We start from the raw sequence: 142,842 nt of genomic DNA, 5'->3' as shown, positions 1-142,842 counted from the left end.
GGCCCGGCTCACCTGAAGGGCCCTGCTTGTCCCTCCCACAGGCTCCCGGGTACCGACCAGCACAGGGCTCAAGGTGTACCAGGGCCCCTGGGCCACCCTGGGTCAGCTCTAGCTGCCCGCTGCCCAGGGACAGGAGGCCATGGCAGCCTTGGGCCCATCTATTTCCACCCCTCCTGTCCCATCGTGGCTCCAGGGACAGGGTGCTCCCTCCCACCATAGGGGTGATCAAGAGTACTATCCCAAGCTTGTCCCTCCTCCTCTTAGGGTAATGCCAGTCTGGGCACACCTCAGAGAGCCCAAGAGACCAAGACCACTCCCAGACCATCAAGTGTGGGCTCCTGGGGCTGAAAGTTGGTCCCCAGGCAGGCAGTGTCCTTTACTTGGGTGGTGGCTGCTTGTTTTCTGCTCTTGTTCATTTTATTTTTAGCCCACTTCACCAGCCTCTCTCCCGGCCTTGGCAGAACAAGCGCGTGCCCAGGGAAACTGGTGGGCACATTAGTGAAGCAGGCGGCCAGACGGGTCCGCCGAGGGGCTGGGAGGCCGACTGAGACAGTGTTTGCTTAGCTTCATCTCTTTATTAGTGCACTTAGAAGCTGCTATTTATATTTTAACCCTCCAGGGACAGCCATGAATCTCTGGATGAAAAGAGTTGATGTATTTCCAGTCTTGAAAGTAAGAAATAATCAGTAGTCACAGACTTCGCCAAGACTGCCAGGGGTGGGAGGCTGTGCAGTGTGGCCCTGAGATGCCCTGGAAGTAGCTGCCAGGGGCAGTGGTCGTCGCCATGCCCACAACCCCTCAGCTTGCAGGGTCTGTGTTCTCCAACGCTAATTGGGGCCATTGGTGGTGAGGATCAGAGGACAGAAAAAGCCTGTGAAAACTGTGGTGGGCAATCTCCAAAGGGTTTCACACCTGGGAAAATGGAGACTCCTCCCCTCCCCCAACCAGAGCAGCAGAAGAAGGTGCCAGAGGCCACCCAGGGAGTGGAGTGGCCAGGCTGGGGCCAGAGCCAGGACCAGGGCTCCTTCCCTCTATGCAAGAAAGTTGCATGCCCCAGCCCCTGGAAGCATCTGTGGAGAGCACTGCACCCCATCTCTGAGCAGGTGCGGATGCCCTGGCCCAGCTCCCTCTGCATAGCTGCCAGGCCAAGGCAGGCTGGTCTCCGGGCCTCAGAGGCCCCTGTGGGGTTGGTGCCCGAAAGGGGTTGCTTGAGCCTCTCTGATCCTACCACTGCCTTCCGAGAGAGGCTGACAGGGGGGAGTGAGGCCACTAGGGGGTCAGTCTAGGCGGGGGTTGGGGAGGAGGATAGTGGACTCCTGCGTTCAGCCCAGCGCAGGCTCAGGGCTGTCATCAAGTGTCTGAACTGAGTTTGTTAAAGCAAACTGAGAAACTTCCTAATATTGAGATGTTTCCCCTGGGAGCTGTTTGCATCTCAGCCCTTGTATTTGGTCTGCTATAGTGAGGATGTTTGGGGACACTTATCAATAAGCTGAACAATTTGCTATGGCCTGCTTGTGGTTTTAGGAGCACTGGCTGCCATCTCTGCAGCTTACTAACGGGAGACAGTTTAAGGACATGCGTAGACATAACTGAGTTCTTCCAGAGCAAGACTAGCTTGCAGCCACCTCAGAATTTAACAGGAGAGAAGCAACCCAAACCTGGCGCCCCTCCCAGGAGATTTCTCTGCCTTGCTAATGGGACCCAGCAATGTGCATTTCAATTCCTGGCGGGGGTTTTCTGCCGAGTCTGACAACTCTGTAATGGTCTTGTTTGCTACCATTCACAGGGCATCAGGCGCTCCACCTACTCTGCCTAGTCCCCCACGGCGACGACGACAGCTGAGAGAGGAAGGAAGCCCCCGCGGCCGCCCCACCCCTGGGCTACTCTGCTCTGCACGGCCTTGGCCCGTCCTGCCGTCCTGCCGTGGTGCCTAATTAGACCTCAGGTTTAGCTCAATTAACATCTTGAGCCTTTAGTTTATGGCTAAATCTACATACATTGTAATCTAAAAGCAAACATTTGCCTTTGCTAGCTCTAATTTATGCATAGAATCAGTTTACTGTTCCTGTCTTAATTATTATTTTTTTAATAGCTTTGCAACAGAAAATCAAGCCTGCTGAGTTTTATATTATACTCTGCAACTTATTTTCTTGTGTTTTTTAACGTAAAACATCTAATTAATCCATGTAATCTGAATACTTTATGTTTAAACCTTTCATACTCATAAAACAAACAATGAAAATGTAGCTAATTTGTATAGAAGCTTTTTTTGTCTTGTCAGATACATCAGCAAAGACATGGTGAGAGCGTGAAGACTTTGAAACAAGAAAATGAATGAAATTCCATCACAAGTATGTTAAAGGAGCTTTACCGCCTTAGGAAAAAGTTAGTATTTCAAGAAAGAAGTTCAGTTAACAGTGCCCGGGAGGGGAACCTTTCTTCCTTCAACCTTAGTTTCAGAAAGCACTTGCCCGAGGGGGCCCCTTTGGCCCCAGCACAATTGGGTGAGGGCCCGACAGGCAGGCAGCCCTAGGCACAGGTCACAGGCCCAGCAGAACCAGAGTCGGCCTGCCCCCAGCCTCCCTTCTCCTCGGCACAGTCTGCCGATCACCTTGTGAGCAGCCTCTCTTCTCAGCATCCCCGCCTTGACAGACTGGTGAGCCAGGACAGGGCTTGTCCGCGGCCCCTCATCTCGCCAGTGAAGAAGCCAGGAGAAGATCTGAGAGCTACCTGATCCCAGTTCCTTGGCCTGAGGAAAATCCCCTCGGACCTCAGTCTTGAGTATAAAAACCCTTGAAGCAGCTCTGAGGTGAGAGAGGGCGCTGGAGGCAGAGGAAGGGCTGCGTAACACCACCGCGCGCCAGCACCACGGTCTCCTGGTCCGGGCGCATCTCTTGCCTTTGCAGACACGTCTCAATTTGGCCATGTCCACCAGCCTCCTGAGCCCCAGCCTTGTCAATCCCCACACCTCGCCCTGGCTGGGGATTCAAATCCCAAGAAAGAAAGAGGCTATTTAGGTGCAAATATCCCTAATGAATAAAGAGAGGAGGTTCACTTGCCAGATTATTTAAGGCAAGTTGTCTAAGCCATTTCTCTTTAGCCAGCACGTTGGTCTCGGGGCCTGTAAGGGACATGAGCAGCTCTCAAAAGCCTGGCTCCAGAACTCTCCTGGAACCAGAGCCTGTAGGGAGGAATTGACGAGCAAATTACCAATTATTACTGCAAAAACGTCTCCAAACGGGATATGGGGAAAGCTCCTGGGAATAGGCTTATCTGACTAGACTCTTTCCAGCAGACAGATTCTAAACTGGCCATGTCACCAGGGGACTGAGGGTGAGGAAGTGGCCAGATGGCACTGGCGACTCCATGGACATTTCCTGCCTCACTGGGCTCCTCCCTAGCCCCTGCTGGTGGATGTCTGCAGGAGGGCAGCTTGCAATTCCCTGTCTCCACCAAAGCCACCTCTGCCTACCCGGTGCGCTGCCATTGGCCAAGAGTGGTTGGTCAGTGTCCAGGTTGACTAGATGCTGACTGGCCTCGAAGACTGTGTCTTGGTACTTCTCCAGTTTGGCTTTATAACAGGCTGTGATGGAAAGGAAGAATCACAGGGCGGGGCCTCCTTTCCTTGTCTGCCCTTCTCACCTCTGCTCCAGTATCAAAACATTTTGGAGACTCCGCATAACAGCAGCTAGCAATACTTTTATTATCTGTTGTTTGAGGAACACAAAAGGACAAACAGCGATATAAATATGGAAGGCATCCATCTACAGACAGGGCTTGGTATACACGTGGATCCGTGAACTCCCAGCAATAATGCCCCCATTCATCCATGCAGCCAACATTTACTGAGTACTCAGTACGTGCCAGGCCTTGTGTTAGATGCTGGGGCTACAATGAGGAGTAGGACATGGCCCCCGCCTTCTAGGAGTGCGCATGGTCTTTGAGAGAGTTCCTATCACTGGGCTGAAATCAAGGGGTCAGCAGGGCTGGTCTCCCTCTGCAGGCTCCAGGGGAGGATCCTTCCTTGCCTCCTGCAGCTTCCGGAGCCTCCAGGTATTCCTGGGCTTGTGGCTGTGTCACTCCAATCTCTGCCTCCATCTTCCCAAGGCTTTCTCCTCTGCATTTCTCCTCTTCTCAGGACACTTGCCATTGGATTTAGGGCCTACCCGGATAATCCAGGATGATCTGTTCTTGAAATTCTTACCTTAATTACATCTGCAAGGACACTTTTTCCAAGTAAGGTCACATTCACGGGTTCCAGGTGGACATATCTTTTGGGGGCCGCCATTCATCACACTACAGTATGAACATTAGGAGTATAGGGGAGCCCACATGGTCTTCCAGGCTGTTTCCAATGCTTCTCAGAGCTTGCTGCTACTGCTGTGGTGTTTGACCAGGCCCCCCCACTACAGGGCTGATGGGTAGCAGGCAGTCTATACATCACCTGAATTCTGGTGTGTTAGGTACTGGAATCTGCATTGCCTCTGAGCTGGTTATGTCTCTCTGTCAACCACAAAGCTTCCTCAGGAAAGGAAAAAAAGTAAAAGAGAAAGAGAAGAAAAATGTCCCATGCAGAGGAGATAGATAGGTAGATAGATAGATAGATATTCCTCCATTCAGCCACAGAGGTGTTTTCCCAAAGTCCAGTCTGGCTCCTGCCGTCGCGCACAAGCCTTTGATGACTCTCTGGTGCCTGTGAGATGCTGTGTGAGCTGCTAGGTCTGGCCCTCAACATCACATGGACCCAGCCTCCCTCTGCGGCCACCCTCTCCCCAACCCCCCTCCCATCCTCACACAGGTCTGTATCGCAGGCTGGCCCCTTTGCCCCACAGAATATCCTGCCCTCTGCCCCCAGGCCCCTGCTCACTTCATCCTCACCGAGGATACTTTTCCACACCTGCCCACCTTCTTTCCAGCTCTCCAGGCTCAGCTCAAACCCCACTTCCAAGAACCCTTCCCAGCCTCACAGAGCTGAGAATGACTCCCTCCCTCTGCTCTAGTCCCTTCCCTATGGTCCATTCAAGATCATGGTTGGCCTTGTGGACAACTCACTTAACCAGGAGTCTCTTTCGCCCTCCAGGGGATGGAGTTGAACTTGCCCTCTGGTCCCTGACGCCTCACACATGGTAAGACAGGCAATGGATTTTTGTTGGATAGAATTGAAGGCGAGGTGTGCATCTTATTGCTTCCTCCATTGCTTGTTGGCAAGGAAATTAACCAATTCCAAGAGAGGGCATAAAAAGGCAGGAAAATCAACTGAGAGAGAAGAGATCCAGAGTCACCCCACATAGCAGACTCAGGATTTGAAGATCCTGAGTTCTGCCCGGACCTCTCCTGCTACTCCTTCTCTGCAGGCTGCCCAGTCCAGGTGTCTCAGGCATCCCCCTTGTCTTGGAGCAGGGACTTGGGGTTCATTCTGTTAACACCTGAGATGAGTGAAGATATTGCTCAGGTGGCCTCAGGCTTTGCAGATGTCTCCAAAGTCGCCTTCCTGCTTCCTCCTTACTTTAGCCAAGGCTGGACCATTTCCTTTCAGCTCCTCTGGCTGCTGGGAAAGTAAGGCCCCCAAGGCCACGGCTAGATGTCATACCCAAACCCCTGGAGTCTGTCTCCAGAACCTCCCTGATTTAGCCCCCCTTCCCAGGTTCACAGCCCCTGGGGCAGGCCTCCTGAGCCACCCACCTCGCACCTTGCCCATTTAGGGACTTGCTGCCTTTGTCCACAGCTTCTTCTCAGCCCCTCAGCCTCTTCACAGCTGCTCCCATAGGAACATCAGCGCAAGGACTTCATCCTGCCGTCACTTTGGTGTGGGGAGGGGACAGAGCATGAACTCTGACATCAGCCCTGGGTTTGCACCCCAGCTCTGCCTTTCACTAGCTTATGATCTGCTCTGAGCCTCAGTTCCCAGTGAACTCATTCATTCACTTACTCAGTAAAACCAAAAAAACCTTTATGGAGCACCTACTGGGTACCAGGCCTACTATGTGCTATCCATTGGGAGTACAGCAGTGAAAAGGACAGTATCCCTGCCCTCCAGGAGCTCCCTTCTTGATCCTGCAAGGTGCCAGCCATGTAAATAAGCATAATAGAAGGAGACAAAGGATATGATGTTGGGGCCCCATGCTGTGCTCTGATGTGACTGCTGAGCTCCTAAAAATGTCCCACTCGCAAGTGTTATATTATGAAAACATAGCAAAGGGCTAGGGGCTAGAGAATTCTGGACTTGCAATAAAAAACCATTTTTTTCCTGCAAGGATTTTAATAAAAAAGATTTTTTAAAAAATAGTTGTGGGTATACTTAGTTTTCGCAAGCTAAGATAATCAGCTGCTCCAAGTGGACAGAACATACGTGAATACCACCGAGCCCATCCTGAACAGCACAGAAAGCCAAAGTCAAGTTTCTCTACTGCCCAAATACTGCCTGTCCCCAATTTTGAGATAGTGTGATTGATAAGATGCAAATAATTTAATAATAGTTTTTCAGGAAGAAATAAAGAAGAAGCAAAACTCCATTGAAGGTGCCCACGGATAGTGATGAGTACCGCAGTATTACCATGTACAAAAGCATGCTGCTCAGAAAATTCTCTTTGCGGCCCAGCTCCCAACCGCCAGAGGCCAGAGGTGCGGCCAGCCACTCTGCTAGCACAGGCCCCCTCGTCCATCAATCACAGGCGACACTTCCTCCCTCCCACCCCCATAGCCCCACTTCCCACCTCTGATCATGTCATAACCAAGAGGAAGCTGCATAATGCAACTAAAGCGTCCTAGTGCTGCCTTGCTGTCCCATGGGAGTCACAGCAGGAGGAATGCTTGCATGCAAATGGAGGACAAGGGGAAGCAGCAGCCACATCCCTCCGTGCGAGGGCTCCAAGGCCTGGGCCGCAGTGGCAACAGACACTTGAGAGCAGAGGGAGAGAAATATTTAGGAAGTGAATTGACAAGATTGGTTGTTGAGAGGTTGGGGAGAGAAAAGAGAACGGGGGAGTCAGGGGTGTGCCCAGGTTTCTCGCCAGTTACTGAGACATGCGCCCCAGGAGAGAAAACCTGGTATTGGGTTGGGAGCCCCAGGGCTGGATCCACCAAAGGCTCCTGCTTTCCTGTGGGGCCAACTCTGTGGTGTTTTGGGAGGGAACGGGGAGGCTCAGAGGTCTGGGTTAGGCTGGCCCTGTCCCATCCCTCTAGGGCTAGATCCAGAAATGCATCTTCTCTCTCCTGAACCTGCAAAGACCACGTGCTCTTTGTGCCTCTTAAAGCCCTCATCACGACGTTCATTTCTGTAGCCTGCAGTTGATCCAGGCTACTGGCGGGCCCCCCATCAGCAGCCCAGCAAGTGGCCCCCCACTGTGCTGGTCCGCCCAGGGGCAAGGCAGGCCTGTGGTCCCCCCTGTTGGGGCTCCCATCCCGGTTCCTGCGAGGTGGGCCCAGGGGAAGGGCCTGCTTTGTCAGGGTGTGGTAGCAGTGCAATGGGCTCATGCTCTGAGCGCATCTAGGACAGTGCCTGCCTGGCCCTTGCATCTACCAGGGGAAGTGTTACCTTTGCTGCTGGTAATGGTTTCTTCTCCTTTTTCCCTTCTCCTTCCTCTTTTTCCATCCTTCCTCTCCTTGGTATTGTTGCTACCATGTGGCACCGTACGTGTGTTGGTTTCCTGTGACTGCCATAACAAATTATCACAACCTTGGTGACTTAAAACAAAAGAAACGTATTCATTTATGCAGAAATTTATTTATGTATGTATTTATTTATTTCTTCTCTCACAGTTCTGGAGGCCAGAGTCTGAAATCAAGGTGTCGGCAGGGCCGTGCTCCCTCTGAAGACTCCAAGAACCGCCTTTTCCAGCTTCTGGTGGCCCCAGGCATTCCTTGGCTTGTGGCTGTGTCCCTCCAATCTCTGCTTCCATCTTCTTCCCTGTGTGTCTCAGATCTCCTTTTTCCTCTCTCTTATAAGAACCCCTGTTGCTAGATTTAGGGCCAACCTGGATAATCAGAATATCTCATCTTGAGACCCTTAACTTCATTACATCTGCAAAGATCCTTTTACAAATAAGGTCACGTTTACAGATTCCGAGTGGACCTATCTTTTAGGGGGTCAGCACTCAACACACTATAGTATAAATATTAGGATTTCCCATCAACACTAAGATCGCGGGCCACATCACCCGCGTCTTCTCTGGGCCAGGCCTCTGCAGAGCACCCACAGACCTAAGTGCCCACAGCCGGGACAGGAGGCCAGACCACAGCTTAGATCAACTCTCCGGAACTCATGGGGAAAGCGGTCCTGGAGATCAGGTGACCCAACCCCGTCACTAGCCTGGCAGGGGAAAGGGAGGCCCCCAGACGAGGCCTTCCCGGGGTAGGCAGGCTCTTCCCTGAGATCTCCCTCCTGCTGCCTCTCAGCAGGCCTTGAGAGGGCATCTCGTGTGTGCCTGGGCAGTGCTCGCTGCTGGGACAATTGTTACATAAAGCCCCCCTCTCCCTTGTGGTCTCTCCCGGCAGCCGCAGGCGTCATCCTGCTCCTGCTCCTGCTCTCGGGGCTGCCCAGACTTCGATAAGGGGATGCAGAGGGTTCTCCCATTGCCCGACAGCCCAGAGACACACACACTAGCAGGAGGCAGTGGACCCTGAAGCTAAAGTCCTGGGTTCGAGCCCTGACTACCAGGCCTGTTATTTCAGGCCACTTCATTGAGGTAAAATGGCAGCAGTAAGCCTAATCAGGTTGTGAAGCACTTGCGGCGAGGGAAGTGGAAACGTTTTGCAACCTGCAAGGGGCCCTGCAGGAGGCACTCATAGAGATGCAGGGCCACTCCTCCCACCCGCATGGCCTTGGGGCTGGGACTGATCTGTCTCCTGCATTAGATGGCACAAACTGTTGCCCCTCATGCTGGGAAAAGCAAGGACTGAGGAGAAAGCGAGGGCTGCGGGGGAGGACGGTGAGGGGAGGCCCGTGCAAAGCTCAGCCCCCCTCGCACATTTCTAAGAACACAGTGATGAGCCAGAAAAGAGAAAGACCATGTCTTTCACCAAAGGGGGGAGGGGACAACCCAGTGACCAATTTCGGTGATTAGCTGCAAGAAGAGGGCCCTTTATTCCAGGCGTGTGTATGCCTTTTAATTTCCTCTTGTGGGTTCCTGAGGGGGCCCAGTAACCGTGCAATTGGTATTCCTCGCCAGCCTCGGAGGATGTGGACACTCTCTCGGAGATGGCTCCAGGTGGTACGGAGTGCCACCTGCACTCCCAGCTTCCCGATTAGCTGCTCTGCACCAAGCTCCTCGGGGCAGGGGAGGGGAGGCAGCGGACCGGACCGGGTCTGCCCCCGGTTCAGATGGGTCTTCTCCAGGCTGGAGGCAGCAGCAGCCAGGTCCGAGTTGACCTTGGCACCTTCCCTGCTTTGTGCGAGACAAAATAAAAAATGTACAATTGGTGACAAAGGGACATGACCCCCTTAAGCAATTGTAGGCCCAGAAGTTACAAAGCAGGCCAATTAGGGGGCGGTGATTTGCATTACAAGAAGACCCTTTGCTTCATACTAGGAGTTCTCAGTGGGCTGCAATAGGTTGCGCCCCAGGGGGGTTAAAGATTCAATTTACAGAACAGTGATTCGCCCACAACTCTCCCACAGCACGCCCCTTTGTGTAAACGAGTGCATCTGTACTGACTTTTGACCAGCCTCCCAGTCCTGAGATTTGTTGTTTCGCAAACGACACAGGCAGTCCTTACACTAGCTCACACGCACACACGCCTGCTTTGCCGTGCCCTGCCAATTTCTCAAAAACAGAAGATGCGGCTCCTCCCCAGGCTGGCACCTGGCTTTGAAGGTAAACATGGTGGCCAAGTGCCCGGGCCCAGGAAGGGAGGGATGTTGGGGGGCTAAGGGGAGCGTTGGTTGGGTAAGGCCTGAGTTGGTCCCGCTGGGCCACCAGCCATTTGCGGGGCCTATTCCCTCTTTGAGGCCTTTAGTGTCCATGTTTATAGAACAAGGAAAGATTGATACAGTAATTTCCAATGGCACTTCCAGCTTCACCATTCCAGGAGCTCCACTCTGGGGCTGGCTGAGTGGCCCTGGGGATGCCCTGGACCTGTGACGTGGGATAAGGATATTGCCCTGGATAATGCCCAGAATAATGGCAAGGGGGAAAATGAAATATGCTTGTGAAAGTAGTTTAGATATTGTCCCTTTTACAGATGTTGGAGATGCGGCTGATGGCCTGTGTTCCTGTAAAGAAGGGCATCTCAAAGTCACCTGCCGCACCATGTAAGTGCTCAGATGGCCAGGAACCTGCTCGGTGGAACAGCCCAGTGCAGAGGTATTCTAGGGATCAGCTTGGCAAGCTCTGTGAGGTTTCCATTCCAACCAGTGCCCAATGGAAGTACACTCTTTCCCCTACCTCGTGAAATTTAGAGAAAAGTAGAATCCCAAAACACAAAGTTTGAGTTTCACAGAACTTAACTGAACCAAAGTTTGGAATATAGTAGGAGCTTAAGGAAATGACTTGGAAGTGCCCATTAGAAGTTGAGTTTTGAAATGAAAACCAATTGTTCATGCTTGCCCAGGCTCTGCGACTCAACTCGAAAAGCAAGGGTGCTGGAGTCACTGGGATGGGGGGAGGGGATTGTGTTGTCAGCAGCTCTTATGTAACCTTGTGGTGCTGCTGGCTGGAGGCCCCGAAACTTTGACCCCCGCCATTGCTCAAGTTGAGAAGCAGTTCGTACACACCCTAAGGATTCAAGGTGATTTTTAAAAGTTCTGAAATCCAAGCCTCAAGCACAGAGTTGTTCTCAGAGCTAGGAAGTTTGAGGAACTTAAAATGAACTAGGAAAAAAGGCAAAAGAGGAAGAGCTAGAACAGAGAGATGGAGAAGCTCAGAAGAAGGGAGATGGGGAAGGGGAGAGAAGAGAAGAAATGCCAACAGTTCCCGATGATTTTAATTTTCACTTAACAAAGCACCAAGGGGCTGTCATCCATTACACTTCCCCATGCCCCGCTCCGTGACCACAGGTAGGGCCCTCAGGGAGGGAAGAATGTAGAACTCACTTCTTCCGGCCCCAACCAGATCTGCCTACTGCTGTGTGGGCACTAGGGAGGGAAGAGCCCTGACAATTGCCAAGGGCCTCCTCTCTCTGAGGGGAATGGCCAATTTTCACCCCCACCAGAGGGTGAGCGCTGCTCCAAACTCCCCTCCTGGATTGTACTTACCTCAGTGCCACAGGAACCTGGAGTCAGACAGAGGCCACCTCACATCAGCAGGGGCACCTAGGACTCAGTGAAGGAGGCAGTGACAGACTGCAGAAGCCATCGCTCCAGTCTCAGTCGGCAGGTCCTCATGCAGTCCGCAAGGGGCTGAGCATCCCAGCCCCTGGGCTCAGGGACAGGCCATGGCCTCCATGCTCCTAGTCCCTTCCTTGAAGGGTCGGATAAGTCACATGACGAGCCTCAAGCAAGGGACTTTGAGCTGGTGGCTCCCAGCAGCCTCCTGTTCCTGAACCATCATCGTCTCCTCCCGAAGTCCTCCCATCCTCTGCCCCTGCCTGTGCCATCCCTGGGGAAGCTTTGCCAAGAGCAGAGGCGGCCTTCTGCCTCTGTCTGGGTGATGAGAGGACTGGCCTCTGTCCCAGCTTTGCCATTAGCCGACCAATCAGTTTCCCGTGGCTGCTGTAAGAGATTACCACCAACTTAGTGGCTTAAAATAATGTAAATTTACTCTCCTCGTTCTAGGGGGCAGAAGCCCAAAGTTAGTTTCATTTGGCTAAAGTCAAGATGTCAACAAGCTGGCTCCTTCTGGAGGCTCTGAGGGGAGAATCCATTTCCTTGGCCTTTTCCAGCTTCTGGTGGCTGCCTGCATTCCTTGGCTCGTGGCCCCTTCCTCCATCTTCAAAGTGCATCGCTCCAACCTCTGCTTCTGACATCACGTGGCCTTCTCCTCTTCTGTCTGTGTCAAATCTCCCTCAGCTTCCCTCTTATAAGGACACTTGTGATGGCATTTAGGGCCCATCCAGAAAATTCAGGCTAATCTCTCCTCAAGATCCTTTATTTAATCACACCTGCAAAGTCCCCTCTGCCGTATAACATTCACTGGTTGCGGGGATTGGGACATGGACATCTTTGGGGGCCAGTATTCAGCCTCTGACACGAGGTATGGGTCTTTGGGCAGCTAAGTTGCCTCACCTCTCTGAACTTTAGAATTCTCATTTGTACAAAAGGGATGAGGCTCCTGTCCTGCTGACCTCTGGGCTTAATGAGAGGTTCCAGAGAGGTGGTAGAGGTCATGGCTTTTTGTAAAATGTTAAATGAAGACCGGTATAAGTACTGAGGTTCGTTCTTGTTGCCTTTTCTGTGAAACTGAGGTCCCCTCAGTTCAGTCACACACAGCCCAGAAACTCTGCCTCCACAGCCTTCTCCAGGTGTGTCTTGATAGATGCTCTCCAAGTTGAACTTTAGGCAGACTGGCTCCTCCCACCCTGTCACAATGAGTGACAGGGAGAGTGGAAGGTCCTTCGGTGGGTGGCAGCCATTTTGGCTTTGATCCCAGGCACTGTCGAGTGATCATCTCAGTTGGCCAAAGTTTCCCTTCCCACTCTGCTGTGTGGTGGTTCCAGTGAGGCCCACATGTTTATACATCATAAGGATAAAGCCCTAAGCACAGTGGTTGGCACAGAGGAAATGGCACACAATCATTCTTCTCTGAGAAGCAGTTAAAGCAGCCTGTGCTCGTCACCCCTTTGGTACTTCTGGAACCATCCTTTACTTCTTCCATAAGATCACGACCAACAGCCACAGTGGCAAGGCATGAGTACTTCTTGGCGTTGGTGCCATCCTGGCCCTCTGCCATTTGCTGTCCACGGTCACTTTGGTGGATCAGGCCTTACTGTCAGTCTCCGCCGACCAGCCTGACTGGGGGCAGGTCACAGTTTGTCCAGCAGCGGATAGGAGGTAGGCAACGGCTGGCGAAGGCTGTATGGAGACATTGACAAAACACCCTGGGCGCATGGCTTCAGCTGGCTCCTGGGGCTTGGCAGACACCGTGCAGATTAGCAGCAAGCTTTCCAAGGGAAACAGTTGTCTCTACCCAAACCCAGGGGAGTTGCATCTGCTCCCACCTTGGAGGGGCTCAGCTAAGCCTGTGAGAAACTGAGAACAGGAAGACTCTTTCTGAACATGGCCTTCCGACTCCTTCTTCATGCCAGCGTGGAGACGGGATCAGGCCGGGGCAGGGGGGGCGGGGGAAGGCAGGGGAGGGGGGGAGGATTGGTAAGGAGAACTTGGCCATTATTCCCCAAGACAGCCAGGCTGGCAGCTTTCTCTGTGGGTGCTGCCCGTCCCAGTCCTGGTCTCTGACCTTTTCCTGAGGGGCCCTGACATCTACAAAGCACAGCACCATTTCCCAGGGCCTTCTCCAGCCATCTTCATCACTGCGGTGCCCTACAGACCTGAAGAAAGGCAGGACAGTGACACTTTTTCCATTTTACAGGTCGGGAGACGAGCCAGGGGGAATTAACCTGCCCAGATCACACACACGCACATGGAACTGGCAGCAGACTTCCCATGCCCAAACCCAGTCTTTGGATTGTGGTCTAGCACTGTCTGTCTGAATGCAGGAGGCCACACAGCACTGTTGGCTGAAACGTTATCAGCTTATTCTCCTTGTGCATTCTGCATGCGATTCCACGCATACTCATTTCCACTCTAGAGCAGCCCTGTCGTTTGGAAGGCCCGCTCCACGTGATGTGCCCAATTACTTTGATGTCTGAATTAGTCATTCTGTTTCTCTAACAGGTAACTGAAGCTACCTTTTGCGTACTTGTTTGCTTGTTTCTATTGGCTTGATTTTTCTTCTTTATGGACTGTGTAAGCCAACTTGACATCCGTTACAGACCCCAAGTTGGTAGGTGCACACAGTCTTCTGCGTGGTCCGACCCCAATACAGGTATAGACTCTGGAGATAAAAAGACTTACTTCTCTCAAGATTTAGGGGTGGGGAAGCTGCACCCTCCTAGAAAAAACTTAAACATCAATTTGTAGACAACCCGGGGGAGCAGGACACCTTGTGCGGGACTTAATTTGGAGTGGGGGTGTGGTCCTCAGTAATGCAGTAACATAGGAACACAGTCCTGTTTATTCTAGAGTGGCAATTCCAACAATGTGGTCCAGGGACCCCTGAGGGTCCCTGAGACCCTTTCTGGGGCCTACATGACCAAAACTCTTTTGACAATAGTACCAAGATATGTTTCCCTTTTCCCCTCTCCTCACCCAGTTTCGCCGTGGATTTTTCCAGAGACAACACGATGTGATATCACAACAGATTGAATGCAGAAGCAGTTACAAGAATCCAGCTGTCTTCTATTAAGCCTGACATTAAAGAGATTTACAAAAACGTAAAACAATGTCGCTCTTCTTACTAATCGTTTTTGTTTTGGAAAATATAGTTATTTATGTTAACATATAATGGGTTTATTATTTTTATTTTAAAATGAATTAATAAATATTTTAAAGTTCTCTCAGTTTCAATTCCTAAAACTGTAAATATCTATAGAGAGAGGCCTCATGAGCAAGAGCTCTTTGGGCTCCTCAATGATTGTTAGGAGCGTGAAGGGACCCTAAGACCAAAAAGCTTGAGAATTTCTGTCCTAGAGAAACAGGAGGCCCTTCCATTGGACACCTGCGGACACCGTGTAGGGCAGGAAATTGCCCAAGGTCATCCAGTGATTTCTTAGCAGAAATGGGACTTCAATCCATGTCTTCTGAGTGCTCAAGTCTGGATTTCCAGAGTATTTTTATCAAAAGCTTCAGTGGCTCGGCTTTGGGGCAGGGACCTAAATGAATAACGCACCATACTTTCCAGAGCTACCAAATACTTGAGATTCCAGTGAGTCTCAGGGCTTTACCCACAAGGGGATTTCATCCACCTACTACCTTGAAGAATTAGGTGAGGGAGAGAAACTCACCCAGACCATGCATTGAGCCAGTAGCCCAGCAGAACCAGAATAGGCTTCCAACCCCGGTCAGGGCCCCTCCTAGAGACTGTTGCTGCTGCGTGGGAGACTCCGGTCAGCCGAAAGACCCTCCTCGTGACAACAAAAGGTATTAAAATTGGCCAGGACCCATCAGTAGACTCTGAAGACTCTTGAAAAGGCTAAATGCCCCTACATCAGTCCTCTCCCCAGCTCTGTCCACAAGAGATATCAGTTATACCTTACCTCACTGCTCTGATTGCTCCTGCATCCAGGAGTGGGAATTTACCAAAGACCTGCACCTACAACAGTATCTCATGGCATTGAGAATGTCTGAAATCTGCACACGCCAGGTAGCTCCCTTAAATGCCCTTGTTCTTTCATCAATTTCCACACCACCACCATGTAACCTGTGTGCACAGATTGTTAAAAAGTGCTGTCTCCGTGCTCTGTGGGCCCTTCAGTCAAACCTCATTTGATTTTAATAGCACTGAGGCCCTTGTGTTATTCCAGACATCAGACTGTCTGAGCTGCAGAATTGACATGCACTTCCTCTCTGAATTGTTACCGAAAGATGAGAGGGGAGGGACTGTGATTTGGGTATACTTATGGTACGCGCTAGTAATGAAGCGCCAGCCACATACTCATTAAACACTGTGGCTTTTAAACAAGCTTGACATTCGATCATTCTTGCTGGTCCACTTCCAGCCCATTTGCAAATTGAAAAGGGAGCTGTTGAATCTTGCTTTGCGATAGATCCTGGCCTGGAGTTTCCAATTTACCAGTCTCGGCCGTGGGTCAGGTGGAGCTCAGCATTGCAGGAGGACCGGCTGAGGGAGAAAGGAGAGTGCACTCTGGAAGAGGAGGGGCCCAGTCTCACTACTCCCCTTGACATGTATCATTAACTATTAATCGAGAATCATTATTTTTGTGGATTTGTCACAATTGCCTTCTACAACTGGCTTCCTCAGTGCTGTGCTAATTATCCGTATGTGCTCCGAGGCACATTTGTGAATGCCAATCATTTATTTCCAATTTACATAATCACAGAGGGCTGTTGAAAAGGGAAATGCTTTAGAGTCAGTGCATTAGCATTGGCCTCCAGATCATTTTACGCTCTGACTTGACAAGTCCATTCCTATCATAAATAAACTTAACCTTTTGCATCCCTGGAGCAGGCAGGGAAACTGGCAACATCTCTGCAAGGGTCATTTATCTCACATGATCTACCAAGTTAGGTGCTCTATTGTGCTTTTATTAAAAAAACAAAATAGATGCAACTTCCAAAGCTGACAGAAGAAGAAACAGAAAATTTGAGTAGTCCAATATCTATTGAAGAAATTGAATATTAATTAAAAACCATCCCACAAAGAACCTCCAGGCCCAGGTGGATTCCCATGTGAATCCTTCCAGACGTTTAAGGAAGAAATAACACTAACCTTACATAAGCTCTAGCAGAGAACAGAAAAAGGGAACACTTTTTTTTTTGATGAGGCCACTATAACCTTAATTCCAAAACCTGACCAAGATATTACAAAAAAGGAATATTATAGACCAATTTGTCTCATGAACATATTTTCACAAATCTTTAATAAAATATTAGCCAATGAGATCCAATATATATACACAAATAATATTTATTGATATATTTATTTAGATACAGATATATAATCTATACATATATCCTTATTCAAATTCTATTCATATATATGTCCATATATATATATTTTCATATATATGTATATATACACATATCTGAGTGTGTGTATGTGGAGAAAGAGAGAGAGAAAGAGAGAGCATTTCACATTCATGTTCTTTCTGGTGTTTTCAGGAATCACCTCCTTGTACTCTAATTCTTGACCTAATGTCCACTTCTGGGGAAACACAATCTAATTCCATAACGAATTGAGGTTTATTCCAGGCATGCAAGGGTGGTTTAGTATTAGAAAATAAATCAATGTGATTAAATATTAACCCAAGAAAAAGGAGATAAATCATACAACTAATTAAATAGATTCAGAAAAGCATGTGACAACATTCAATAGCCATTCATGATAAAACAAACAAAAATCTCTTAGCAAACTAGGAATAGAAGGGAACTTTCTAATCTGATAAAAAGAAGTCAGAAAAAACTATAGTAACCGTCATAATTGACAGCAAAATATTAAAATCTTTCCCCATAGATTGGGAATGAGAAAAAGTTGCCCACTAGCACCACTTCTATTCCACATTGTACCAGAGGTCCAATCTAGTTCAACAGAAAATAAATCTGTTACTCACAAACTACATGACTGGGTACATAATAGATCTAATAGAATCCACAGACAAACTATTAGAGTTCATAAAGTCAAAGTATAAGAATCAGTTGCATTTTTATATATCAGCAACAATAAGTAGCAAATAAAATTAGAAAAGTATCAAAAAATATCAAGTACTTAGAAATAAATCCTAGAAATAAATGACAGATGTGCAAAAATTCTAAACTGAAAACAAGAAAACATTGTTGAGAGAAATCACAAAGTTCTAAATAAAAGGAAGGAAATACCATTACTAATTGGTTGGAAGACCAAATACCATAAATATATCAATTTCGCTTACATTAATCCATAGATTCAATACAATCCCAATAAAAATCCAATTAGGCTTAAAAAATTTTTTTCACTGCTAGATATCAAGAATGATATAATAGGGGTCGGCCTGGTGGCGTACTGGTAAGATTCACGTACTCCGCTTCGGCAGCCCAGGGTTCACAGGTTCGGATCCTGGGGACAGACATACACACCACCCATCAAGCCATGCTGTGGTGGTGTCCCACATATAAAATGTGGGCAGGTGGACACAGATGTTAGCTCAGGGCTAATCTTTCTCACCAAAAAAAAAAAAAGGATGTAACAAGACTGAGATATTGGTGCAAGGACAGTCAAAAGTCATTTTGAAAATGTAACAGAATAAAAAGTCTAGAAACAGCCCAACATATTTATTGTTACCTGCTTTATGAAAAAGATAATCTCTTCAATAAATTACTATGGGTCTGTTGAATATCACATGGGAAAAATACTCTGTGAGCTCCACCTCACATCATATACCCAAAACAATTCTAGGTGAAGTGTAAAAGGTAAAGGAAAAAATATTTAAGAGGAACATAGGAGAACATATTCGTGACTTTAGAGTAGGCAAAGATAGCTTAAAAGGGACACAAAATGCACTAACGATATTAAAAATATAATAAATTAAATTGCATTAAAATTAACTTTTGTTTATGAAAAAAACATTAAGAGTGGAACAGGCCATCCTCAGAGACAGGAGAAGACATTTGCAATATATATATTCAGGTCCTTTGCCAAGTTTTCTATTGAGTGTCTGTCTTTTTCATATTGATTTGTAGGAATACTTTGTATCTTATATATTCCGGATAGTTTGAGATATATGTCCAGAATATGTATCCAAAGAACTATCTAGAATATATGAAGAATTCCTACAAATCAATAAGAAAAGGACAGACATCTCATTAGAAAATTTGGCAAAGGGACTGAATAAACATTTCACAAAAGAGGCTGGACGGCCAAAATGGCCAAAGATGTTCAACCTCAGGAGTCTTCAGAGAAATGCCAACTACAGTTACCACACAATCCTTCTGCTGCAGTGGACTCTGCTGTGTGCTTCCCGGGTTCCCCTCTCCCGTTCAGCACCCAAGCACGCATCTCCCCACTGCCTAGTGTTGACAGCTGACAGCTCTCAGCTGAGATTCCCCCTGCTGGTGATTGCCCTCAGCTGAAAAGAGCCACCTAGCCTGAAGCCATTTCTCTCCCCTGGGGAGGCCTGCATCCAATGACTAGTCGATGTGAGAAACGAAGGCTCATCCCTGGCCCCAATTGGGTAAAATTCTGAAGGGTCATTCCAGGTGCAGAGTTCTCCATGAGATTGGCTGAGATCTTTGGTGTGACTGCATTGCAATCCAACCTCTCCCCATGCCTAACCCTGCTCCCTTCACTCCCTCAAAGATACTGTTCCTGAGAGCACTCCCCGATAAACTTCCTGCCCGCTGACATTTCTCTTACAGTCTGCTTCCCAAAGAGCCCAGCCTGGACAGCTACTCACCATCTTAGAATGGCTAAAATGAAAGACAGATAGCACCGTGTGTTGAGGAGAATGAAGACCAACCAGAACTCTCATATGCAGATGTAGACCAATCGGACTACTCATACACTGCTGGTGGGAGTGTAAATTGTACAACCACTTTGGAAAACAGTGTGACAGTATCTACTACAGCTGAACACATATACATGACTCAACTATTTCACTACTAAGTATTATAACCAACAGAAATGTATATATGTGTTCACCAGTGGACGTGTACACAAACGGTCACAACAGCTTTGTTCACACTGTCCATACTGGATATAGCCCAAATATCCATCAAGTGTACACGGGTAAATAAATAGTGGCATATTCACATTCAAATCTCACAAACATAATGTTGAGTAAAAGAAGTTAGACCCAAAAAAGAAAGCTCTGTGCGATTCCATTTAAGAAAAGTACAAAAAGAAGCAAACATTGGTAGAACTCGGAATAGTGGTTACCACCGGGGGTGGGGCAGAATTGGCGACTATGAGGGGCCCTATAGGGGTTTCTGGGGAGCATTAATGTTCTATTTCTTGATCTGGGTTCTGGGTATACGGTTGTGTCTCCACTGGGAAATTTATCAAGTTCTACACCCATGATCTGGGCACTTGTCTATGTAATACTTCAATAAAATAATCTTTAAAAGTATAAAGAACACGTGTACACACACATACATGTAGAAACGAGCAGAAGCACAGTCCCTGAGGTGGCCTTCCCATTGCTAACGTTCAATGTGGCGACTCCCCTCCTTCCCTCCCTCCTCCAGTCCTCATTCATTCATGTAGCTCCATGAGCAGCGGCCAGGCCAAAGTTGGAAGCCGACCATGTTTCAAGGCAGGCCAACCCCAACATTTGAGACTGGTCAGGCTCCCTGCTGTATTCATCCTGACTCCTGAGGCCTGGGCTGGGCTTCGGCAGCAGGGCAGCCTGGCTAGTTGGGGGTTGGAGGGACACTTGAACCAAATCAGAGGTTTCATACTCACCTGCCTTGGCTTATTGATGAGCAATGTCGGGGCAGGCATGGTTTTGTCATTACTGAGTGGGTGGCAGCTTGAGAGGGGAGACAGTTCTTCCTGATGAGTCAGCCAAGATGCAAGCAGGGTACTTGGTGTTGATGAAAATAAAAAGCCTTCTTCCTTGCCTATTGGAAAGTTTCAGTGGGTACACTCTTTGATAAATGGTCACAGTAATGAAATTCACACTCTTTAATCACAAGGGCTATAACTTAATTAAAAACACATCGAGGATTGATTTGGGCTGGAGAGCTCTCCCAGTTGCTGGGCTTTATTAAATTCGGTGCTTCTTCGCTCCGCCTCATCTGACATGTTTAAGTACGGGAGTCAATGGCTGAGGAGCTGTCACTGTCCTGATGGGATGACCCAGCTTTGGGGCCCTGAGCAGACCAGGCTGAAGGGAAGTGAGGGCCAGGGTACCTAGAAGAGGGGCTCAGGGCCACAACCCCTCCAGGTGTTGGCCTGTGGCATCTTCCAGACAAGCTGTAAGCCAGAGTCTTCGCTGCTCTGAGTTCAAGGTGAGGCTCTCCTTGAGTCCACTGACGGGTTCCTCGGGAGACATCCGGTGTTAGGGAAGCCGGTTTAATGTTCACAGTCAACTTGTGAGATAGGAACTGTTGCTGTTCCCATTTTACACCTGTGGAAACCTAGGAAGGACAAAAAGGGATAATGACGTGCCCAGAGGGCTGTGGAATGCAAGCTCTGGGCAGACACCATTCATATACCACCTCCAACAGACACACCGCTCCATACAAACATAGATGTACTTCCCTCACGTCTATACCTGTGCAGATACACCTGGAAAGAGACACACACCTATACACTCAGCTGCACTCCTAACACACGTGCACACAAGCATGCACTGAAATCTATACACCTTCATATACCCAGTCAAATATATATACACATACCTGTGCAGATACGTCTGGATACAGGCACACCTCCACACACTCATACGTATCCACACTTCCCCACACACCCGCATGGCCTCCCCACATCCACACTTGTGCAGATACACCCAGTCACAGACATACATCTACACACCCATACACATTCACACCCCCCACATACATACACAAACATCAACACCTGTGCAGACACACTCAGATATATGAACACATACACACATATACATACTGGCATCCAACGTACATGTTGTACACCCCATACCCACACCCATGAAGATATACTTGAGCCAGACACAATTTCATATACTCATACACATCCACATCACATGCACATCCACACCCAGACACACAGATGCATCTCCTCCACACATCCACACCCATGCAGATACACTCAGATACCTACACACACACACATCCACACACACACATCCACACCCATGCAGATACACCCAGATACCTACACACACACACATCCACACACACACATCCACACCCATGCAAAAACACCCAGATACCTACACACACACACATCCACACACACACATCCACACCTATGCAGATACACCCAGATACCTACGCACACACATATCCACACCTATGTAGATACACCCAGATAGACACATATCTGCACCACAAAGCACACACACACTTACCCTCATATGTACCGACAGACAGCTAAACACGTACAAGCCTCCCTCAGAGATGTTGCAGGTTTGGTCCTAGACCGTCACTATAAAGCAAGTACCACAATAAAGTGAGTCACATGAATTTTTTGGTTTCCCAGTGCATATAAAAGCTACGTTTACACTACACTGTGGTCTACTAAGTGTGCAAAAGCATCATGTCTAAAAAAACAATGTACACACCTTAATTAAAAAATACTTTATTGTTGAAAATGGTAACCATCATCTGAGCCTTTAGCAAGTCAGTCTTTTAACTGGTGGAGCGTCTTGTAAAATACATGATATCTGCACAGCACAATAAATCGAGGTGTGCCCGTACACCTGCATACACAGCTGTGCAGGCACACTCAGTTATGGACACACAGCCACCCACACACATCCATACACATACATATGCACGCACACTTGAACATACATGCACATACTTATACACACACATACTCATGCATATACACCATGCATACGCATATGTCCATGTCCAGTCATGAACACACATAAATATACATACGTGTACATAAACAAATACGTGTGCATACCACATATACACACATTCACATACGTGCACACATATCGATGCACTCAAAGATAAACTTATACATGTGCATATACACCCATGCACCTACGCACATACATGCACACAAACACACAACAAATATGTGTATGTGGGTGTGGAGGGTGTATGTACATATCTAAATATTGTATACACACAGCCATACTCACACACAGACACACATGTATAATGAACACACACATACTCACAAACATGTACACACTCACACTCAGGCACTTCCACAGGCCATCTCTTAATGCCAAGCATGATAAGCACTTTCTAGAAATCTGTGGCTGAAGGACAGTCCTGAGAAGCCAGGCCTCCTTTGCATAATGTGTGCTCCCTGCCCACCTCTTCCCTGCAAACCGTGGTGATGGCCTGGCCCAGCAAGCTAGCTGCGGGCTGATGGGGGGGCGCTTCCCCTCCTCTCCTGAGAAAGCAGTGGGGTCAGTATCTCCCTTGGCTACCCAGCCTGCCTGTCACATCAGCAGTGCTTCCTCCAGAAGAAACCGTGTCATCATGCTGGGGGGCCCTGGGAGCTTTCCTAGATCAATGACAGCAAGTGGCAGGAGACCAGAAAACAATGCTAGAGAGGGTGATGGAGCTGCAGTCATACAGGGCCTGTGGCCTTGCTAGGGAGCAGGGCCTTTGTGCTCAGTGTCACCAGGTGCCATTCAAATATTGGAGGTGGGGGAGAGACGTGGTCAAGTTTGTGTTTGTGAGGGATCCCTCTGGCAGCCTGTGGAGAATGGTGAGAGGCATGCAGTCTGGAAGTGGAGAGGTCAGGGTGGGGGCTGGCACAACCATCCAGGCACAAATGGAGGGAGCCTAGGCCACGGGGGGTGGGGGGAGGGGTGAAGCGACAAGTAGTGAGCTGGCTGGAAGAGAGTCTGGCAACACTTGGTCATGCATTGGGTGGGGGCATAAGGGAGAGAGAGGGAGAAGTGAAGGATGATATCTAGATTCCTGGGGTGGGTGACTGGGTGAGGCTGTAGAGGTGGGCAGGGGCCAGGCCAGGCAGGCCCCACTGGCCATGGGAGGGGGCTGGGACTGGGGCTTTATCTGGGGGCTGTGAAGAGCCATTGAAGGGTAGGAGCTAAGGAAGGGGATGTGTTGCATTTATGAACATCAGAAGGTTACTGGGAGGGACCAGATGAATGATCTGGAGAGGCAGGTATGGCACTCAGGCATAATTTGTGCCAGCTTGAGGGAGAGATAGGGCTATCAGACAGGAGCCAGCAGGGCTGGTTCCTGCCTAGTACCTCAAGGCAGCTCACCAGGACCACACAAACGAGGTGGCCCTTGCCAGGCTCCACCTGGAGGCCAGAAGTCGGAAATCAAAGTGTCGTCAGAGTTGATTCCTTCTGAGGGCTGTGAGGGACTATTCGTTCCAGGCCTCTCTCCTACCTTTGGCAGCCTCAGGCGTTCCTCAGCATGTAGGTGGTATTCTCATGTCTTCACATAACCCTTCCTGGATGTGTGTCTTCATGTCCAAAATTCCCCCTTTTATGAGGACACTGGTCCTACTGGATTAGGGCCCACCCTAATGTTACTGAATCACATTCATTTTGCCCACCACACAATTATGCCAATCGCCGAGACAATAAGTTTGCAAAGAGAAAGGGTTTAATCACAAGGCAGCGAAGTGAGGAGACAGGAGAACTAATCTCAAATCCACCTCTCCACAAAATGGGGATTAGGGATACTTATGGGATAAGGGCGCCAGTTGGTCTGAAGTGTGGAGACAGATGACTGGAGATAAGAAGAAATGAGGTAATTGATGATCTGCGCAAGCATAGTCAAGCTTCATGGCTCTTCATAGGACTCATGTTCACAAAATGGGGGTGTTACCATGATCTGAGGGTGAAGTTTTGGCTCCTTGACGTCAGAGTGTCATCTATAGGTCATCCACGCAGGCCCAGCTGATGAGTTGGTGGTCTTAACCAGCCTGAACTGGACAAGGAGTCGCATCTCAGTTCCTGAAAAACTTAAGCACCCGTTACCATGGTGACCCAGGCATCAGAGATGCTATCCACAGGGTAGGCTTTAGTGATGCATTATCCAACTACTTTTGCAAACAGACAACTAACTGAGGATAGTTAAAGCAAGTTGGCCCCTGCTTTCACTAATGACCTTATCTTAACTTGTTAACTTCTGTAAAGATTCTATTTCCAAATAAGGTCACATGCTGAGGTACTAGGGGTTAGGACTTCAACATCTTTCAGGGGGACGCGATTCAAACCATATCACTCATCTAGGCTCAGCTGTGAGCAGGAACTCGTGGGACCCCTCCCGGGTTGGGGCAGCAGTGGTAGAAGAGAAGCAAACTGCTCCATCCAGGCTGGGCTTGGGAAAAAGAGGTGCCTGGGTCCTAGGAGCAAAGTTCTGCCTGGGATAGACCTTCACCAGAAGCCTGGGACCCCAGCGCAGGGCAGGCCTCAGAGGAGGAGAGAGGGGAGAGCGAGCAGAGGCTGCGCAAGGGCGTGGGGCAGAAAGACTGCGCGCTAGTCACTGCCCGGAGAAGAGGGGTGCAGGCAGCACTTAGTCAGCGTAGAGAGAGCCTCAGCCAAGCACTGGCAAGCAGGGGCTGGCTTTGGAGGGAGTAGGCAGGAAGCCAGCAGGAGGGAGGCTGAATGAGTGGCAGCAGGAGCAGCCTTGAGGAAGCATTTCGGACTCTCCAGCTCTGGGGCCTGGGAGATAGATGTGCGCTGACGACCCTTCCCTGGGCCTTTTCAGAAGGGAATGGGCATTTCTAGGCCAGTGGGCTAAGGGCTCCGACAGAGCGAAGCCCAGGTTGTGAGGGAACAGAGGAGAGGCGCCCAACACAGCTGACGTGGGTGAATGTGCACGTGGGTCTGTGTGTCCGTGTGCGTGTAAATGGGGGCGCCTCTGGGTGCATGGGTCTGCGCGTGCAGCACCATGTACTGGACCACGTGTGCCTGCGAGCATGTGTGTGTGTGTGTGCGTGCAGGGGGCACAGGTGGTCAGTGAAGATTTGCCAGGGAAACTGCTACCTGAGCTGCAGCTAAGCTGGGCTTTAAAGCCCTCATAAAAGTATCAGGTGGCCTCCTGTGTTGCCCCTCAGCCACCTTAATCCCTCTCCACCTGTCCAGGACCCCTGGCTCTTCATCTCCCCAGATGCATCTCCTCCGTAGGCTGCTGTGGCTGGCGGGAGGCCTGCTGGGTCCCCGGACCGCCTGTGCGTGTGGTTGCTAAGCCTTCACAGGCCACGTTTCAGTCGCGCACATGCTAGCAGCTTGTTATTTGTTTTCTCACTCATAATTCAGAAAGAGCCTGGCTGCTAAACTGCACATGCTCACTTGGAATAGAGGTTGCCTGAGGCAAACAGGCCTGGAGTCTAGGCAAGAAACAGCCTGCGAGGACCAGGACCATCCAGTCCGCTGGCAGTGCCGGACTGGCTTTCTCCGTGAGGTGGAGAAGATCCAGGCTGCAGGCTGTCGGCCCAGAGTGAGAGTCGGAGAGACAGACCCCAGGTCTCTCTCCTTCGCTAGCTCTTGACCCTGGAAAAGCAGAGAGAGGCTCAGCTCACGCCTGTGGATCACACTTCAGTGTGAACAGGGACTAAATGGTTAGAGCCACCATTAATTTTCTCGATAATAGAGGGAGGATGAGCCTTACCTCATCCTTTAAGTGTTAGTGGTTAGGGGACGAGCACCACAGGGGCTGAGAAGAGTCAATAGCCCAGGGCACGTGGCCCTTCTCAGGGGCCTCTCTCCAGTCATGGGATCTGGCTGTGCCTGTTTGCTCATCCGCAGACGGGCCCCCAGCTCCTGTGCTTGTTGGGAGGGCCAGATGTAACGAGGGCGGGGAAGTGCTTCACGAACTGCTGAGCTCCGTGCAGATACAAGGGCTTTTTATTGTTTGTAAAGGGAATTGGGGTGTTGGAAAAGTAAGCATGAAGCTCAAAGAAGCAAATATTCATTCATAAGTCTACAGTAGGGCTCATAGACGCCCGGCACAGGGCCCCTCACGTCTCTTTCATCTTCCAAGCAAATGAATGCCCAGGTACCATCTGCCTCAGTCTTACTGTGTAACCTGGAACCTCCTAAAGAGCTGGCTGCATTCTGAATTCCCATCTCCAAAGTCTTTATACCTCAACAGCATTTTCCTTTTTCCAATGACACTTTCAAAGCCCCTTCCATTGCTCAGAATGCCAGAGGGAGGCAGCCATTTTGAATGCTTACTTTTTGCCCACGGTGCATTTGGTACAGTTATTTACCAAATTGATAACAAACTTGTGGCCCCACTGCACCGTTGCAAGTGACCACGTTGCTTTCTCCATTTGGAAACATCTTATCAACCTTCGAACTGTGTAGGTGCTTGATGGAAATGCTCCATGTGGTTCCGGGTTCTGCCTGTGTCTGTGTATATGTATGTATTTATGTGTGTGTGTGTGTGTGTGTGTGTGTGTGTGTGTATAGAGAGAGAGAGAGAGAGAGAGTTGAAGGTGGTTGTTTTGGTAGAAATAATCATAATCCTTTAGCAAGCAGAGCTCTCCTGGCTGGACTGCCTTGGGAGTGTCTTTTAGGGTTCCGTACTTTTTTCCCACACTTCTCATTCCTGCCATCAAAAGTGGTGGGACAGAGCCATGTGCTCCTAGGGAATCAGGCTCTGCCTTTAGGGGTGTGATTGATGGGGAAGAAGCCAAAGGTCAGGGTTGGGGAGTGATCTCCCCCATGCCCAATAACGGCAGTTGCCCTAGAGAAGAGCTTCGCAAATATTTTTGTCTCTAGATCCCCTTTACGTTCTTATATGCATTACTTCTCTTGATATTTAATACATCAGAAATTAAAACTGAGATCATTTAAAATATTTATCAATTCGTTTAAAAATTAAAAAGTACTAAATTCATCTGTGATGGATTTTATGAGTTAATTTTATGTGTCCACTTGGCTGGGCCATGAGTGTCCAGACATTTGGTCAAACATTATTGTGGGTGTTTCTGTTAGGGTGATTTTGGATGAGATTAACATTTAAATTGGTAGACTGATTAAAACAGAATGTCCTCCCTAATGTGGGTGGGCCTCATCCAATCAGTTGAAGGCTGAATAGAACAAAAGGCTGACTCTCCCCTGAGTAATAGAATTCCTCCTGCCTAACTGCCTTACAACTGGGACATAGGCTTTTCCCCGTGGTCAACTTGAACTGCAGCATTGGTAACCACCGGAAAAATATAGAGAGATAGAACCACCAACTGGCGAGCGTGGAGGAGGGAGAGAGTATGGAATAGTAAAAAGCAATTAATCCAAAAATAAGGCAAGAAAGAGGAAAAGGACTTGTAAGACTTCTTTATATATTTTAGATACAAATTTCTTATCAGATAAATGATTTGCAAATATTTTCTCCCAGTTTGTGACTTGTCTTTGCTTCTCTTAGCAGTGTTTTCTGAAAAGCAGTACTTTTAATTTTGAGCCTGCTGGCCTTCAGACTGGAAGCACCATCAATTCTCCTGGTTCTCAAGCCTTCAGACTCAGGCTGGAAGTACACCTGGGCCTCCAGCTCACTCACTCACCCTTCATCTTGGGACTTGTTGACATTTTGGGACTTCATAATCATGTGAGCCACTTCCTTATAATAAATCTTTTTATGTGTCTCTATCTGTCTATCTATCTATCTATCTATCTATCTATCTATTTCTATCTCCTATTGCTTCTGTTCCTCTGGAGAACCCTAATACACCATTACATGTCAACACAATACTTGTTTTGTGAAAAATAACTGTATTCTTCTAAACAAAAAATGTAATGGGAAGAGTGGTATTATTTTACATTTTTGCAAAACTCTAATGTCTGGCTTAATAGAAGACAGCTGGATTCTCCCGTCTGCGCCTGCGTTCAATCCGTTGTGATATCACACATCATGTGGCTTCTGGAAAACTCCACTGTACGCTTGTGAGAGGAGAGTGGAAAAGGCAATTAACATCATAGTATTATTATGAAAATATTTTAATCTCACTTGCTGAAAGGTTCTTGGAGACCCCAGAGGTCCCCAGACAACATTTTGAGAACCACTGCCCTAGAGATTATAACATTCAGCCTTGACCTATCAAAATCTAGTGTTAATTTGTTCCTTTACTCTCTTCCCAGACAATGTAAGGACCTTAAAATGCTTTAATGCTTCTTCCCCTTTTCCAACTTCTATGCTATTGTACTGGTGTGTTTTAATTCTATGTATACTCTAAAGCCCCCACAAGAGACCATTCTTATGGTTTTATACAGCCTGTGTTCATTTAGATTTGCCCATAAATGTACCCTTTTATCCAGCTGTTGCAGTTGTTTTCACTGAGAAGAATGACCTGATCACCTAGTCCACCATTGTCAGAAATAGAAAGCAATAGACTTTGGTATGCTGTTCCTCTGACCTGGGATGCTCTTCCCCCGTTTGCTATTTATCAAAGTCATGTCCTTCAAAGTCTTTTTATTCATTCCACATTCAGAAGAGATCTACTGAGTGCCTACTATGCACCAGGCATTATTCTAGAACTGTGCTGCCCAGTAGAAGCTGAGGGATGTGAGCTGCATCTGCACTGTCCAGTAGGGTGGTCACCATGTGGCTCCTGAGCACTTGAAATGTGCCTGGTACAACTGAGGAACTAAATTTTTAACTTTATTTAGTTTTAATTAATCTACATTTAAATAGCCACATGCGACTAGTAGCTATCAGATGGGGCAGCACAGTTTTAGACAGTAGGGAATGAAAATGGCCAAAGCTGGCAAAAATCTCTGTGGTCGTGGGGCTCATGTTCTAGTGGAGGAGGGCAGCAATGGACAAAAGCCCTGGTCTAATACTGCTCCCCCGAGGCCGGCCTGGACCGTGTAGCAGCTCAGTAAGCGTGGCTTGAATTGAATGTGTTAAATAAGTACAGACTCCCAGAGGAGGTTTGATGGGGAGGATTTGAATTGTCCACCCAGGGATATTGGAAGGAACACGGGCATTTGAAGTTAGTCTGGGTTAGAATTCAGCCTCTGGCCACTCACTAGCTCTGACGGTAGGCTGGTGGCTGAACTTCCATTCGGCGGGAAGCGGGGTTAATGAGAACGGCCTTGCAGAGTGGCTGTGAGAACTGAATGCAGTGCGAGGCGTTCCAAAGTGACTCAAACGTCCACTCGCCTTCCCCTCCCCCAAGCCCATTCTGTTACTTTGGCCGTTGTTCTGGCCTTCTCGCTGATCCCCTAGGCCGTAAACCTGCAGGTCATTAACACAACCAGGGAAACTCACATTAGCTGCTTCAAAGGCACAGGACTAAGTCTCAGAGGAGATGGGGCCGCTCCAGGACAAAGGGGTGCAGATGACAATGAGAGGAATGTGGCTTTTTTCTGGTCTGAACTCTTGCCTGAGTGTGTGAAGGGCCTGGGCGTTTGCCCCCTTGACCCACTCTCCTAATGCAGTGTGGAGCACCACAGAGCGAGCCAGGTGGGAGGCCAGAGAGAGGTCCAGCTCCTCCTTGCCGGCATCTGTGTGGAGGGGGCACAGGCAGGAGGCACCTTTGAGTGGACACTCTTTTCCTTCTCTCTGAGGAGTTGGATTTCTAGGGCAAGCAAATCTTCAGCCTTTCCTGTGGGCGCAGCTTTGGGCCCAGGAAATTGCCGTGATCTGGGGGCTCCAAGTCAGTCCCCCAGGCTGTGGGGGCTGCCCCTGCTCCTCCCTGAGACCTTCCCTCGACTGGGGGCTTGAGGTTCCAAGGGCTGCCCAGGGGTAAGTCAGGCCAGACCCGGATGGAAGGCCATGAGCTGGGGCATCATTTAAGTTAGCGCTCCCAAGCTGCTGGAGGGAGAGTGGCCACCAAGCAATCTGGGAGGGGGACAAGTCAGGCTGTGGCACAAATATCCTTGCAAAAGAATAGGAAAGCTGGCTTCAAAACCTAGAAATACAAAGAACAAGAATAGCTGGCGTTTTGTGAGGGCTTGTGGCAGTGACCTCCTCTTGCCTCTGTCTCCCTGCCCCCCCGTGAAATTCAGATCGCCGTGGTCACGCACACACCCAGCCCACAGTGCCTCCCAACCCCACCCCTCACCACTGCCTCGCCAGTACCCCTCGGTGCTGCTGCTGGCCCGCCCTCTGTTGTTCCTGTACTCTCGTCTCCTCCCCCCAAGCCCCACTAGCTTGTGACCTTGTGTGGACAAGGCACGTGTGCTCTCTGTGTTTTCCATCTCGGAGCCCATGTCTGGTGCCCAGCCCCGACGCTGCCAAGAGCAGACGTTCAGTGGCTGATGACAAACTTTCCTCAGCCATCTGCCCCCTGAAAAGGAGTGCTGGCTGCCCCCCCACACACACACTCAGACTTGTGTAAAGCACGCGCGGAGCGGGGCGTGGAGCTCCTGCTGAAGGGAGGGCACAGCCGCTGACCCAAAGGACTCTCAGGCTGGCAGGGAGGCCCAGGAAGCCCGAGCCTGGCAGGGTCATGAAGGAAGAGTCTAGGTCTGCTCTACTTCCCACTGGGTTGCCAGGGCAAAGCAGAAATTGGTAAACACTTGGCAAAGGAAAGCAAAATCCCAGTCGGAGTGGGCCTCAAAGATCAAGAAGCAAGTCTCCGACAAGGTCAAGGTTGCAGGAGGCTGTTCCCAACCTTCCTCCTGCTCTCCAGCGCACTTCCGCCCAGTGCCCCCTGCAGCTCCTGCCCCCGCACACCCTTCTTCCACATCCAGCTGCAGGGACTCCCACTGGGAGCCCCACACACACAGCCTGGGCTCTGGACACGCCAACTGTCAGCAGCCCGTGAGGCACACCCAGAGGCTTGACCATCTTTTCACGTGGATTCTTCCAGAGCCTCATGGCCATTCTGCTAGGCATAAAGATACCAAACCTACTTTCTACATGAGGGAAGTGAGGCTCAGAGAGCTTAAGTCCCTCAACCCCAGACACACAGCGGGAAGCGAGGGGCTGGAGTTTGAACCCATGTTTGGCTAAACCCAGAGCAGAGCCCCAGTCAAAGAAGAAATGGAAGACCAGAAGGAAACAGGACAGGGAGCCAGACTCAGAACCAAGCTCACACACATGCCGATGGGCTGCCTTTGGGGCATCTGGCATGTTCTACCTCTCCATGTGGGAGAAGGTACCACTTCCTTCCGATTCCCTGGGGCAGCCAGAGCCCTGGGGGGACCCAGCAAGTGCCAACCAAATACGCAGAGCCCGGCAATGCCTAAGGAGGGGTGTGCAGCGAGGTGGGTGGAAAGGTCTGAGGGAGCCTGGTCGCACTCCTTCTTACTGGTCATCGGAATTAGGCCTCCAGTTGCTTCCTCTGATAAGAAGCCAAGTAACCCTGTGCCTCTCCTCTCCTGCTGAAGAAAGAGGATATGTGACCTCCTGCACGGAATTTGATTCATGGAAGTCCAGGGTGAGGTCCAGTTGGGAGCCCAGTGTCACATGGGGTTCCACACTGGGCGGAGCAGGGAAGACCATATCCTTGGGAGGTAGAAAGCTGGGCTGTAAGTGCGGCTCCTGCCCCTCCTAGCAGAGTGACCTTGGGCAAGCCGCACTGGGCTTCAGAATAGTCCTAGTCCCAGCTTTGCCCATGACCCCCGCTCCCTTAGGAGTGATGAATTCACTTTGGAAAAATTCTTGGGCTCTTTGAGAAGAATGGAAGCTAGATCCTGTTTCTGACGATGCCACAGGAAGGCAGAGTAGCTCCGTGCCTTCTGCCAGCCCGCACACTCGTCTGAGTGCTGCTGTGACTTGAATCTCCACATCTAGAGACACACTTGCTCACCCATGGCGCCCGAACCCAGGGTCACCTGCCGGGTCTGTGGTGAAGGCCAGGCTGGCTTTGGGTTACTAGGGCAGGAGCAGGTCCAGCCACGGTGTCCAGGATAAGGATGCTCTGGAACAGCAGAACTTCCTGTGGGAGGAATCTTTTCCCCTCCCCAGGGATGCCAGGGCCCCAAGGCCGATGACTGCACAGGGTGTTCAAGGGGAGCAGAATTTGTCACTGAAAATTACACCTCTTTAGCATAAGGATTATTTTGGCTGATTATTTTTAACAAACAGCAGACATAGGGAAAGCTCTGAAAATTGAGTAGAAGTTACCCTTTTGTAAGAGACATTTACATTTATAAAGGAAATCTCCATTTGTAAGGATGTTTCCCTCTCTGTCCCAGGAAGGGGAAGGTGACTCTAAAGCTCTAGAAACTCTTATCCACGGAGCAGGCCCCCAACTGAAATCTGCATAACAACCATACCCTCTTTTACTGTGTTTTTCCTGGTCATCTCCCATAACTGGCTCCCCACCCCCATCATCTTCTTTTGTCTATAGCTGGAGATGGCATTTAAGGTGGTGGCTTGGGCCATTTTGGGGAGTTACTCAGTTTTCCTGGGTCTTTCCCATGTATACAGGAGGTAAACAGGTTAGTAAACTTCTGTGTGTTTTTCTCCTGTTAATCTTTTATTACCCGGGGCTTTGGTGCGAGGACAAGGCCTTCTTTGGGATTCCCCCCTCCTCTCCTCTTTCATCCCCGGCTTCTGTGGCGCTTCCTCTGTGTTCCATGCACAACCTTGACTAAAATCAAGTTCTCTTCTTTTTGTCAGGTGTTGGAGCAATCTGACTTTGCAGCCACTCACTTTATTTGTCTTGTAAGTGTTTCTCTTATGGGATCTGACGAGGATCTGGGACTGATGAGGATGCAAGCTGATCTTTGATCTATAGGCATGGAACAGGACACACTGGATAAAAAACTAATTGAGGCTACTGGGGAACACTGGCTTAGGGCCTGGGCTGACTGTTGGGGTGCAGGCGTCAGAGTGGGTGGCTTGTAGCCCGATGTCACTAAGTGAGGGGCCATGTTTGAAAAGTGTCTGACCCATCACACTACCCCGAGGCATCCTCCTTCTGAGCGTGGAACGATGAGTGTGTCAGTGCAGGAATTCAGCAAGCCTCATGTCTCATCACAAGGCCCACGGCATGGAGGAATGAGGCCTTCTCCACATAGGACAAAGCACTTCTTTGCCACCCTTGACTTTAATAAATGAGGGGAAACTATTGCAAAGGGACAGATGTTAATTTACAGATGTGCGTGGATTTCCGATCAGAATCTCCTCCTTATTCGGGATTGCTGCAAATAAGGGGTTGACTCTACACATCAAGTGATTGGTTGGCAGTTCCTTGGTGCCTGGTGATAAGTCGAAGTGTGCTTTTCCCACCTCTGATTCTCACACATCGTCGCTGACGTCCCCACAGTGTGGACACTGAGCTGACCAGGCCAGAAGCCCTAAGGCTGAAGGCCTGAGCTTCATGAACTGATGAAACGCCAAAACTTTTTCCTTTTTTGAAGGTCAGTGAAGTCACTTATACAAAATGCAATTGTTGCCTCTTTTGCTTGTCTCCAAGTTGCTTCATATAGCAAATTAGTGATCTCAATTTGCCTTGGAGAAACGGTGACCATGGGTGTTTTGGGGACCCCATCTTACCTTGGGTGGGGTGGGGAGGTAAAGTAGGGTGGCGGCTCATGGGCTTTCCTGACTTTTAACCCCAAATTGGACCTCAACCAAGCCTTCCCTTGGGGTGTCCGTGAGTGTCCAGGCAAGGTCAGAAGGCTCAGGGGTGCTCTTTGCTGTGGGAGTCCCAGGAAGGTAGAGGCAGAGACATCAGGGTGGAATCGAAACTAGCCCAAACTGGGGCAGGTAGCAACTGGCCGAGGCCCACTACACTTGCCCAGACCCCAGGGCTAACCAGGAGAACCAGAGATGGGCCTTCAACACAATGGGGAAAGCCCAGAGGAGCAGCCCAGGGTCCTTGGGGGCCCGAGGCATTGGGAGCGAATGCTCCACCTCTGGAGCCACTCGTATTTCTGGGCATCTAAGTGGTACGTTCTGTTGGGGAGACAGGTTTGGGGGCTAAGGGGCCACATGCAGGTAAGTAGTGCTAGAATTAATTTTCCAGAGGAAATAAGCATACCAGTCAAATTATTAGTGTGCTTGATTCTATAATCCATTGCCCCACTTTCAATATGGACTCTGACAAGAAAGATTTGTTTATGCTCTCACACGACTCCGTCTCAGCAACTTAGACCCGTCAAAGTGACTTTTTCAGCACAATAGAATGCAGTATTTTTGACTCCTGTTCTTAGTGGGAGGACTGTGGTATGTACAAGCCAGTTATAAAGCAGTATGATCATTGCTGTCTCCGAGGTGGCATTGGCCTTTGTGGGCAGAGAGTTTCTCGTGGGGCCTGGAGCCTGGATTCTCCCTACGCCCCCTGCTGCCAGCCCTCCATTCTCTCTTGTCTCTTCCACTGCCTCCTTGCTGGTCTCCCTGGGCCCGACTGGCACGTCTGCCTGTGTTACTTCCCTTCCTAGAACCCTTCCGTTGTGTCCCACTGTGTATGGGATAAAGGCCGACTGCCACAGAGGGTACTTTCTGACCCAGTTCCAACCAGCCAGTCTGGCCTCACCTCCCGCTTCCCCTATGTTAATCGTAGCGGAGGTGGGTCTTGCGGGTGCCTTGGTCACAGCCGCTCAGAGGGCTGGCCCAACTGAGCAGTGCCTGTTGCTGTGCACCCCACAGGGGCACTGGGACCAGCCCACCTTCCAGGGAGGGGATCTGATCAGATCACAACAAGACACACGCAAGGCTAGACGGTCCCTGCAGCTCTTTCAGAATAGCCCCTCTACTTGCCATTGCAACTTTGTTCAGAGTGTGTGGCGGTCTTGATGCACTGGGTATAGGAAAAAGAGCCCTGGGGTAGAAGTCAGATGTCCTGAATTCTAGTCTCTACTCTGCAAGTAACTCCAGGGGAGTCTGGGTGGGGGGTGACAATGGTCAAGTTAACTCCTGTCTCTGCGCCTCTGTTTCCTCCGCTGTGCGATGGGACTATGGTAACAGCACTTACCTGCACAGGCTGTTGCCCTCTCCCCTTCCTGACCCATTGGGTTGAATAATTGCTGGGGCTCAGAGATTTCTTTCTTTTCATTCAGTTTATACTATATTTTGGTTAATCCAGCTTCTGCCTGTGCACACAGTCAGACCTTCTTGTTTCACTGCAAATCCTTTGACTCATCACACGCCGCACTGGACGCCTCATCATCTCACTGCAGTCCCTTGGCAGGAAAACTGGCTCCCTCTCCTGACCCAGCAGCTGCTGGTCTAATATGGAGCATCCTGCTTCAAGGTGTATGTGATGGCCTGCTCTGTAGGGATGTGGCCCGGGTGTGTGACGTCTCCTGAGACTGTGCAGGCACATACGTGAGCATGGCTTGCCCCCCTCCCTCTCCTGGCCCTCCGCCACCTTTGGCAGGGACTTGTCTAGAAGACACTGAACTGAACTAGTGAGACAGACCCAGCTTGCTTGGTGGAAGCTTCCAAAGCCAGGCTCAAGGCGAATTGCTACTGCCTCCATGGGACTTCGGACCACTCCCAAGCCTGTCTTGAATCCTGCCTCTCCTGCTGCCCGCAGAACCTCTCTTGCTCTGCCCTCCTCAGGAGTGCCCTACCACCTTCTATTATCTCCCTTGGTCAAGTGGTGCTAAGCCAGCTCAGATGGAAACTGCTAGCTTCACAGGGGAGGGAAGGTGCAGCACTGGAGAGAGGGAGCCAGGGAAACCTTCACTGCTAGAACATATAACAATACACATACACAAACGTGCACATACGTGCACACACACATGCAGCATGCATGCACTCACACGCAATGCTCATATGTGCACACACTCTCAGGCCCATGCACTTTCACACATGCACACATGCACGTGTATACACGCACACACAGACCCATACAGGCACACAGCCAGCCTTGTCTTTGCATCTCTGGTCCCCACAGGCTGGGGAGCTCCTGCTCTCCCCACCATGCAGTGCTCCATCCTCCGCCGCAACCCTCCAATCTGCAGGCGAGGTAGAGGCGAGGGCCTCCTTGGCCTCTTTGCAGGCCCAATCCAAAAGATCCTGACCATGGGATCATTCCTCTCCACTTCCTTTGATCATTTATATTGTTCTACTTCTGCCATCAGGTGGGGCCCCACTGGGCAGAATCAGGGGACTGTTTAGATGGTCTGATATCATTCCACAGCCTCACTGGCCACTTGGCCCTGTCGTTTCATCGTTTGTTGCCACCTTAGAGTTTGGGTCCTGAGGGCTACAGGGGAGCCTCAGGGCTGCACACCAACCTTGCCTCTTGTTGCCCAGGAGATTGGCTAGAAATCGTGGGCTGCTTCTCCCTCACTGCTGCCTACCAAGAGAAGCCGAGAAGAGGAGCAGTTCAGCCATTCCTAAACCATTGTGTCACTCTTAGAAATGTAGTCAACATGCCCATTTGAACCCCCGACTCTTGGTCTTTCCCTTTTCGTAGCTTGGAAAAACACTTCGGTTTCCAAGCCAAACATTTCTCCACAGCCGTCTTCGTGAAGCACACACAGGGGTGGGGCTTTTGGCTTTGTTTTGATTAGTTTGTTCTAGTTTTTTTTCCCAACCTCACAGCAACATCCTCCGCTTTTCTGGGGCTGTGGGGGAAATGTCACTGGTGGCCTGAGCATGATGAAGAGGGCCGTGTTTGAATTCTGATTCGGCCACATATCGTATGATCTTAGGCAAGCTAATGGAAGGACAGCAACCACGGTCAGGGCTCCTGGAGGGCTGAGCGACAGAGTTCAGGTGCAAGAGTTCTATGAACTGTAGGTCACACGTAGTGTTTGTTTGTTGTTCTTGCTCATCACCGAGCCCACACAAGGTGAAGCCCCTGTGTTTGGGGGCTGGCCTTCTGGAATCCGTCAGGATGAGCCTTCCACTGTCCTCGTGCAAAGAGGGCATGTTTTTGGTTGGGGAAGTAACTCCTCCTGGGCTATTGGCTCATTTGAGTGGGCTTCCCAGGCACTCTGACTCGGCTCAGGTAAACACCGTGGCTCCCCAAACTTGACCATTTGCAGGGCGCAGTGAGAAGCTGAGTCCTGCTCCAATGGGTGCCTAATTGGCTCCCATCCATATACCCAGCATCCTCGGGGGCTTTCTGGGGGGATCTTGGAGGCCCACTAAGACCACAAAGCCCCAGGCCAGCCTCAGCAGCCATCTGAGAAGGCTGGCCTTGTCCAGTGTGGCTCTGACTCTGAGGGCTGAGCCCCTGCCATGAGTTTTTGTTCTATTCTCCGGATTCCTGTGCTAGTTTCCCCTAATCCTCAGCTCCGTCCCCTCAGAGCCAGTGGGGCCCTCATCAGGAGCACTAGAGTCAGGCTCAGCACCCAAAATGGGCTGTACTCTTATTCCTAGACTGCCTTCAGCCAGCTTGCCATGCACCTTGATGGGTACACATCTCCCATTTTTCCTTATTTCTTTTCTGAAAAGAGCAACAAATGGTTTCAGATGCCTTTTAAAAGAGAATATAGGAGGAGAATTAGCTTGTACTGTATTATGTATTTGAGAGGCATTTTGACATTTATTCCAGAAAATTCTTTCGAATGTTTAACACCCGTCGTCTGGCTGTCATAGCAAGGTGGCTGTCTTGGTTTGCTAGGGCGGCCATAACAAAGCCCCACAAGCTAGGAGACTTAGAACAAGAGAAATGTATTGTCTCCCAGTTCTGGAGGCTGTAAGTGAAGACTGAGGTATCAGCAGGTTGTTTCCTTCCGAGGGCTGAGGGAAGGATACATTTCAGGCCTCTCTCCTTGGCTTGTATACGCCATATTCTCTCCATGTCCTCACATGGTCTTCCCTCTGTGTGTGTCCGTGTCCTGATCTCCTCTTCTCATAAGGACACCAGTCGTATTGGATTAGGGCTCACCCTAATGACCTCAATTTAACTTGATTACCTCTGTAAAGACCCTAGCTCCAAATAAGGTCACATTCTGAGGCACTAGGGGCTAGGATGCCAACAAAACTGTTTCTGGGGGAAGTGAGGGACACAACTGACCCCATAACAGTGACTCTCAGAGCCCGGGCATCCTTAGCCCAGATGGAGTCTTCTCTAGCTCAGGGACGAGAGCCTCACTCCCTCCTCAGAGTGGCTGTGGTGTTAATTTGAGTGGCTACTCCGGAAAAGGGAAGAACATTACTGCCCTCTATGCCAAGAGGAGGCTCCAGAGGTGGCTCTGAGGAAAGCACAGAAGTTCGACAAGGGGCTGATACCTCAGATGGTAGGGGCCTCTGTCTGTTCTTGGGGACCCAGGAGTGGCTCTGAGTGAGGACAGAGGGCAGGAACTCAGTCCACAGGCAGTGCAAGGAGGGCCTAGGACCAAGACAAAGATGGGGGCTATTGGGTCAAACATGGAAGCTGTGGAAAATCAAAATTGGGGACTCCATTGTTTTTCTCACGCTGAGTTTCCCAAGATGAGACTACAAAGAGAGTTTAAATGTAATTCCTTCAGCACCAGCCCCGTGACCGAGTGGTTAAGTCCGCGTGCTCCGCTGCAGCGGCCCAGGGTTTTGCCAGTTCGGGTCCTGGGCGTGGACACGGCACCGCTCGTCAGGCCACGTTGAGGCAGCGTCCCACATGCCACAACTGGAAGGACCTGCAACTAAGATATACAACTATGTACTGGGGGGATTTGGGGAGATAAAGTAGGGGAAAAAAAGATTGGCAACAGTTGTTAGCTCAGGTGCCAATCAAATAAATAAATAAATAAATAGATGTAATCCCTTCAGATTGAAATGCTTTGCGCACGTTTGAAGGAGTGCTCTGAGCAGCCTGTTGGCCTGTGCTCTGTGGCCAAAGTGGATGGATTTGACTTGAGTGAGGGATAGCGAGTCTGAGAGAGGCTCAGCGTGGTGTTTATCTATTGGGAAACAGCTGAGCAGGGTTCTAATTTGTGGCACTGCTCCCTCTACAAGGCGCCCCTGATAGCCAGCCTGTTTTCCCAGGGGAGAAGTTGTTGTCCATAGCCTCCTAATGATGGAGAGAAACCAGGGAACAAGCTCTCTGACAGCCAGGCACAGCCAGCCCTACATCCTTAGAGAAAACGGTTTCTCTCCCGACTTGAGCTCTTCCTGAGTTTATCATGTTGCTAGATCTTTATGCCCATGTGATAGGATCCAAACCACAGAGGTAGCAACAGTGAAAAGTGCTTTTTGTTATTGCAAACAAATCTGAAAATAAATTGAAAATGGTTCTTCCAAATCTCTTCCACAGTGGTTGAGATGATGGTGCTTTGTTTCTGTCTTCATCAATAGCAGTGCTGAGATCTCCTTGTTGGCAAGAATTTGCTCCAAATTCAGAAGATAGCCAGCCTTAGTAAGAGCTTAGCTCTCACGTTAGTGTTTCTCATGTTTTTGTCACTTTTCCCTCTGGAGCAGAGTCATGAGGAAGCTTTCCTTGTCCTGTCAGCGGTGGGGCTGAACCTGCTCCGGCCCTTTCGCTCCTGGCGCATTCCAGCGGTTTGGCGCGGCACAGGATGAGCACGGCCCCTACACGGCACCTCAAAACCAGACCAGCAAGGTCTCTCAGTGGCAAAGGCATGGCTCCAGATGGAGGATCTATTGGGCATCTTTGGCAAAATACCAGCTTTAGTGTGCCCTACACCCTTCAAAGCACAAACACAGACTGTGCGCGCTCCAGGGGCGGACCCAGACCTCAGCAGGGTTTGTGGTGGCAAAAGGCCCAAGTCTCTGGCTGATGTGGACACTGGTTTTCCAATCTCATCATTAGCCAGGGAGATCTGGCTAAAGGCAAGTGTGGGCCGAGAAGCAGCGGCGTCTGAGGTGCACAGGTACTTCCCAAGGACTCCCAGTTCTCGACAGATTGTAGCACAAGGCGGAAGGAAATGCGCTCGTTCTCCCACTCTCTAGGACCATTTGCTAGCTAACCTTGACATTGCCCAGAGTGTGGGCTTTGGGCCCAGCTCGGTGGGATCCTCTTGTTATCGTCAGCGTACCATAGAGGATTAGCAACTCGGGGGCTTGTTTGGCAACTTGTTTCCAACACAGATGCGTCTATTTTCAAGCAGTCCGCATCACAGCCTGGCCATTCTTGTAACAAGCAACCCAGTCGGCCTGCCAGGAGCCGCTCGTGCCAGTGAGGCAGTTCGCGAGAACTCGGCCTCTGGGAACAAACTCCAGGCGGACATCTGCCCAGCTGGAGCCAACGCTCTGGTGAAATGGACTAAGCTAGTTTATTGGGACTTTGCTGCGACTGAATACGGTGTTTTGAATGAGATTTCATTGAAATTTAAATCTCATTTGTAATGTCTTGAGGCTAAGACTTTCCAAATGGAGGAGATAAATGAGGTGGCTCATACCCCGGTGAGGAATGGAATCGCTGCCTTGAGTGTCGCAGACTCAGGTGGGTGGTTTGTTTGTTGAAGGTGGCTCTCTCTGGATGATTGCTTTGTTTTGTTTTAATGTTCTTCTGTAGCAGGTTGGGGAGAGGTTACCTTTGACTAAAAATGTTTTTTAAGAGCAAATTGCTTTTGCCATTAGCCTGTGCCCTGCGTCTGCCTGGTCACTGTGGCAGCAGCCGGTATTCTTAAAGAGGCTTTCAGCTCCAGGGGGATCAAGCGACCAAGCAGTCCTGGATGATCCTCCCAGCTCTGATGTTCCTGAACTGTGTGAACCAAAGGTCAGTTAGTGGGAGAAAATATTTGTAAATCATATATTTGATAGGAGCCTTGTATCCAGAATATAGAAAGAACTCAACAATAAAAAGACAAATAGCCCAATTAAAAATGGGCAAAAGATCTGAGTAGACATTTCTCCAAAAAAGATATACACATGGCCAAAGGGCACATGAAAAGATGCTCAACATCACTAATCATTAGGGAAATACAAATGCAAATCAAAACCACAAGGAGAGAATACTTCACACCCACTAGGACGACTGATTTTTAAAAATGGAAAATAACTGTTGGCGAGGATGGAGAGAAATTGAAACCCTCATATATTGCTGTTGGGAATGTAAAATGGTGCAGTCACACTAGAAAATGGCCCGGCAGTTCCTCAAAAAGTTACATATAGAGTGACCATGTGATCCAGCAATTCCACTCCCAGGTCTGGACCCCGAAGAACTGAAAACATACATCCACACAAAAAGTTATACACAAATGTTCATAGCAGCACTATTTGTAACAGCAAAAAGTGGAAGTAACTTCAATTTGCATCAATGGATGAATATATAAACAAAATGTAGTAAATCCATATCATAGGATATTAATCAGCCATGAAAAGAGTGAAGTACTGAGACAAGCTACAAGATGGATGAACCTTAAATACACTAAGTGAAAGAAGCCAGACACCAAGGATTACACATTGTATGATTGCATTTATATGAAATGTCAACAACAGGTAAATCCAAAGTGGATTAGTGGGTGCCGGGGGCTCAGGACGGGGAATGGAGAATATCTGCTAAGGGGTACGGAATTTCTTTTTGGGGTGACGGAAATATTCTGGGGTTACGTAGTGGTGATGGTTGCACAACCTTGTGAGTTACTAAAAACTGTACACTTTCAAAGGGTGAATTTTATGGTATGTGAATTATATCTCAATTTTTAAAAATAGAATAACCAAAGTAAAAAAAAGATCAGTTAGGGCTCCTCACAGCAGACCAAAGAAATGCACTGATGGTGTTAACTTCGGTGAGACCCAGGGATCTGCACCCTTTGGCCCCTGTTCTTTCCAGCTTCTAGAACTTGCCTTCTAAGGCCTCTTTGACCTTGGTCTCTCTGATAATCTGGGGATGGGGCGAGTGTAACATGCAGGACAGGGCTTCAAGTCTCCACTCTCAAGGAGGGACAGTGCTGAGGGAAGTATGTGTCTAAAGAATTCTGGAGAGGCTGCCTAACTTCCTGGTTAAGGATGTGGGTTCTGGAGCTAAACAGTCTGGGCTTGGAATTCCAGTGTCCCACTCATGGCTGTGTGACTTGGGCAAGTCACTTAACCTCTCTGAGCCACTACATCCTCTTGTATAAAATCAGAGTAATCCTAGCACTCACCTCCCAGTACTGCTGTGAGGAATAAATGCATATAAAGCCCTTTGCACAGTGCCTGACATATGATTAGTACTTAAGAAATGATTACCTCCAGATGACAGAGATGGAGGCAGGGTGCCACAGTGGGCAGTAAACTAGAATGCTTGATTCAGGGGGTTCCAGTTTTTTCTCTGTCACTTACTAGCTATGACCCCGGGCAATCACCTTCCCTCACTGATCCTCAGTTTCTTCATCTGTAAAACTAGATACTCATTCTGCTTTTTCACCTAGTCTAGCCTGCCTCTAGAGCCTCTTTTTTTTTTTTTTTTTTGGTGAGGAAGATTGGCCCTGAGCGAATATCTGTTGCCAATCTTCCTCTTTTTGCTTGATGAGTGGTGTGTAGGTCTGTGCCTGGGATCCAAACCTGCTAACCCGAGGCTACCAAAGCAGAATGTGCAAACTAAGCTACTATGCCACCAGGCTGGCCCTCTCTGGAGCCTTTTTAATGAGGAAAAGAGTCTGTCTGGCTTGTGGGGAGGAGGTTTCCGTTTCAGAGAACTCAGCTCCATATGCCTCAAAATGGTAACTCCTGGGCCAGAATCTGCTCTTTTTAGTAGCTACACTCTGTTTCAGTGGAGCTTAGCATGGCCCAAATGCCAAGCGAGGGCAATCTACCAAAGCAAGGTTGCAGCCCAGCAGTGTAGACTCAGGTTCCAGTCCCAATTCTACCGTGGACGCTGTGGTCTTGGGTATGGCCTCTGCTTTCCCATCTGGCCAGACAGGAGCCTGGGCTGGATGGCGTTTAGGGCCCATGGAGCAGACTTCAGTAGCCTCTCTCTGGCATGCCACCATTCCCTCCTGCCTCCCCTCCGCTGAGGGCCCAGCCGAGCCTCTCTGCCGCGCCGGCCTTGTTGTTTGTTTTGATTCCCAGTCGGTGCTGAGGAGCCCACTTGTTCAGCTCTCATCTGAGCACTCACCATTTCACCCCACCCCGAAGCACTGAAACCTCTACACCACGGGGGAAGAGCGCTCTCCGGCTCTGCTCAACATGCTTTCAGAGAAAAGTGCTCCCCAGCTGAAGTGAGCGTGATGGGGGATTGACCTAAATATGATTTTATTTGCAAGCCCCTCTATCTTGCCTGCAAGCAGATCCAAGCGGGGCTCTTCCTTTAAAAATTTTATTGTGGCAAAATATATATAACATAAAATCTACCATTTTAATTATTTTTAAATGTCCAGTTCAATGGCGTGAAGAACGTTCACAGTGCTGTGCAGCCATCACCACCCTCCATCTCCAGAACTCTTTGCATTTTGCACAACTGAAACTCTGTCCCCATTAGGTACTAATGCCCCACTCCCCACTGTCTCCTCCCCCAGCTCCTGGCATCCACCATTCATCTTTCTGTCTCTATGAATTTGACTACTCTAGGGACCTCATATAAGTGGAATCATACAGCATTTGTCCTTTTGTGACTGGCTTACTTCTCTTGGCATAATGTCTTTAAGTTTCATCCATGTTGTAGCATGTGTCAGAATTTACTTCTGTTATAAGGCTGAATAGCGTTCCGTTGTATGGATGGACCACATTTTGTTTTTCCATTCGTCCATTGATGGACACTCAATGGATGTTTCTCAAGTGGGGTTCTTTCACATAAGGTGTCCAATGGTGGACTGGTAGTGAGAGAGGGGTAGGAAGAGGCAAGGGAAAGGACCTACCCCAGGGCTCATCCCCCGCCCCTGCCTCCCAGTCCCCTTGCACAGCTTGGTTCTGGCTGAGGAGGAAGGAAAGCAGAGGGGCACTTGGGAGAGAAAGACACTGAGCTAAGAGTTGATGGGCCCTCTCTCATCTCTCCCCAGCCAGGCAGCAGTAACAGGCTGGCCTCCCTCTGGAGCTTTACTGAAAGAGGGCTGCTGTGATCCTCTCTGTTCCAGAAGAGATTCCACCAAAACCCATTCTTCAATCCTTGATCCAGAAGCTTCGAGCCGAGTGACCTGCCTGCCAATTGGAGAGCAGCTTGGGACGATAGGAAGACTTTACAAAAGTCTCTAGTGCTGAGCGATCTGCTGGGCTGATGCTGAGGCTGGAAGGTTGAGAACAACAGTTCCCAGGTCAGTGTGTGCTAACACACCACAGCCATTACACAATTTGCAATGGACTTTGAAATCAGCCCATTGGCCAAATCTGAAATGTCCTATTAGATTTACCTTTGTTGAAGGGCAGCCGCCTCTAAAATATTTGCTCAGGATCTTGAATGTACACATATTTACGGAGTCACAAAAGCACTCTCCCTTCTTACATCCCTGTCCCTCGCCAGCCCAACACCCCGACCCCCACATCCACATCCGTAATTGATGGGTTTTCTGAAGCGTTTGCTCATAATACCTAAACTAAAGGAGTGTATCCCCGGTGGGTCTGTCCTGTGTCCTACGGCCCCCTTTCCCATATTCAAGACAAATGGGGAAGTGGTGGCTCAAAGTTCCCAGAGTTACAGCCCATGTTTTGATAAAGTACAATTATTCCACCTTGGGATATTTCAGTTCATCTGGGAAGACTTTCTATTATGGATTGTAAGTAGCACGAGCATTCTACCTGATGAGCCCAAATCCAGACACGAGCTGCTAATTTTCCGATGAAAGCATCAGGGCTGAGGGCTCTTTTAGCTCTCAGAGGCCCCACATGAGGTTCCTCAAGGTAATCATGATTAAAAAGAGGGTTCAAGGCAGAAACTTGACAAATCTAGGCAGGGCTAGGCCTCTGGGTAAAAAAAGCAAAATGTTTCTCTTCTTTGGAGAAAATGTTTGATGGTCATGCCCATCAACGGCTTCCATGGCTAGTGGTTCAGATGGCTCAGTCTCCTCCAGGGAAGGGCTAGAAGGGGGAGGATGCACTAAGGGCCAGAAAGCAGGGAGCCAGGTCTCAGAAACATTTCCTGAGCCCCTACTGTGGGCCCAGCACCATGATGGGATTGTGGGAGACCAGGCCGCCATGATGGATTGGATGAAGATTGGGAAGTAGACTGGAAGATAAATGAGTGAGGCAAGTGCCTCAATGCTGTAACAGGCCAAGGACTCTGAATAGGGCCCCATGCAGACCAAAGGTGGGCACAGGAGCCCTGGGCTTTTATTCTTCCGGTCCAGTGCCAGCTCAGAACAGGGATGGGTGACATGACTGTGACCTGCTTTTGGATGTCTCCTCTTGACACAGGAGAGATTCACCCCAACTCCATGCATCACATTTTCTCTCCCACCTCCTGTCCAGGATCTTTATTATGAACACCCTAGGAGCAGGAAATGAGATGGCATTAGACAGCAAATCTACAAAGGGGACTTTTCCTCTGGCCACTCTCTGGGGAGGCTGATGGGGTGAGGAGGCTGATGGGGTGAGGGAAGAGGAAATGCAATTTCAATGGCCCCTCAGAGTCTTTTAAGAAATTTAAAAGAACTATTGAGAAGTGCTGGGGAGGGGGCTAGTGGTAGAATGTGCAAAGAGGTAAGGGCACCCCTGAAAGGAGTAAAAATCACCCTGTTAGGCTAGAATGTAAATACAGCCTTTGCATTAATAAAACACTCAATGAAATGAATAATTTAGTCTAGCCATGCCTTTTGTTTTGATCCTAAGTGGGAAGACTGCAGCAGCTCTTAACAGATGGCCCCCAGTGACTTACTCGGTGGCCAGGACATGCCCTGAGTGGTGGACTCAGCCCCCACCCAAGCCTGCAGCATTCCCAATTAACACTTTTCAAAATGGAATTTAGGGTACTTTTTTTCCTTCTTCCTAATGAGGTTTTCTTCCTTCCCTGCTGTCTTGCTACAAAGCTTGATGCCGTCTGAGTGTGTTCATATGGTGCTCGAGTGCGTTATCTGACCTTGATTGGTGTTTGGGGAGCCGGTTAAATAGATTACATGGGGGTTACCTTGGCAACTGTCTTCGCTGATTTAGCAATACGGTTCATTCTTGGACACAGGACTCTCGGCAACTCTGAGATCCCACCGCTGCGTGTTAATCATTAACACCAAGTTGGACCTCGGCTCTGCCAGGCAGCAGCCAGAAGAGGCTGGGGAGGTGCTGCTCAGTCTTTTTACCTACGATTGAGGTGGTCACCGCAGGGGCCCTAAATGTGGGACCACAGGAGAAAGAGGTGGCCACAAGCCATCCTGAGATCTGTCTGTCCCTTTGACCATGATCCTCAAGGGTTTTGAGAAAGATCACACAGCTTGGTCCATCGGGCTACAGATGGGCTTGTCATGGAGATGCTGCCCATGCCCACTTCCTCCCTAGGCTGGCAGGATAGCCATGCTGGTTGCAACCTGTGGCCAGTTTGCGCCTCCCCTTGTCCCATGGGGTGCGTGGAAGCAGAGACTGAGGCTCCGTGGCGTGAAGGCTCTCGTTCCACTCTGCCCCTCACTCATGATGTGACTTTGGGCAAGTCGCTACACCTCCTGGAGCCTTGGTTTCCTTTTTGGTACATAACATGGAACAACAGTACTGCCTCCCTCCTAGCACTGGTGAGGATGCATAAAGCACCTGGCACCCAACCAACGCTAGTGATCATTATTGCCGGCTCCGGGGCTAGCAGAGTGGGTGCCTAGTCATTGTACATTGAAATAATTTTAATTATTTAACCTGAAGCCAAAACTCACCCTGTGCCAAATAATTATTAAGTCCAGTTTGTGGATGAAACTGAGGCTCTGAGTGGCTAACTAGTCCAGGTTGCACAGCTGGTAAGAGACAGAGCTGGGATTAGAACCCCAGTCAATCTGATCCCTGCCTTGGGCTCCAAAGGAGCGTCTTCCCGCGAACAGCCAGGTGTCAGGGCCAGAGGCACCCACTGCTTCCCTGGAATGTGCATCAGGGAAGTGGCCCCTCCCTGAGCTGGTGGCTTGAGGCCCAAGAAAGGAAGCAACTAGAGAATTAGCCCACCAGTCCCATAGCCTGTCTAAACTGACAAACATCAGATGACAAGGGACAACGTGACCACACAGCCAGAGACTTGCACGGCCCCAGAGTCTTCGACTCTTCAGCTGTAGGGGACTGTTCCTTGTCTACTCAGCACCGACAGGAATACAAGAAGGTTCTGCCTAATAAACCCACGTTCCTGTAAAGCACTTCACGATTTACAAAGCATGTTCATGTCCACGTTTTCTTGACTGATCCAACAAGCTGGGGAGGGAATGGAGCAGGAACTCATCTTCCTATTTCATTAACGAGGAGCTGAGGGCAAGAGAATTTACCTCCTTGACTGTGCATCTTCTCTACGTGCACTCACGTTTCACTATGAATAGCCATGCCTCAATACTAGCAGAGGTGAAAACAGGCCTCTAAAAGGACAAATAGTCAGTCAAATGGCCTCCCAAGTCTTGGAGCTTGTGACTGTCCAAGCTAGGAGTGCCCTTAGAGAGCAGCCTCTAAGCTCCAGGTCCTCGTCCTTGTTCCCCGGCTTGTCAGGGCTGCTGGCAGATGAGGTAGGTTGAGTGTACTTTTAGAAAAGAGCTTGCACTGCTTTTGCAAACCTCACGTGCCCACTGTCCCCCAACCCATGTGGTCTGGGGATAGAGCACGGGCCTTAGAGCCAAGCAGAGCTGAATTCAAACCCTGACTTTGCTATGCACTCACTTTATTGTTTCCTCCTTGAGATCAGTTTCCTGGGATAAAAGCTACTTTCTTGGGTTGTTATAAAGCACAGAGACAATGTATGCAAATTACTTTATCATGTAGGTAATGGAATACTCTTGATTTTTTCTAGGAACAGTAGCATGAGGTCTGTGTTTTAAGAGCATGGGAACTGCTACGAAGAGGATAGAATGGCTGTCTGGGGGATTTCGCAATAATCCAGGCAGAAATGATGACGGCTTAGACCAGGGTAGTGCCAGTGGACATGAAGAGACGTGGGTGTATTCTGGACATTTTTAGGACGTGGAATGGAACAGACCAGATGAGAGAGAGGGAGAAGTCAACAACAGCTCAACCTTGGGACTTTACCCACCGGGTGGCTGGTGGTGTGACGGGCCACGTGTAGCGACGGAGAGCCCTGAGAGGAGGCAGGTTTGAGGAAAGGGAAGGGAGACGATGAGTTCAGTTTGGTCGGACGAGTCTGTAGGGCATCCCCGGAAGGTGTCTAGGGTATGATTGGTTGTATAGACTCTGAGGCTTAGAGCTGGAGCTAAAGCTGTGAGGGCCGTCAATGAGCAGAGAAACATTAATTGAAATCGTGGGGCTGGGTGAAATTGCTCAAGGAGAGTGAGAGCAGCAGGGAGCCCTACAAGTTTTAGGCCAGGGAGTAACATGATTGTATGTGCAATTTAGAAAGGTTGTGTCACGAAATGTGGAGGATGGGTCAGAGGGAGAGAGACCACAAGCAGGCCACATTCCGGGAGTTTATTGTAGGCCAGAGACGGTGGCGGCAGTGGGCCTGGAAGGGAAGAGACAGGCTCCAGGACATGGAGAAGAATGGACCGGACTCAGTAACTGGTTAGCTGTGGGAAACGAGGGAGAGAGAAGTAAAGGATGACTCCCAGGTTTCCAAATTGGGAGGCAGGGCAGAAGAGGGGCCATTTACTGAGATGACAAGGTCTGGAGGAGGAGCAGGTTTCAGGGGACACTGCTAAGTATGAGGGGGCCTGTGGGACCTTCTGGGGGAAATGTCCACAGCTGACACCCGGTGCTCAGGAGAGGAGGCCATGATAGGGTCGCGGGCAGCCTGCAGCAGCAGCGTCAGCCCTCACCTGGAACCTCACCTGGAACCAGACGATGAGCTCACAAAGAGAGAGGCCTTCGCGGGGCAACTGTGGGCAGCATTCAGCCCCTGGAAAAGTTTTACCATCTTGAAGCCCCCATTTCCTGATGAGGAGGTGGTAGTTTGCCGGGATGTCCACACCACTGCCTGGGCAGAGGCCACATGAATTGGTGGGTCACTTACCAAAGTGAGAGTGTGAGATGCGCAATGCCCTGCTTCAGGTGATGTGGGGAGAGGCCAAGGAAGCTGAACACCTGAGGCCTGCTCCACCTCCAGAAGTGTCCACTATGAGCAGAAACAACTCTTCCAAACTTCCAGTGAGTTCTGAGGTCTCTCTGTCCAGGTAGCTTGTGGTTGCTTCCCAGAATCTCCATATTTTACATTTCGGGGCACCCAGCAAATGCTGCAAAGGAGTTTGGCTGGCAAGAGAGTGATGGGCTTTGCCACCTGCAAATGTACATAGGTTTAAGAAAGGGCACGAGGAGGTGTTGAGGGCTCCTAGCGTGGAGGCAGGGGGAAGGGAAGAAAGCACTGCCACGTGCAGCGCACCTCACGTTTCCTAAGCACTTCCCTGGCCATTGGCTCTTGACATCCCAATGCCTTTGAGGCAGGCAGAGCGAGAACTATTCTCACCGTTTGACAGCTGGGGAATTTGAGGCTCAGGGCAGGGAAGGTGAGTCCACAAGGATGATCCAATGAATCCAGTTCCAGAGAACTGACGCTGGACCCAGAACTCCTGCCTCCCAGCCTGGCGCAGCTTCCATTTCATCATTTGGCCCCAGGCAGTGGCATGCTGGAGCTGGTCTGTACTGGTTTTCAAAGATTATCATTCAATTTTCGGAAATTTTGGAGGCAGCTAATAGTTGACATCACGTTGGTAGTTTGAAATCAGCCACGATGCGTTTACACCATGGAAATGGACAAAGGCTACCAGCACATCACTGGCCCCAAGGTCACTGCAGACCCACCTTGCAGCACCTAAGGCTGTGCCCACTGCCCGGGGGCTGTGAGTTATGGTTTCGTCGCTGCATGCGAAGGACGTCCCCCCTGGAATTAAATGATAAAGGGATTTGGGGTAAGCACTCAGGCCTGAGCCTTATAAAGTGTTTCCAGCACCTGTCCCAGGGACGTCCAACTGGTCATGCTGACTGACTGCTGAGATCAATAACCCAAAGAGAACTTACCTCCCACTCGCCACACCGAGTCTTCAAGTATGAGTTAGAGCAAAGACGGACTCTTTGGCATGGGGTCTCGTTTCACTTCCTCTCTATTATTTTGGATATTGAACACATCTGGATTGGCACTTTAGCCTGACTTAGATCATTATGGAAAAGGAGAAACATGTCAACACCAAATCCCACGGAGGGAGATTCAGGGATGGAAGAATCCCAGCAATGAAAGGCGGCAGTTAAGAAGGAAATCAGAGCTCTACAAAAAGAGCTATATTATTCACCGTACATCATCTTATTCCGTATGTAAAACCAAAATGGCAGGTTTGTAGGCTCTTGGAGTGAAAGGAGTTACAGAGAAGACAGTTTCTGCTGTTCACTCTTAAATAGCCGTTCTTGCTTGTTAAAATGTAAAATTTCCAGATCTAAATGTCAGAGAATTCTAGGAAAAATTGCAAAACCATTACTTCATAAACATGTAATTGTGCTATTACTGCTAAATGTGATGACATTCTATAAATATCACAGTTCAGGCCTCATAGTCTATAAATAAACCCAGTTAATCACCGGAAATACATTTTATTTCTTGAATTATAATGGAGTAAATTACAGAGTCTCCATTTTCCAGTGGCAGAGTCCACTCCCAGTTTTGCTGGTATCTTTTCCTCTGCTTGGGCTCCTCCGGGAGCTATAAATACTCTCCAGCAAGTACTAGGACAAGGACAATGGGGGGAGGGGATCAGTGCCACTTGCCAGAGCCCCAGCCTAGAACCCCGGGAAGTGTTTAGACTATGCTACTGAGGCCTGTCACCCAACACTGGGATAGATGGGGCTGGCATGCCTGACTGCACTGCTCAGGGTGCCATGTTAGGGGTGTGTGGGCAGCTGATTGGATAAGCATGGGAGGCTGTGGACCCGGAAGAGGATGGAAGGGTAATCTGGAATGACTTCTATTCAGCACCAAGCCAGGCTGGAGGGGCCACTCGGGGGGAGCTCCCCAGTGTTTGATACTAAAGTATCAATTCTTCCCCAGAATCCCCTGATTCTATCTGCCTGCTATGAATACCTCAGTAGGCCGCAGACTTGGCCGTTTTGTAGCTTAAACCATGTCTTCACTTAAGCACTGAAGGCTGGTGCGTGGTTCACTGCAGAATAGAACATACTCTCTCCGCCTCCCTTGCAATACACACATCAGTGCCATAATGAGATTCGATCAAGAAGTTGGACATCCTTTGTGGTCTCCAGGATTCTGGGGCCAAGGAGCCTTATCATCAACTACTTGCTTTTTCTGGGCTTCAGTTTCCCCGTTTGTAAAACTGGAGGGCAGGAGGGCTGTGGTGAGATAGAACTGTAACTGAATCAGAGGAGATTCCTTCCAATTCTGACATCGCCTTGGGCCATGAACTTGGGCAAGTCTTCTCCCTTCTCTTGGGCTCAGTTTCCCCAACTGTATTGTGGAAAGGAAGAGGGAGACTCTTGGCCATTTGGCCGATGCTTCAGGCCTGCACCATGGCTCAGTCAGTCAGCCACGTCTTCCAGGGGAGCACCCTGGAATCCCACTCTCTGAGCACACAGTTGGGTTATGATTATCGTTCTAGAAAGACTTTTCTGAAAGCATTATTTATGTCTATATTATATTATGTCTAACCCTACGCTGACTCAATAAAGGATTGGTGGGTAGGGTGAGTATTGTCCCACGTCAATAAAATAGGAACACTGAGAAAAAAATAAAGAATTAGGGGAAAAGGGAAGAAACAAACCTGATACTACCAAAGGTTAACGTAATTTGGGGACTCCTAAGCATAAAATTTAGCCAGGAGCTTACTGGCAGCCAGAGCAAAAGAGAAAAAAACATGTAGAACTCCAGAGTTTTCATCATCAGGAAAAAGAAAGCATATTTTTATCTTCAGAGGTTCCAGTAGCCTCAAATTCAGAAAGAAAGGCATATTTTTTTTTACACCTGGGGATTTAGAGTTAAGATACTCAGTGGAACACTAGTCAAGAGTTCCAAAGCAAATTCAGAAGACATTCATAAGGCTGTTTCTAAGACCACTTTTTAACCAAGCCCAGGGCTCAGAGCTACATGGCTGCAGTTCTGCCAGGGGCTGAGCTGGCTGGCTCCCCGGCCATTTTGGTTTTGAGGTCAAATGTGTTGAGATATGGCTGTCTTTGAATGGTGCCTCGAAATAGGGTAATTGCTTCCCCTTGACAAATGTATCCTCTTCACTTTCGGTTGGTAACTGGTAGCAATTTGTTTCAATGACTGGAGTCAGTCTGCATTTGAAAGGATCAACACCCAGCGGGGTCCTATGGACTGAGACGGGTAGGAGACATGCGATCAGGCCTCAAGGGGCTTGTGCTCAAGGCGAGGGAGAAGACTTCTCCCAGGGAGCCATCCTGTGGTGTCCCAGAGACGCCAGCCCTCCTGGGAGAAGGATTGCTTCTCACTACTCACTGCTGACCAAAGCCAGAGGCGGAAGGAGAGGCTGGCAGAAGTGTCAACAGCACTCCTGTTGGTGAACAAGGACTTGGTAGAGGCTTCCACCCAGGGTGGACAGCAACTGGATGTTCACAAGGCTTCACTCACGGTGCCTTCGCAGTTGGCTCCATCTTGCCTCCTACACGGGACACTTACAGGGCCCAGGGAGTCCGGGCTCCTAGGATCTGAATTTCATGTGTCTCAATAAGATCCTGAGCCCATTGGCTTGGAAAAGTGATATGAACAGAAGGCCTTTGGTGACATGGGCCTGTAATGGGGCCGTTTTCCCGTGTCATTCAATCTTTGTCCACACGGTCACATGCTCCCTGAGATCCATTCCACAAAGCTGTTCTGAGCATCTACTCCATCTCTGTGCCAGGGAAAGAAAGATTGGGGCATAAATGAAGCAGTCACTGCCATCAGACTTCACAGTCTAATGAGGCAGACAGCCACGGGAACAGATCATCCTAACAATGTAGCAGGAAATATGAGAAGAATCCTAAAGAAGGAGTTGGAGCCAGATGACTTGGTGGGCAGGGAGTGGCAGGCCATGAGGGCCAAGTTGTTGCAGGGCCAGATCCTGCAGGGCCTAGAAGGCCATTCTAAGGGACTCAGAATTTATCCGGAGGACAATGGGAACCCGTGGAAGGGTTTGGAGCAGAGAAGTGATATGGTCAGGACTATGTGTGGCTCACACCTTGGCTGCAATGTGCAGGAAAAGCTAGAGTAGCAAGCCTTCCCAAGGAAGAAGTGTTGGAGTGGACCCTAAGACATCCTGCAGGTAACATGGCTCTTCTGTTGATTGAATGGGTAGGAAAAGGCAGGGCAGCTCTGAACTTGTGTGGACTCGTGCCACACCTCGCTGGTTGTGCTTAGGCAGCCATAAATGGCTCTGAGACTCCTGTATCTCACGGGCACCGCCCTTTCAGCTACCCAAATGCGTCACCAACGCCCTCCTTCTGCTCCTTACCAAAGCCCTGGGAGACTTGGTGGGCAGAACTTAAAGCACAGGTCAAGGGCCCTACCAGTCACTCAGCTAGTCAAGACAGTCAAGGGATGGCGGAGCCAGGGTTCACTTCCAGGTCTTCAGATACCGCAGCCGGGTCTCTGGCCCATTTTGCCCTGCCACTAGGTGTCAGCACCCTCCTCGTCGGGTGTGCCCCAGTGTGTGAACCCAGAAAAGTTGGGAAGAAATTATTTAGGAAATAAACAATTCTTGAAGGCAAGGAGCGCGGTGTACCGGTTAGCGACACTGGCCTCTCACCTCATCCCCCACTCCCTTCACTGTCCGCCACCAGCCTGCCGCTCTTGCGCCTCGCTCATGGAGGATGATGGTATGGGTGTGGGTCTGTTTACTCTCATCCAACTGATGCCCTTTTCAGTTAGAAAATATGAGTGTCCCCGGAGGCCCAGCTGGTTCTTTGTTCTCTTTGTTTGGAAATTAGTTTAGAGATCAGCTAGCAGATTAAAAACCCCGTATCAGATCTGCCAAAATCTCTTGCCTTCCAGATTTCATTTCTGCTCCTTCAGGAAATTTCTGCTGTTCTTTTAGAATGATGGATTTTCTTCCTGTCCGACTCGGGGAGAAGATGTCTCTTCTTACAGAGGGGATTTGGGGAGGCTCTGTGCTGGGGGTGGTGAGGAGCTGCCGCAGGACTCATTTTGCTCTCCAGGTCTGGGGCCTCAGCCAGCCTCATCTCTGAGGCAGCCCCTCTTGCCCCCACCTCCCTTCTCAGTTTGCTCTGCTTCTCAGCAAGGCTGTCCCTGGCAGCAGCCCCTTCCCCCCATCCTCCCTACCCCAGCCTACCCCCATCAAGCCCTCCAAGGGTGGCAGAGGGTCTTAATGCCTTTGTCCTAGGGATCTGAGAGGCAGTCTGGCCCTCTGCTAGGTGCACCATCCCACGGTGCCTGAAGTGGGAATTGGATGGGCACGATGCATGCTGCTGTCTAAGCCTTTGAGCAAACTCACTGCACAGTGTCCCGAGCACACAGTGGAGTGTCCCACTAGCCAAACACATATCGCCCCTCTTGGCTGATTTCTGGGCATGGTGGTGGGAAAAGGCCGCACTGGCCACAGCTGCTGCTTCCAGCAGTGGTACGCTCTACAGAGTGATTCCCGTGAGGCGTGGGGTTCACAGCAGGCGGGACCTGGATGCCCTGCAGCTTGTGGTTCCCTCTGAGAACCACACTCAGACGGACAGGGTACAGTGACTGACCAAGGACCCAGAGCAAGTAAGATGCCGAGCTGTGATTCACACTCAGGTCTGTCTGGTACCAAAACCAAGACTTGTTCCACTATGTCACAGGTGGACGCTTATGACCACAGGATGGGTGCCAGAATCTATTTGCAGACTGGCCGGCCTTCTGAGGGACACCCTAATGCTAAGGAACAGCAAGGAGCTGTGGATGAGGTCTCCTCAAAGACCAAACGCAGGAATCACCCAAGAGACTAGCAAGTATGGATCCAAACAGCTCAGAGGGCAGTGGTGGTGCTGGGTGCCAAAAGCCCAGAGGTTGTAAGTTCACCAAGGAAGGCACCAGTGGAAACTTGTTACCTCTTCCAAGGAGGTTTGGGGCAGAGGCTGAGGACCTTGTGGACAGGTGAGGCGAGATGCCCAATGGAGAACCCGTGAGAGATGGGCAGAAGGTCCTATTGGGCAGGCACATAAGCCAGAGGTCAGAGGCTCAGCTGCATCCAGTCCAGTCCCTTCCTGCTGAGCAGCTTGGGCTCCCTCATCAGTAGAGTGAGACTACAAACCTGCCTGACAGGCTGTGGGGGGGATTCAAATTATGGAGAAATACACTGTACATAGGAAGACACACTTCCAGTTGGAGGGACAGTTAGCTAATCAGTCACACAAGGAATCTACTTGAGCCCCTGCTACGCATGCTTGGCTGGGCTCTGAGAACACTTCCCAGCTGAATACATCCAGCTCTCACCCCTCCATTCTCTCTGCAAGAGAAGATATGCCTCATGGCCAGAGAGGTAGAAGATTCTAGGCAGACGTGAAAGCAGCTCATTGAGTTTTTCTGGATTGAAGAGAAGCCTTTGGCTGAGACAGGGACTTTGGGTTCTTTGGAGGCCCTTCTCCCTCTCCGTTGGGGTGACAGCGTGGGATGGATTGGGGCTGAGGCAGTGCTGACCACCTCTAGGGTGGGCTCTGAGTTGAGTAACCGGATGCGCAGTCCCCCAGCCAGCTGTGCAGTCCCTTTCCCCACTCCTCTCTACAGGAATCACGCCTTTCTCAATGTTTGGGCCTTTTCTTTCACTAATCGGAAATTATCCCATCTAGTCAGAGCTTTAATATTATGTATTGAGGAACTAATTTCTTCAGTTGAAACAAGATTGCACTTCTCAGAAGCCCCAGGCCAGAAGAGAGGGTGTGGATGCCCAGAGGACCATCTTGACTTTGCTTCCGACTGGAATGCATCGTCCTTGTTTCCCATTGTCCTAGCGCTCTCAGCCCCGGCACCGAGGTCTTGCACACACGGCCCTCTGTGACTTGACCCTGCCCACTTCTCCAACTACATCTCCCCATGTTCCAGCTGCCCCAGCGTGGTCTCCGTTCCCTGAGCTCTCCCTGTGCTTTCCAGACGTTCCGGCTTGGCTCATACTATTCCATCTACCTATAAATTTCTTTCAGTTATTTTTCTGCCTATGGGATTCCCACTTATCTTTTAAGGCCAAGGGAAATGCCAAATCCTCTGGGAAGCCTTCTCTGATGGCATGACATGTGAACAGATTAATACAGTGCTAGACCTAGAGTAGATACTCAAGAAATATCTGTGTCCATTCCCTTTGCTGACTGCTGCTCCTGCCCTAGGAATTATCAATCTCACCTTCTCTCTATTCCCATTGCAGTTTGCTTGTTCTTAGATCTAAGAAGCATTTCATCATTGAGGTTAATGACAGGGCTCAGGAGTCAGAGAGCTCTGGGTCACCTACTAGCTGTGTGACCTTAGGCAAGTCATTTCAACCTTGAGACTCAGTTTTCTCATCTATCAAATGGGAATGCCAACACCTGCTTCACAGCATTGTTGTATGGATGGAATGAGATGATATACAGAAAGCTGTTAGAAGACAGAATATCTGGTCCATAATAAGCATATAATATGGGTTTGTTGTTCTTATTGTTGTTATTATTTTAATAAAATAGAGGAACTTCCAGGTCTAGCCAAATAGAATAACACTATTCTTCTCAGGTCCTCTCTGTGACAACTAATGAATCCTGGACATAATGCAAAAAACAAGCATAGGAAGACTCTGAAAGGTGGAAAGAAGAAAGGGGACTGTCTAGGGACCTTGTGACCTGAGGAATGACATGGTAGTGAGTTCCCTGGGTTTCCTTATTGCCTCCCATAGATCCTTGACAGGGAACTGTAGATACCTCCAACCTGGAACTGTCAATAGGCACAGACAAAGCAAGCCAAGAAAAGCCTTCTTCCTCTAGCCAAAGAACTGGGAAAAAGGTGACCTAACAGAATAGAAACAATTTTTCATGTTACTTGTCCTATTCCAGGCACACAAGAAAGTAAAAACTACTTCCTCCCTGCAGTGTCAGCAAGTTCAGGTGGGGCGCGGAATTTCTGGCCCCACCCTGATAGCAAAGAGGTGGAACGAGACAATGAGAGGTGGTGATAGTCGGCACTCCACTGTCCCAGACATGGTAGAGTCAGCAGGGTCCAGCAGGAGGATGAACTTCCACTCTCATCTGATAGGAGTAAGCCAATTCTAGGTGTAATTTGGCCCGCTGCTTTTGCAGGGATGGTATTATCAGGGCTCAGTGGGGAGCAGAGCATCCGTCGCCACCTCGACCTGCATACTATGCCTCAACTGGGTGACTATCTGCAAAAATGAAGATTAAATAGGATCGAAAATATCACAACATGATACCCAAAATGTCTGGGATAGATTCAAAAGTCACTTGTCATACCTAGAACCAAGAAAATCACGACTCACAGGAGAAAAGATAATCAATAGATGTCAACATCTAGATGACAGAGATTTTGGAATTATCTGACACAGATTTTAGAGCAGCCATAGTAAAAATGCTTCAGTGAGCAATTATGAATATTCTTGAAACAAATGAAAAAATAGAAAGTCTTGGTAAAGAAATAGAAGACCAAAGAAGAACAAAATTGATTTTTTAAAACTTCAAAATACAACAACTGGAATAAAAAACTCACTAGATGGGCTCAACAAAAGAATGGAGGGGACAGAGGAAAGAATCAGTGAATTTGAAGATAGAACAATAGAAATTACCTAATTTGAACAAGAGAAATAAATTGGGGGGAAAAATGAATAGAGCCTCAGGGACATGTGAGACTATAAAAAGATCGAACATTCATATTATCAAAGTCCCAGAAGGAGAAGAGAGAGAGAGAATGAGACTTAAAGTATTGGAAGAAATAATCGATGAAAAATTCCCAAATTTGGTGAAAGATACGAATCCACAGATTCAAGGAGCTGAGCAAAATCCAAGCAGGATGAACTCAAAGAAACTCCATGCTAACACATCAAAGTCAAACTTCAGAAAACTAAAGACAGAAAAAAGAATCTTAAAAATAACTAAATAAAAATGACTTATTACCTATAAAGGTAGGTCTTAGTCCAGTCTGCTGTAACAGAATGTCATAGACTAGGTGACTTAAACAGCAAATTTATCTCCCACAAAAGTTCTCACGAGCTCCTCACAAGTTCTGGAGGATGAGAAATCCAAGGTCATGGTGTTAGCATGGTTGGGTCCTGGTGAGAGCCCTCTTCTTGGTTTGCAGATGGCTGTCTTCTTGTTGTATCCTCACAGGGAAAAGAGAGAGATCATCTCTTCTATAAGGGCACTAATCTCATCATGGGAGCCTCAGACTCATGACCTCAGTACCTCCTGAAGGCCCCACCTCCTAATGCCATCACACTGGGGATTAAGATTTCAACATATTAATTTGGGTGGTGGAGCGCAATGATGTTCAATCCATAGCAAGGTACAATGATTTGAATGACAGAGTATTTCTCTTCAGAAATCATGGAGGTGAGAAGGAGATGGCACAAAATTTTCAAGCACTGAAAGAAAAGAACTGTCAGGGGCTGGCCCGGTGGCACAGTGGTTAAGTTCGCACGTTCCACTTTGGCAGCCCGGAGTTCACTGGTTCAGATCCTGCGTGCGGACATGGTAGTGCTTGGCAAGCCATGCTGTGGCAGCCTATGATATAAAAAGTAGAGGAAGATGGGCACAGATGTTAGCTCAGGGCCAGTCTTTCTCAGCAAAAAGAGAGGATTGGCAAATGCTAGCTCAGGGCTAATCTTCCTCAAAAAAAAAAAAAAAGGGAAAGAAAAGAACTGTCAGCCAGAATGCCACACTCAGAGAAAATAACCTTAAGGAGTAGAGGTAAAATGAACAAATTCTCAGATGAAAGAAAACTTAGAAAATATATCATCAGCACACTTACCCTAAAAAACGGCTAAAGGAAGTTCTAGAAACAGGTAGTAAGTGATAAAAGAAGAAAACCTGGAACATCAGGAAGGAAAACAGCAGAAAGAATAAGAACACAGGTGAAAAACCAAACTATTCGCCTCTTCGGTTTTCTAAGTTATGTTTGACAATTGAAGCAAAAGTTATGACATTGTCTGATAGGATTCTAAACACATATAGTGAAAATATTTAAGACAATTCTACTATAAAGTAAGGGAAGATGAAGGGGGTAAGATTTCTACATTTTACTCAAACTGGTAAAGAGTTGACATCTGTAGACTACAATACAACCACTAAGAAAACTATACAAATAGATACTCTAGAAAACACTACAGATAAATCAAATTCTAAATCAATTCTAAAAAGACAGATATTGACAAAGTGGATTGAAAGACATGACCCAACTATATGTTGTCTACAAGAAACTCATTTCAGTATAATAATGCAGGCATATTGAAAATAAAAGGATGGAAAAAATATCATGCAAACATATATGAAAGAAAAGCAGGAGTGGCTATCTCAGTATCAGATAAAGTAAACTTCAGAGCGAAGAAAATTACCAGAGACAGAGAGGAACATTGTATAATGATAAAGGCTCAATCCACCAAAAAGACATTGCAATCCTAAATGTGCACACACCAAGGACAGCACTGCAAAACACGTGAAGCAAAAACTGACGGGACTGAGAAGAGAAAGAGGCAAATCCACAGTTATAATTGGAGACTTCAACAGCCCTCTCTCAATAATTGATAGAACAACTAGATAGAAAATCAGCAAGGATGTAGAGCTCAACAACACCATCATCTCGTTGGATCTAACGGACCTACAGAACACACCACCCAGCGACAGCAGAATAGGCATTCTTTCCAAGCGCCTAAAGAATATTCGCCAAGATAGATCATATTCTGGGCTATAAAACAAATCTAAAGAAATTTAAAAGAATTGTAAATATAAAGAATGTGTCCTTCAACCACAATGGTATCAAAGTATAAATCAAAATACCACATATTGCAATTTGTGAGACACAGCTAAAGCCGCGCTCAGAAGGAAATTTATAGCACTAAATACATACATCAGGGAAAAGGAAGAGCCTCAAATAGTCTAAGTTCTTACTTTAAGGACCTAAAAAAGAAGAACAAAATACGTCCAAAGCAAGCAGAAGGGAGAGATAATAAATGACAGAAATCGATTAAATGGAAAACAAGACAAAGTTAATGAAACAAAAAGCCAGTTTTCTGAAAAGATGACTAAGGTTCACAAACGTCTAACAATACTAACAAAGAGAAAGAGAAGACACAATTTCCTAGCCTCAAGAATGAAACAGGAGATACCACTATAGACCCCATCGTCACCAAGAGAATAACAAGGGAATACTATGAACAACTCTACAGACATAAATTTCACAACTTAGATATAAAGGACCAAGTCTTTGAAAAGCACAAACTGCCAAAATTTACCCAATATGAAAAAGATAATATGAATAGCCACACGGCCATCAAAGAAATTGAATCCATAGTTTTACAAAACTTCTGAGAAAGAAGTCTCCAGACCCAGATGGTTTAATTGGAGCGTTCTGCCAAAGGTTTAAAGAAGAATTATCACCAATTTTATAGTCTCTTCCAGAAAATAGAAGAGGAAAGAAACTCTAACCACATTTTATGAGGTGAGTCTTACGTTGACGCCAAAGCCAGACAAAGACAGTACAGAAAAAGAAAACTACACACCAATATCCACAATGAATATAGATACAAACGTTCTTTAAAATGTATTAGTAATAGAATTCAGCAATATATGGAAATATTTAGACATCATGACTAAGTGGGGTTCATTCCAGGTATACAGGGTAGGGTCCATGTTTGCAATCAATATAATCTATCATATTAACAGGCTAAAGAAGAAAAATCACATTGATCAATGCAAAAAAGCATGTAGAAAAATCAGACAGCAATTCACGATTTTAAAAAACTCAGTAATTTTTGAAAAGAAGGTGTTATGGACCAAATTATGTCCCCCTAAAATTCCTATGTCGAATCTCTAACCCCCAATGAGACCTTATTTGGAGACAGGGCCTTCAAGGAGATAATTAAGGTTAAATGAGGTCATAGGGTGGGACCCTCATCCAGCATGACTGGTGTTCTTATAACAAGAGAACGAGACCCCAGACTTCTCTCCACCCACCCCACCCCCCCACACACAGCCTGCATTTGCACGGAAGAAAGTCCATGTGAGGACAAAGCAAGAAGGTGTCATTTCAACTCAAGGAGAGTGCTCTCACCAGACACCAACCCTGCTGGCACCTTGATCTTGGATTTCCAGTCTCCAGAACTGTGACAAAATAAATTCCTGTTGTTGAAGCCACCCAGCCTGTGGCATTCCATTACGGGAGCCCAAGCAGACTAAGACAGAGGGGAACTCCCTTAACTTGCTAAAGAGCATCTGTGAAAAACCTATAGCTAATATCATACTGAATGGTGAAAGAATGAGTATTTTCCTTCTAACATCAGGAACAAGTCAACTTGTATTGGTGTGCACCCAGGATCTGTACCAGCGAACCCCGGGCCGTCGAAGCGGAATGTGTGAACTTAACCACTGCACCACCGAGCCAGCCCCTCAATCCTATTTTTATGTACGAGCAGCAAGCATGTGGAAACTATAATTAAAAACACAATACCATTTACAATCACTCCAAAAAAAGAAAGAAATACTTAGCTATAATTCTAACAACACAAGTACAGTACCTTTATGCTGAAAACTACTTAATGCTGATGACAGAAATCAAAGAAGATCTAAATCAATGGAGAGACATACCATGTTCAGAGATAAAAAGACTCAATGTAGTAAAGGTGTCAGTTCTTCCCAAATAGATATACAGGTTAAATTCAAGTCGTATCAAATCCCGGAAGGATTTTTTTGTAAATATAGATAATGCTATCCTTAAATTTGTATGGACATGCAAAGTTACAACAATTTTGAAAAAGAAAAAAGTAGGAGGAATTACTCTGCTCGGTCTTACAGCCCATTGGATACCTGCAGTGAACAGGACAGTGTGGTTTGGGCTGAGGAATAGACACACAGACCAATGGGAAAGAACAGGGAACCCAGAAATAGCCCCACACCAAGGTACCCAACAGATTTTTGATAAGGGCTCCAAAGCAATCCAATGGAGGAAGGCCGGTCTTTTCAAAAAATAGTGCTGGAGCAATTGGACATCCATAGGCAGAAAGAAAAGAAAAAGAAAATAAATCTAGACCTAATCTCCACACCTTATACGAAAAGGAACTCAAAATCGATCACAAGCTTAAATGTAAAACATATAACCATCAAACCGTCAGAAGAGAACGTAGGAAAAAATCTTCACAACCTAGGGCTTGGTGAAGAATTCTTAGCCGTGATATCAGCATCATGATCAATAAAAGAAAAAAACAGATGTGTTGAATCACATGAAAGCTACATACTCTGTTTGTGAAAGATCCTGTTAAGAGGATGAAAGGGCAAGGTACAGACTGGGAGAAAATATTTACAAACCACAAATCTAACAAAGAACTTGTGTCTAGAATATGTAAAGAGCCCTCAAATACAAAGTGTGGCGGAAAACAACTCCCATTAGAAAATCGTCAAAAGATGTGAAAAGTCATTTCATGGAAGATAATCTGCACATGGTAAATAAGCACAGAAAAAGATTCTCATTATCATTAGCCATCAGGGAATGCAAACTATAACCACAATAAGATATCATTGCACACCTATCAGAATGGCTAAAATAAAAAATAGTGACAACACCAAATGCTGGAGAAGATACTGAGAAATTTTGTCACTCATACATTATTGGTGAGAATGCAAAATGTTGCAGCCACTGTGGAAAACACTTTGGCAGTGTCTTATAAAACTAAACATGCAACTACTGCATAACCCAGCAATTGCTCTTTGGGGCATTTATCCCAGAGAAATGAAAACTCAGTTTTACAAAAAGACCTACACACAAATATCCATTGCAGCTTTAATTTGTAATAGCCCCAAACTGGAGACACCTCGGCTATCCTTCAGTGGGTGAATGGTAAATAAACTGTGGTACATCCACACCATGGAATACTGCTCAGCAGGAACCAGAAATAAACTAATGGGGGACTGGCCCCGTGGCCGAGTGGCTAAGTTCACATGCTCCACCTCGGCAGCCCAGGGTTTCGCTGGTTCAGATCCTGGGCACGGACATGGCACCGCTCATCAGGCCATGCTGAGGTGGCGTCCCCCACAGCATAACCAGCAGGACCTGCAACTAGAATATACAGCTATGTACTGGGGGGCTGTGGGGAGAAGGAGAAAAAAAGAAGATTGGCAACAGATGTTAGCTCAGGTGCCAATCTTTAAAAAAAAAAAAAGAAAGAAACTAATGATATGTGCAACAACTTGGATGGATCTCAAGGGCATTATTCTGAGCAAAAAAAATCTATTTACATAACATTCTAAAAATGAAAAAATTATGGAGATGCAGAACACATTAATGGTTGCAGAGGTTAGGGGTGATGGGAAGGAATGTGTGTGTGCAAGCATGTGTGCACGCGCGCGTGTGTGTGTCTAAAGGAGTAGAACAAGGAAGATCTTTGTTGGTGAACTGCAGTAGTCCCCCTTATCTGTGGTTTCACTTTCCACTGTTTTAGTTACCCGTGGTCAACCATGTTTCGAAAATATTAAATGGGAAATTTCAGAAATAAACAATTCATAAGTTTTAAATTGTGCACCGTCGTTCTGAGTAGTGTAATGAAATCCCACTCCATCCCACCCAGGCCGTGAACCATCCCTTGGTCCAGCGGATCCAGGCTGTATCTGCTACCCGCCTGTCCGTTAGTCACTTAGCAGCCGTCTCGGTTATCAGATCAACTATCTCGATATGGCAGTGCCTGTGTTCAAGTCACCCTGATTTTACTTAACAGTGGCCCTAAAGCACAAGAGTCATGATGCTGGCAATTTGGATATGCCAAAGAGAAGCCATGAAGGGCTTCCTTTGGGTGAAAAGGTCAGAGTTCTCCACTTAACAAGGAAAGAAAAAAATCGTATGCTGAGGTTGCTAAGATCTACAGTAAGAACGAATCTTCTCTCCATGAAATTATGAAGAAGGAAAAAGAAATTCATGCTAGTTTTGCTGTCACACCTCAAATGTGTATGTAAAGGAAAAAAGCATAGTATGTATAACGTTCGATACTATCTGTGGATTCAGGCATCCAGTGGGGGTCTTGGAATAATCCCCCCGCAGATAAGGGGGAACCACTGCAGTTCTGTGTCTGGATTGCTGTGGTGGTTACCGGAGTCTACATATGTGATAAAATGACGCAGAATTATACACAAGTTGTAGCAATATCAATTTCTTGATTTTGTTATTGTCCTACAGTTACACGAAATGTAACAATCGGGGAAATAGGGCCAAGGCTACACAGGACCTCTCTGTAGTATCTTTGCAACTTCTTGTGAATCTGTAATTATTTCAGAATTCAAAGTTAAAAAGCAAAGAGTAGGCTCCAAGGTGTGCTATGGTGAGAAGAGCATGGACTTTGAAGTTAGCCAGTCCTGGGTTTGAAGCCAGTCCTGGGTTTGAAGCCTGCCTTGACTTTTTACTAGTTGAGTGCAAGCTTGAGGAAGCTACTTTGTTTCTCTGAGCCTTGGTTTCCTGCTTTGCAAAATGCAGCTAATAATAGGGCTGCCCCACAGGATTTGGGGGAAGATCCCAGCAAATACAAAAGTTCTTGGCTCAGGGCCTGGCCCATAATAAATGCTCAATGAAATGAGCTACCTAATGGTAGCCTGACAGTGTGACTTGGCACTTGTTTCATGTGTCTTGGTATGACAGAGATTGAGTGGCTGGGCCACCTCTCATCACCAGACAAAAAGTACCTTGGGTGTTAAGTGTGCACCATTTGGCTTTGTGGGCTGCCTCCCGGCCAGCCCTGGCCCTGCCCCGGGGGCATATCCGACAGGCCTGGACTGCAGGCTCCAGGAAGGGAGCCCGATGCCCGCAGCCTGGCCCCTCGGGCAGGAGTGAGGGGCTCCGTAGCACGGAGGCTTGGCGTGCTCTGAGATATGGGCGCAACCTGGTAGGAAATGTTCGCTTTCACAAGTTACCTCGGAATCCACGCCCCACGACTTGGTTGGGCCCATTCATCATGGCAGGGTTTCAAATTGCTTGTCTGAAAATGCACAGCGGTAACAGATGTTATCAAAGTGTTTTCATGAAAGGTGGTCGGGAGTAGAAAATAATCCCACTGTTTGATCACTCTGGCGATGTTGCTTCCCCCACCCCACTTTTGCTCAAAACTGCACTTTTCCCTGAAGAGCCCTTCACCCGGCCTTGCAGGTCTTCCCTTTGAGGCTGCAGCCTGCCTCCCCCCATCTGCCACCACTCCACTTCTCACACGCCCATGCTCCACTCTGGACACAAGCGACTCCTCCCTTTCCCACAAGTTAGCCCTCCAGGCCCTTGCCCAGGCTGTTCCCGTGCCCCAGATTGCTTTCCCATCTCCCATAATGCTCAGCACATACCTGACTCCTGCCACTCTTTCTAGGCCTCCCCTGGCCAGCTCTTCTCCCCTCCTCCAACACCTGGCTGGGGTCTGTACCTCCCCTGAGCTTCCCCAGCCAACCAAGTTGTACTTATGGATCCTCATGCTTCCCTCCGCTCCACCCCTTGAGCTGGTGAGCCCCCCGGGCACCTAGTGGCTTCTCAGTAAATGTTTGCAGAACGAGGGCCCAATGCCCACGACTTGCACACAATGAAGAGTGGCCCAAGCCCTGCCAGCCAGCAACTATGCTTGCAGTGTCCCCACTTACGTTGTGGAAGATGGAGACTTTCCAGTCAACATGAAGGAGGAGCAAAGGCTGGAGAGTGTGAACTCTGTCATTGGCTTGGCAGTTACCCAGGATGCCCCTGGCCAGGAGGTGGCTAGGCAACCCTGGGCTCACAGACGGCCATTGAGCAAGCCTCATAAAGGGTGTCTGTGTGCATAGGCCCGACACATCTGGGCCGGGTGCTTGCAAAGCCAGTTGATATGCTGGGTGGCACAGGCAGTTTCCTGTGAGTTGTCGTGTCCAAGGACCTATCCCTACCCCCACCCCTTTAAGCTCCAGGCCATCTCACAGATATTCTGTTGAGCTGCTGTGGGCTGAGAGGCAGCAGACGGAGAAAGAGCACTAGACTGGGAGTCCAGGTCTAGATTCAATATGCAGCTCTGACTGATAAAGACTTTAGAAACCATATATAGGTTATGTATGCAAGTGCCATACAACTGAACGATTGCACTCTGGGGCATTTATCCTAGAGGAATGAAAACTTATGTTCATGAATGTTCATAGCAGCTTTGTTTGTAGTAGCCAAAATCTGGAGTATCCTTGGATGAGAATTGTTAAACAAGCTGTGGTATGTCCATCCGTATCATGGAATACTACTCAGCCATAAAAAGAAACAAACCATTGACACACACAACAATTTGGACACATCTCCCGAGCATTATGCTGAGTGAAAAGGTCAATCTCTAAAGTTTCCATACTATATGATTTTATTTATAGAACATTTTTGAAATGACAAAATTTTGGAAATGGACGACAGATTGGTGGTTGCCAAAAGAAAGGACGGGTGTGGGAGGTGGGAGTGGTGGTGGGAGGGAAGTGGAAGTGCTTACAGGAGGAATCCTTATGGCAATAGAATTGTCCGGTATCTTGACTGTGATTATCCACACATGTGATAAATTTGAGTTGTATAGAACAAAATGCACACATCCACTCACAAGTGAATACGGGGGAGTAGGAAGAAGACCAGCGGGTTGGATCAGTGTCCACCATTTCATCAGGGCTTGCCAAATGGTGATAGTCTACTTCTCTTGTTCTATCTTCATTTATTAGCTAGGATACTTCCATAAAAAGAAAATTCTCCTCCTAACCAACTATTGGGTTATCCTGAAGTACAGTGTGTACAGGAAAGGCGGGAGAAATGTTTCATTCTCCTCCTTTATTGACTAGTTTTCAAAATAAGGAATTGGTTCCCTAGTTTCCTCCAAAGACGAGAACCAATGAGACCAATGTCTTTTTACAACCTTTTTGGTATCAATCGGACCTCGTAGACAAACATATTCGATGTGCTTCTTGTCGATGCTCAAATTGTCCCATCTTTGGCCAGTGGGAGCTTATCCAGATTGGTTCCTGGGTCCTTTTGCCATGACTCGACTGGTCCTTGCCAGCTCCCTTGCTTTCTGGTGTGAGCAGACTTTCTGGGGTTGCCTGGTACACTTCTTGCCCCAGACCTGGAATCAACTATTTCCCCAGGGAGCTCTGGCTCCTTTTAGTAGCAAATAGTATTTAGAATCAAGATCTGGGCACTGGAGGTTTCACTGTCAGTGGGTTTGCCATTTGTTTCTAGGTCTTTTCAGAGCCAGGTAGGAAGTATTTTTAAGATAACACGTTATGAATTTATTCTAACACTTCCAACTCAGATTCTGGACTCCAGGGGGGTTGTTTCCCCTCCTCCAGCCAATGAAACCAGCACACTCAGTTGATTCATCCCACAGCACACGCACGACAGTCTCAGAATGACAAAACTAACACGACCACCAACAACACGATTTCAGAAAACAGGTTAAGCATTTGTTTGCAGCTCTTTTTTCCTTAGGATAAATCCAATTAGGGACGCTCACTCAAATTACTGTATTTTAAAGTCACTAGGAATAGCTCTTCTACCCAGTTTCATGTTACTTTTGATTTTTGTTTTTCATTTTACTTTTTACTTTTAGGGACTGCTTTTTGTGTATTTAACTTTGTTTTATAATCATGTAAAAGATTTACTTGGCTTCAAAGTCATGCTTTAGGAGTTTGTGCTCTTTGTGGTGACAGCCACAACCCTGTAATGAAGCCTGGTTCTTTTGGCTTATGATCATTGCTTGTTCACTCATCAATCTCCCCCACCAGGCTGTCAGCTCCACGAGGCAGGGGCAACAGGTGTCTTACCCGCCTTTGCACCCCACCACCTGACACAAAGCCTGGCGCAAAGAGCAGTGCTCAGTTCATATCGGTTGAGTAAACTTGGAGTGAGTGCCCCAGGGTTTGGAGTAGAGATCATCTCAGTGACACTACCTGGGGCCTCTACTAGCATCCAAAACAAGGCACAGGGCCTTCAGCCCTCTCTCAGCTGAGGCAGCACTTCCGCCCACTCTTCCCAATCTTCCCAGCCCTCAAGCATGTTCTCAACGCTTTCAAATGCCAGCGTAACAGGAGCCCAAATGGCGGTCTTGATGTTCTTCTCCAGAAACCTACAGACCCTTAAGGAAATAGAACCCTAGCTGGTAAATCTGACATTCCAGAATTCTCGGGGCGGGGGGACATGCAGATTATACTCCCCACAGTGAACATATAGCTAAAACATAATCATTGTTTAAAAATTCCTGGTTGTGGGGCTGGCCCCGTGGCCAAGTGGTTGGGTTCGCGCACTCCACTGCAGGCGGCCCAGTGTTTCGTTGGTTCGAATCTTGGGCGCGGACATGGCACTGCTCATCAAGCCACGCTGAGGCAGCGTCCCACATGCTACAACTAGAAGGACCCACAGCTAAGAATATACAACTATGTACCGGGGGGCTTTGGGGAGAAAAAGGAAAAAATAAAAGAAAAATCTTTAAAAAAAAAAAATTCCTGGTTGTGCCTACAGAGAACATATTCTAGAGAAGGCGAAAGCTTGTCCCACAAGTTTTCCATATTGATACACAACGTTACTTTCAGAGATAGAATTAAGACTGTCTTGATTTTCTGGCTGTGTGGATTTTAGATTCATTTTGTTTGTTTCACATACTGAAGTAGGAAGCCATGAATAGATGTCCCCAAGCTGGAGCACGGATCCAAGGCTCTGGTTCTATCCCAGCGATGGAAGCAGCATGGTCCAGTCCGTTGGGAAGACTTAAGGATTAGCAGCCAAGAGCCCTGGGGTCTGGCCTGCCTCTGGATCAGTGGTCCTGATATGGATCAAGGCTGCCCCAGGGAGAGAAGCCCAAGGCATCCTGGCCTACATACCGACCTATACAACCTGAATCATATCTAAAGTTACACGACCACACGATAACAAGACCCCACCTGCACTGATACATTTTAATGACTTTTTACATGATTTTTCCTTCGTCTAGTAAAAATAACTCACATACCCATGCCTTATAGTTTTAGCCTGAGGCTCTTCCCTGCCCATGGGTCCTGTCCCCGTGCTACTCCATGCTATCCTCTGAATAAAAGAGCACTCCCACCTGAACTTGAGAGTCCGGGAAATCTTTCTTTTGACTCCTCGGCTTGCTGAGCCCTCATCAGTCCCATCTATGCCCCATGAAGGGAGAATGAGGTGGTTTCTAGGGCCTTCCTGTCCTTCCAGGTCTAGCTGGCTGGAGCCTCTGCAATGACCTGCTCAGCATTAGAAACTCTACAAGTGGGAGAAGCTGAAGGTTATCTGGGGGTCTGTCAACAAGTTTCCCCATTCTTTAGCTGGGCATGGCCTGGGCAGCCTAGCATGGGGATAAGCCATCCCTAAGCTCTCAAGACCCACACACTGGGGCTAGTGTAGTGGTTCAGTTTGCACACCCTGCTTTGTCGGCCTAGGGTTCACAGGTTCAGATCCTGGGCGTGGACCTACACACTGCTCATCAAGCCATGCTATGGCGGCATCCCACATACAAAATAGAGAAAGACTGGCACAGATGTTAGCTCAGCGACAATCTTCTTCAAGCGAAAAAAAGAGGAAGATTGGCAACAAATGTTAGCTCAGGGCAAATCTTCCTCACCAAAAAAATAAAAAAGACCCACATTCTTTCCCCAATGCCTTGAATTACTAAATTCAACTGGTAACCCTCCACCCCCTCCAAAAGAAGGTATTATTTATCCTGAAAATTATTCTTTTCCCTCCCACAGGGGCTGCCCATGTAGGTGTGGAGATGTAGCCATGGAAATTAAAATATGCAAATGAAAAATGCAAATGGAAAAAGCTAGGCATCGCATGCCATGGTGTTCCCAGGTTTTCTCGAATAGCAACAAATTAAAGAAATGCTATGTAATCAAAGTTTATATCAAGCCTTAAGAAACAAAAACTCCATTATCTCTAAATATAGCGACATGTTTCAATGTGTGCCTTTGCTATCTTGAAATTGTGTGCTCCTCGCTGAACCAGTGCATACGCAGAGCAGTGGATTTCCTTGGAATGTAGGGGGTGGGGAGCCTCTCCTTCTTCTACTCTTTTTCGAATATAATTAACAGATTACAATTAGTAGAGAAATATAATTTGCACTGCAAACCCTTTTGGCCCAGATTTGGTCCCAGTTTTCCCCCTGTGCAACTCTGGTTTGCCAATTTCCAGTTTAACTTTCAATCTGAGGTAGAGGCTGGGGCAGGAGCAGAGAGGGAGGCTCTCCGTGAGCTGGCCCCCCTCTGCTTGGCCCTTGCTTGGCAGGAGTGGCTTTAGATGCCACCTGCGGGGGGTGGGGGGGGGACCACCTGGGCTGCTTGGACTTCCCCGGGGATTTGCGCATTGTCACATTGGGTTTGGAATTTGCAGGTGTTGCATTGAACAAGTCTTGCATTTCATTTCACACCATGGAGCCAAGCTACCCAAGATTTTCGCCTCCAGTATCTTGATAAGACCTGGAGCTCTTATCAAGGAACTTGGTCCCCAAAGGCTGAGCTGCAGCAGAGCTCAGCAATGAGCTTGCCCTGCTTCCCTTGAGGGAAGCATTTGCTTTGGACATTTGGTAACGCCTGATATAAACAAGGTTGATGTTTTGACTAGGGCTTGAAATGTCAGCAGTGGAGCAGAGGACATTCAATGCTGCACTGTTAGAAGTAGCTTTTGGGCACAAGAGGAAGGAGAGGGACCTCATGCTTAGCAGGCAGGAAGGGAGCTGGCAACAACATTCCGGCTTCTAAACCCAAGGAAGGCTGAGAACCAGCGACTGTTTACAAGCATTTTCCATTTGCCCTCAATAGACAACACAGCCCCTCTGCAAGTGTTCGTACAGTTTCCTGATTTTCAGATCGAACTCCAGTGATCTGTCTGCTGATCAGGAAAGCAAGTATTTTTGCTGCTGTCACAAATCCAAGGAGAAATTCTCAACCCATTTATTTATATTTTACTTAGCCAACACTTATATAGCACTCAGTGTGTACACAGTATTATTTTAAAACCTTTCCAAATATTAACTCATTTAATCCTCGCAACAATCCACGGGGTAAGCCCTGTTCTGATCCAGGTCTACAGAAGTTTCCCTGGGAGGCTAAGTGAGTCACGCAGCTCGTCCGCGGGGGAATGGATACAAATTGTGGTGCCTCCATTCTGGGGAAAAGAAAGGAACAAACGCTTGACGCTCACAAACTGAATGGATTTCCAGAGAATTACGCTGAGTGAAAAAAGTCGATCCCTAAATGCTACCTGCTGTATGGTTCCATTTATGTAATATTCTTGAGATGGCAAAATTATAGAAGTGGAGAAAAGATTAGTGGCTGCCAGGGGTTAAGGAGAAGATTAGGGGCAGGGGAAGCAGCAAGAGGATCCTCGTGGTGATGGAACTGTTCCGTGTCCTGACTGTGTCAGCATCAGTACCTTGGTGGTGGTGTTGCACTACGGTTTTAGAAGATGTCACCATCATGGCAGACTGGTTAAAGGATACACGGGGTCTCTTACAATGCATGTGAATCTACAGTGACCTCAAAATAAAAAGTTTATCTCATGTGTTGTCTCTTCCGTAAATCTTATCCATGAATGCTTGCTCCACCTTTGCCCCTTACTTAACCCCTCCGCGCCTCAGTGGCCATATCTGCAAAATGGGGATATTAGCAGGCTCCACCTCAGAGGAATGGCTGTGGCGCCTCTGTGGGATAGAGCTTCTTCCTTGAGTGCTGAGAGGTGCTAATGGGGCTGCCTTCACAGAGGGAGGGAGTTGAGAGCAAAGACTAGAAGAGCAGCAGAGCAGATCTGGTCCTGGCCCTGCCTTGCTCCTGGCGGGACCATGGACAAGCCCCTTCCTCTCTCTGAGTCACAGGCTCTTTCTCTGTAACGGGAACACAAGGCGATTGGGTGACTCAACAGCATGGAAAGGAAACTGCTTTGCACAGAGCCAACGCCTGTCTAGTACCCATCTGACTTCTTTTGCTACTCTACCATCTTGCCAGAAGACCCTCTCCTGCCATTCAGGAGTCGGCTAAGCCTATGAACTTGAATTGCTCATCTGGCTCAAGCGACGCTTACAAAGATTACTTACTTTTTATTCTTATCAAAGTAATACTTATAAATAGTTTAAAAAGTCAAATAGATTACCAGGCTAATATAAAAAATGGCATCCTTTGCTCCGCTCCTCCTCATCCCTAATTCCTGCTCCACAGAGGCAGCCACTTCCAATTCTTGTAGCCCTTCAGCGTCTAGTATATACTTCTGTATTTCTATATAACATGTTTAGACTGCAGTTTCTTGATTTTACCATTTTAGAAAATCGTTTGGCTTCCTACTGTGGAAAGTAAGGATTTCTCTTCCTTGGATCATCCCTATGTAGTCTACCCTTTCCCCACCCCAAGCTCCCAGTATAACCATATCACCATTTTTACGTAAGTCAGGATTTGGTGTTTCCCTAATCGGGCGGGTCAGTTCCCCCACAGTGGTGTCCTCCCATCTTTTGCCCGGAGAAGGATAAAGCTGGCTGTTGGCATTCTGGAGTATAAGCACGGAAGGAGGCTGGGGGCTTCTCACCATCAGGAAAGAGGCTTCCAAGCTACTTCACCCGCGTGCTCAGCTGGGCACCTCGCCAGCAAGGCAGCCTCCTGTCTTCTGCCAGGGTGGTGTGCGCTGATTCAGGGAGGAGATTAGAGGGCTAACTACTCTCGACACGCATTCTGAACCAGTCCTCTTGGCCTCAGCCCTACCTCGCGCCCCGCTTTTAAAGAGACCCTTGCCTCCAATTCCTGAGTCTTCCCAGTTGCTGTCTTCTAGTCTGCTTTTCCTCTTCCTGGCTGACGCACACTCACAGATTCACGCTTCCCCTCTCTTCGCTCTGCAAATTCACCTGCCACTCATCCATTCACCTTCCAGATGCATCCCTTGCTTGTAGCTGCCTCCTTTCCCCGCTTTGTTGCCACATGGGTATAGGCCTGTCTTTATTTCTTTTTCGGCATCTGAGCAGGCTTTGGGGAGGGAGCGGAGACAAAAGTGGATGTTCGGTCCACTCTGTTTAACAGGCAAGCCTCAAGAGACTCTGGAGGCCAAGAGTTTGGCTAGGAAGGAAACATTTTACCTTTTGTCTCGACAACTGCTCCTGCTCCCACAGGGTACCCCCGCCCCCCCCGGGCCCAAGGCCAGCATACCCTCTTGGTTGAATGCAACACAGTCAGGCCAGGCTGGTCAGTTAAAGGTGTCCAGGGCCTTCGAGGCCTTCTAAGCCACAAACCTGACTGAGCACAGCAGAATCACCAGGCTAGGGACGAGCAGTGGCAGCCACTGAGTGGCTTTCGATGGGGAAAAACAATGATTTCTCTCAAGGGATATTGATTCTCTTTCAATTCTAAGAAATAACCTTGACTTCGGTTGCTACAGAAGACAGAGGCCACAGGGGGATACAGGAAGAGGCATCTTATTGTGGTAACTCGATTTTCTCCCCTGTAGAAAAATGCCAGGCCTCTTGCCTGGTGTCACTGTGCCTTTGGGGCCCAGAGCCACCGCTACCATAGTGATGAAAACACAGACCCATCTGGCATTTTTGGAAATGAAGAGATTGCTGGTAGACACCTGTCTCCCACTTGCCTCCACCACAGAATGAATATGGCTTGGGAAGTGATACTGGGGGCCAAGGGGACCCTGCCTAAGAAAGGCAAGGAGATTTTTATGCAAAACATGCACCATTCCCCTCTTTTCCCTCCTCAACATGTGCCGCACACACATCCCTGTGAACCCCTGGACCAGGGATGGCAAGAACCCTAAACACAAGCTATCACCCCTTCCTACTGGCCTGGCAGACATTGTTAATCAATCATGGTGTTCATCCCACTGAGCCTGGACCTTCAGTCTGTCAATGTTGGAACACAAACAGAATCCCATGTGTCATTTTTGTCCTAAAGGTCTTCGTCATTGAGAGGACCTGCTCCCTTCAACAGGTAGAAGTGCCTCCAAAGTGTGCAGAAGCTGCAGATGTCCGGCATATGGTCTGTCTGCCCAATACTCCTTCAAGGACAAGCCACACCAGGGCCAGATCACTGCTGAGATCCAAGAGGAGTGGAATCCTCTACCATCTCAGCCTCCTAGGCATTATGGGCCACATACCCCAAATCTGGGTGGGGTGGAGTGACAGAACACACTCTCTGAGACCCTAGCCAGAAATCAGACCCGCTCCATGCCCCGGAGAAGCTGAGAGGTAAGTTGGGGAGACAGACCATCTCTAGAAACCTTGGCCTCCTAGATTAAAAGACCAAACTCCCAGGTGGCTTTAAGGCTTTTCTCACTCCTACCAGAGTGATGGGGCCATCTATCCCCTGGCCAAGCTTGTCAATCTCTGGATGCCATTCCTTGCTGAAGGATATGGCCAAGACTTCTTCAGGTCACTTCGTGGCCTCAAGAGGGTCACCAGCAATTCCCTAGGTGGGTATGGTGGGCTCCCTCTGAAACAAAAATCTGACCTCTGAGCCCCAGGTGGTATTCCTGCCTGGGTGGGCATTTGTTGCTCCTCTTCTGATAGATGAGCAAGGGCCTACCTACCTACAAAGATGAGAGAAGGCTCCTAGCTGGAGGGTCAAGGCTAGAAATTAGAGAAGAAGAGCCGCATCTTGCTTCTTGCATTCTCTGTCAGCTCGTCCTCTCCACCTCTCAGACTACCCAGAAGGCAGGTGCATAGAGGAGCGCTGAGCGTGTTCAGCTGGGCAGTCTGGGGCCTCGCTTCCTGCAGTGCTGTGTACGCACCTGCCACCCCACAGACAGTGGGCTCCAGCAGGCAGGGACCCTGGGGACCACTTAGCCTGGCCTGTGTAACAGTTGCAGGCACCAGGCCAAAAACACAAAACTGCAAGCCAGTGAGTCGGCCCCATGCCAGGGGGCATTAGCATGCTGGCCAGCCAGGCTACCCGAGCTTCCCCCAGCCTCAGGAGCCAAGGAAACAGCCAGAAAGAGCACAGGGCTGGCAAATAGAGATCCAAAGGCCAGACAAAGCCCAAGAGCTAGCCCAGACCCCTGAGAGTTGGTGGCAGGGCCTCCCAGCAGGGCTCCTGTTGGGTTCTGGTACCCAGCTCCTCTCAAGCACCCACTGCTGACCTGAGCGCCCAGCTGTGAAGAGACCCCGGTGGGTCTGTGGCTCATGCCCCCCCAAGGTGAGCCCGTGCCCAGCACAGGGCCGGACTCAGGAGAAGCCCCATGTTCCTCAAAGCTCCTTGTCCAGAGCAGCCCTTGCGCCCACAGCTTGGCCAGGACCCGCAAAGAAGCCTGAGTTGGCTGGGGAGCTGGGGCTTTGTTCCCTCAGGAGTCTTGTCAGTTCAGCCTCCTTTAGACAAATTGGAGTCTGGCTCAAAGAGGACAGAAATTGTCAACTGGTTAGGCAGGACTCAGGCATTGGGAAAGCGAGGCGGGGCAGAGGGCTTCAATTTCTTTTCCATTTCCTGTATATTCTGCACTGCTTTCAGTATTTTAATTGATTACATCAACCATGCTTGTTTCCCTGGACAAATTGGTCTTGCACAGAAAAGGCAATTACCTGGGCTGCTTCCATCCCAATCGGCAGAGCAGGCAGGAGCCTCTTTGGGGCCACACAAGATTATATTATCTGAAAAGACTCTGAGATTCAAAATGAGGGCAATTATTTCAGCCTTATAACTGTTTTTGTTTGACTAAAAATATCTGTCACTAGTGTGGGTCCTGCAAGGTAGGAGGAACAGTGGCCTAAGTTTACCTGAAGGCCCTGAGCTCAAGAGGCTTTGCCTGGTGGCTGTGGGCAAACAGCATATCTGGGGAGGAATGGGGGGGAGGATGAAGAAATGGGGTAGAGTGAAGGGCCGGGTTCACTTTCAGCTCTGCCACCTATAGGCTGTGTGGCCTTCGACAAACTGCTCACCCTCTCTGAGCCTCAGCTGCCCAATCTAAGACAAGTTGCTGAGATTCTCTGCCTTGCCTGCATTAAAAGAAGGCTGTAGGACCCCATGAGTTCACGGGTGTCAATGTGTTTTGTCAACTCTTAACGATCTGCCCTTGAGAGGGCAGTTCAGGCACCCAGAGGCTTCTGTGGGAGCAGAAGGCCCCAGGTCTGATAGAGGAACCCTCGGGACCAACATGGAAGCCACCGGAACTTGGGTCTGGGCTGGGGATTAGGGTGAAGCCAGTGAGACATCTCAGAAGGCCTCACCTCAGGGTCGTACAAGTGTAGGGTCAGCACCTATGAGTGGGTGCCTAAAGAAAGTTTTCACCCTACGCACCTCACTGGCCTCGTCTTGCCCCTAGCCCTTTCCTTTCAGCCATCACAGACAGACAGGGCTTAAGCTGAGACAGATACGGACCATTTGCCTTGGATGCTGACTGAGTACTACGAAGTCTTCTGAGTGGTCCCTCAGTGCCTCCGTACCAAGCAGATACGGTCCTCGGGGAATGAGGCAGGGGCTAGCGAGGATGCAGAGCAAGCCTGGGCTGGAAGGAGGAGCCTGGCTTCCAGGTCACGTTCTGCCACTGTCTCACATCAAAACTGCGGCCAAGTCCACCTCCTCTCTGGGCCCCAACGTGCCCATCATACAGTTAGGAGCCTGGCCTGGATTGCCTCGAAGGTCAGTTCTAGCTCTGACATTCTCTGAAATGATGACCCCGAGGCTTGCAAAAACTCCCAACCCCTTAGGCCACAGCCCTGGCCTGGTGCAGAATGGCCAACCGGCAGTGCAGGGCGTGCTTGACACGCCTCCTCTGACCACCAGCTGCGCATCTTTGGGGAGAATGCTGTTCACATGCCCAGCGGGGACTGGTTGCTTTGTTCTGGCCAAATTGAGTCCAAAACAGATACTGAGTCTGGGCCTGGGATCTTTAGACTCTCAAAGGAAACAAGGCCACTTTATGTATAAATCATTACCCAGTTTTCTTTTTGAAAATCAAAGCTTTCTTATTAAAAAACGGTTAGAGATATTCTTTTATGCAAATTTTAATGCAGATAACCATGTGGAATTTAGAAATAATTTTATGGAGTTTGTTTTCAAAAGATGCTTTCAGGCAAACCAACATGTTATAAGACAGGCCCCTTGGAACCACACTTGCCGAGGAAGTTAGAAATCCCGGAGAAGCAAGGTCTCTAAGCAAAGTGCTAACCCAGGCTTAGCTCGAGGACTGGGAAGGGAGCCCCCAGCCCCACGCCCTCTTAAAGGGGACGTCTCATGAGAACATGCCGCAGCTCTCCAGTCCCTGAGCTCACGATGCAACTGCTCCGGGGCAGGAATGACTCAGAACACAAGCGCGTGTGCCAATCTGAAGACCTTCACCCGGCCGCTTGGCTGCACCTCCACGCCATGGCTCCTGGTCAAGTCTTCGCCATCAGCTGCCCAGACAACAGCTGTGGCTTCCCAACTAATTCCTGCTTCCACACTTACTCCTTCCAATGTGCTTCCATTCCTGCAACTGCAGTGGGCGTCTGAACCCCTGAATCTGACCCTGGCACGCCCCTGCCTTTAACCTTTCCATGGCTCCTCCATTGTCCTCAGGATCAAGTCAAATTTCCGAATGGTGGCCAGCAAGGCTCGACCTGCTTCTCCAGCCTCCTCTTCCACTGCTCCCACCCTCAGCCCACAGGCAGCTACCCTCAACCACACAAGCCTCTGTGGGCAGTTTAGTTCCATCATGCCTCTGGGCCTTTGCTGGTCCCTCTACTGGTAATGACGCATGTGTCTGAAGATGCTGCTCTTTCTTCATAGCCCAGCTCCACCTGGCCCTCCTTTAGAGCCTCCACAGGTCAATTAGTGTCATCCTCCCAGCTCCAGAAACATCTGAGCCCAGGGCTAACATGATACACACCCAGCTGAGCTGTTGGTGGCAGGGCCTGGGTCTGTCTCCCTCCTTAGACTTTGAGGAACACACCACGCAGACCAGGTCTGGCTCTTCTCTGAGCTGCCAGCCTCAGCCATGTCACTGGCCCAGAGTGTCATCTCTGTGGTCAATATTACCTATTCATAGCACCCTGGGAAAACCCAACCACAACTGTCTTTAGCACTTAGCCCTGGACTTGACACCAAGGAAATGCTCAATTAATGCTGGCCACTGTTGTCGTTAAACCTTCCTGAGTCCTAGGAGGCAAGCAGAACTTCTCATAGATGAGAAAACAAGGCCCAAGAGGTGACACTGCATGTTCAAGGTCACTGTCTGACTCCACTCAGGCTGCTACAACAAAATACCACAGACGGGGTGGCTTCAAGAACAGACCTTTATTTTCCACAGTTGTAGAGGCTGGAAGTCTGAGACCACGGCGCCAGCGCGGTCGGGTTCTGGTGAGAACCCGCTTCCAGGCTTGTAGGTGGCCGTCTTCTTGCTGTCCTCACATGGCAGAGAGCAGTGAGAAGGAGCAAGCTCTCACATCGCTTCGTATAAGGGCACTAATCCCATTCATGGGGGCTCCACCCTCACGACGGCATCAATTCCCAAAGGCCCCACCTCCTAACACCCTCACACTGAGGATTAGGTTTCAACATATGAATTCAGGAGGACACAAACATTCAGTCTATAGCAGTCACACAGCAAGTAAGGGGTCTCACCTCATGCCCACACTGTGAACCTCCAGCCTCCTGCCTCCTGCCTCCTGCCTCCTGCCCAGGGTGTCCCCGGTGGCCCAGAGGCACGGCATGCTGTGGGACTTTGCTTAGCACCCACTCATGTGCAACCCAGAAATGAGGGGGAGTTAAGGCCCTGTGGGGCAAGCCCTTGAGCGATGGGAGATGGCAGCCTGTGGAAACATTCTTCCCCTTTCTCCTCCCAAACACATAGCCAGGAGACGTGGTTTACGTAGAGTCGAGCAGTCTGTCACAAGTAACAGCAACCAACACAATAGTGCCTCTTGCCTGGGCCCTCCCTCTAGTCCCTCACTTCCACCCGCCGGGATCACTCTGCTTCCGGGGAAACCCAGGCTAGGGCACTGTGGCATCTGGCCCAGAGCCTGACACATAGCAGGTGCTCACTAAACACCAGGAGGGGGTCAGGTACACTAGAAAGAGGACCTTCCAGACATCCTACCTGGGGTCCCCAGGCATACAAAGGTCAGGGTCAACCAGAGATTTGGGCTGCGTCTGTCCGCAGGGTCTGGGACTCGTCTCTGGCTCTCCCGTGTGGGATTCTCTCGTTCCTCAGACCAGAAAGACTATGGGGGTTTCCCCAGAGTGAGGCACCGTGTAAAGTACGGAGTGGGGCTGCCTCCAAGCTGGAAGTTGTGCAAACAGGGAACTCACCAGAGCTGTTTCTTTCTTCCAACTGTTGACTCCCTCCCAGTCCTCCTGCTTTGGGTAGCTTTCCAGTGCCATCAGGTGTGTCTGGCTTTGCTTTGGTTTTGTCCAGAGTCTATAGTTGTTGTCTGTGGGAGGCTTGGTCTCAAAGGAGCTTACTCAGCACTATCAGAAGTGGAAGCACCTTCCAGATGAGTTGGATCCTGGCCTCTGTGAGCTCAGGTCCAAGGCGGGATGGGGAGAGTCTTCACGAGGAAGGCGCGACCTGGAGATGCTCTGTGCCAGGGACTCCATCTGGCAGGCTGGCGTGGGCACCTCTCCCCTTGATTGGCTGGTCCACAACTGGCAATGCCACCCACACCCTGTGCTGCCCCTTCTCAGTGAGTACTTATGGCCACAGGCTGGATGAGCTGCAGCTCCCTGCAGTCTCTGAGGTGTGGAGAGCACCCTTGGGCTGCCTGCTAAGTGGCAGCAGCTCGTCTTCCCTCAGGGAACTACTGGCACTGATCAGCATCAGTCTTCATCCATTTTTCAGAAATCCTCCTGTGGGCGTGCTGCTCCCGTCTCCCCCGGGCCTATGCCCCTTATTGAGAGGATATCTCTCTCCTCCTAGGTCCTTGACTTGTTAGCAGAGTGGGGGATGGGGTTGGTGGCTGAGGCCTGCCCCCCTGGCCTTTGGCATTTCCAGGACAGAGGAAAGCCAGCGTCACAGGGCGGAGGCAGGACTGGAAGACTCCCCCGCACCAGTTCTGAAGAGTTTGGGGCAAGGCTGAGGCTGGTGCTGGGCAGGAGACGGGGTCTGACAATGTCTCAGGAGGAAGGGGCAGGTGGGGCAAGTGCCAGAGGGCAGGACAGACATGGGGCTGTGTCTTAGTTTCCTGTGGCTGCTGTAACAAATTACCGCAAACTTGATGGCTTAAAACAACGCGCATTTATTCTCTTACAGTTCTAGAGGGCAGAAGTCCAAAATCAAGGTGACAGCGAGGCTGATTCCTTCTGGAGGCTCTAGAAAAGAACCCATTTCCTTGCCTTTTTCAGCTTCTAGAAACCGCCCACATTCCTTGGCTCATGGCCCCTTCCTCCTTCTTCAAAACCGACGGCATAATGTCTTCAAATCTTTCTTTCCTGCCTCCCTCTTTCTCTTAGAAGGAGCCTTGTGATTCTATCAAGCCCGCTGGTTAGCCCAGGCTGCTCTTCCCGTGTCAGGATCCTTGACTTCACTGTATCTGCAAAGTTCCTTTTGCCATACAAGGTCGTCTTCACAGATTCCGGGGATTAGGACATGGGCATTTTGAGGGAGGGGGGTACTATTCAGCCAACCACAGGCTGGGAGGGGGTGGGGCCATGGAGCAGGCAGCCCCTGTCTTAAGCCTTTCGTGCTGCTGTAACAAAATACTGTGCACTGGGTGGTTTAAATAACAGAACTCTATTTCTCACCGTTCTGGAGGCTGCAAGTCTGAGATCAAGAGTCAGGTTCTGGTGGGAGCGCTCTTCCTGGCACGGACAGCCAACTTCTCCTCGTGTCCTCACACGGCAGAGCGAGAGTGAGAGCAAGCTCTCCAGCGTCTCTTCTTATAAGGACCCTAATCCCGTGAGCTCATCTAATCCCAATCACCTCCCAAAGACCCCATCTCCAAATATCACATTGGGGGTTAGAGCTTCACCAGAAGAATTTTGGGGGGCATAATTCAGTCCATAGCAGCCCCACAACAAGACAGCAGCAGCCCCCAGGGAGGCCCAGCAGAGTAGGAACGGGCTGAGCCCACTGCAACAAGCAGGTAAACAGAGGCCAGCGGCAGTTCCTACAGGCGGCAAACCAGGATCTGGAGACCAGTCAGCAGCGGGCAGGGTGCCAATACCTGGGCAGAGATGCAACGAGCTGATCTGGGCTTTAGGGATGGCTCGAGGCCCCATGGGGGCTTGTAGGTTCCTGAGGCTGAGCCTGCAGGTTGCGGCCAAGCTGCCCCAGAAACGGGGCCTGGATGGAAGGAGCAGCTGGGAGCCAGGCAGGGCCTGACCCCGAGCTTCATCCTCATTTCGAGAGGGGCAGCTGTGTCTAACTTGGGAATGATTAGATTTGAGAAAGGTCACTCTATCCCTCAGTCAAGTCCATTTTGCCATCACTTATTGAATACCTGCTGCATTCCAGGCCTCGATCTGGCCGGAGGGGATGCAGCGAGGAACAAGGCTTGGTCTCTGCCCTTCGAGTTTACAGGAGAATCAACACCGACCCCCACAACTGCGATAGCTAAATGACCATGCAGGGGCAATGCGTTAAAGGGTCAACATGAACTAAAACAGGTTCAAAAGCAATCAGGAAAGGTTTCCTGGACAAGGCAGCTCCCAGAAAGACTGGGAAAAAGTTTGACTTGTTAGAGCAGAAGGCATCCCACGTGAGAGGACAACAGACACAAAGGCTCAGAGGTGGGGTAAACATGGCACTGTCTAGAAGACTCTGAACTGCCAGTCTGGCCAGAAGAAAGATTGAGGTATCAAATTACGGAAAGTCAGACTGATTGGCTGAGGCAGACAGGGCGAACCCTCACAGGGCTTTCAGTTCCCCTGCAAGGCTTCCAGATTTCATCCTTCACCCAGCGCCTCCCAACATGGTGCCCTGATGGCTGCAGGCAGGCTCAATGGTCAACTGGTCAACCTACACGGCCTTGCCAGCCAACGGCCAGTTGGACTGGTCGGTGCCCAAGCCACCCCTCCAGGTCTAAGTAGGCTCATCTGCTGGACAACTATGATCACTTTCTCGGTGATCCACAATGTATAAAGGGTTGGGAAGGACCGCTTTTCACAACAAAGAACCTTGGAGACTTAGAGCAAAGAAATAGGCTAGGTTTTCCTTGGTCTGCTGGCGGTGGGGAGGGAGCAGGCAACCTGACAGGAGGGTCTTCTACTGATCCAGGGTGAGGAGCACGAGCGAGGGTTCAGGGTAGCCGGCTTGGAAAGGGAAGGAGAGACAAGACCACAGACTCTAGCTTCCTCATCTACATAACAAGATGGAGAGCCCTACAACAGGCAGCCCCTGTGGGCCAAGTGCAACGCCTTCCGCATCCGAAGCCCTGCATGACTCCGCGTGCCGCGAGGACTGTATCACGGCCCCCAGCTCCAGAGTGTCTTTGGGGCAGCGCTCAGAGCGCCTTGTCTCTTCTGCTGGTGTATCACGTTGTGGCCCCGTGGTGCGTTTTCTCTTACTTTCAGGCTTACATGTCTGCTAATAAACCCATGTTTTCTTCCAGCTCTCAGCTGATCGTCATTTAAAGATGGACAGTCACCAGTGCATTCCCTTCCTCAGACAGGCATCCCCCTCATTGACTGCCCTGGACACACACCACATCTCCTCACGGCCCAGCCACCCAGCAGCCTGGTAGGTGCCAAGCAGCCTGTGGTAGTGTCATGCTATAGCCTCAGTTTGTAAAGCAGTTGGGGAGGTGGCAGGCCCATTCTGGAAGCTAGGAACGTGGAAAGTGGAAGTGGGGCTTTCCTACCATGGTGGCCAGGGCCTCGGGTTACTGGGGGATTGTAGAGGTGTGTAGTGGGTTGAATGGTGGCCCCCAAAATGTGTCCATATACTAATTACCAGAATTTATAAACATTGCCTTATATGGCGAAAGATGTGATTTTAGTTAAGAATTCTGAGATGAAGAGAGTATCCTGGATTATCTGAATAGGCCCTAATTGTAATCACAGGTACCCTTCTAAAACAGACACACAAAGGAAGACAGCCATGTGAAGACAGAGGCAGAAGCTGGAGTGATGTGGCCACAAGCCAAGGAACACCTGGGGCCGCCAGAAGCTGCAAGAGGCGAGGAAGCATCTTCCTCTAGAGCCTCCAGAGGGAACGCGGCCCTGCCGACACCTGGATTTCAGATCTCTGGCCTCCAGAGCCCCGAGGGAAGAAAGTTCTATTGTTCTAAGCCACCCAGTTTGTGGTACTTTGTTACAGCAGCCCCAGGAAACTAATAAAATGTGGGAAGGTCGTGCCAAGGGGACACAAATCTGGCCCTGATCCTAGCAGAAGATCCCCTGGGACAAGACCCCACCTTAACCCAATCCTGACCAAAAAGCCTATAGCTCATACAACTAGAAAGTTTCTTTTTTCCAATCGAAAAAACATGGCAGCGATCAACGAAAGAATGAACACTGCTCTGCAGAGATGCGCTTTGCAGGCAACCTTGCTGGAATGTATTCATTCTTCAAACAGGGGCACTGCATCCCTTCAGAGTTCGCACTTAGCAGGTGTGCACTGTGGCTTTGGGACTCTCAGAACTGTTTAGGGGAGCGGGACCTTACTCCAGAGGAGGGGAGAGAAAACGTGAGTGTCGAATATGGGTGATGCTGGGGTGAGAGGGGCAGCCAATGTATCCAGCCCCAGCCCTAAGGGCCCCCAGGGGTCTGGGCCAAACCGAACAGAGCTATAGGGAGAAGTGAGACCTGGAATCGACAGACCCTCAGCCAAGTACCCCAGAATTCGGCAATGGCAGTGAGCCCGGGCCACAGGGAAACTGGCAGCCAGACAAGCCGTGGTGTGCATTAAAAGAGGTGGAGTCCCCAGAATGAAGGAGGTGAGAATCCTGCTACCCTTCTGTCCCTCGATGACTCAGCTCACTCCGAATGGCTGTAAGAGGCCTGGGTAAAATCACAGTGTTCTGGGGGTCAGGCCCCAGATGGGAAGTGGACATGAGCCCGCAGCATCTGAGGTGGGCATAGGGATCGTGAGCAATGGCCTCAGCTCTCCAGAGGGCTGGCCTGGAACTGAGGGCCCAGGCTTGTACCATGAGGCCTCTGGGGCCAGAACTGCTGTGGAAGGACCCCGAAGCAGACCGGCACTCCCCGCAGGGAAGCAAGCCCTTGATGGCAGCAGAGCTACCAAAAGGTGAAATGTCTGCTATGCCGTGAGTCACTTTCAAGGCCAAGGTGAGCACGGGGTTTAATCATAATTTGGTGCTTTAAAATGTGGAAAGCAACACCTCAGGAGACCAACCTGGCCTCTCTGGAGCAATGAGTGGGTCTCCCTGACGGCTGCTCTGTCACCTGCAGAGTCCTCCTCAAGGACACTGGGGGTCAGGTGACAGCATGTCGTTTGAATATTTAGGTGTCTCAGCTGAAGATTTCAAAGTGGGTTGGTGAGAGTCAGTTTGCACATGAGGACAAGGTGAAGGTCACCTTTGTTGTTCAGAGCCTGGGCTTCGTTTTTCCAGAGATTTACTCGTTAAATCGAGAGGCAGGATGCCGATCCTTGACAGGACAGTTGGTATCTTTCTTAGGAAATGGCATTTATTTTTAAATGAGCGGTCGTACCCTTTCCATCTCTTCCTGGGGATAAATATGGAAAGGCTGGTTGGCACAGTGCTGGTGTGGTGGCGGCCCAGGGGGCAGTGCTGGGACCAGGCGGCCAGACCGTGGTGCAGGTGAAGCGGCGTGCTAAGGGGGCTGGCTCGGGACCCCCAGTGGCCCCTGTCTGCTGACTGCCCGCTGCCTGGCATGTGGCATGTGGCTAGGCTTCCATGTGGTGAGGGGGCAGAGAGTGCCAGCCAGCCAGCCAGCCTGCCGGTCAGCTCCCTTGGTTTTCAGGCTGGGCAGTACTAGAAAGACTACAGCTTTCAAAATGGGGGGCTGGCCTCAGCATTGGCTGGCTGAGGAGCGCACACCCCTTGAAGCTGTAGACAGGAGCCATGTTTTGTATATTTGGTGTTAATGCCGATGTTATTTAAGTGTGTTCTTGTGCCAAGTGAGAGATTGCCTGTGAGAAAGTAACAGCCAGCTAGAAGACAAATGTCTGGGGGCGGGAGAGCCGAGCAACCTGGAGTCAGACAGAAGTCTGGAGACTGAGTGAAGGAGGAAGCCCCGCCCACGGGAAGCTGGAGGCCCAACCAGGAGGACCAAGAGACCCGGGAGGATCAAGGCTATAAAGTGCCTGATAGTGGGGAAGCCAGAGACTTAGGGCGATTCAGAGGAGAGGGAAGCACGAGATCAGGAGAAGGTGGAAAGCCAAATCCCTCTGGAAGAACAAGTGGGCAGGCTACACCCCCGCCCGTCCCAGGAGCCGGAAGACTGGGATTGGTCTCAGCCGGCCAACACCTCATCGTGGACCCTCCATGAAACCCTTCCCTTCCCCGGGCCTCAGTGTCGCCATCATCGAGCAGCCTGATGCAGACGATTGTCCTGAACTCTTCCAGCATGGCCGAGTCCCGGTCCTCCCTCCTTTTCCCAGAGAGGGACGCTCCCCTCAGCCTGCCTGTGCTGCGTCCTAGGGCTCTTGTGACAGTACCACAGACCTGGGGGATTCAAACAACACACACTTATTCTCTCACAATTCTGGAGGCCGGAAGTCCAAAATCAGGATCAGGGGGCTGAAATCAAGGTGTTGGCCAGGTCTCGATCCCTTCAGAAACTCTGGGGAGATTCTGGGCCTTGCCCCTCCGGCTTCTGCTGGCTGCTGGTGCGCCTTGGACTGTGGCCCCATCACTCCCATCTGCACCACCATCTTCACTTTGCCTTCGCGTCTGGGTGTCTGTGGCAAATCTCCCTCTGCCTTTCTCAAGTAAGAACAATTGTAATTGCATTTAGGGCCCACCTGATAATCCAGGGTAATCTCTCATCTCATGATTCTCTTTTTTTTTTAGTTTTGTTGAGGTCATACTGGTTTATACCATTGTGCATTTTTCAGGTGCACATTATTATATTTCAGTTTCTGTACAGACTGCATCGTGTTCACCACCAATAGTCTAGTTTTTTATCTATCGCCATACACATGTGCCCCTTTACCCCTTTTGCACTCCCCTCACCCCCTCCTCCTCTGGTAACCACCAATCCGTTCTCCTTATTCATGTGTTTGTTTATCTTCCACATATGAATGAAATCATACGGTATTTGTCTTTCTCTGTCTGGCTTATTTCACTTAGCATAATACCCTCAAGGTCCATCCACATTGTCACAAATGGCACAATTTCCTCTTTTTTATGGCTGAATAGTATTCCATTGTGTATATACACCACATGATCTTTATTCATTCTTCCATTGATGGGCACTTGGGTTGCTTCCACATCTTGGCTATTGTGAATAATGCTGCGATGAACATAAGGGTGAGTATATCTTTTAGAATTGTTGACTTCATGCTTTTTGGATAAATACTCAGTAGTGGGATAGCTGGATAATATGGTATTTCTATTTTTAGCTTTTTGAGAAATCTCCATAGTGTTTTCCACAGTGGCTCCACCAGTTGGCACTCCCACGAGCAGTGGATCAGGGTGCCGTTTTCTCCACATCCTCTCCGACACTTGTTGTTTCTTGTCAATTACAGTCATTCTGACAGGTGTGAGGTGATATCTCATTGTAGTTTTGATTTGCGTTTCCCTAATAATTAGCAATGTTGAACATCTTTTCATGTGCCTGTTGGCCATCTGACTCTCATCTCATGATGCTTAATGTCTTCTGCAAAGTTCTTTTTTTCCATGTAAGGTACTACTCACAGGTTCCAGGGATCATGACGTGGATATCTTTACGGGGACGTTTTTTGGCCTACCATACCACCATTTGGGCCTTTCTTGGTTGTTTCTACAGCCTTCCCGTATTGACGCAAATGCTTTCACAGGATCCACTTGTTCTCAGCTCTCAAAAGTCAATGAAAAAACACCCAGAACCCCCTCTCTGCATCCGACACTCAGCCACGCCCTAGCATATTAAGACAAAAGTCCCCTGTGGCCCACTTCAGACCTGGCCCAGTGCAAGGTCCCCTTCAGCTGGAACCTCGCTGCGCCTGTCACAGAATCCAAGCCCACGTGCTCTGAAGGCCTCAAGACATTCTCTATAGCATTTGGTGAGGCCTCTTAAGTGTGAGTGTGCGTTTGTGTGTGTCTGGGCCGGGTAGGAGGCAGTGAATTGCCAAGAAAGTTTTGAAAACTCTGAGACTCTGGATGTCAGTTGGCCTCTTGACCTGCAAGGAGCCCTCACCTCCTAGGTCTGGGACCTAAGGCTGACAAATTTGGAGCCAAGCAATGCCATATCATGTGACTGAAACACTGACAGTTTACAGTAAAGAGCTGCATCGAAGGGGACGGATGACTCCAACATGAGTCACCAAGGGCAGGGGATTGAGAGGTGTTGCAAAGTATCTATCAGGTTAAGGGGCAAAAGGGGGTTGCCAGGGGGAAATATGGAGAGCCTAAACACCCAGCCCCCTTGCCTACCTTCCCTGTGCCCCACACCACCGTTTAAGGAGAGCATGCCCGGGAAGATGGGGAGTACAGTGCGAACAGGAATTCAGCTTCCAGCTTCTGCCCACCTTGTGATGACGTGACTTGAAGGCCACCAAAGACACTGTCACAATCTTACTTCTCAGGAGCAGCACCCGAGCTCTTGAGATTTGCTTCTCTGATCACAAAGCCAGCCCTGACTAAGGATTGTCAGCAGTTAGAGACATTGGGCAGTGGCCCAAAGTCAAGATGCCTGCAATGGTTAATTACATGTGTCAACTTGGCTAGGCCATGGTGCCCAGATGTTTGGTCAAACACCAGACTAAACGTTGCTGTGAAGGTATTTTTTAGATGTGATTAACACTTAAATCAATTGACTTTGAGTAAAGCAGATCATCCTCCACCATGTGGGTGGGCCTCATCTAATCAGTTGAAGTCTTAAGAGCAAACCTGGAGGTTTCATGAAGAGAAACAAATTGGGCCTCAAGACTGCGTCATAGAAACCCAGCCTGAGTTTCTGGCCTTTAGTCCCAAGACTGTAATATCAACTCTTACCCAAGCGCCCAGCCTGCTGGCCTGCCCTATAGATTCAGACTTGCCAGCCCTCACAATCATGTGAGCCAATTTCCTAAGATAGACAGATAGATAGGTAGATAGACAGGTAGTTTCCTGTCGGCTCTGTTCTGGAGAATCCTGACCCATGCAGTGCCTATGTGGTCTTGGAGGGCTTCCGAGTTCTAAGAGGGAGTGAGTGGGCCCTGCACACAACTCCGCAGTCCACGCTGCAGGGAAGCAGGTGCCCTCAGGGCCCTTCTCCCTCTCAGCCCTCCCCGAAGCCCATTTGCTCCTGGCCCCAGCCCCAACTTGTGAATACATCTGTCCTTCCCTCCCATCCCCCTCCCCATGTTGAGCCTGCGCCAAAGCTCTCCCTGGTGGGCCCAGCCCTGGGGCGCTCACCCTCCTGGCTCATTTCGAAGAGCTGAAGTTCAAGTTCTAGCCACAACCACATTACCTTCCACCAGGGAGGACAGGGGAGGGCCCTACCTTCCCTGATAGTTATTAACTCATTCAGTTCGCACAATAACCCTCTGAGGTTAATTACACACCCATTTTCAGATAAGGAATGTAGAGGCTCAGAGAGGTTATGTGGCTTGCCTAAAGTCACACAGCTAGCATGGAGGTAGCAGAGAGCCAAGCGCCTATCTGTGTGACTCTAGAGCCATGTTCTTTCTTCTACATCCACACCAAGATAGCTATTCTTTATAGATGCAGCTTAAAAATAAGGCACAGGCTCCTAGTGGGGGCTGCTCCAGAAACGTGCTCTGCCTTCCAAAGTCACGCAGGGGCTCGAGCTCAGACACCAGAGGTGTAACGAATCAGCCATGGTTACCTATGTGTGGCTGAAGGATGTGGCTGTCAGGAGCGTGAGGCTCTCGGAACACAGAAATCACTTTAGAAGTGAATTCTGCTAGCAGGAGTGACAAATTCCCACGGCTCATTTGACCAAGTTGGGGAGGAGTCTAAGCAGAATGGAGCATCTGAGAAAGAGAGAGACTTTCTTCCAACGACAGTGTTGTCATTGAGCTCGGATTTCAATAGGGGTGGTAAGGGCTCCGTGGAGACTGGGACATGCTCTTCTGGGGAAGAAAAGCCTGAATTCAGCTCCAGCCAGGACAGCAGCCACACTGGAGGGAAATTCAAGAGAGACTCGGAGACGTCTTCCCGCCAGGAATCCAGCCTTCTCTGCAGGAAAAAAACACAGACGCCTTGCCTGGAAGGGGAGAGGAGTGCCCGTGAAGCTGGTCCTGGGCTGTGGGGAGAAAGGAGGGAGGCCGCCCAGCTGGCATCTGATCTCCATCTTCACTGGGCTGGTGAGTGGAGCTGAAAAGACTGTTGATTGTGCTTCTAAAGGCATTTCAGCTCTGAATCAGAACCAACAAGCAGAGCAAATGAGAAACATCGGATGAAGGGGGACAGTGACCTTGGCTGGGAGAGAAAACACTCCAGGGAGAAATGCAGCGATCCTGATTGTGGGGAAATGCAGACAGATAGGATGAGGGGCTAAGGCAGGTCAGTGGGTCCCATCGCCCCCCATTTGTCCATCTGTCCACTCATCCTTTGCTCTACCCACCCATCCTTCCATCCGTCCTCCATCCCATGACTCCCTCCAAGCTTGTCTGAACTCTGGTTCTGGGTCAGGTCCTGGGCTGGGCTCCTCGGTGCGAGGCACAGACAGGAAGCCGGCACGGACCCTAGCGCCAGAGCAGGGCACTCTCTCCCTGCACCCTTGTCCTGACCTGGGTGCCTCCACTCCAGCAATGCCCAAGTGCTCACGGCTCCATCCTGCCTCCGCCTGGGAGCCATTCCCCGCCTCTTCCCCTGGAGAACTGGCAACAATAGGCCCCGTGTGGCAGGTGGAAAAATGTGGCCCAAAGATACCTAGCCCTAATCCCCGGAACCTGCGAGCGTTCCTTTATGTGGCCAAAAATACCATTAATTTAAGGATCTTGTGATGAGAAAATGATCCTGGATTATCCAGATGGGCCGTAAATGTAATCACGAGTGTCCTTATAAGAGGGAAATTTGACATGCACAGAAGACAAGGCGATGTGTCCCGCAGGCAGAGATGGGGCGATGCGGCCACAAGCCAGGGAATGCCTGGAGCCACCAGAAGCTGGAAGGGGGAGGAACAGATTTCTCCCCGGGAGGGACCGTGACCAGGTTGACACCTTGATTTAGCCCAGTGACACTAATTTTGGACTTCTGGCCTCCAGACGGTGAGAGAATAAATTTCTGTTGTTTTAAAGCCCCCACGTTTGTGGTAATTTGTTACAGGAAGCTCATACGCCCTGGCAAGTTGGTTGTGAAGGTTCTAGAGGACCGTGTCTTTGTATGCAGGCTCTGGCGTGCGGTATGCGCTTCGTGAATGGTGACTTAACTGAACATTAACAGAACGCGCCAGGTCGAAGGGTGACCTATGAAAAGTCCAGTGAGGAACTGCGAGCTCCGCGGCCTCCGCAGGCCCGGGCAGACAGAAATCCTCGCTGCTCTCTGAGAACGGGGAAACAGAAAGCTGACTCGGCTCACGAGAAGAATTTCTTCTTGCTAAGCACGGCATTTGCCGCCAGACTGAAAAGTGTCTCAGCCTTCAGCTAATAATAGCTCTGGATTTGGTCACATATAGTGTCTTTGGGGCCCCTCCCAGGTCATAGGGAAGCTTCACTGGAAAGACAAACAGCGGACGTGGAGGTGAAGCAGACCTGGGCATAGGGTCCTGCTGTTATCACAGGGCCGGCTTCCCCCAACACGGGCTCCCTGAACATACTAGCCTACGGGCCTGGCCCGTGTATCCCCACCGCCCGGGGCCAAGCCCAGAGCCTCGGGGGAGTAGGCTGTGAGGACAGCCTCAGTCTCCCATGCTGCCCTGTCAGCCTGGCCAGCCACCAGAGCACAGCGGCTCCCAGGCCCTGTTTCCACAACCCTGCTCCTGGTAGCTGGAGCACGAGGAGACAACCAGGGCTGTGTCCTCCCCGGGGCTTCAGGCCAGGGGAGCAGGCTTTGGTCAGTAGGCAGAACCCTGCCGGGGCATGGCTCACTCAAGGCAAGCCTCGGTGGGCACTCAGTGAGACAGCTCCTTCCCTTAGTGCTGCCACCTCCCCATAGCAAAGCCACCACGGGCCCCATCACCAGTCACTCTACAATGCTGCCAAATAGCTCCCCTCCTGCCTGCTCACGGAGAAGAACAACCGGAAAGAATCGCTTCATGTGTGCACGCACACGCATGTGTGTGGCCATGCACAATAAATTGCTGGGGTTATTAGATGCTACCAGCAGCCTCACTGTGGAGGACCCAGATGAATCCTCTTCCCCCAGTCTCCTGAGCAGCATCCTTCTCAGACTAAGCAGCAGTTTATTATGAATCTTATCCAATAGCAATATTCCTATTTAGCAGCACATATACAAGCTCTGCGTGGTCCAAAAAGATGTGACATGAGATACATCTGCTCAGCCGCTCTCTGAGGCCCTGTAACTGAAGCCTTGTAATTAGCATGAAGTCACCAGCTTGGTCCCCCTCAAAGAGCATCCGGTAAGGTGTGAAGGGGGCTGCTAAGGGCCCATCCACAGGAAATATTTCCTAAACACCGGGGAGAAAGCAGCAAAAGGCCCCCTCATTGCCCATGGGCCCCACTGCTATGCCACCGTGTCCCTTTTGGCTAATCCCAAGCCTTGGGCCATCCATCCCCTGTTCTCTCTGCAGTGGGAGGCCGGGAGCCAACAAGCCCCGAGGTCAGATGGTCTGGTTCTGGTGGGTTGCTCCCTCATCTTTGCCTTCTACTCGCACCTGGCTTTCTGCACATGAGTGAGAGCTGGGATTGCCTGGTGGGTGCCAGCCCCCACCTGGACCCCATCCACAAGTGAGCCAGGGGAGGAGGGAGACAGAAAATAATTTCTCCCTCGCTTCTATGCCAGGCACTGAACTAGATGCTGGGGACTCAACTGAATCAGGTCAAGCACCCCCACCCAGGGGGCTTCTCAGTCACAGGGGAGCCGGATGCGCAAGCATTTAGGAGCTGCGGAGCTTTTAGGAAGTCACTGCGTCTCTCCGGGCCTCAAGGGCCTCCCTGTAAGCTGAGGCGAATAAGAGTAACAGAAGTTGAGTTTCTAATGAGATGAGATGTGGACCGCAAAGAGGCAGTGAGAGTTACAGCTGAGCCCTGCCCATTTCCCCCTGCCCACCAGTGCCCAAGGAGCCAGAGAAGAGCCCAAGAATGCTGCTCCACGTCTGGTCCTCGGAAAGCCCTGTAGGCCTTTGGCTTGGCTCTCAGCCTGATGCTCTCATGGCCTGCCCATCCCGGTCCTTCTGGCTTGTGAACCATCACCCTTGCTGAGAAGTCCAAACAGGAGCCACACTGGCCACAAAGGTGGACGTGAGAGAAAGTCTCATTCCCCACCCTGGGAAGGCATGGGAGCGCAGAGCCGTGGCTTACTCCATATGGTACCAGAAACCATGTCTGGGACAAACCGCCTCTGATTTGAAACTCCACACCTGCTGGCCCCTCTTGGCCCATTCTTTGATACCAAGCCCACTAGCTCTTAACTCTCCTTTCAGCTATATGGTGACAAGCTGAGCGCCTCTGGCTCTGTCCTGCCAGAGTTGTACTGGGGATCAAGAACATATGGAACATATGGAGGCGTGCCTTGTGTCATAGAATAAATTCTGCACCAGGAGTTAAGAGCCTTGGGTTCTAGCCTGGCTCTACCACTTGGTATCTGTGTGACCTCCTTGGGCCTCAGTTGCCTCATCTGTAAAATGGACATAACATTAGTACCTGCCTCACGAGGTTGTTATGAGGATTAAGAGAGAAATTACAGCTGGGACATGACGGAGTAGATATACTTTTCCCTATTCCTCTCGCTAAATACAGCAAAAAACCCTGAACATTACGTATAAAACAAATATAAGTAGACTCTGAAAGGTGGAGAGGAGAAGCAGCTCAGCTAGGGACTGGGGGACCTGGGGAACAACGCGGCAGTGAATCCCTGGGTTTTCTTTTTGCCTCATCGATGCCGGACACAGAGTTGAAGAAGCCAGCAACCCAGAAACATCAACGAGAGCAGATTTTTAAAAAGCCCCAATAAGGCTGGTCTGGCAGCATAGGGGTTAAGTTCACATGCTGCAGTTCAGTGACCTGGACTTCGCAAGTTCTTGTCCTGGGCATGGACATACACACCACTTGTCAAGTCATGCTGTGGCGGTGACCCACATGCAAAGTAGAGGAATATAGGCACAGATGTTAGCTCAGTGACAATCTTCCTCAAGCAAAAAGAGGAAGATTGGTAGCAGATTTTAGCTCAGGGCCAGTCTTCCCCACCAAAAGAAGAAAAAGAAAAGCCCCAGTAAAAGCCTGCTCTCTATGGCCAAAGGACCAAGAAAGGGAAAGCCTAGCAAGACAGAAAACCTTTAGGAAATAGCTGTTCTACTCCCACCAAACATCACAGAAAACTGTGACCCTTGCCTCCTGCCATCAGTAGAGGCTGGGCAGAACGCCTGTCCCTCTACCCTCTCCAGGCTATAACAAGGCACACCACCTCCCCTTCAGGGTGGTATGAGAGAAGGCCAAGTAGGGAGCTGGAACCTTCATTCCCCCAAGTACTAAGGAGTCCTCCACTCATCGTGTCACGGAGGCCACCTGGGGAGCAGAAGGAGGCAACCCTCCCCTTTTCAGCCAGGGAGGTGTCATTGGAGGCCTAATGGAGAACCTGAACTCCCACTCCCGCCCAGTAGGTACAAGGTGTCCCTTCCTCATCCCCCACACCCGGTGTCAAAGGAGATTGAGTGGAAAACCTGGGCTTCCAACCCCACCTGGCGATGACAAGGCAGCACGCCCCTTCCCCCGCCGTGTGGTGTCACATACGGCAGCAGAAGATTGAAACAAAACCCGGAGCGTCACGATGTGACACCTGAACCATCCCGGATACAATCCAAATCACTTGTCACACTAAGAAACAGGAGAATCACAACTTGAATGAGAAAAGACAATCAACAGACACCAACACTGAGACAAGTCAGACGTTGGCATTATCTGACGTGAATTTCCAAGCAGCTGTCACAGAAATGCCTTGACGCTCAATTACAAACATGCCCGAAAGAAAGAAAATCATAAAAATCTTAGCAAAGAAATAGAAGATATAAAAGAGAACGAAATGAAATTTTAGATCTGAAAAAATGTAATAGGTGCAATAAATGTCTCTCTGGATGGACTCAAGAGTCCTGTGGAGATGACAGAGGCTTAGCAGTGAACTGGAAGATAGAAGAATAGAATTTACTCAATCTGAACAACAGAGAAAATTGACTGAAGAAAAACGAACAGAGCCTCCGGGACCTGTGGGACTATAATGAAAGATCATTATAATGAAAGATCATTAAAGATTCATGTCATTAAAGCCCCAGTAGGAGAGAAAAAAGTGTCGATCTGAGAAAGTACTCAAAGAAATAATGACTGAAAATTTTCCAAATTTGTCAAAAGACTCAAACCGACAGATTCAAGAAGCTAAGTGAATCCCAAACAGGATAAATTCAAATAAATATACGCCAAGCCACATCATAGTCCTAAAAAATAGAGACAAAGGAAAAATCTTGAATGGAGTGAAATAGAATAATACCCTCATTATGGGGAAAATAATTTGAATGACAGCAAATTTCTCATGAGAAACTGTGGAGGGAAGAAGGAAGTGACACGTCGTTTTTCAAGAACTGTCAATCCGACGTCTAATTCCAGACTACATATCTTTGCGAGGGAGTAGTAAGAGAATTTGTCACCAGAAGACCTACCTTAAAGGAATGGCTAAAGGAAGGTCTCTAAATAGAAAAGAAATGACAAAATAAAGAATATTGGGACGTTAGGAAAGAAAAGGGACAACGGAAAGAGTAAAAATGTGGGTAAATACATGAGACTTTCCTCCTCTTGAGTTTTCTGAACTATGATGGTTGCAGCAAAAATTGTAACACCATGAATGCTCTGCTTTAGTGTACACAAAAAATAGTAAATGCAAACAAGCAGGATACAAATTTGTATATACAGCAAGGGAAGTACGTGTGGAAATGTAACTGGAAAGAACTGTGACAAAATCTGAACAGCAGTTGCTTCTGGGAGAGGGAAGCAGAGGTGGTTTTCCCCTTTGGCTGTTTGTTGACGCTTTTCTGTTTTTGGCTGAATTGTCCCCATAAGCATGCTTGAATAATCAGAAAAAGTGAATGCATGCAGCAGAATAATGAAGAGTTAAATCAGATACAAGCAAATTGCTCCTGGAGAGAAGAGAGGAGAGTGATTCATTAACCTTGGGGGAGTTTAGGAGGACTTCCTGGAAGAGGCGGCATTCAGATTTGCCACCTGGAAGGATGGATGGGGTGGAGTGGGCTGGAGAAGACATTCCAAGTTGGAGAAACAGTGTGAGGAAAATCACAAAGAGGAGGAAGTAGAGGACATGTTCAACAGGGATGGAGTCGCCCAGTGCAACCAGCCTGTAGGGCTAATGAAGGATGTAGGGGAGTCACTGCAATTACTGGGAGGATGCTGCAAGGGCCTCTGTACTTGGCAGGCCCCAGAGCAAAAGGCAAAGCGTGTATGAGGTTTGTAGACTGGGAGGCCTTAGGACTGCGGGCCTTCTGGTAAGTCTGGGCCTGCTGCCAAGGCCCAGGCTTGAGGTGGGTGCACACTAACCACAAACGCACCTAACTTAGTCCACCCTGAGCTAGGTCCCCCGCTGATCTTCCCACGTTGCCTTCCTCTTCTCCTGAGACGTAGCTTCCCTCTAGGGGAGTGCGGAAAACATTTGCTCTCCCACCAAGACCGACGACGCACACTTTCTCTGCTCTCCCCCACCCCCCTCTGACGCCACCTTCTTTTGCACACTAAGACACGCTCTTACAGCTCACATAAGACTCACCGCTCACATAGGCATACTCTTTCTCTTCAGAGCTCTCTCTGCCGTACTGTCACTCTCTCTCAATCTGTGTGTGTGCGTGTGAGACTCTCTGTCTTTCTATCTTTCTGTCTGTCTCTCTGTCTCTGTCTCTCCCCCTCTCTCTCTCTGTAGGTGTGTGTCTGTCTGTCTGTCTCTCTCATCCTCTCTCTCTCAGTGCTCTGGAGATAGTTCGGAAGAGGCAGGTACCCGAGTGAGAATAAAGATGTGGAAAGGAGTCAGACTAGAGAAAAAGCATTGGACGTGCCCATCAGGCCAGTGACAAGGTAGAAGGAGTTGGGACTGAAATCAAAGTGAAGGTGGCGGTCTGTCCTTGCCCTTGTAAGACAGTAGGAAGTCTCCTTGCTAGAGGTTTGTTTCGTACGAGCATCTCTAACAGCGCACTGAGCAGCGAGGCTTCCGTGGAGCTGGGCTAGTTCGAGCCCTGCAAAAGGCCGCTCCGCTCTGCACTGAAGTAGAAAGCAAACCCCAAACAAGCCACTCGCCTGAGCCGGCTTTGCAAGGAAGCAAGCACAGCCTCGGCTCTGTGAGTACTGGCCAGGCCAGGAGCCGAAGTTCTCCATCAGCACAGAAGGTGAACTGTCACAGTGAGGTTTTGCTCACTCAGAGCCTCCTGAAAGCTGGGGGAGAGGTGAGCAACAAGGATAGTGTGGCAGCTGTGAAAATGCACCTTCAGGCCCCAACCACAAGGGCATCCTTGACGTGGGCCCTGGCTCTGCCCTCTGAAATCCATCGCTGCACTGGCACCGAGGCCGTGGGCTGTTCCAGCCGAAGACTGAGCTGGCAGGGGTGCTAAGTCAGACCCCTTCCTGGGAGACACGGGCCTCCTCTGGCGGTCGACTCTGGCTTGAGGACTCCCTGATGACCTTGCCAAGCCTTCCTTAGGCTGCATGGCAGTCTAGACATTTCCACACAACCTTCCTTCCCTCTCTCCTTCACTCAGGGTCAGACTTGCACTGTGGTCTGACAGCTCTTCAGACTTCTCCGGCTCCCTCCCCATTTTCTCCCACAGGTGCTTCTTCTAATAAAATCCTTGCATAATAATCCCGCCTTGGCCTCTGCTTCTTGAAAGACCACAGCTAGCACAGCATGAGAACTTCTGTGGTGACCCTCGGGTTAGCTGGGCTCAGGGAGGTGCCGGCCTATAGCCCTTCCCCGCCCTAGCTTGGTCTGTCAGTCCAGGATGGACTTTTAGGAGTAGGAGGCCAGTGACAGATGAGAAGCACGGTGAAGCCTGAACCCTCAGGTAGGCACGTGTTCCCCAGCCAGGGTGATCACCAGTGCTGAATGCCAGCCCTATCCTACCCGAGATGTAAGCAGGCTGGCTCAAAATTCACCCTCCCTCCTGCTCTCCTTTCCTTCCACCAGCCTTCCCCTCGCTCCTGCCTTCCCCCTGGAGTAATGTCAACCCCCTCGCCAGGGGCTCCGAGGCCAGAGAGAGGACTTAGAGACTGAGCACGAGCCTCCTCTACCATCACCGTCAACTCTACTACCTCCACTTCATCACCACCTCTACTCCCACCTCCACCACCATCACCTCCACTGCCTCTATCACCGCCACCTCTACCACCACCTCCACTTCCATCTCCACCTCTCCTTCCACCATGACCACATCCACCTCCTCTACCCTCACCGCTTCCACCCACACTTCCATTTCCATCACCACCTCTATGTCCACCATCACTATCACCTCCATCACTTCCACCACCACTTCCACTTCCATTACCATCTCTACTTCCACTATCTCTGCCTCCACCACCGCCATCACCTCGAGGCATCGCCACCACCTCCAGCCCCTCTACCTCCAGCCCCTCTACCTTTACCTCCACCATTACCACATCTACCTCCTCCACCTGCTCCACCTCCACCACCACTACCACCACTATCACCACCATCACTGCCTCTTCCACCATCACCTCCAACCTACTCTACAATTTCCTCTACCACCTTCTGTAGGACTCTAGAAAGTGTTCTGAGCACATTATTGTGCCACAGCTGGCAACGTGATGGTAGAGTGGGGCCATGGCTTCTAGTGTAAGGTCACTCTAAGCTCAGTTACTACATCTACCCCTTACAGGCCGTGTGACCTAGGCCAGCTTCGCCTGATTTCGCTAAGCATCAGTTTTCCGATTTGTAAATCGGGGATAATAGTAGGCTTGTTGCAAGGACTGCATGAGATCATCCACACAAAAGGCTGCAAACAAGCCGCCGTTATTACTCCCAGAAGCACCAACATCCACACCATCCCTCTCACTTAGCAGACAAAGAAAGTGCAACTCAGGGGAGTTGAGACTCGCTGAGAAGAGCAGAGCTTTTCTTTCATTCATTCATCTCAGTCATTCATTTATTCAGCATTCACTGAGCACCAGCTCAGAGCTGGACCTCGGGCTCGATGCTGGCATTCAACGGTGCAGAAGGAAGAGCCCCAGGCCGTCTGGTTAAACGTCCAGGGAGGGAAACCGGGCACGATCACACAATGGAGGCAGGTGCTCTGCAGGAGAAGTGCAGGGAGCTGAGCAGGGGCCCAGCCCAGCTCGGGGGGTCAGAGAGGCTTCCCCGAGGACCCAACCTCTAAGCTGAGACCTGAAAGAGGAGAAGCCTTCACTAGGCAGAGGAAGGGGGAGACACGGGGGGTGGGCAGACAGGGTGCATCTGTGGATCCCTGCGTTTCTCCCACTCTTCCATGTAGCACTGTCCTCTCCACACACAATGCTTTTCAAAGCATTTTTCCCACCCTTAGCTAATGTGACCCTTGCAACAGTCCTACGGGGTGAGCATGCTTTTGCCCCCATTTTAGAGTTAAGGCCACTGAGGCTCGGAGAGAGTTAGTGACTAGCCTGCAGTCACAGAGCTAACAAGTAACAGAGCACGGCCTGGCATCCAGGCTGCTAATGCCAGTCTGGTGTCCTTTCCTGGGCACTGGACTGCCCTCTGTGTCGTCACAGCTGGCTTCGTCAATACACTCTTAACAGCCAGAGATGCTCTGGGTAGCTTTGGTCCTCACTCCCTTTCCCCAGAGTTTTGTATTTTCTCCGTGGAATAGCTCTCTCTCATTCTCTCTCTCTGTCTCTCTCTCTTAATTTTTAGATCAACAGCTAAATCAGGTTCAGGGCCATACAGCATAATTAACGCCATTTTTCTTTAGGCGCTTAGGTTTTAAGAGTTGTCACCCCTGACTAATCCTTCACCATAAGCAGGATTCTGGCCCAGAGGACAGGTTGAGGTGTCAGTGGTGGTGACATTGGTCAAGGCCCCTCAGAGTGGGCAGTCCTGGCCCCAGCCTCCCTCCAGCCTCCAGGGCAACAAGGGCCTTTCAGGGGTTGGCTTCTAAACAGTGTCGGGAGCCTCGAGGGCTTCCCAAGCCTGAAGGCCAGCCCGCTTCCAGGGCAGACCTGAAGCCGGCTCCTCCAACGCGAGCTTCCGGAAAACCGGCCCCCCGGCTGTGAATCTCCCCAAACTTGCGACTGAAGCAGTCGTTTTGGGGATCTAGGCAGGGCTTCCTGTTTCCAGCCATTGCCAGGGGCAATGGAGCTTGGATGAAATGGGGAGCTGGCTCCTCTTGTCCCCGACTTCCGGCTCCTCGGCCCTGGAGCCGGGGCAGCTGCCAGGTGCCCAGGTCCTGAGGAGCTAGGAGGTGGGGTCTCACTGCAGCAAACCCTCCCCCAGCCGCCTCCACCCCGTTATCAACCTGCAGTCTGTATACTTAATAGTATGACTAAGTGACAATTACGTAACTCTCCCGCCTGAAGTTGAGGTAGCAAATGTTGTGGCTGTGGTATTTTTGTTTCTTACCTTCTAAGCTTCCCAGGATGTCCACACGTAAGAGCTCTCGGTCTATTTCAGGTTGGTGCTTCACGAATAAAATAGGATATTCTGCCAAATTCAGAACACACCTTTTATCACGCACTGGGAGGTCAGATGGACTTGCCCATCCTCTCCTCGATCCTCAAATCAGCAACATGCCAGCCCCAACCCAGCAGAGAGCAGGAAGTCCCTGCACTCACCGTTTGCTTCATGCCTCCTAAATTCCCCTGAAGCGAGGGCGGAGAACACACTTCCTTTGATGACAGGCGACCTGAATGTTGATAACAGGGGCTTCCTGCCCACTTGGCTTCCAGCCTTCTGCTTGGGCACTGCGCAGGGAGCAGAGCCCTGGCTGTTGGGAGGTGCCCACAGCCACTGCTGGCTCCTTCCCCTTCTCCTGCCAGCCAAGGGCGCCAAATCAGAGGCTCCTCTTCCTTCTGACAAGCAGTGTTTCCAAGTACGTAATACTTAGCTCTGGTGCAGCTCTGCCACGAAATAGTTGTGTGGCTTTGGACAAAATCCTTCACCTTCCTTGCCTCCCTCTGCTATCCGTGAAAGGGAGGGAACAGTTACCTCACAGGCTCCTGGGCAACAACGAGACACACTGGGCACGTGCAGCCGGAGCCACATGCATCTGTTGGCTCCAAATTGGAAGGCTCCACTGTGCTTAGTTCAATCTACTGTAAACCCAGAGCTGGGACGTGAGCTTTCTCGGGATTCCTACCTGGTGTTTTTCTGCCTCGGGAGGTTGGGGATCATTACCCACATCCACCTGGGTTTGCCGAGTTTTGCCAAACACTCTCTCCCTCGGCTTGGGAAATAAGTTATGTCAGAGGGGACACTTCGTCTCCATGCACTTGCCTTGTTTACACTGAAATCCTCGAAGTTGGATGTCATGGCGAAGCCCTTTCATGAATTGCTACAGAGGACCTCTCCCTTTCCTGACCATCAGCCCCTCTTTGCAAAGGATCCAGCACCAAAGATCAGCCATCCCACCACTCAAGCCAAGCCTGGCCCTGTTCAACAGGCAGCAGGTGTGGAGGCAAGGCAAGATCCGGCTTCTCCCCCAGGAGCTGACATGGAGGCCACCATGGCCCTTCCACAGGACAGGGGACTTCCAGCTCCACTCCAGATCCCCTTCCTTTGATGGTGGAAAGTCTCAGGCTCCCTCTGGAAACACTGAGCTCTGTCATGAGGATGGAAATTGGCATAAGGAGTGGGCCGTATGGTACGGGCGAGAACAGAAAAGAAGACTAGATGTTTCTGTAGAGAGGTAAACATGTCTATGAAAACTCAGCACAGAATAAATTAGAGGTTTATTAAGGGACGCTGTCAAGATGAGGTTAGAATAATTCTTATGGAGACCAGAGATGGCTCCAGTTCCTGAGTCCACAGAAGGCAGGCCTGAAGACCTCTCCCCTCACCCCCCAGTTCATCCCACACATCACTTTAGCAGCATCCTCCCTGGGCCCAAACTGTCCTACTTGCTGCCCTTCAGAGAGATCTCAAGGCTCCCATGGCCTTCAGAGTCCCATCCTGAGAGTCTAGAGAAACGTCAACAGGGTTTCACAGATAAAGGAGTTCTGAGGTCAAAGCAGTTGGAAAACCCTGCATTTTCTACCCCCATCATGGAGAATCCTGATGCACATAGCTCAGAAAGGCCCTGAGAAGTCCTGCGGCTGAATTTTGAAGAACATACTATTTCTCAAACGTATTTGAGCTGGTGCATTTTAGTGTGACACCGCTATGAACAAGGCGTCCATGGAATGTGACGTGGGAAACAGGGGTGGACACCACCTGCAGGGGCGCCAGAAGGGACCTTGGGCGAGGAGTCAAAAGACCTTGATTGTAGTCCTGACCCCATCACTGACTTGCTGGGTGGCCTTGAGCGAGTCCCTGTCCCATCTGGGCCTCTGTTGAACCTCAGGTCTCTGAAAGTCTCTGCTAAGGAGGAAAAGGAAGGAGACAGTTGGCCATGGAGCGGGCATGGGAGTCCAGAGCACCTGGCACAGGCCCAATTGCCATTGCCTCGTTCTGTGATCACCATCAAGCCCTTTGTCCTCTGTGGGCCTCAGCTTGCTCTCTGAAAAATGTGAGAGTTGAGCTGGATGGGCTCTAATCTGTGGTTCTCCTGGTCTTTCAGGGCGTTCACGTGTCGGAGGGGACCTGTGCTGGGTGGTGGCCTGAGGACCCTCGCTTAAGGCATTGTGGTTCGGACAAGCTCTACTCCACATTCACTTCCACACAGGAACCGTGGCTCTTTCTACCCATGACTTCCTAAGTGCTTCTGGGACTGTGGTTTGAAGGAGGGCCCTTTCCGGGTTCCTCTTCATTCCACGGAGGCACAGAGCCCCATGTAAGGCCTCCTGTGTGGGCTCTAACCCTATCGTTAGAGACTGAATTTTATCCTCTCAAAATAACACATGTTGAAGTCCTAACTAGAGTACCTTGGAAAGTGACCTTGTTTAGAGTTGTTGCGGACGTAATTAGTTAAGACGAGGTCATCCTGGAGTAGAGTGGGCCCCTATCTAATAAGACTGGTGTCCTTATAAAAAGGGGGAGGTTAGACACAGACACATGCACAGGGAGAACACCATGTGAAGATGAAGGCAGGATTGGGGTGATGCTGCCACAAGCCAAGGAACGCCAAAGATTGCTGGCAAATCGTGAGAACCTAGGAGAAAAGCCTGGAACAGATTCTCCCTCACAGCCCTCAGAAGACACCAACCCTGGCCACACCTTGAGCTCAGACTTCCAGCCTCCAGAACTGAGAGACAACACAATTCTGTTGTTTAAGCTAGTAAGTTTGTGGCACTTTGTTACGGCAGCCCGAGCAAACTACTACCCCCGTGTTCCCATTCCCTGCCTCCGACTTGGCCCTCCTACTTAAAGTTCAGTGGATGGTGTGAGAACCATGTCCAGGCCATGCTTTACACCTTCAGGCCAGGAGAGTTTGGCCAAGAGGTTTTCCATCAGTCAAGTGCAGCTTCCCCAACCAGCCAGAAGCTGACTTGTTCTCCTTTAGACAGTGCAAGATCGAGAGCCTAAAAAGTACTCAACATTTGGACCCATAAACTCTCTCTCTGGGATTCTGTCGTGGGAAATTCACCTGTATACAGAGAAGGTTCGCAGCCAGAGAGATCCCCCTTGGTGTAAAATGGAGAAAAACCAAGAACTAAGAGTCCATGAGTGAGAGTGGTTAAGACAATAACGCTCCACGCACTTCACCAGAAGCGTATTAGCTTTCATTCCCTCCAAAGGAGAGTCTGACCCAAGTTTCTTTTGGGAATTGGTCCCAGGAAATAGAAGGGAGGGACTGGAAAGAATGAAACAAGATATGGTATTGAGTTGGTCACTGCTGTGGGCAACTGGGGCTCAGATCCACTGGGGACACTCTGAAGACCCAATAGAATGTGTCTCAATTGTCTGTCCAAGACAGGGAAGAGAAGACTGTTTAGTTATCTGTTCATCGAAGGCTGCCCCCATGAGTGCTGACTCTCACTTTCCAGATTTGCAGAGGTGCCAAGAATGGCTAAGCAGACTGCTATGATAAATTGGCTCTGGGGAAGAATGTAGGGGTACCTGGTGCCGCTGAGGTGAAGAGCAAGCCGCCGCAATAGGGCAAAAAGGCAGGAGGAGAGGCTATGAGGATGAAAGATGGCTGACACAGGTATGTAGCCATTATAAATGATCTTTGCAACAAAGACGTGATTATCGGGAAAATGCTTATGATAGCGTGTTCAAGAGGAGCACAGGGTATGCCCTTGAATGTTTAGTGGCATCACATGTGTATATAAAAACCCTAAATCTGTGCTTAGAAAAAAACACAGGAAGGAAATATGATGAAAAGTTAATAACAGATTGTCCTGGGTAGTGAGATCATTTGTGGTTCTTTCTTTTTAATTTTCTTTTTTGCCTCTTTCTGTGTTTCCTAAATTTCCTTTGACTAACAGGTATTACTTTTAAAATGAAAAAAAAAAAAGCATTAGAGCAGCAGTTCTCACACATGAGTGGGTATCAGAATGACTTGGGAAAACACAGCGCCGACAGGCTGGAGGCCAGCTTCAAGAACGTGCCACCTGTGCGGTGGCAGAGGGCCCCGTGTTCAGAAGGGCCCCACGCTAGGTTTAATGATCTGCTATCATAGTCCTGAAATTCTTAAGAATTTTTGAAGAAGGGACCGAGCATTTTCATTTTGCACCGAGCCCCACAAATTACGCAGCCAGTCCTGGCTGGGCCCTCCTCCCAGAATCTCTGCTTCAGTGGATCGGGGGGTGGAAGGGGGAAGACCCAAGAATTTGTATGTCTAGGAAGCTCTAGGTGATAATAATACTGCTGGTTTTCTAATCGTACTTTGAGAACCAGTGTATTAGAATAATGAAAAAAGATTGCACTAACTAAATAGCTCCCAGGTGCATTTAAGAATGTGTTTACAGACCATTAACTACTTTGGAATAGAGAAAATATATTGACAATCAATCAGAAATGAAGATAGGCTTGCTCCCAAATGAGAGTGCAAGTGAATGGAAAGCCCAACATGTGGTTCAGAGACAATGGGAGCCCCAGAGACTAGTGTCCTGTCCAGTGCAGTGGCTTAGCACTGCTCTTGGTTCACTCCCTGTGGGTTCCCATCTCTGTCAGCTCCTTTCCTGCTGGCGACAGTAGGCAAGCTGCTTAACCAGTCTCAGTCTAACATTCATCAAACTTTCATCATTTGTCAAATGGGATAACAAGATCTGCCTCATAGAGTTTTGGGTGATGGTTCAAAGCCTTGAGGCCCTGACTCATGATTCTTGGGGACACGTGCCCCTGGGGAGAACCTCAGCTCCCCTGTTTCTTCTCCACTAGACTGTGAGTTCTACCTGGGAGCAGAACACCCTGCCCCGCTCTGACCTTCTGGGGTCCGCTATTCTGAGGTTGCTAAGAGGCTCTTGAGGATGGAGCTAGGACCGTGGAGGGGAGGCAGGGAGTTGGGTGCACAGAACTGCTTTCCACAAAGCCACGGCTCTCCTGTAGTTAGAATCTGCAGGAGAGCCTGAGGGGTCCCCAGTGAGCCACACCCTGGAAAAGGGGACCACTCCCATCTTCTCATGTTACTCTCCCAAATGGCGCTATAAGTCTCTTTTTGGCATTGCCCCAAAGGAGAGTCTTGGAAGCAAGAGGAAAGAGCAGGACACAGATGAGAGAGGGTCTGTCCCCCACCCCACTCCCTGGCTGCTCCCCTGAGACTCGAGTCTGGTGAGATGGAAACCTGCACACCTCTCCTCTGCTCTGGCTATTTTCTCCATGGGGCTCTCACACAAAGTGAGGATGACATGGTCAGTCATGTGAGCCGGGCTGCCGCCAACCACTGCCCTTGTCACAGGCTGGACAATCACCAGCATTAATTTAAGCAACTGGGAAGTAAGGCCTCTTGGATCGATGTTAACACCTTCTTGTGTTATTGAAACAGGTCTTGCAAGGACCAGTGGAGACATTCACTTTGCCACGCCAGCTACCATGCCGGCAGGCTAACTGGGTGTTGCTTGCGCCTGCTGTTGAATCAGGTCTCTTCGGCCCATAGATCAGGGCCAGTAGTCTCAGCCGACAGAAAGAGTGAGCTGCTGGCAATCAGGAGCCTCAGGCTCTGCCACCATCCAACATTGACCCAATTGGGTGACCTTTCACAAAGGCCCTGTCCGTCTCTGAGGCTCAGTGACCAATCTGCCAGGGCCTCAGAACACATGTGTCCAGGACCCCCTTGGTTTCAAGAAATCAGATGGGGCAGAAAGAGGTTGCTCAGTCATAGCAGTGGCTGCCTAACAGTTTCGTGAGCTCTCTGCCCCTGGAGGCGTCTGGCTGAAGCTTTGGGGTCAATGCCCAGGCATGGGTGCTAGAAAGGGTATCACTGCTGGGGTTGGGGCTGGAGGCTACCGAAGGACCCTGATGCCCAGCCAGCCCCAGGCTTCAGGGGATGTTGGTGATGGAAAGTGAGTCCAGCCTGATCCAGGACGGCCACTTCCTTCCCTGGCGCCGGAATGATTACCTTCCAGTCTTAGCGGTTCCTTCCCCGCAGCGGCAGTCAGAGAGTAGAAGGCCCAGTCCAGCAGGCCCGGGGCCAATCCTTGACCTCTCCACTGCGTGAACTGGGCAAGCCATTCCCCCGTGAGTCCCATCTGTAGAATGGGTATTATAGGCAGAGCTTCCCATACCCACAGGGAGCATTCTATGGGTCAAATGAGATACTCGGTGGGAATCCCTGAGCGCAGAGCCTGGCACATGGTAAGGCCTTAAGAGCCAACGCCCTTCTGTATTAGTTTCCCGTGGCTGCCGTAACAAATTAGCACCAACTTGGTAGCTTAAAACAACAGAAATTTACGCTCTTACTCTTTTGGAGGTCAGAAATGTGGAATGGGCATCACAGGGCTAAAATCGGGGCATCGGCAGGCTGTGTTCCTTTCGGAGCCTCTAGGCGAGAGCCTGTCTCCTCGCCCTTTCCAGATTCTAGAGACTGACACATTTCTTGGCTCGTGACCCTCCCTCACGTCACTCCAACCTCTTGCTTCCACCTCACATGTCCCACTACTGACTCTTATAAGGACCTTTATGATTATTACACTTAAGGTCCACCCAGATAATCCAGGAATCTCCCCATCTCAAGATCCTTGATTTAATCCCATCTGCAAAGCCCCTTTTGCCATGGAAGGTAACAAATTTCCAGGTTCTAGGAATTTGGGTAGTGACATCTCTGCCCTCAGATGTCATTGTTTTGCTGACCACATTTTCTCTTCCTCTCTCTGGGGCCCTCAGCATTACAGTGCACTCCCATTCCTGACCAGGCTGGTTAGGAGCCAACTCGGGGGCCTCAGAGCCAGAAGGGCCCTTAGAGACCACCCACTGTGTCCAGCTCTGTCTATTCCAGCTCCCTGCTGAGAATGTCAGCCACTGAAGGCAGACACACAAACTGGGCATGTTTGCATGATCCTGAACATGTTCCCCGGCCCAGCGTGGAGCCTGCACAGAGTTTGCATTTGGTACATCCGTGCCAGCTACATGTTGTGGAATGAACTTGCAGACACTACATAGACGCCTCCTGATCCTCAAAATTCACTTTCCCCACTTTAACAAGGGTAGCAACTGTTTTACATATTTCTTTTTAACAAGTTCCTAGGATGGAGAGACTGAGGCCCAGGGAGGAAAATGGACTTGCCCAAACCACATAGGGATGGAGCTGGCATTCAACTGGGCACACAGCATCTTAGGTCAAGTCGTGCTTCCCATTGACCTCTAAGGGGCAGATCTGAGGACTGACACAGTGCCGGCTGGCTGTGACCCCCTGCCCCCAGTCCCTCTAATGGGCTCAGAGGTCCCAGAACATCTTCACTACTCCCCCTGGGCTGCTCACATCCATCCCGTCATGCCCACATTAGTGTGGCCCTGGGGGGCAGATGTCAGTGGCTTGACATTTTCAAGGGGGCCAAGTAAGGGTTGCTGCTTGCAGTTCACAAACACACATGCAGATGCATGCACACGCACACACACTCACAGGCATACACACTCATATATACTCACAGACACAAGAACACACACAGACCAGATGCTTCTCCCACCGGCCAGACTTAAGGCTACCTTTCCTTCACTCACCCCAGAATCGCCGCACTGCTTCCTCTGTCCCCACCATGCGCCCCTTTCCCAGCACAGCACTCCAGGGCGGGTGACAGCGGGGGTGGGGAAGTGCAAGCAGAGATGAAAGAATGGATTTTGATCCATCCCCGTTGGGAACGGCTGTCCCATCTAGGAGTCCTGGGCCAGGATTTTCCATGCCTTTCTGAAAGGGCCACTCACAGCCTCAGCCTGTGGGATGAATGGGACACTGAGGGTCTGTTCCAGACTTGGCTTCTGTTCACAGAGTGGTGCCTTTTGACTGTATGCCCAAGAGCAGAGAGTGCTGGGGTACTGTGGAAGGGGGTGAGTGTGCATATGCTGCATGCACGCATCTGTGGGCATGTGCATTCGTGTGGGGGTGTGGCCTTGGGTATGCAACTGGGTGCAAGCACATGTCTGTAGGGGGACGAGTGAATTCTTCTCTGGGTGTGCACGTGTACGTGTGTGCGTGCCCATCTGTGGGTTGTGTGCATGTGTGTATGTCTCTGTGTGCCCATCTGTATGCGTGTGTTCCTGCACATGCATGTGTGCATACACGTATGTGTGTGTGTGTGTCTGTGTTACTCAGCTCAGGCTGCCATAACACAATTCCATACGCTGCGGGCTTAAACAATAGACATTTACTTCCCACAGTCCTGGAGACTGGGAAGTCCAAGATCAAGGCGCCGACAAATTTGGTTCATCTCTTGATGAGACAGGGTCCTGTCTCCCTTCTTGGCTTATGCACAGACACCTCCCCGCTGTGTCCTTACGTGGTGGAGACAAAGCACTCTGGTCTCTCCTTTTCTTCTTCTGAGGGCGCTAATCCCATCATGGAGGCTTCACCCTTAGGTCCTCACCACCTCCCAAAGGCCCCATCTCCCAATCCCATCACATCGGGGGTTAAGGGCTTCAACATATGAATTTGGGGGACACAATAGTTCCAACAATAACAGGGCCTGTGTGTGCGCTTGCACACATCTGCACGTGTGTGCATGTCTGCATCTGCATGTGTGCGCGTGTGTGTGTGTGCCAGGCAGTTGGCACTGCTGCCCTCTTGGCATTTCCTGTGCGAGATTGCCTCTTGCCTTCTCCAGACAGGCATCTGCAGCTCCGCACTTGTGCAGTCCCAATCACAACCCTATAATCTCTCCTCTTGTGTGGGTGTCAGGATGATAAACACGGACATAGCCAAAGACGCCCCAGAGGCCCCTGGCAGCTTCCATGACCTTGCAGTCTCTGTGCTCATTGTTCTCTCTGCTTCTCTTCCTGGTAATCCCTGTTATTCCCTTAAACCCAATTCCATGGCCCCTCCCCAGGAAGCCTTGCTTGTCTGGCAGCTTGCACCCCAGAAAGCTTAGTCACTCCCTTGCCTGAGTTCCCACAGTGCTTTGCATGTATTGCTCTTATAGCACCTGCCAAGTGGTACTTTAGATATTTCTGTCTCCACAGCTACCAAGGCAGGGCCTGGCACCTGCTTGCTTTGTCATTCCAAGCACCCATTTGTTGAGTGACTGAGAAAGTGCCTAATATTGCCCCATGAAGACCCAGGGCCCATGCCCAGGGGGACATAGTTGTCCAGCCAGGCCCTCTTACGGGTTACAAACCCCTGACGAGCCCAAGAAGAAGGCCTGGTCAGGAAACACTGTGCTGTGGTTTCTCTCTCCATCAAAACCAGCCCTCCCCACTTATAGCGCAGGGCATGGAGGCAGTCCATGCTGGGGTTGAGGGTGGGCCTCCCCCATGTCCTCCCAAACAGAGCCCCCCCACCCCCGGCCAGGAGGCTGCAGCTCCATCAAGCATTGGAGTAATCACAGGCCCAAAGACCACTGCCCATCCCTGGGCTGATGGGGACACCAAGGTCCAGAGGGACAGCACCTGACCAGAGTCTCTCAGCAGGGCAGTGACAGAACTGGGCCTCAAATTCAGGGGTAACCCACACCCTGTGTGTCATAAGAAAGGCCAGGCCACAAGCCCTGTCCTGCTGCCAAGGAGCTGAGGCTCTAGGCGCTTCCTTTCCCCCAGATACATGGGCAGCAAAGGGACAGGGCAGCCAGATCCGAGGTTCTGGGAGTGCCATGACAGCTCCAGGCACTGCGGCCCACCAAGGAGATGAGGCCAAGGAGCTGGGCTGGCCACAACCCCTGACGTCTCTGAAGGGAATCGTGGGGAACGAGCTGCGTACCGTACAGCCTGTGCTGAGCAGTAACATCCCTCCCCATCACCAGTCGCATTCCCTGTGAACTTAGTGAGCCTTCGCACTGCCAATTTCAGCGAACCGAGGGACTTCCAAATCCCCACTGCTGGACAGGGGAAGAACGCCAAATGGACCCACCTGAACTCAGGGACACGTTGCCCAGCCACGACAGAGCCTGCCCAGAAATGGCAGGGTGGGGTGGCGGGTCGGGGAAGGAGTCTTTGGAGGTTTTATTACTTTTTGCTTTGTGATGACTGGCTGGGAGCCCATACAATTCTTGAATCCATAATAGGGAGTAGGGGAGACTGCAGAAATAAGTGTTATTACCACACAGCACTGCAGTCTCAGCCTGCTTTCACCAGGTCGGGTCAATTAGCAGAATAATGCCGGGCAGGTTTTCGTTTTAAAGGGTTTAATTAAAGTTTGGGTACAATGAACATGCAAGCCACCAATCTGTCTTTCAAGGCGTGTATTATCAGGAAATTGATTGTAACTTATGCTTATTTCCAGAAGTGTAATTCCTTGGGAGACTTTAAAGGCATCCCCCCCCCTCCGCACACGCCGGGCCCCACCCCTCCCACCACAACTTAGTGGTAGCTGCAGGCCCCAGGAGCCCTTCAGTGGGTTCCAGGACCCTTTGCGGAGTGGAGCGCAGCTCTGGAGTCCAATATGCGCTTGGACTGGTGCTGGGAGCCCACCTTGGCTTCTTCCTTCACTCGCAGAGCTGGAGGCCACAAGCCGGCTTTCCTCGCCCTGTGACATGAAAGAGTAAGACGTAAGACGTGCGCCTCAAAGCAGCCCCTGCTGCCTGGGGCAGCAGGCTTGGGCTTGTGTGCTGGGAGGGCAAGGAGCAGTGCTTGTGCAGAAACACGCCTCCCTCCTCGCGGGGCCCGTGGGTCAGGACAGGCCTGGTGGGTCCTGCTCCCCATGTAGCTGGCTGGGTGGCTCCTTTAGCGGACAATCCATCAAGAAATGCTAACTGGATGTCTCCTTTGTGCCTGGCACGATGTTGGGCAATGGGTGGGGTGGAGGTTCGGACAGGGTCTCAGCTGCCAGGGGTCTTGGAGTACAGCCAGGAGGCAGCATTTATGGCTCTGGGGTCATTCAAACCTGAGTTGGAATTCTGGCTCCTGGGACCACCCCTGCTGGGTACTGTGCAGCCTCGGGTCACTGTTTCCTCATCTGCACACTGGAGACAGTAAGAAACTGCCTCCCAGCAGGGGATGACCCTGGTGAATCTCAGCCCGAGCCTGAGAGAGCCCTACCAGCTTTTGTCTCCACTGCTCCATTCACGTCTGTGGCTGCAGATCATCAGCCCCATCAGAGCTCTGGTTGCCCTGGGAGGACACTCCAGGACCAGCACTGTTTACAGTGGAGAGGGCAGCACTTCAGAGTGGAAGGAGCACTCTGTCCCTGGAGCCACAATGGGACAGGAGGGGTGGAAATAGATGGGCCCAAGGCTGCCATGGCCTCCTGTTCCTGGGCAGCGGGCAGCCAGAGCTGACCCAGGGTGGCCCAGGGACCCTGGTACACCTTGAGCCTGAGCTGGTCGGTACCTGGGAGCCTGTGGGAGGGACAAGCAGGGCCCTTCAGGTGAGCCGGGCCCCCAGCCCAAGCTGCTGACAGGCAGGGAGACCAGGCCCACAGCGGGCAGGGCTGTGCCCAGGGTCACGTGCAAGTCAGGGCCAGCCCGGGGTCCCTGTGTCCTCAGCTCTGCGGATCCAGCAGCCGCATCCAAGATGACCAGGAGCAATGGGTCTAATGCTGGGTCGCTGGGAGATTTTCTCCTTGGGGACTCTGTTGGCCTGGTCTGCGTGACCCTGGTCACCTGTGGAAGGTGGCATCAGCCAAGCACACAGTCGCCGAGAGCACAGGACGTGTCTCAGAAGCAGCCACCCTGGCCCTAGTTGGCCTGACTCTGGCTCACGGGGCATTTCCAGTGGGTTCCCAGGGAGGCCATGGGCGCCCCCTCCCTCTCTCCTGCTCTCCTCCCTTCCTTCCTCTCTTCTTTTGTCCCTCCCCGCTTTCCTTCCATCAGAGGGATACAGAGCCAGGGCCTCAGCTCTGGGTCCCCTCCGCCTCCTGCCTGAACGGCCGTCTCCCACAGCCCTTGTGGAGCGGGCTGCTCCCCGCAAGTGGGAGGGCACTGCCATTTGCCGGCTGGTGGCTTCCCCAGCCTCGCTTAGTGCTGGGCCGCTCTGCAAAGGAGAGCAGGCCACCCTGGGCGCTGGCCCTCAGGCAGGTCCTGGCCCAGCCAAGGTGCACACAGGGCTTTGGATGTGGCCCCAGCGGCAGAACCTCACTCCACCACAGCACGGAGATGGCTCAGCTCATGTGCCCAACATGGCGGAAGGCCCCGGGGGGACACAGCCTGCAGCCCAGGCCTCTCCCCACCACTGAGCTCTTGGCCTGGCTGTCTGTGGCGGGCCCAGGGGAGGGGAGCCAGGGGGCAGAGGACAGACCTTGGAGAGTGAGACTCCTCAGGACAAGCCTGAGGATGAAGGCACGAGGGCAGGAGGAGGCTGGCCCGGCAAGGGGCCCTGGGCCCCACTAGGGTGGGCAGCTGGGGTCCCCACAGAAGCCCCAAGCACAGGGCTCCAGGGACCCAGAGGAGTTTGGCTGAACCAGAAACCACTGCGTGGTCCTGGTGGCCATGGTGACAAAGGAGAGGATGAGGGTGGGAGAGAAGGCCGTCACTCCCTGGGACTCCCAGCGCTGGCTCACCAGCCCTCCCTCTCCCCTCAGCGCCGGAGTTGGGGCTGAGGATACAGTTTCACGGTTTCCACCCCTTCTTTCCTCTACCCCAAAATAAAAAGGTGGAATCTGAGAGCCTAAAGAATTCCTCAGATTCCTCCCCCGCCAAATTTAGCCCTGGAACGGGCTAGACACCTCATGATGGAGCTGCTGAGATTTTTCTGGGTAATGACAATGGGCTATCATTTCCTGGAGGGCCTGAGCTCCTGGCCTGAAACCATTGGGTTTATCACAGTGAAGGGAGGCCTGAGTGCCAGGGTCTAGGGACTGCCTGTTAGACCCACTCTGAGGAGGGAAGAAGGCTGATGGGTCTAGTCATAGGGCTGGGACAGGGCTTCCTGCTCCTGAGGGACAGTGGACAGCAGGGCGAGCTGCTGGGAGAATGGAATCTGTGTGGCAACAAAGGGAACCAGTGCTTTAGTGTGTGGGACCATCACAGAGTCTCAGATTCCTCTGTGAAATTCCAGGGAACATGGTTCAGCAGTCATAAGCCAAGCCCCCCCACCCTCTGGAGAAAGGCCCAGGCTTAGACACCTCAGTGTGGGACCAAGAGGCCCAGGAATGCAGCTGGGGGGCCCGGTGGCTTCCGGCATGTCACTTCCACTCTGTGCCTCCAGGTTTTCCGTTGTCAAATGGGACTGCCAACTGGACTTCCCATACAGGGCAGTTGTCAAGATGACCTCAGACAAGAAGTCGTATTCTACCCATTCTAAGCCTCCGCTTCCTTACCCTTAAAATGCAGCTTTATTGCACACAGGAGGGGCCCAGAGTTGGTTGGGTCCCTCTACATCCTAAACGTAGCCACACCCACAGCATCTAGCACCAAGGCAGGTCACTCTTTCTCCAGCCCCAGCCCAACAGGCCCCCTTTCAGTTCCCTTTAACCTTGTCCCACTCCCAGGTGTCAGGAGCCCCAGGGCTAAGCCTGGCCCTGGCAGTGAAGAGGGGACACCAAAGAAGGTTGATAAGCTGTCCTGTTTGTCCATGGCCTGGCCTTCTCTCCACCTTGCCAAGAGCCTTGGTTTTGTCACCTGATTTGGCAAGAGGAAGCTAACGTAGGACCTTGTTATTGGCCAAGCTCATTGGATGAATGACAGTGAATGATAATCCAATAGGCAGCAGCTGGGGGGTGGGTGGAATAAGGGGAGGGCAGTGAAGAGAGGTAGAGAAAGCCCTGAGCTGGGAGCTAGGACACCAGGCTCAAACGGCCCACCCTGCCTTGTTCTAACCACACACTCTTGACATGGCACTCCCGGCCCTCTTCTGGCGCTGCAGTAGACTCTCATTGCCTTTGAAACATGTACCCCTCTTCGAATTCTCTGTTCCTTGTCTATCTTCCCTGCAAGATGGAAGCAGCAGGAAGGCAGTGATGAGGTGGATCTCAGTCACCCCTCTACCTCCAATACTAGCACACAACCAGCACTTGATAAGTATGTGGTGGACGTAAGAATGAACAGATGAGCGGAGGAATGGAATGGACAGCAACATGTTTGGTAATCCATAAAGAACTGTGCACACCCCAGGGAGCCTTCTTACGGAAGCCCAACGAGCCAAAGGCAGGAACAAGAACTCAGGCTTCTAGGCTCTTCTTCCTGAGGCGGCCCAGTAGAGGGTGCCTCCCAGGAGCGCCTCAGCTGGGCCAGCTCTTCCTTCTAAACTTGGTATTGGTCAGGGCTGTCTTCCAGGGTATCACCTGCATTCCCTATAAGCAGAGTTGAGGCCCAAGGATCAGCCACCTTGGGGCCCAGAAGGAAATAGAGGCAGAAGCCTGCAGCACACCCGTCTGTAGTTGTCTGCTTTGAGGACAAGCTGCCACTATGGATCTGGGGCTCCAAGGTCAGCACACATTTGTGCTGCTTCCTGGAATCCTGGCATTTTTCTTTCAGAATAATGGGGGAGTGTGTGTTAAATGTGAGGGGGTGGCAGGGGAAGAATGCTGCCGTTCAGCCCCCTCCCCAGATGATCCAAGAGAGCGTGCCTGCTGTCCTTGTTCAGCTGTTTGAGCTGACCTGTGCCTGGGGTCAGATGACAGACGGCAAGGAAGGGAGGGAGGCAGGGAGGGAGGGAGGAATCCTAGAGGCTACATCTCCTAAAGTTCCTGATTCCTCCCAAATTTTCTTTGTCTCAGCACTGCCATCACTTGCCCCTAGAATGGCGTGCCCTACTAGAGGTTGTTGGATTTTGTTTGTTGACTTATTGTACGCAAGTATGTAACCAAGCAATGCCTAGCCATTAGCTGTCTATAGTCAGCTCCTTAGACACAAGTCCAGAAAAAGAGTCCTCAACAATGCCCTCTGGAATGCCTCTCTCGGTATCTGGGAAAGAAGGAAGTGGCTTCAAACTCTGTTGTTGAAGACCAGTTTGAAGATGGAGAGCACACTAAGGATCATTCTAGTCTTCCCCTATCATCATATAGATGGGATCACTGAGGCCAGAGAGGGGGCAGGCATCTTCCGAGGTCACCATTGTCAGCCCAACCCAAGGGACAGCCTCCGCATCAGCCCCCAGCCCTGGCTTCATCTGAGCTCAGATCCCCATCAGAGCATGAGGCCTGCAGTATAGCCCTATGGCCAGCATGGGAGGCACTTCTGGACGTTGCACTGAAGCATACCCATTTGGGAAATTTGTGGGCCATAGTCATGGCTGTGGTCCTGGCTGGACACACACTAGGGCATGAGCCTGGAGTTGCAGACTTTGGGGTGGCTCATGAGCAGCGTTGGGTGCACAGGGATATTGAAGCACCACAGCCCGACCAGGCAGCAGATCTGCATCCCCCACTCCTGCAGGCCTGAGCGCACATGCCCAGAAAATACAACCCAGAGACATTTCCAAACAAACACACAGGCAAATAAAGCCCTGCAGGCCTGGCCTAGATAGGGGCCAAGTTTCGGCCGACCGTGTGGGAGCATTCCCCCTTGGTGGAAAATCTTGGGGAGAAGGGGGATAACAGCCCCCTTGGCCCAAGACTGTGGCTGGCCTTGGGCCTTGGCCCCCAAAGCCTGACCTGGGAGCCAGGGGGCCGCTGCCCCAAGACCTTTGACTTTTGGTCGGCAGGCTGCCCTGAGAGGTAGCCTGCTGTAGAGGTAAGAGCACCAGCAACACCTGCTGAGTTTCCAGCCTGCTGGCCTCGCCTGCCACTGGTGGACTTGCCCGCCCCCCCAATCACATGAGCCAAATCCTTAAAGTAGTCCTTATATATTTATATCCTACTGTCTCCATTCCTCTGGAGAACGCTGCCTGACACAGTGAGTAACTATAAAGTGTGCTTGGGACAGCATCTGGGCCATAAGTTAGCACTACACAAGGGATCCTAGAATAAGCATCCGGCAGCTGTGGGGGGAAGGGCTGGGAGTGACAGCGCATGGAGTACCCGAGCACTCACGTTTGCCCCCACCCCCCACTCATCCCCAAGGAAGCGCATGTGCCCAGCAGAGTTCTCCAGTTAAGTAGGGGTGAATAGAACTTCCCGAAACTCACGAAATGGTTTCTGACCCGAACCGGGTCAACGGAAGACTGTTATCCCACCAGATACCCTGCACAGGCACTGCATAGTACTTATAGTTGGGAAACACTACCTCCCTCCCGAAAATTCAAAGCTTCTATTACCTAATGCAGATGCTGAGAAGTCCTACTGGAGAGAGAACCATTTAACATTGTTTAACCCAATGTCTCCCAAACTTTTTGATCTCAGAGTCCTTTTTTTCTTTGAAGGGCTATTCTGTTCACGTCTGGTAAAATTCGCGTTCCATAGAACACATTTCTGGAAATATTGGACTCAGTGGCCTATTAACAGCCTTCCAGCTCCCACAGGTTAGGATTCTTTAAATTTCCACAAGACTCATAAACCTGATTGGCTCTCTATTTATTGTCATCCATTCATTGGACTGTTGAGGGATGTTATGACCCACAGACTGAATTCTGATTGAGCACAAATATCTGTGGCCACAACACCCTTGGCAGTGGCCCAGGGACTTGGGAGCAGCATCCATTTGACCATCTGGATTCCCCCTGACTGCAGATGAGTTGTGCAGTGGGGTGTAGGCCCGCTGTGGGCTGTGTCCACCGAGAAAGGTTTACAGCAGTGGTTCTGGGCTGTTCAGGGCTTGGAGATCCTTTTTTTTTTTTTTTTTTTTTGAGAAAAATATTCCCCAAGCAAACTGCAGCCAATCCTCCTCTTTTGCAGAGGAAGACCGGCCCTGAGGTTACCTCCGTGCCCATCTTTCTCTACTTTATATATGGGATGCCTAGCACAGCATGGCTTGTCAAGTGGTGCCATGTCCGCACCCGGGATCCGAACCGGCGAACCCCGGGCCACCGAAGTGGAGCGTGTGCACTTAACCACTGTGCCACCTGGCCAGCCCCTCGGAGATCCTTCTGAAGAGCTGAGAAGAGTTATGGAACTTGTCTCCAGAAAACACACAGAAGTACATTCATGCACACATATGCACACACAATGTTTTGCATCCAAATCCAAGGGTCTTGTCAACGACCTGAAGCCCTCCCTGGATTTCTTGGGGATGTGTGGACTTGGCTTAAGAAGCCCCTGGAATGCTCTTGGGGCTCCTGGATGGGGCTCACTTCTGACAACCTTTGACGCCTAAGGAAGTCTGGAGAGTTCTTACTTGTCTAGGTGTGAGGTGGGGGGCCAGGAGACAGCTCCCACCCTTCAGAGCTGGCATTCTAACATGGGCCCTGAGACGGGCGCTTGTCATCTCCTGGCCCTGGCTAAATTCGGAGAGCAACAGGAATTACAGGAGTGCATTGGACAAGAGGTCCGCTCTGGGGCTTCTGCTGAGGGGTTCGAGAATGGTCGGTATTAATCACAAAGATAGCTTCTTAGAGGTGGGGCTTCACGCTGCAATTTGAAGAATGTGGGCTGTGGCTTGGGGGGATCTAAGACCAGTTGTTGCCTGCACAGGGGACAGCTCAGGCAAAGGCTGAGGGGTGGTAAGGGGGGTGCATTTCAGAGAGTGCGGGTGGTAGTAAGAAGGAGAACCAAGCGTGGGTCAAGTGGAGGGTAAGCGTGGACTCACTGCGACTCAGGCCACAATCGGTAAACCCGCTCTACATTCAGCAAACACCCCGAGGCCCTCCTTTACGCAAAGTCCCATCTGGCCCGGCAGACAGGTAGGGCAGGCTGCGCTCCCTCCGTCAACTCAATCCCTCCGGAATTCCCCACAACAGCTGTCCTGAGCCTGCGCCACCAGCCTCCTCCAGCCCTGGCCCCACCCTGACTCTGCCAGCAGCAAACTCAGCTTGGGATTTGCAGAGAAGACCAAAGTTGTCCAACTTGAAGCTTCCATCGTCCTTGCCACCTCAAACTCACGGTGTACCTCCCTTCCCTCTCTTCCTTCTTTCTATTCAGTCTCAGAGGAAAAAGGGTTGCTCCTTCCCTTGTGGATGGCCAACCCATTCCCCTGGGTCCTGGACCCCATCGAGTCCCATGTCCTCTGGAGCTTCACTTCTTGTAGAAAGGGTACTCGGCTCCGGCTGCCCCTACTTTTCCCACATCCCCATGACCACCTCTGCTTCTAAGGCTGAAACATCCAGAAACCTTTGATGCATCCCCTCCTCCCCTCACCTCTGCGAAAACACCTGCCCCACAAAAGCGTTGGCCCACACCCCTTTCTCCTGACAAACCTTCTACTCATACTGCATATATCAGCTGAACCTTCACAATTTAGGGAAGCCCTCCTAAAAACCCCTCCCCCCAGATTACTTAGGGCTCCTACGGTCTCCCACACTCCTGCCCCACTGGGTGCAGCCCCTGTACGGGACATGTTACACCAGGAATATAAATGTTCTGTGTTTGTCTCCTCAACTAGTCTGGAAACTCAGTGAGGGCAGGCATGTGCCTACTCTCTTAGTCTGCAGACTCCAGAAAGTCAAATCTGAGACAAAAACTTATGTGTGAATATTTTTCGGGGGAGAGTGACACCAGGGAGCAGAAGTAAGGGGCAGGGGCAGTGATGCAGGGAAAGAAGGACAGTCAGTACAAGACCGTGTTTATCAAGCTGGCCACTGTGAAAGGCAACTGGCTGCTTGAATTTATGGGACCAGCCGAGAAGCCATATGAAATGCATCTCGAGATCATCCATTGTGGAAGAAAAGGGGAAGCAGTTATTTCATGGAGTGTTAACACCCCCAAAAACCAAGGTGCACATGTGTGGGTGCTGAGTGGTTCCCACAACGACCCATCCCTTGGCTTGGGGGAAGGAGGGGAAAGCATGCATCACAGACACTGCAAGGTGCCAGCAGGATGCACCAACATGAAGGTGGTCAGAATTTTCACAAAACTGGTCTCCACAGCAGTGACTGGAGTAAGAGATGGGTGAAGCCAAGAGAACCTGAAGTGGGGCATTAAAAAGTGTCTGATACAGTCCATTCCTTGCACCACATAGATTTGCTTGTATCCTCCATTGTACCCTGTTCCCATATTACAATATGGGGCTTCCATTTTTGAGAAAACAAAATGCTCTCACTTCCTCCTTAAGACATTTGAAGTCTAAGACCAATCTACCCAGAAGCCCTTTCAAAGTGATAGGCAGCTGCAATCTTTGCAAAGACTTCATGCAGGAGGGTTGGTGAAAAAGTGACGGTCCTTGGTGCCACAGCTGATCCCTAGGCCATAGTTGATATTCATCATCTCCCTCCTCCACCTCGTATTCTAGAAATGTTCTTCCCTGGGCCAGCACTTTGGCTGGTCTGTGTTGCTTGCCTGGTGAGGTGACTCAGGCCTTTATCCCCAGAGAGTCTAAGCCCTTAGCTGCCTGGCCATTGTTGGGCCATGGTTCCTGCAAGCACCCATTCACCTTTGTTACTGGACAGGGAAGCACCAAGAAAACACCCCCATTGAATTCCCTGGGCCCTAAACATATTCCTCCCTGCCACCATTGCATGGAAGCAACCCTAAGCCCTCCTTTCTTTTCCTGCTGGTTTACTGGAATGAAAACCCTAACTGACTATATGGTCATTGTGGCTTCAAGTTCAATGGAATCCTTACTGTGACCCCTGATGGAAATATTCTGTCCCATCAAAACAGAACTTCTCATCTGGAAGAGACTAAAGCTTCAGGGACAGGAGGCATAAACTCAACAAATGAGTCACTGAGAGTGATGGCGAGAAGGCCCACTCCTATGTCCACCTTTTGGTTTGCAGATGTGTGGGTTTTAGCTATTGAGGACCATGTGTTGGTCATTGGATCCGTGTATATACTGCATCCCGGAAAACAGCACCTCAACCCCACACTGTACTGTCCCCAAGCTGGCATCTTAGCTAAGTCTTTAACAGGCTATTCTATTAGGCCTACTGCTACTGAGTGACTGGGCACACAGTAATCTCAGTGAATCCTGTGCCCAATGTTGTACCTCCTTTGCCATTAACACGATTTTCCAAGCAGGTTCCTTCCAGGCCCCTAGCCAACTAGTGTATTAATTTTCTAGGGCTGCCATAACAAAGTATCACAAATTGGGTGGCTTAAAGGACAGAAATTTATTGTCTCACAGTTCTGGAGACCAGAAGTCCAAAACAAAGGAACGAGCAGGGTTGGTTCTCTCCGAGGGCTGAGGGAAGGATCTGCTCCAGGCCTCTCTCCCTGGCTTGTAGACAGCCGTCTTTGCCTGTGTCTCCTCACATCGTCTTCCCTCTATATACAGCTCTTTGTCCAAATGTCCCCTTTGTATAAGGACACCAGTCATATTGGTTTAGGGCCCACCCTACTCCAGCATGGCCTCATCTTAACTAATTAAATCTGCATTGACCCTATTTCCAAATAAGGTTACAATCTGAGGTACCAGGGACAGGACTTCAACATATGAATTTGGAAAGTGGACAAAATTCAACCTATGGCAACCAGCTAAGCCAATTGCCACTGCCCAGTCGTCCATCCTTTTGTAGGCCACTTCCTCTACGCCAAGTTGACGACCAACCCCACCCTCTAGGAGTATTTCCCTTTACCGCTGTTCTTTCCACCATCGCCAAGTGGGCTTGGAATGTGGCAACAGTCCATTTCTCTTTCAGCTTTCACCAATACATTGTGCCAACCAATCTAAGGACGAGGCCCAAACTATTTTCTCCTCCATTGATTGGTCACAGGAAAACGCCATAAAGCCGTAAGTATGAGCTGTGGGAAATGTGTGGTCAATACAACAGATGCAGCCATCTGTTTAAGTAAGTTACTTGAGTCGATGGACCTTCTTGGATCCAAAGTCAAATCATTATTTTCATCATACAAAGGATGTGCTTGCCTGAGCTTATGACTTAGTAGATCTAATAATACCCAGCTTATGATGGGCAACTGCAGTCTTATAGTTGCTTGGGGTTCCATGGTCAAGCGCTAGTTCTCTACCAAGGCCCAATAACACTCCAAAAGCTTTTATCAAAGGAAAGCGATCCTCTGCCACAGAAAGCATGACCTTTCTCCAAAACCGTAGGAGTCTGCACTGCGACTCTGCTATTAGAGATTGCCAAAGACTCCACACAGCATTTCCGTCTACCACAGATACCTCTAGCACCACTGGATCTGATGAGTCATTAGGCTCAAGAGGGAGAGTAGCTTGTACTTCAGCCTGGGCCACTGCAGAGCCCTCTCTTGTTCTAAATCCCACTCAAAACTGGCAACCTCTGCACAACCCAATAAATATCTTGGAGCAAAATTCCCAACTTCATTCTACACTGCCTCCAAAATCTAAAAGACCCTCCCGGTGCTGTGTCTCTTTCTTAGGGGTAGGCAATTCACAGTAAAATAATTTGTCCTTTTTCTTAGGGGAGATGTCACAGTGTGTTTTAGATCATTAGACCCCTAAAAATTTCACTGACATGGCAAGCCCATACATCTTCTTGGGGTCTATCTCCCACCCTCTTATTTGCATGTGTCTTACAAGGACGTCTGAGGTACTTGTCACTTGATGCTCACCAGGTCCAATTAGCATGATGTCAGTAATTTTATCAATATGATGAACCAGTGTGATGTTCTGTGAAATGTCAAGAAGATCAAGGCCCCTATAGACTACCTTGTGACAGCAGAGAGCAGAGAATTCCCCTCGCCCTGGGGTAAAATAGTGAATATGTACTGCTAGCCTTCTTGTGTAAAGGCAAACAGCTTTTAATCTCATTTATTGATGGGGATTAAAATAATGCATTCTCCAGCCCAAGAGCCACATACCAAGTGTCAAAGGATGTTCTGGTCTGCTGCAGTAAAGATAGCACAGCCAGCAGTGCAGCCACAACTGGTGTGACCACCTGGTAGAGTTTACAATAAGCAGTTCACCATAGTGTGCCACAATCCATCTGGTTTTTGCCGGAGCCGTATAGGCGAACTGAACAAGGATGTGATGGGGACCACTGCTTTTTCATCCTTTAAGTCTTTGATAGTGAGACAAATTTTTGCAATACCTCCTAGTGTTGCTTCTGATTTCCCATCTCAGCTGAGGAAGCAGTTTCCACACTTTCCACTGGATCCTTCCTATCAAAATAATTCTTACTCCATGAGTCAGGATGCTAATGTGAGGGTTCTTCTAGCTGCTAAAAATGTTTATCCCAGTTATATACTTGGGAGCCAGAGAAATGACCACAGGATGGGCCTACAGATCCATTAGACCATTTATCACCTGACCTCAGGAAGTCCCCAGACTAACAAGAAAAACATGATGGCATTTTTGGTTTTTTGATACTAGTGTAAGCTCAGACCTTGTATCCAACAGTTCTTGACAAGTATAAGTAGTCCCCTTTCCCTGGCATGGTTACCTTCACAAACGTCCTTAGATCCCTTTGCAGAAGGATTGGGAGAACATTTGTCATATGTAATTGCGGTGGCACTGTAGGGTTCTTCCATAAGGAGAGCAGTCTCCCCTTCAATCTGGGCTCTGGGTTGGAGAAGTGACATAAATCTGGAAACTGGGTAAGGAATTGAATTTTTCATTGTGGTGGCTGATATCCGTGTTCTGCTCATAAGCTGCAGATGTTTTTCTGTTAGACTAATCAGATGACGCCCTCATTATCTCCCACCTATCTCCTAGGAACACAATGGTCTGTTGGTCATCACACAGATCCCAGCAGCTGTGACACCCCAGTGGCTACTCTGACCTTGCTTACATTACCATGATGGTTAAGTGTTGCCACCTGACCTCTACCATTCTAGAGTCACATCTCCACCGATACCAGAGAACTCAGTTCCATGGTGTATCTCATACTGTAAAACTCAACCTAGAGAAAACAGCTACTTAACAAGCTTCTCAAATATGCTAGTGCCCCTCTCACCTACCGCCTTGGTGAAGGAAGGGTTCTTCGTCCCACCCAAGGAACACAGTCAAATAGTAGGTTTTCTGATATCACGTAATCTGTTCTAATATCTCTCTGAACATTACGCTTCCTTCCTCAATACTATACCAAGAAAGTTACAGCAGCTCCATCTCATTTATTCTAGGCTACTGTCGTGGCAGGTTTCAAGGAGCCATGTCAGCAGAGTATTAGGACTCATTCCCAATGTCTTTATCTGAACCTTGAATCCCTGGGTACACGTGAGTGCCACCATGTCAATAGATTCTCCCCTGTCTACTCCCTGGGTCCAATACCTTCAATATCCAGCCCCCATAAGCGTTCTCACAATTCTTACTAGCATATATTAGCCAGTTTCTGCAATTCCTTTGGCAAGCAAGCTATTTTCTTCCAGAACAAGAATTGTACTTCCAAGCTTGGGCTGTATTCCAAGCCTGAGATCTGACCCTGGTTGTCAGCCTAGAGGCAATGAGAGGTAGTGAAGGTGGGTCTTGAAGAGGAAAAGCATCATCTTGCAAGACACCTACATCAGATGATGTCATTGCAGGGTCTCTACAGTGGGGCAGGCTGCTCTCCTCTGGCAAAGAAAAGAGGCTGCCAGTATGAAGAGTTCTGGAGACTTTGAGGGTTCAAGATTCTCAGGCTTATCCACCCAAATGTCCCCACCTCAGGTCTCAATGTCCCACTGTTTTCCCATCAAGACCTTAATACAGAAAACTATTGAGGCTGTATTTAATCTTCTTTGCAACACTCTATTCTTACAATTTGATGTTGGGTCTAGTTTTCCTCACGGTCTGAGGATTCCTTTGAATGCTTCCATAGAGGCCTTCTAGCTTTCACAGGGTGTTTTGAATTCACGGGTGGCTGACCCAAGCCCGCCATTTTCTTTATTGCAAGTTTCTCAAAGTAATAAAAGCCAGACAACCCCCCAATCCTTACGATTACCATTGTCCCTATGACATTTGAGTGCTATCACTACCACATAACCACGTGCTTCACAAGTGAGAGTCTAGATAACTGTGATGCCACTGCATGTCAACGCTTGTCACCATCCCTCTTCCCACCAGAAACGGGGTCCGTATTACCATCTGACTGGTAGGAGATCTAGCCCCCAAATCCCGTCTTCAGGACTTCTAAGGCCCTTCCTAGTACCAGCTATCTGGTTCTCCAGAATGCAGAGCATAAGACAAAGGCTTATATGTAAGTATCTTTATTGGGAAATCTGATCCCAGAGAGCAGGAGTGAGAGATGGGGGGGATGAGGGGAGCACCATAGGGAAGGAGGAAGAGCCAAAAGACAGATACGCTATCTAATTATGCACCATAACGGGTGACTGTTTGCTTGATGCCACATAACCCTCTGAGAGCCAAATGAAATAGGACGCAGAACTAGGGGGAGAAAGGGGAGCAGTTATTCCTCATCTCCTTTCCCCGTTGGTCAAAGTTTCTTTCCATGGGAACTTAACTCCCCTGCATGCGCACATACCAAACAAGTCCCCCTGGCATTCCATGCCACAGTGTCAAGAGAAGGACCAGGCATGCATTGTAAGCCTGAGGTGAGGTGCTGTCGAGCTGCACCCGCATGCATTTTGTTGGACCCCACGTAGAAAGAACTGTTTGCTTCAGAGGTGGCTGGAATAAGAGACGAGTGAGGTGAAGCAGATCCTATATGGTACAGAAGAGCTGTCGGTAGCCTTCCCTTTTTTATCAGATCTTTCTCCCACAACTAGTGTGGCGCTGGAGCGAGGTGCTCAGCAGATACTTGGGAGAGCGTGTGTGAGTGCCTACTCCTTCTCAGGTTGGAGGCTGGAGCTGGAAGTCACAGACAGGGGCGAGGAAGGAAGTGGACCACCCGGCTTAGGATTCCTTCCAGGCCCAGGAGCCTGGTGGTGGGGAGGACCAGGGCTATAAGGCAATACAGGCTTCTGCTTCCTTCCTGCCAGGGGATGGAGGCCACCATTTTCCAAGCAGAGGGACAATGGCTCATTCGGAAGCAGCAGGAATCCTTTAAGAGGGAGTAAAGGAGGGAGGCTTCTGGGGAATAAGAGGGCAGAGTGAGTCCCAAGAGATGGGAACAGGATCCAATCGGGGCCACCAAAAAAATCATAAAAGCATCCACTTAAAGTCCTCTCTGTTCCTATCCGCAGCTGGGCCTCTGGAGGAAGTGGGATGAAGGGTTCTTTAGGAGACAGTGAGTGGAAACTGAGCAGCAGGAAGCAGCACTGGCTGTCTCTCTCGGTGCTTTCAGCAACGGATGAGCTGCTTGCGACTGAGTCCATGGCTTCAAGCAAATGGAGGGAGGTCCGTAGGCAGGATGCCTTCGATTTGCTCCATCCCACAGTCCCAGGAAACCACAATTGAAAATCAATAATCGCTAATAAATCGCTAAGTAATGTTACACTGGCGAAACGGCCATTTCATTAGTAGGAACGAGCCCTGAGCAGAGAGCAAGAGGAGGCGGCATGGAGCTTGCAGGGGACAGCTAGTTCTGGCCTCCGTCAAGGGTAGCAAATGTTCTGCTTGCTGTCCATCCTACTATAGGGAAACGTGGTCCCTTGTGGCCGCAGCTTCTTAGGGATACAGAAGTCTTTCAAGGCTTCTGCTTTGATTCCCCCAGCCTCACTGAGCCCACAGAGTGGCACGATGGGCTGGTGTCTATGAGGTGGCCCACTGCTACATGTGCTCTTCAGGAATAAGGACACAGTGTGTGGCTGTAGCTTCACAGACAGGGTCAGGATGCTGGAATGGGCAATGATGCATCCACGCAAGGAGGACTTCTGTGGGACAGGGCTAGGGACGGGGGCGGGATGGGGAAGAAGCTGAGCCCTGCATGGCCACCGATGGGAAGCTTCCGGATACCCACTTGCAAGGGTCAGTGTGGCACCATGTCTAGCTCGCTTAGAACGCCTCAGCTCTAAAGTGGGCTGCCATGGCTCTCCTAGCCAGCTAGGCATCTGCCACCAGGTCCGGGGATCTGATTACTAAAGCAGTTTGTTTTGCCGCTGATGCAACGTGACACCAGCCTGTGCGATCTGGCTCTGGGCATCACGTTGCCAGCACACACAGCAAAGAGATGGAAATTTGGCTGCTGCAAAAGGCACCGATTTTGCCTTTTTCTCTGAATCTCCTTTCTCTGAACAACAGGGACATTTCAGTCCCATGTAAAGCACACTCTCTTCCTCCTGGCAAATGCCCAGTACCGTAATTCCCCATAGAGTGCCACCTTGGAAGTGCCTTGGGCAGCATCTCAGGGGCAAGAAGACTGCTCTGCATCGTAGGTCCTGAGGCGCTGGGGGAATAACGAGGTGCCCAGAGAGAAGGCACTTGGATAGCAAAGCATCTTCTCGGCCTCACTTGCCTCTGCACTCAGGAGAAAGGGCCGGTGAAACAAATGTCCCAGCTCACAAGGAAGAGCAGCAAGCCACTTCCTTGTCCTTTGGTTTCATTACTCAAATTGCACCAGGTGACATCTCTACTCATTCCTCAAGGCAGCAGGGCTTCCCCGCAGGCAGACATGCCACGCGGCCGGGAGGCAGGCCAGCGGAGGCATAGCCGCAGCTCCAACACAACTGGGGCTACCTGCAGCCCAGGACGGGTCTCTCAGCCACCAGGGCAGGTGGGGAGGCCTGCCTGGAAAATGCTGCAGATGGGAGGCCAAGCCTGTGGGAGAGGCAGAACCTAAAGCCCAGAGAGGGAAAGGAGCTTGCCCCAGGTCCCACGCTGGGCCACTTGCAGGACTGAGCCAAGAGCCCAGGGTCTTGCCTCCCGGGCCAGGCCTCTTATCATTGATGGAACTGCCACCAATAGACTCCTGGCCTCACTGGCTCTTTAGGGGCCCACCCTCTCCCCACATACACACATTTATTTGTCTGTTGCCCGTTGGTGCACTAATGTCACTTCATGTACAGGACAGATGGACTGTACTTGAGAGCTGGAGGGGCCCTTGGGCCTCACTTTGCCTGGCCCCCTCACTGGGTGGATGAGCATGCTTCGCCCTCAGCAAGCATTTTGCAGCAGCAGCAGGTAGAAACTGCCCATACCTGAATGACAGCTAACATCTGACAGATATTAACTCACTCCAACCCTGTGAGGTAGGTACCCCGATTAGCCCCATTTTACAGACGAGAAAACAGAGGCACAGAGAGGATAAGTAAACTGCCCAAAGTCACACAGCTGGTAAGTGGCAAAGCCTGGATTGAAATCAGGCTGGCTCCTGGTTGCTTGCTTTGACACTATGCTGTGTAATCTCGCACAGGGTCAGTGTGAGGACCCAATGAGTTAATATGTGGCAGGTGTCAGCACCTGCTGTTAAGGCTCCTCCAGCTCTCAAGTGAGCTACATCCGTGGTGTCTAATGATGAGCGTGAGATGGTTCATCACTGCCCCCTCAAGAGTGTATTAGCCCAAGTCCAACACTCTGCACACAGTAGGTGTTCAGAAAAGGCTCTTTTGTGTATTCTATCAGTCAGACACACTGGCACTTCTATAGCGCACACCAGCTGTGTGCCGGACCCTGACATGATAAACGAGAGCTGGTGCCTGAAATCCTGCAGCACTTAGTCTAGTGGGGAGACAGGCGGATTTGCAGTTTCAGGCCAGGGTCCCGAAGACGGCACCAGAGGCGCTGTTTGTCCCGGGGCAGCTCCTTTTCCTGACCTCAGGGAGGAGAGGGGTCACAGACAAGCACTAAGGCTTCAGCTGAGGCCTGATGGCTGCAGAGGAACGCCCCAAATGAGCAGGAAAAGCAGGGCCCTCTGCTGCCTGGAGGGCACAGTATGGAGGTGTGAAAGAACAATGTGTTTTGGAATGACCAGTTGTTCGCTGTGGCCACCACATGAGCTGTCTTTGTTTTTTGTTTTTTTTTTTTTATTGAGTTATTGATAGGTTACAATCTTGTGAAATTTCAATTGTACATTAATGTTTGTCAGTCATGTTGTTGGTGCACCATTTCACCCTTTGTGCCCACCCCCCACCCCACCTTTCCCCTGGTAGCCACTAAACTGTTCTTAGTCCATAATTTTAAATTCCTCATATGAGTGGAGTCAAACACAGATTGTCCTTCTCTTGCTGGCTTATTTCACTTAACATAATTCTCTCAAGGTCCATCCATGTTATCGCAAATGGAATGATTTTGTTCTGTTTTGCACACATGAGCTGTCTTTGTGAAGGTTGGGGGCAAACCCAGAGGACAGACTGAGTCAAAGTTAGGCTCAAGCCTTCAAAGCACATGGCATTTGGCCTGCTAGGTTTCAGACTCGCTTGGGACACATGATCCCTCTTTGCTTTCCGATTTCTCCCTTTTGGAAGGGAATGTCTACCCTGTGCCCATCCCACTGTATTAGTCAGGGTTCTCCAGAGAAACAGAACCAACAGGAGATATGTATAGATAGACACGAGGAGGCTGATGATAGGAATTGGCTCACCTTATGGTGGAGACCGAGAAGTCCCACAATCTGCCATCTACAAGCCGGAAACCCAGGAAAGCCAGTGGTGTAAGTCAGTTGGTCCCAAGGCCTGAGACCCAGGGGGCCACGGGTGTAAGTCCCAGAGTCGGAAGGTCTGAGAACCAGGAGCCGCCAAGTCCAAGGGCAGGAAAAAAAATGGACATCCCAGCTCAAGAGGAGAGAGGGAATTGGCCCTTCCTTCACCGTTCGGTTCCTTTGGGGCCCTCACCGGATTTGATGGTGCCCGCCCACATTGGGGTGGGTAGATCCCTTTACTTAGTCTGATTCAAATGCTAACCTCTTCCACAAACACCCTCACAGACACACCCAGAAATAAGGTTTTACCAGCTATCTGGGCATTCCTTAGCCCAGCCAAGCTGACACACAAAATTAACCATTATACTCATCATTACATTTTGGAAGCAGATCACTTATCACTTGGTTTTACAGGTTTGCAAATGGAGAGGAATTTTGGCCCAGGTTGAATTATACCCTCTCACCCATACCTGATTTAGGTGACATTTGGATGAGATTTGGAACTGAGAGTTGATGCCGGAATGGAGTGAGACTTTGGGGGATGTTGGGATGGGATATTGAGTGTATTTTGCATGTGAGAAAGACACAGGGACTTTTGGGATCCAGAGGGTGGGCTGTGAGGGGTTGACCTGTGTCCCCCCAAAATTTGTATGTTGAAGTTCTAACCGCCAGTACCTCAGAATGTGACGTTATTTGGAACTAGGGTCATTACAGATGTAATTAATTAAGGTGAGGTGACACTAGTGTAGCGTGGGACCCTAATCCAATATCACTGATGTCCTTCTAAAAAGGGGGAAATTTGGACACAGACGCTTGCATTGAAGGAAGACAATGTGAAGAGACACAGGGAGCAGACGGCCGTCCACAAGCCAAGGAGAGGAGCCTGGAACAGACCCTTCCCTCACAGCCCTCAGAAGGAAGCACCCTTACTGACCCTTTGACTGCAGACTTCTAGCCTCCAGAACTGTGACAACAAATTCCCATTGTTTAAGCCACCCAATTCGTGTAGGTGAAAGTGGATGGTCGCCTAATATAACAATAATAATAATCATCATAATTAGTACAGGCATACCTCCTTTTATTGAGCTTCACAGACATTGCATTTTTTACAAATTGAAGGTTTGTGGCAACCCTGCATCCAGCAAGTCTGTTGGCACCATTTTTCAAACAGCATTTTCTCACTTGATTTCTCTGTGTCACATTTGAGTAGTTCTTGCATTATTTCAAACTGTTTCATTATTACTATATTTTTATGGTGATCTGTGATCAGTGACCTTTGATGTTACTGCTGTAATTGTTTTGGGGCACCATGAACCATGCCCATATAAGACAATTGATAAACGGTGTACGTGTTCTGACTGCTCCACTGACCGGCCATTCCCCCTTCTTTTTCCTTCTTCTCCGGCCTCCCTATTCCCTGAGACACAACAATATTGAAATCAGGCTAATTACTAACCCTTCAACGGCCTCTAAGTGTCCCAGTGAAAGGAAGAGTTACACATCCCTCACTTTAAATCAAAAGCTAGAAATGATTAAGCTTAACGAGGAAGGCATGTCGAAAGCCAAGATAGCCAAAAGCTAGGCCTCTTGTGCCAAACAGTTAGCCAAGTTGCGAATGTAAAGGAAAAGTTCTCGAAGGAAATTAAAAGTGCTACTCCAGTGAACACACAAACGATAAACAAGTGAAACAGCCCATTGCAGATATGGAGAAAGTGTCACTGGTCTGGATAGAAGATCAAACCAGCACAACATTCCCTTAAGCCAAAGCCTAATCCAGAACAGGGCCCTAGCTCTCTTCAATCCTATGAAGGCTGAGAGAGGTGAGGAAGCTGCAGAAGAAAAGTTCGAAGCTGGCAGAGGTTGGTGCATGAGGTTTAAGGAAAGAAGCCGTCTCCATAACATAACAGCGCAAGGTGAAGCAGCAAGTGCTGATGGAGAAGCTGCAGCAAGTTCTCCAGAAGATCTAGCTGAGATCGTTAATGAAGGGGCTACACTAAACAACAGATTTTCAATGAAGGTGAAACAGCCTTATATTGAAGGAGATGACATCTAGGACTTTCATAACTTGTGAGGACAAGTCAACGCCTGGCTTCAAAGCTGCAAAGGACAGGCTGACTCTCTTGTTAGGAGCTAATGCAGCTGGTGACTTTCTGTTGAAACTAATGCTCATTTAGCATTCTGAAAATCTTAGGGTCCTTAAGAATCGTACTAACCTACTCTGCCTGTGCTCTATAAATGGAACAACAAAGCCTGGGTGACAGCACATCTGTTTACAACATGGTTTACTGAATATTTGAAGCCCACTGTTGAGACCCACTCCTCAGAAAAAAAGATTTCTTTCAAAATATTACTGCTCATTGACAATGCATCAGATCACCCCAGAGCTCTGATGGAGATGTACAATGAGATTAATATTGTTTTCATGCCTGCGAACACAACATTCATTCTGCAGCCCATAGATCGAGGAGTGATTTTGACCTTCACATCTTATTTAAGAAAAACATTTTGTAAAGCTTTAACTGCCATAGATAGTGATTCTTCTGGTGGATCTGGGCAAGGTAAACTGAAAACCTTCTGGAAAGGATTCACCATTCTAGAGGCCATTAAGAACATTCATGATTCACGGGAAGAGGTCAAAATATCAACACGAACAGGAGTTTGGAAGAAGTTGATTCTAATCCTCATGGATGACTTTGAGGGGCCAAGACTTCAGTGGAGGAAGTAACTGCAGACGTGGTGAAATAGAAAGAGAACTAGAATTAGAAGTGGAGCCTGAGAGGTGACTGAATTGCTGTGATCTCATGATAAACTTTAACGGACAAGGAGTTGCTTTTCACGGACAAGCAAAGAAAGTGGTTTCTTGAGATGGAATCTACTCCTGGTGAAGATGCTGGGAAGATTGTTGAAATGCATGTAGAATACGACATAAACTTAGGTGATAAAACAGCAGCAGGGTTTGAGAGGACTGACTCCAAGTCTGAAAGAAGTTCTACTGTGAGTAAAATGCTATCAAACAGCATCAGATGCTACAGAGAAACCATTCATGAAAGGAAGAGCGAATCGAGGCGGCAAACTTCACTGTTGTCTTATGTTAAGAAGTTGCCACAGCCACCTCAGTCTTCAGCAACCAGCACCCTGATAAGTCAGCAGCCATCAACATCGAGGCAAGACCCTCCACCAGCGATGACTCGCTGAAGGCTCAGGTGATGGTGAGCATTTTTAGCAATAAAGTATTTTTTAATTAAAGTATGTGTTTTTTTAACAATGCTATTGCACACTTCAGAGACTACACTATAGCATAGGCATAACTTTATACGCACTGAGGAACCAAAAATTTTGTGTCACTGGCTTTATTGCGATGTTCGCTTTGTTGCAGTGGTCTGGAACCGAACCCGCACTGTCTCCAAGGTAGGCCTGCAGTAGCTGCGGTATACTTACTTTTACAACAACTGATACTAGCTCATCACTTATACTGTGCTACCTGCACATGGATTATAGTTAATGCTTACAACAACCCGATGAGGTGGTCACTACTGTTATCTTCATTTTGCTGACTAGAAAACTCACCCTAGGCCGCCCAGTAAGCGTTGGGCCCTGGTTTGAACCAGGCAGTTCTGCTCTAACACCTGCATTCGATGGTATGTTGGGCAACGTTGAAGAACCAGCCCTCATTTGCAGCATTTGCTCATTTCTGTGGTGTAGATACTCCCACTGTGGCCAATTCCAAGCTACCAATGAGTCATCAACAGGTTCACAAAATTCCTGACAATGTAGCAGTCCTTCCTCATGAGCTGGTGCGGGCCAGCCAACCAGCACAGCACCAGGCCCAGCGGGAGTAACATGTGAAGTGCATGTTACTTTCGTCCTCCCTGGTCAGTTTTGTCTTAAAGGGGATCTATGGAGGCTGCTGAGTCCCAGACCGCCTAGGACATTCAAATCCTGGTTGTAGCATGAGTAACTCTGCCATCTCAGACAAGCTGCTGAACCTCTCTGGGCCTCAGTTCGCTCATCTCTGAAATTAATTTTTGAGGCTTCATTGAACTCACGACGTGAAGCAGGGGGCCTGATGCATAGTAGGTGTGCCCCAAGCTTTAGCTGCTTTTATCGTTAATATGATTGTGTTTTCCAGAACAGCAGAGGAACATTGTCCGCTATTTCTCCAGTCGTCTGCCTGGACGATGTGCCTGCCCAATGCTGGGCCCTGGCCGGTTCCCTGGTGTTGGGTCATATTAACTTTCTGAATGGTTGTGGTGATGGTGCCGCAGTAGCCTAGCTCGTTGCTAGGACAGCAACAGGCCAGGGGTTTGTTGTGTGGGTTTTTCTTAATCACAAAATTGCAAATGCTCTAAAGGGTCCTAGAACAGTGGATGGAGCCTCTTCCCATGTGGGGCCAGTCATGCCTGTGCTGCTGGAAAAAAATGTCATTGCATAAAGAGTAATAATTAGCAGGCCATCTGCATAGTTTTTTCTATATAAAAGCTATGACAATGTCTTTCAGTTATGTGTATGGTGTAAGAGGAAAACTGGCAACCATCGAGATCTACGATCATTCCTGAAATTAGTTATCCATCTCGGTTTAAATAACCATTTCCCATCTTTATCTGTGCTCTCATGGTATTACCCACGGCATTCTGGAAGTGGCATTCGTGGTAAGCAAGGAGCTGTGGGGGAAAAATTGACTTACAGCCACAGCTTTCTGGTTTCCTGGTGAAATCGATGCAAGCCATTCTACAGCCCCTTAATTAACTGCTTGCTTGCTAATGAGGGCTTTTTCCTTAAAGGTTCCTATTTTTTAAATCAGTGAAGTCACCAGGAAATTACAATCAATACTTTAACAATTTCCCATTTGTTTCCATTGTGATTCTTAAAAACGCTTACCACCACCAACGTCCCCAAGAAAATTAAAATTATTTAAGAACATAGTGAAGAGAAATAATTCGACTCGTTTCCCAGGTGCTCTCCTCTACCCTCCTAGGCGAAGTGCCACGTGTCTTCTGCAAGTGCCCCAATCTGGCTCCTCACCTGGCACAGACTTACTTTTTGCCAGACATATCAAAACACTCACAGTTTGCCCAAAATCATACGGTGTCTAGAGCTCCATGCAGGACCTGAGCTTTCATCCTAATATGCTTCGTCTTCCTGGATTCAACACCTGCCCCGTCTTTGGGAGGGTTTGGGATAATAATCATGACAGTAGCCTCTTCTCTGAGTGCTACCAGCCTACAGGCCAGGCGCCCTGCCAAGGGTGGTCCCACGCATAGGGGCTGCAACCCTGACTTCACCCCAGCCAAGCAGGTACTACTCTGACCCCTACTTTAGAAAGGAGACATCCGGCTCCCGAGGTTATACAGCTAGGAGGCGGCAGAACCTGGGTCTACGCCGGGGGCTCCCAGATCAACTTGCACTTCCTCCGCATGGGCAGCCGCCACCCTGGGCCTCCTCACCGGTATTTGTCTGTCCTGGTTCCTGTCGCTGTGGCCTCCAGTCTGCTGTGGTTAGAGAACGCAGGTCACTGGGGTCAGGACCGTATGCAGAGGAGTCCGGAAGCCCTGAGCTAATGCTCCAGCAGCCAGGAGCTCGGAGCCTGGATCTCAGAGCCTGAACTGTGGGGTGTGGCCTCTGCATGGGTGAGGCATGGTTGCAGGGGGCCGGGAGCCAGGGGCAAGGCAGAGGGAACAGGTGGAGTGCAAGACCTCCAGGTGGGCACAGCCAACAGCCTCTGCACAAATGCAGTGGTAGGCAGGGGGAGATGCCAGGCACTGTGTTGAGCCCTGCCACATCCGCCACTCCATTTCCTCCTTCTGGATCCGGATTCTGCCATCTAGAGGGTACCCTGAACGCCCCTCCACCCTAACCAGGGGTCAGCTGTGATTTCATCAGGCAGGCTTCAGGGGAACCCCAGAAGTCTCTACTAAAACAGTAAAACAGGACGAGCCGAGGGCAAAGGGCTGTAGAGTCACAGAGATACAGACAGGGCTGTGGATGGCCAAGGCAGGGAGGGTGCCCAGGCTGTGCTGTGATGGGTCTCAGGCCAGGCTTCACAGAGGAGGAGGCTTTTGAGATGAGCCCTGAAGGTCAAGTGGGATTTTGACAGGAAAGCTGGAATTCTAGGCAGGGGAAATGCATGAGCAAAGGTGCGAGGTGGGAAGAACTAGGAATTATTTGGTGTCTAATCAACAGCCAAGCCAGGCAGGAGGCCCAAGGGCATGTACGAAAGCACCAGGAGATGAAGCTGGAAATGGAGGCTGGGGCCCACCTACGGAGCGCCTTAAACGACAGGCTGAGGAGTTGGGATTTAGCAGTAGGGAGCCACAGGAGGTTTTGGAGCAAGGGAGTAACAATGAACAGAGCAACTGGATGTGTGTTTCTTACCTGCAGTCAGCACGCCTGTTCTTCATGGGCCTCTACCTGTGCAGGCCACACAGAATTCCAGAGGCTGGCTATCCTGTTAAGCCCCCAGCATTTGTCACGTGAACTTGGGAAAATCTAGTATACGTTCACAGGAATATGACTAGGAATGACAGACAGCTGCTGATTGCCTTCATATCCCTTGAGTTGTAGGTTTGGACCAGACCAAAGGCAGGGCCCACACTGGCCTTGGCATGGTGCCCCTGGACCCCCAAAGCCCAAGCCTAACCCTTTGCTGGCAGCCTCTCCTCAACAGGACCAGGAGATTTCCCCAGGAGAAGGGAAGCCCTTTGAGACCCCTGTGGGATTCCTTCCCTGGCCTAGACCCACCTGCCAGGACGACACAAGCTAAATGTGAATGGCCACATGGCAGGTGGAAGCATCCCAAGCTTTGAGGCCCAACTGTTTACTGCTCTGCCACTCTCAAGCTGTGTGACCCTGAACATGTCCCTTCACCTCTCTGAGTCTCCCATTTCCTCATCTGGAACATGGAGATGAGGATAGCTTACACCTCATCGGGTTCGTGGGTTGGGCCGGTAAAGCCCATGGTAATGGAGAGTTTATAGCCCCACGCTTGGTCTGCAGTTTTGGTGACAAAGGGTCTCACAGTCGGTCTACCCAGTGAGGAGAAAGCCTTCACTTAGCCTCTGCCTCTGGCCTCCTCTCCCATTTCTTCACCAGCCTTGGGGTACCCACGGTGACAAGCACAAAGGAACCTGTTTCCAACAGTAACTGAAAGAACCACAACACGTCTCAGCCACGAGGCCCCTTGGTGACATGACCTGAGGCTAGTTTCATGGTACTTACACAAAACTCTTTGCCTGACCTCCATCTTTCTTAACCTGTGATCAAGTGAGGAACCTCCTTAAAAGGTAATGACAGCTATAGGCCCCTTTCCCACTGTGTTTGTACAATCCTGTGGTCCCCAGAGTTTCCTCAAAAGTTCCAGGAAATTGGAATCCTACAAACTTTCATTGAGCAGATACTCCCTGCCAAGCACAGTGCTGGGAGCTGGGAATATAGCAGTGAGCAAAACAGGCCAGCCTGGGCCCTCCCGGGCTCTAACCTATAGAGGAGGTCAGCGGGTGGTAAGTACCAAAGACACAACGCAGCAGGGAAGGGGGGAGGAAGCGCCAGAGATGGGCATGAGGGTGTGAAACGTTACACAAAGCGGCCAGGTGACACTGGTGTCAAGATTAAAGGAAATAAGGGAGCCAGCTCATGCAAAGGCCCTAAGGAAGGCCATGCCTGGTGTGTTGAGGTAGAGTCAGGATACCTGGAGCAGAGGGAAGATGATGTCATCCAGTTGCGGGGAGGTGTTTAGGCGCAGCCTGTTAGGCCATCAGAAGCACTTTAGTTTCACCAAGTAAAATGCGAAGCTACTGCAGGTGCACAGAGATGGGGGACTAGACTGGGCTGGAGGAGGGTGTGGCTGGGGAAGGTACGAAACAGAGCAACCTGTTAGGTGGCTCCTGGAGTAATCCAGGTGGGAGATGCTGGTGGCTGGGCCCAGGCGGTAGCAGTGGAGGAGGAGAGAATGCTGGGATTGTGGATGCATTTTGAAGACGGAGAAACAGAACTGACCACTTCTCTGGATGTGGGGTATGAGCGAAAGAAAGAGGAATCAAGGAAGACTCCAGAGCATTCGGCCTAGGCACCTTGAAGGATGGAGCTGACACGAACTGAAGTGGCAGACTATAAAAGAAGTGGCTTTGCGGGGTGACCAGGAGCTCAGTTAAGGCCATGTGGAGTTTGAGATGTCTAGTTGCATCCAGGTGGTGGTGCCAAGCAGGCAGTTGGCCATTTGACACAGGTGCAGCTGTGATCGCACAGGCTCCCAAGACACTCGGGGGGAGTAGGCATCACATGCCCCAGTGGGGAAGCCAAGGGGAAGTGATATGAGGATGGAATGGAGGTGTTTGGGAATAGAACCCCATCTTCCACCTCCTTGAGCAGTGCACTTTAAAAACGCCCTGCAACGCCCTGTGATAGACACAGGGATCCCCAGTTCCCCTTTGTTTAACCCGATTCCCTTCAAGGTACTCGGGAGCTTTCTCTTGCTCTAGGGAGACACAGCCATTCTAGGATGACTCTCCCTGCCTGCAGGACCCAGACAGTCCAAGGGCCAAGACTCCACTACGGCCTCATCTGGAGTGAAGGTAAGGACTGAGATCAGTTCAATCACCGGAGAGCAATACCCTCTCCTGGCCATGGGCCCTCTGCAGAGCAGCCCCGGCTGCGTGGGACCAAGGTGGGTTCCTTCCCAACAGCCCGGCTGAGCCGCGTGCCCCCACCGCGCCCCAGTGGGCCCTGCTGGCCCTGGTACGGGGGCTTCGGAGCAGGAGTCCGACACCTGTGCCTCGCGGTTGGGCCCCGGGACGCAGCAGCTCAGCCAGGAAACTTCGGGAAACATTCGGAGGCAAGTGCCCAGCTCGGTTGCGCCTACGCAGCCCACGAAGGGACTTTGCTTGGTCCTCGGAGGGGGCCCCAGCGTTTTCTGCAGGCCGAGGGCGTGGGCGTGGAGGGAGGGAGGGGCCGAGTGGGCGGCGGGCCCACCCCTTTATTCCTGGCCCTCGGCTGGGCCGAGTGCGACCAGATGTGGTGATGACAGGTCGCTATTCAGAGGTGCGGGCGGGAGCTGAGAGCGGTCTCTGGAGCTTCGCTGTCCGCTGCTGCTGTCGGACCAGACGCGGCGTCCGTGGGCTGAGCTTAGTCCTCGCCGCCGCCGCTGCCACCGCCGCAGAAGTCCAGGTTAGGAAATGCACCCTGGGCGGGGACCCTGGAGAAGGGGCACAGGCCAGCCTCCGGGAATAAGGACAGGGGAGCCACCGGCCGGCCGCGGCGCCAGGGCAGAGGGCAGACAGCGCGCTTTAGCCCGCCGGGCAGTTCAGAAGGAACCCATGTTTCTGCAGAAGCTGCAGGTGTCTGCCCCGGGATAACCCCGTGCAGAGCGGGCCAGTCCAGCCCAGCTCGGGCAGGGGCTTCGCCGGCCCTGGGCCAGTGGGGCGGGAGACTGTCGCGGGCGCCCCTAGGCTCCTGGCTGAGCACAGGGGCGGTCAGCATAGACATGGTCCGCGTGGAGGCGAGGGTGGGGGTTGGGTGGTGGCGGGCATAGGAGGAGGGGAGGAGGGAGAGGGCGGGAGGAGGGAGAGGGCGGGAGGAGGGAGAGGGCGGGAGGAGGGAGAGGGCGGGTGGAGGGTGAGAGAGCTGCGAGAGAGGGGAGGGGGACGCTCGGCGAGGAGGGGGGCGGGTGCAGTTCAGTAGCTGCCACCTGAGAGCTCTAGTCCCCACTGCCGTCACAGCAGGTCGGCTTGGCCGTCCCGGCGGGAGCTATCGAGCAGACGTTTCGGCAGTGGGACGGGCGCTCTCCACTCGGCAGCCACCTACTGAAGGTGAGCGCCCTCCCAGGGCGAGGGCGAGGAGGGCCGCTAGCTCTTGGGTCAGTTTCTGCTGAGAATGGGAAAGGGTGGGGGGGGGGGGCGGCGGTGTGGAACAGGCTACTTTACGATGGGACTTCCGTCCCTGTGCCGCTCCGGGGTCCTCCAGGGATCTGGTCTGCCATGTCTCTCTATCTTTCACACGGTGTCTCTCTACCACTCTATGTCCGTGTTTTCTCTTGGTCTCTGTCGGTGCCCCTCTCGGTTTCTGTCTCTCCCTCTCTCTGTCTCCCACGGTCTCCTTCTGTTTCTCTCGGGCTCTGTCAGTCTCGCGCGCTCTCTCGCCCTGTCGCTGGTGAGTGCTGGCACTCCCGCTCTCTCTGCTCGCTCTCCTTGGTCAGGGGCGCGAACCGCTCATCAGCTGTCTCTGCCCAGACGCGGGAAGTCTACCTGCCTCGTGCGGGTTTCCCAAGTGCGCGGGGCTCCGCCTGCGGCCCTGGGCCGAGCTGCATCCGCTCGTGCCCGGGAGCGCTTGGTCACCCCGCTGTCGCCTCTCCCCATCAGCGCATCGTCTAGGCGGGCCACCTGCTGCCGAGGGCACCTACCGCCTCCCGCTGCTTGCGGAGCCACCAAGGTAAGTGCACCCGTGCCCCTTCCTTCCCTCCCGTTCCTCCCAGCTGCCTTTGACTGGAGTTGACTGGAGAAATGAGACGACCACAGCGAAGCCAGCCTTCAGCCGCTTTCCTTTTTTAAAAGTGGCAGGAGGGCCCGATAGGCCCCTCAGGCGGCCGCTGCTCTTCCGCTGCCCCTGGCCCCATCCAGGCCTGGAAACGCGTCGTTTCGGGCTCAGGGCTGGTGGGGTCGCGGGCGGGGCAGCGTGGCTTCCCCTTTAAGGCCGGAGCCGCTCGTCGCCGTGAGTGTGAGGGTGTGTGAGTGTGCGGCGTGCGTGTCTCCTCCTCCCCGAGTGACACAGCAGTGAGAAATGCCTATCAGTAACTTAAACCCCCGAAACTCCACCTTCCGGGCGCGCGGCGCGGAGCCGGGCGGTGGGAATGGAGCGAGGAGATCTGGGCCGCCACTGCAGCGCCGCCGGCATGAACTTGGCCTCGAGCTGAAGCGGCCGGCGGCGGGCGGGCGCGGGGGCACCGGCCGCTAGCCAGGGGGTGATCTGCAACCGGGCCGCGCCACTCGGCAGGCGCCCGAGGCCAGGCTGCCCGCGCCGGCGGCCGCCCGCCCCTCGGGCACTGCCCCCGCCGCCGCCGCTGGAGCTCCGCAGCACGGTAAGGCTGAGGGCGGGCGCGAGAGGCGCGACTGCTCTGGGGTCTCCAGGGTGCACTTGTGGCCCCCACTTGTGGTCCCCATCGTGGAGGAGCCAGGGCTCGGGGATGCTGAGGGCAGAGGGACCCCAAAGTTTGCTCTGAGCGTACGGCCCACCTGGCGCTGCGCGCGGCCGCCCCCCTCTCGGACTGGCCGGGCTGGACTAAGCGCAGCTCGAATCGCTCGGGACTGCGGCCTCTGCCTGCTCACCGGCGCCCACCGGGCGTCTGGAATCGGGCATGGGCAGCCAAGTACCGGGGAGGGAAGGCAGAGGGACGCGAGCCACGCGGGCTCCCCTGGCCGCGCCAGGCTACCGGGGAAGCTCCTGCTCCGTCCCGGCGCCTCCGGGCCGCTTGCAGCCCGGATGCCACTGGCGACGCTGCCTTCGCATGCCAGCTCCCTGAGCCTGGGCCATTCGGCTGTGGGCGCTGGGCACAGGATTTCCCCCCACCCCACCCCAACCGGGTTTGCCGCCGCGGAGCGGGAGTGTGGAGTGTGCGCGCGCGCCGAGCCCGCTGCCTTGCGCTCCCTCCCCTGCCAAATCTTCCTCTGGAGAGCAGCCCCGAGGAGAGCTGGTGGCTCGAGACAGTTCCGACTGGGCTTCTGCCCAGACCTCCCGGCGCCCCCGCGCTCTGAGCTCCCAGGCCTCGGAGCAGCGGCAGAGCCCGGTGCCGGCCAGGGCGGGCGGGAAGCCCCCCGGAGCGCCGCCAAATACTTTTCGTGGCTACTTGGCTCGGCTAGACTCCGTCCCCATGCAGTGTGTCCGAAGCCGCTTGGAAAGCTGACCATGCCGTCTGATGTTGATCCGTGATTAAATGCGGACCGTGCAGACACTAATAGGATTAGCCTGCCAGAAAACTGCCCTGAAGTCGTCGGAACCTGAGCAAACAGACGCACCTCGGGCTGGGGGCTTCGCCTGGCCGCGCTCCTGCAGCTGGGTGCGGCTGAGCGGGGCACCCGAGTGTGGGTGTGAGTGTGCGCGCGGGTGGAGGCACACGATGGCTGGGGAACGTGGGGAGAAGGGACCCCACTTGCTGGGGTAGCCTGTCGTTGTTTGGCAGTAGAAGGAATGCCCCCGGGGCGCTGTCCCCACGGCAAACGTGTCGTTTGCGGGTAGCCGACCAAGGCCACCTCGGGGACATTGTCTGTGAGGGCGAGCGAGGCGAGCGTACGAGAGGCGGCCGCGCTGGAACAAAGAGGCAAAGTCTCCCCGAGCCCGAGCAATTTCAAAAGAGTTGGCTAGGAAAAGGGCCCGGGTCTCCCAGGGGAGACCCCCGCGGGAATCGCGCCGCCCCCACCGGCCCGGGCCCCAGGCCCCGGGCGATCCTGTTCCCGGGCTGCGGTAACCTGGCGAGCAGCATCGCAGAGGCGCAGCCAGGCCATTGGCAGGCGCGGGCCTCCGCCCGGGTGCCCACGGGTCGGGCGGGGTCGGCCGCGCACCCGCGGGGGCTTCCTGGCCGCCGCCGATCAGGGCTCCCGGAGGCCGCGCAGCTTCTTCCCCCACCCCACCTCTTCTTGTCTTTATAGATCCCCCCTCCCTCCCACCCCCGCCGCCGCTGCCGCCAACAATCCGCTTTATAAAAAGCCCCTTTGTTTCCCAGGAGGCTGGAGAGAGGGAAATGGAAAGGGACACAGAGGCAGGGGGCGGGGGCGGTTGCCTCCCAGTGGCTTCCAGCCGCTCGGGACAGTAGGGCAAGTGTAGGCGGTGGGGGAGGGGGCGGTGTTTCGAAGATCCTCCGCCGGAACCCCGGAAGGTGTAGGGAGCCCTCGGCTCCTGAAGCCCGCCCGCCGTGCGCCCAGCCTGCCGGCGGTGTACACCCCGGGCGCTGGCGGCCCGGACGGCCTGGCGGGCGGCTCCGCGAGCGGACGGGCCCGGAGGCCAGAGGCGGCGCACGCTCGGCGGGGTGAGCAGACGCGGCTCGCCGCTGCGCTCTCTGGGGCGCGGGCATAGGGGGCGCCCTTTCCTCGGTTTCGCTTTGCAGCCCGCGGCCCTCGCCGCCCTGGCTCAGGGCGGCTGTCGCCCCCGCCAGTGGCCGAGACGACGGCGGCGACTCTGAGGCTTTCGCCACCCCGCGGCTACGCTCATCACTCCTTCCCCCGCCCTCCTGCCGCCGCCCCCCACCCCCGACGGGCTCAAACGCTCCGCGGGCCCCCTTTGTTTGGCGGCAGGGAGGGAGTCGGCACCGCCACCTTCGAGGTTCCTGCAGCCTGGGCTGGCAGTGGGGACGAGGATGCACCTCCGGACCGTGCCGCCTCTGCACGGACCCAGCGCCGGGCACTTGAGGTGTCCAGGACGCATCGGCTGCCGGCGTTAGTTGGACTGAGGATTTAGCCCGGCCCCTACCCTTTACACCTGCCCTCGTCCACAAACTTCTGAGAACCTAGGCTGGAACTGAGGAATGCTAAACTTCATGTTAGAAGTAACCTTTCTCCATCCTGTCGGCCTGGCTGCCCCCGTCCCCCAAAGCGGTCCGCTTCTCTCCTTGTAAAGTTTATTCGGAAAAGGAATACTAACAATAAGGAAATTTGACAAATAAGGAGAAGTGGGCGGGGCGCAAACTCGACTGGTGGGTCTCGGGAGCAAAGTCAGATTCCTCCCATTCTCTCGCCGCCCCCGCCCCCTCTTCCCATTTAATCTCCTGGCGACATGTTATTTGTGCCTTTTCGCATGTCTTTCCCCCACTCCACTCCCCTCCGGTCTTTGGAATAGATGCTGAAGCTTAACTCCCCCCACCCCCACCCCCAATACACACGTCCCAACTGCATCTAAACCGCAAGAAAGTACTCAAAGGGTAAACGATGGGCTCTACCTTCTCCTCCCCCCTTTGTGCTTCCCTTCTGGAGCAAGATCATTGGAAAATAAAGCTGCTGATGTGTGAGATGGAACATATGGTGCCTCCATAAGAGAGAAGCTGAAATGGCCTTGAACCTGCCGGACAGACCAGCTGTTTGGTGCCAGCCAGAGCAGCTAATCAGCTTCTTCCCCTTAAAGTAACAGCCTGCTTTTCTCTGGATGCCCAGTTTGCCTATTAAATAGGATATTCTCCAGAGGAGAACCGTAATGGGTTCCTGTATTGCTTTGTGCTTTGCTGGCTCTCCAATGCCTGTCCCCTGCTCTGGGGGCTGCTGTGGCCTCTCCCCATGTGTGCCTCCGGTGTGTGAGTGTGTTTCCTCCGACACCGATGTAAGCATGTTGCTGAAAGTGGAACTTGGGAAGAAGGAGGCAAGGGAAAGGGAAAGAGAGGGGCTGAGAGATTCCCAGATGCCTGGAGGAAATCTCTCTGTTTCCTTCGGACTGGCTTTAGAAAAACGAGCAGTACCCCACCCCCGTTAAAAATATCACGAAGAGCTGCAGTTCTTCCTTATAAGATCTCCTTAGAAATCATCCTCCCCTGGCCATGCCCATTTTCAGTTTTCCTTCAGTACAGTGTGTTTGAGAGAGGGAAAAAAACATTTTGGCGTTGGAAGAAGAAAAAGCTTGGGGAGATACAAGGAAATTCCATGTTAGGAAATCATTAGCAAAGGGTGACTTCGTCTGTTTTCCTGCCACTGACGCTGACAGTGACACAGATGTGTGGGTTGAAACAGGAACGTCATTGGATTTTTAAACTCA

At 50.6% G+C, this 142,842-nt stretch overlaps 1 protein-coding gene and 3 long non-coding RNA genes across 8 annotated transcripts in view; all 4 read left to right on the top strand.

Annotated features, from left to right (window-relative positions):
• The window catches only part of LOC124245764 (uncharacterized), an 11,951-nt gene extending 9,306 nt beyond the window's left edge, over window positions 1–2,645 (top strand). The window contains exons 2-3 of the long non-coding RNA XR_006890320.1: window positions 1,787–1,945; window positions 2,282–2,645. This is a non-coding gene — a long non-coding RNA (uncharacterized LOC124245764). The remainder of the gene's footprint in view (window positions 1–1,786; window positions 1,946–2,281) is intronic.
• A 6,730-nt stretch (window positions 2,646–9,375) lies between these two features.
• On the top strand, window positions 9,376–14,402 carry LOC124245809 (uncharacterized). Of its 2 annotated transcripts, none has more exons than XR_006890350.1 (4): window positions 9,376–9,812; window positions 10,180–10,249; window positions 13,464–13,768; window positions 14,247–14,402. It is a non-coding gene; the product is annotated as an uncharacterized LOC124245809 (long non-coding RNA). The 2 variants fall into 2 exon arrangements; XR_006890351.1 differs by having other exon boundaries at window positions 10,180–10,301.
• A 25,377-nt stretch (window positions 14,403–39,779) lies between these two features.
• LOC124245333 (uncharacterized) lies at window positions 39,780–82,655 on the top strand. 3 transcript variants are annotated; one of them, XR_006890262.1, is made up of 3 exons: window positions 39,780–40,427; window positions 43,906–44,157; window positions 82,558–82,655. It is a non-coding gene; the product is annotated as an uncharacterized LOC124245333 (long non-coding RNA). The 3 variants fall into 3 exon arrangements; XR_006890261.1 differs by lacking the exon at window positions 82,558–82,655 and adding an exon at window positions 69,812–70,275; XR_006890263.1 differs by lacking the exon at window positions 82,558–82,655 and adding an exon at window positions 40,565–40,703 and having other exon boundaries at window positions 43,906–45,682.
• Window positions 82,656–137,390: 54,735 nt separating this feature from the next.
• MAMLD1 (mastermind like domain containing 1) overlaps window positions 137,391–142,842 on the top strand; it is a 126,066-nt gene continuing 120,614 nt past the window's right edge. Inside the window, exons 1-3 of one of the 2 annotated variants that reach the window (XM_046673935.1) lie at window positions 137,391–137,456; window positions 137,838–137,927; window positions 138,477–138,546. The gene's annotated coding sequence lies outside the window, so the exon portion shown is untranslated. Of the gene's footprint in view, window positions 137,457–137,799; window positions 137,928–138,476; window positions 138,547–142,842 lie in introns of those variants that run through there. The other variant, XM_046673936.1, reaches the window with a different exon arrangement.

The sequence above is a fragment of the Equus quagga genome, chromosome 10 (genome assembly GCF_021613505.1).
Source record: "Equus quagga isolate Etosha38 chromosome 10, UCLA_HA_Equagga_1.0, whole genome shotgun sequence".
In the NCBI taxonomy this organism is placed as follows: domain Eukaryota; kingdom Metazoa; phylum Chordata; class Mammalia; order Perissodactyla; family Equidae; genus Equus; species Equus quagga.
Note: the sequence above shows the minus strand (reverse complement) of the source record. Positions and strands in the feature narration are given on the sequence as shown.